General features: G+C 46.7%; 4 protein-coding genes across 6 annotated transcripts; 1 reads left to right on the top strand and 3 right to left on the bottom strand.

Moving 5' to 3' along the window:
• Positions 1–8,473: 8,473 nt before the first annotated feature.
• Positions 8,474–27,603, bottom strand: HMG20B (high mobility group 20B). 3 transcript variants are annotated; one of them, XM_035119275.2, is made up of 10 exons: positions 27,540–27,603; positions 25,679–25,767; positions 23,104–23,209; positions 20,479–20,682; positions 18,802–18,922; positions 18,105–18,151; positions 16,944–17,022; positions 14,757–14,972; positions 13,327–13,459; positions 8,475–12,546 (listed from the first exon to the last, which is right to left on the bottom strand). In XM_035119275.2, the coding sequence occupies exons 2-10, from the start codon at positions 25,714–25,716 to the stop codon at positions 12,534–12,536; spliced, it is 957 nt and encodes a 318-aa protein (XP_034975166.1). In that variant the 5' UTR covers positions 25,717–25,767; positions 27,540–27,603; the 3' UTR covers positions 8,475–12,533. The 3 variants fall into 3 exon arrangements, with proteins under 3 accessions (XP_034975169.1, XP_034975166.1, XP_034975167.1); XM_035119278.2 differs by lacking the exon at positions 27,540–27,603 and having other exon boundaries at positions 8,474–12,546; positions 25,679–25,752; XM_035119276.2 differs by lacking the exon at positions 8,475–12,546 and having other exon boundaries at positions 13,323–13,459.
• A 3,597-nt stretch (positions 27,604–31,200) lies between these two features.
• Positions 31,201–41,158, top strand: GIPC3 (GIPC PDZ domain containing family member 3). Its single transcript, XM_035117206.2, has 6 exons — positions 31,201–31,452; positions 34,818–35,003; positions 36,659–36,839; positions 37,934–38,046; positions 38,757–38,838; positions 40,925–41,158. The coding sequence occupies exons 1-6, from the start codon at positions 31,201–31,203 to the stop codon at positions 41,074–41,076; spliced, it is 966 nt and encodes a 321-aa protein (XP_034973097.2). The 3' UTR covers positions 41,077–41,158.
• A 4,825-nt stretch (positions 41,159–45,983) lies between these two features.
• On the bottom strand, positions 45,984–74,309 carry TBXA2R (thromboxane A2 receptor). The gene is made up of 3 exons (XM_060275312.1): positions 74,226–74,309; positions 50,678–51,610; positions 45,984–46,400 (listed from the first exon to the last, which is right to left on the bottom strand). Exons 2-3 carry the CDS (start codon positions 51,470–51,472, stop codon positions 46,131–46,133), a joined length of 1,065 nt encoding a protein of 354 aa, XP_060131295.1. The 5' UTR covers positions 51,473–51,610; positions 74,226–74,309; the 3' UTR covers positions 45,984–46,130.
• Positions 74,310–95,191: 20,882 nt separating this feature from the next.
• On the bottom strand, positions 95,192–108,544 carry CACTIN (cactin, spliceosome C complex subunit). The gene is made up of 10 exons (XM_035120646.2): positions 108,395–108,544; positions 106,923–107,406; positions 106,038–106,133; positions 104,400–104,545; positions 102,652–102,814; positions 101,409–101,523; positions 99,425–99,617; positions 97,649–97,786; positions 96,714–96,982; positions 95,192–95,815 (listed from the first exon to the last, which is right to left on the bottom strand). The coding sequence occupies exons 1-10, from the start codon at positions 108,502–108,504 to the stop codon at positions 95,325–95,327; spliced, it is 2,205 nt and encodes a 734-aa protein (XP_034976537.2). The 5' UTR covers positions 108,505–108,544; the 3' UTR covers positions 95,192–95,324.
• Positions 108,545–110,266: the final 1,722 nt, after the last annotated feature.

Consider the following 110,266-nt stretch of genomic DNA (forward strand, 5'->3'; position numbering starts at 1 on the left):
GGGGTGGAGATGACGGAAGGTAGCGCGTCGCCGTTGCCCCTGGCAACCTGCGGCCTAGCTGCGCCCCGCGAAGCCTGCCTCGCGTGGGGGAAAAACAAAACAAAACCAGTAAACTAATGCGTAAAAATTTAAAAATGTGCACCATGTAGTAAAATTTAAGCTGGTTCCTATGAACCCAGAGAAATGGATCCTGCCCAGGGAGAGCCCAAGGATCCAGGCAAACAGACGAATTTAAGCGTCTCCTGCCTACCAAATAACAAAGACCAAACCAGGACATACGAAGCAAGGCACTTTTATTTTCGCTGTTGCAACAGGGTCCTTCCTCTCACTCAGGAGAACAAGGAAGGAACCCCAAACAAAGATGTCTTGCCCTTAAAAGAGATTTGAAATTGGTTTCAGCCCACCCCCCAGAAGCATCATCCATATGTCACAGAAGGGGTGTAGCCCAAGACCCCCCCTCCCTAGATTCATCATAGGCACATCATGAACGGGGAGGTCTGGTGGCAGTAATCTGAGCAGTCTGGACCCTGCCCCCTGCCCCCAAAACCTAATCAACAAAATTGAGAGATATTTACATTTCCCTGTTTCCCAGCCAAGTTAATCACACCCTTTTGTCTGGCACTCAGGTATCAGGATGCCAGGGCTATCATTTTAATTCCTGAGACAATGAGAAGGTTCCCCCCCCTTCTTCCTTGCAGAGGAATGCCAGGTCTGAGAGAGTCAAAATGGTGTCAGTCGGGCCTATCTTCCTGTGCTGCTTTAGACATGTTTCTGTACATTCATGTACATGTTTTATGAACAATTATTATATATATATATGACCTTAAAATTCTTATAACAATATCCCCCATTTGGGGCTATAATTTTTCTTAAAAATTGTTGCCCCACAAAAGAATAACCAGATGTGTTGTTTTAGTACTTTGGGAGAAGCATTTCTCAAAAATGGTCTATGTATTACACTTAACAGGATGGTCCACCAATATTGACTGGAAAGTGCAGTTTGTTACTAAAATTACTTGTGACATTCTAGCACTTTGTGATAAGCATTTTCTCGGTAGTGGTTTATGCTTTAGAGTTATGAGGAAGGTTCAGCAAAGACTGAAAAATACATTCTGCTTTGTTTCTGTCTTTTTTGTGTGTGTCTCAGGTGTCAAAAGCTAGCTCTCCTCTGGTTGCACACCTCCATCGTGGCACAACAGCAACAATCCCTGGTGAATCCCCTTAGGGCTTTCATATTGACCATGTCGCCTGGCACCCCCCATAGCTGCCACAGGTTTGGACATGTCATGAGAGAGATGCCTTTGCCTTGGGCTTCCTATGGGCCTTTATTATTATAGGCTCTGGCCTTGCACTGTAGGGAGTTGCCCAGTTGCTCTTAAAGGAAGAAAGCTACTTGCACCTTGGATACACTTGCCCAATTAGAACTGAAGCCAAATTAAAATTTATACAGCCCCATAAAACATGTCCAAATTAGTCAAATTTAACTCTAAAAGGGATCATTCCTGTTAAATCAAGACATAAATACCTTCATTTATCTGGTGTTTCATGGATCTTGGGGCTTATTCTTGGTAAAATGAGTAAAAACAATTTTAAAAAATGTGTAGAGAAGGTTGGCACACTGCAGAGTGCCAGGTGGGACAAGAAAACATGGTCATAAGTTGATCTAATCTAAATACTGGACTATGCAATATCCTGATCCTTTAAAAGGCATACAATGCATGGCAATAATACAAAAAAAAAATCATTGGGACACTATACATTAAACATAAAAAACAATTAAACACAAAATTGGTTCACCTCCCCCTCCTTGTGGAAATAACATACTGTCAGACATAGTTCAATGTTTCTGTCGAATATCACGCAACATAAAACCTAATAATTATATATCAGTTGTATGTCTTGAGGCCATCATGATCTTGAGACAATTCCGGCTGCTTTTAAATCCTAGGGCACAGAGTCTTGAGGTCAAGGAGAGAGAATGTCCTTGCAATTCACTTTCCCCCTTTGTCCCAAAGTCATTTGACACATTTCAGTATTCCTATATAACACATAATGCACAAAACCTTCAATTTATTAATTATACGCCAGTTGTATATCTTGAGGCAATCAGGTGAACTTGAGATAATTCTGGCTGCTTTTGCATGTATCTCCAACAAGGGGGTTTTCTTGTCTGCCTTCGAGTCACTGGGAGGAAGTTAACAGTACTTCTATGCCAGCACTTCTAAACCTTGCTGAAACGTTATAGCTTTCTAGGTCCTCCTTCTTAGGTTGTGATCAAAGAGATAAAATGTCAATTTGTTTTCCTGTAAAACATCCTTTTGAAAATAGGCCTGCAGGGGGTTGGGGTCTGAAGATATAATTAGTTAAAAAATAATAATGATAAATAGTATAATAATGATAAAGTCAAGAAAGGGGAGAATATTCTAGAAATTTCTTCTTGGGAAGCTGCAAAGAATATAAGATCATAGTTAAGCATTTTATTCATTTTAAATATTACTATTATCATTCATATTTAATTACTGCTGTTATTGTCCACTCAGTCAGTTTAATTTACTTCACCTAGTTTGGCTGTGGAGGAAACAAAGGACAAAAATTTTGTTAATTAGGACACAATCGATAAGTTATTAACATTTTCCTTATGTGGTTCTGAATTCTCTTTGAGGTTCACGTATCTTGTTTGAAAGGGATTAATATTATTATTATTATTATTTACAGGAAAGAATGAGTTAGATGCTACATTTGTATGTACAGAAAGAAAAAGTAGAAATACCAAAAAAAGATACAAAAATAAAACAATAAAATTTAGATTACCACTCACACAACAATTTTTCAAATGAAATTGGACTTGACACAAAGATATCAGATTTTTTTAAAAAGGATTATCATTAAATAATACAAAGACATTATAAATTGGAGAGGAACCTTAAAGATCTGAAGGTGAAATATCCAATTAAGATGGAAAAATGGTAAAATAACGGAAAAAGCTTTGAAATTCATCATGTGCTATCTGATAAAAGAGAACTCTTTGGGGAAAAACACAGATGGTACCTGAACAAACATCAGTAATAAGTTTTTGGATATGCAATAAGTGAAAGACCTCATTCCACGTGATGGACTGGTGGACATGCCCCAAGATATAACAAAACAAAACACTTACCAATAAATAAATAAATAACTGCTAAAACACACAATTTCTAATAATGAGCATCACAAAACAATACCTGGTTATTGTTAGAATAATTTCATAGACATAATGGAAAAACTGATTTAATAAATGGAAGCAGATTATTTATAAGCTAAAGAGAAGAGGCAAAGCCAAAGAGAAATGAAATTACTGTTTGTATCTCCTCACTCCTCACTTTTTTTTTTTTTTTTGCTGTGGAAGAAAAAGGGGCAAAACACTGGTTATGTGGAATTAACATAGAGGTAATGCTTGGGGCTGAAATGCAAATGTGAGAGTAAGTACATCTGCCAGGAAAGAACAATAGAACAATGGAGCCTTAGTTTACATAGTCTGTCAACTGGGTGGATCAGACCAAAGGTACACATCAGGGCAGTATGAAGAGAAGACCGCAATTTCCTATGAATTTCCAAGTGTGGGGGGGCTTGTTTAGGTGGCGTCTGCCCCCCCCCCGAGATAATTTTGCATTAAGGTTCTGAAAGAATTTATCCGCACCCTGAATCTCAGTATCCTGCTGGAAAGGGAAAATTATTTCATGTGAAAATCAGTCAGGAAATGTTCCTAAAATGTACAGAGTTTTGCATGTTGAACTGGAATTGGCAGCTTCTAAACAGTTGATGGTTCTCAATGGTTCTTTATCTATTTATTTATTTTTACATAAGGAAATTAAAATTTAAGTTTCATGTGCAAAGCATAACCTTGAACCTCTTAATTAATTTATAAAGTACTCAAGAGACAGACATATAGTAGGAGTACTCTGTTATTTATACCTGTGGAAAGAATCTAGCATGTTAGATTTTTGGAACTTGGCAACCACTTAACCTTGATGGACCAGTAACACACATGAGGTTGTTTTCCCTCAGTGGTTCAGAGCTTTACATTAAGAAATTAGAATATTTCATGAGCAGATTATAACTTTTTCGCCCCTTAGTTAAAACCTCCTTTTTCTCCTCTATTTTCCTCTTCAAGCTGACATAGCCTCTGTGCATGTACAGAGTTCATGATTCGGCAGTCTATTATACCATTTTTTAAAGTGCTGCACCTCTTGACCAAATTACCATCTGAATAAAGGAAGGGAAGGGGAAAGAGTAGATTTTAAAGTAGGGTTAGGTTTCAAACAAAAGATAGAAACATAGCAGTGTTTTTTGTTTTTGTTTTTTTTCCAGAGCCAGTTTAAATTCGTTTTCCTAGTTTGGAGTCTTAATACAATTTGATACATTGTTTCTTGTTTCTTGCTGCTTAAGAAGCAGGCTTAAAAATATTAAACTAACTTGGAAGCTGCAATAAAAGTTGGGTCAGATTAAAGTCCTAATGAAGTCACCAAATAAACACCTCATACCCCAGGCAAAATAAATCTTGATTTGCCCCCTTTATCTACAGGGTTCGGGGTGAATTCGTAATTGCAAATGTTTTCGTTTGTTTGTTTTTAATTAATTTATTACAGCCATGGCAGACTAAATTCTCTGCCCCCTTATCTATAGGTAATATGGCCATAGAGCCAGAATTCATAAAATCCTTTGCATTCTCATTGATTTTCAGCCTTACCAATTCCAGACAAAATTTTCTGGCCCTTTATTTACAGGGATGGTCAAGGCTCATTCTGCTTGATTATGAATTTGTATGTGCTTGAACTGTTGGCTGGAGTTTTGCAGTTAAAAAAAATAGCTGACAATATGGTGGTAAAAATAACACCAGACATTCATTTTCAATGCATGATATACCATCTCTACCTCTTTCTGAATGGCACCTCAAACTCTTCATGCCAAACTTTAAAAATCTATCTTTCCATCCTTCTCCACCAAAGAGTAATGCTTGACTGAATTCAGGCCATTTCACTATACCACCAGGGTTTAAACTCACTTTTCAGTGCTTACAAACACATTTTCTCTCCCTCCTTTTTGCAAGTTTGGAAAGGGTTGGAAGGGATCTTGAGTAATCTAGTCCACCCCTTCTGAAATATGGGGATCTCAACACTATCACCGCCCTTAGGATACACATACATTTGAGTAGATGCCTGACTGGGAAGGAAACACGGGCTATGCCCTATCACGGAAGCACACGTGTGTACTAAGGGAAAAATAAGGAAGGGGAAGATTAAGAGTACCAACGTTATATAGAAGTCTTTAGCAAACCTTAAGATTGGATAAACAGTTTAAGAGGGAATTTACTTCCTTACTAAAACCATTCTGTCCATTTGAATCAAGGTTAAAGTGACTCAGATAGACATTTGCTGGCTATGGAGCATTTCCCTAGAAGGAACACCATATTTCATAGTCACATGGTGAAATACCTTAAATATTGTGAGTTCACAAACAGATTGGGAAATGTTGAAGACTTTCATATGTGCTTAGACTTTAAACCTTAATAGACAAAGTGATAAAAACTTATATAATCACTCCATATAAAAACAACAATGACACTCTTGTTCCAACTCTGAAAACCAATAATCTTTCCTTGCCAGAAAGCAGAGCTGGGCTGAATTTCAACCCATCACCACATCAGACACATTGCCTTTCACATAGCTCTAAAATGGGAGTTAGAAGGGACCCTGAGGTCATTTAGTCTAACCCTCTAAGATACAGGATTCACAAGATTTGAATGAAAATACCAACTTTATACAGAACCCTTGAGCAGATGAGTTGTTTTTTTCTTAAGAGACTGATATGGGGAGCCCAACAATAACCCTTCTGTCCAACACAATTGAAGTTAAAACTAGACTCAGATAGACAATTCCTGGCTATGGAAGCTCTACTTTTGACAAACAAATCACCTTTATTGGAATAGCTGTTCAATTTTCCTTTAGTCAATATTCATCTAGTCACTTGGAGAAAGACTCCCCTTTGGAGCCTCTCTCAATAACAAACATTTGCACACCTCATTCTCATATTTATAATGTTTAAGATTGATCGGTTCAACATTGTTTCTATACTAGAAATTTAAACAAGTTGGCAGTTTTAACTATGCACACTTAAGAAGGCAGTCTATGGATGTTGTAGCCAATTTAAACACACCCCATAACATTCTAAACCTTGAGCACATCTCTTATCCACTTATAGCTGGAGTTTATGAAGTGAACATTTTCAAGTTTAAAATATTTTCAAGGCATTGAGCAAGCATTTATTTTCCTTCATCCTGCCCCCTCTTTTTACTTTTGGAAAGGAAACAATGGCCTTCTACAGCCTCTTTAAAACAAACCTTTACACACTACCTCCACTCTTTTAAATATTTGCCATGTTTTTGGGTTGATCAAGCCCTTACATAAGATTATTTAAGCAAGCTTGCCTTATTATTATTTAAACTATTCGTGCTTAAAAAAGGCAGTCTGTGGTTGTCATGGCCAAATTTTAAACACAAACCCCTAATTTCCTAAACCTGGATTACATCTCTCATTTACTTTAAGGGGAACAATGAACTATAGCAGACACAAGGATCAGACGCACATACACTTAACAGACATCACACATACCCAGTAACAGACAACATGTAACGTGTAAACATTCTGAAGGGGGTACTGGTCTTCCAGGGTCAATTTTAAAGTGGAGATTCTCTGTATGTTAAAGGAACCTCCTGGTAGCCATTTCCCCTCATCTGGGTGGTCCATAGTAAATCGGACCCAATGTTTTTTTTCTTACAAAGTTTTTGCAATTGGTTCCCTTCAAGCTTGTCCGCCCCGGGGATTTTGTGCCAATTTAAGAGAACGAATTGGAGTGGACTTTCATCCTCAAAGTCCTTACCGGAGCAAAGCCTCAGTTGTGCTTTGCCTCGGTTGGGAGTCTGGGAAAGGAATTCCTTAGAGTGGGTTGCACCCATTTTACTTCTGTCTTTTTATACTGCAGTTCTGGGTCCCCGACCCTGTTCCTGGACACTCTTAACTTCCCGAGTCTATGACTCACCCCCACGTCCTAGTGGTGTTCCTGCCTGCCGTTCGCGTGCACTAACTACTAGGCGGCCTGGTGCAGCTAAAACCCTATTGGAACCCTCCCACTGGTCATCAATTGCCTGAGGGTTCCACAGCAACTTCCCTGCCTCTTACACACTAAACTCAGATCCTACTGAACGCTTGCCTACGCAATGTCAGGTCGGAACTGAGGAATACAGAGTAGTAGGAGAGGAACGGGCGCACTTGCAATCTCTGGTCATGGGTCATTCCCGACACGGGTCGCCATGGCAGGGGGGCGTCTTCACCCGAAGATTAAGAGCAGAGGAATAGGAAACAGAGCTGGGATAGCCAGATTCCCAGATTGGTAGAAAAGCGACAGTTTGCTCAGACTTCTGCTCAGTTTGGCAGAAGGGAGCTGGGACAGTCTTTCTAAGCTCTGCGTTTAACGTAAAGACTGTTGCCCGGGACCTCAGTTCTACTCTGTAACTGTGCCTGGCAGCCTTGCTGCAACTAAGGTCCAAAGAGGAGAGTAGAAAAGGATAGTCCAAGTGGAGAAATAGATTTTTAGTTGCTGTGGTTCTTAGCTCACCCAAGGTGTCCCCTTTTAATACTCACGACTGATCCTTTCAGTCGAATCCCATTGTCTCCAGCTTCCAACTGGTTCCTGAAAAAAAACAGCCTTGTCCCTTTAAACGTTGCTTCGTCCTGGGGGTCCCGCTTGGACTCTCAATTACTACCAAGCGCCTCGGGTCCTGAGGTTGGTTTACCCCCCTGCAAAAGAGGCAAGGGCGCGCTGGGCTCCCCTTCCTCAGTGAACCCGGAGCTCAAGGCAAAACTGGGTCCCCGAAGTGGCCGCCAAATTGTAGTAAAATTTAAGCTGGTTCCTATGAACCCAGAGAAATGGATCCTGCCCAGGGAGAGCCCAAGGATCCAGGCAAACAGACGAATTTAAGCGTCTCCTGCCTACCAAATAACAAAGACCAAACCAGGACATACGAAGCAAGGCACTTTTATTTTCGCTGTTGTAACAGGGTCCTTCCTCTCACTCAGGAGAACAAGGAAGGAACCCCAAACAAAGATGTCTTGCCCTTAAAAGAGATTTGAAATTGGTTTCAGCCCACCCCCCAGAAGCATCATCCATATGTCACAGAAGGGGTGTAGCCCAAGACCCCCCCTCCCTAGATTCATCATAGGCACATCATGAACGGGGAGGTCTGGTGGCAGTAATCTGAGCAGTCTGGACCCTGCCCCCTGCCCCCAAAACCTAATCAACAAAATTGAGAGATATTTACATTTCCCTGTTTCCCAGCCAAGTTAATCACACCCTTTTGTCTGGCACTCAGGTATCAGGATGCCAGGGCTATCATTTTAATTCCTGAGACAATGAGAAGGTTCTGGATGCAGGGAATGTAGGATAGGGCTTCCCAAGGAGACCAGGCTCCATTTGATTTTAGAGCATTTTGGACACACACAGGGCTGTTTTATAGATTTGTTTTTTCAGGGGGGTCTCAAAAGCAGCTTTTTACATACAGTAAATCCCACTGAATTCAAAAGAACTAGCTATTCTGAGTAGGCTCGGTTAGGAATGCACAGGCAAGCTTGGTCTTGTTTCGAGGGAACGAAACGACGCCCTCCTTGCAAAATGGGCGATTTGCTCAACCTGCATATTTATTTCGCCTTTCGTAATCGGCAACCTACAGGCGAAACTCGGAAAATCGTCGAAAAGTGCATTTATTTCAGTAATGCAACTTATTGTTCTTTATTTTTCTTTCTTTTAATTTTTACAAACGCTTTCTTTTGGAAATTCCACAGTAATAAAACAAATAGTTACAATAATACAAAAATAAACATCGCTATTACATTTCATTAATTACATTCCATTTATAATTGACCCGCCTAACGACAAATAATTACAATTACAACAAATAAAGGCTTGACATATCTTGCTTTGCATGTCATGCATCTATCTCATATATTGGTTTCACCTTTTAAGTTCCGTTACTGAAATAAATGCACTTTTTGACAATATTCTAATTTTCCGAGTTTCACCTGTAAATAAGGAAGGCCGGGACATCAGGAATCGCCACCTGTCAGCAGCCATTTGACACGATTACAGCCATTACATCCGCCAGGGCACTCTGCACATGCTCAAAGGAACGTCTAGAGTGTTGTTTAAAATTCCGTTTATGAATCCATTCCTATAATAAAGCACCTCAAAGCAATTTCAGAAGAACATGCAACAACCGCGGCGATTTCATAAAACAACTACTGTTGTTATTATTTTTTGAAAGCTTGTTTGCTGAAGAGCAGGAGATAAATCGCTCCCCTATTTTTTAAAAAATAAATTATTCTGAGCCAGTGCAGTATGCATGATCTGTCCTTGCACCAACAGCTCCTTCCAGAGCAAAAGGAAGGCATAGGCCCCTGTACCTATTTTAAAAATAATAATAAGTAAACTCCCATCTAGAAGACCACAGCAAGAACATTGAAGAAAACTCCTTTAACCTGTTTGTAGATTCACCTTTTTTTTTCCAGAGGTAGCAAAACCAAGGATGTGAGTCACCATTTATCCTTCAAAACACTTTATATCATTATTCAGTTAGGGTCAGAGCTCAATTATTTGCAAGGAGGAAGCTTTGATAGGCAGACTTTTTTTGGTAAAGGATCACACTGTGAATTGCCAATGCGATCTTTAATTTTTCTTAATTATAATTTGACTTTCAGTTATACATTTAAAATGGCCTCTCTTTTTTGGGAGGGAGTGGATCTATAAACTACGTTAGGAAATATTATCCATGCAAAAGGAAAACCACCTCTTTTGATACGTAGTTTAAATGCATCAACGTGACTCGTTTTAAGGTAACTGTGCCCCGCAATAAAAATTAAGAGCAATCCTTGCGGTAAAAAGCAAGCACTATTGCAATGAAATTTATATGGTGTGTTGTTGGCGCAGATGCAAACTCCCTCCTGCAAGTTTCATCCCAGACTCGAAATCAGACAATAACTTAGGGAGGTGTGTTTTTAAAAGTATTTTATTTCATTTTTTTAAAAAAATCCCTGCACCCACAGAAGCAACATACCCACTTCCCTCGCTGCTAAAATAGCTTTTTTTCTGTTGCCGTCGTTCAACGCGCAACGCTAAGAAAATACAAGATTCAGAAAGTCTATATATGAGCATCAGAACTAATTCACCACGAGGCAAGAGACATAGACAAGACAGGATTTCTCCTCTCTCTCTTTCTCGCGAGAAAGAGGATCGAGAGCGTGCTAAAACTAAGGCGGATTAATCCAAATTTTGTGCCAAGGAAACTCGAGATCCTCCACTGACAAACTGGACCGTTCTGTATTCTGCAACGTAAACCATGGTTAGGGCACAAAGGAAAGAAACCATCTTCCCTGGGCTTAGCGTTACAGCCAAAGCAGGGGTTATAGTTTTGTTTTGATCCAAATAAATAATGATCAGTAATCCCTCGGGCTGATCAATGGAGTTTAGAGTTACATAAACCACAAACCAGGGTTTGCATACAATGTGAAACCAGGGTTATGGCTCATTTCTCCTGGACAAGGAACCATGGTGCACACTGTCTGCTTGATCACAGTAAACCATGGTTTAGGCTTCGCCATATGTGCAAAAACAGCCAAGTCCTTACAGATGATTTCATTCTGTAAATTAAGCAAAATTACGGATATACATCTACCCACAAATTATTATTCTCCTTCCTCCGCTTGGGAAGCGGGGAAAGGGCTTTGAAACCCCCTCACACATGATACCGGGGACCTCTTTGTAATTTCCTGCTCCATTGAAAATGAGATGAAGAAACTTTTATATACGGTTGCAATCAAAATTATTCAAACCCCCCCACCCCATTGCAAATCAAGTTTATTCTCGAAATTCACAAACTTTCAGCTGATTGCAAGGAGCAAATAATAGTTCGACACAACAGCTGCTTCAAGCAGGTTCCCCCAAATTCACCTGAAAAAGCGTCTTTGATTTGATCCTCGCAAACAGCAGGAAGTCTGTGAATTTTGATAACAAAGCTGATTTGCAATGGGGGGGGGGATCCGTATAATTTTTGATTGCAATCGTCTATAAAAAAGCACAACAGCCTGGATTCTTATGTCAATGAAATCAGGGTCTATTTTTTAAAAAACAAGCAAACAGTTGTTTTATTTATTTACCATACCAAATTCTATGTAGACGCATTTTTTTCGGATGTGAAAATTCCAGGAAATTAACCCTAAGAATAAATAGGTCGAGGCAGTGATACAGCTCAGTGGTGGTCGGGAGACCAGAATAGTGCAGATTAAAAATGTCTGGCTGGATCCTGCTATATCAGGCATCCCCAAACTCGGCCCTCCAGATGTTTTGGGACTACAATTCCCATCATCCCTAGTTAACAGGACCAGTGCTCAGGGATGATGGGAACTGTAGTCCCAAAACATCTGGAGGGCCAAGTTTGGGGATGCCTGTGCTATACAGACAAACCTGAGAGTGAAGTCCCATTAATCACAGTGGGTCTTATCCCAAGTAGCCTTACCTGCGCCTGCAGTGTAAAAGCATGATTTTCAGGCAGGTCTTTTCTACTCTAAAGTCCTTGAAAGCCACTAACTGACTCCAGCAATTCTGGGCTGGATCTCAACCCACAATACATGGCCTCTTTACCTAGAAACGAACGGGATCCGTGTAGCTCAGGGACTTTGCACGGAGAAGATCCCAGGTTTAATCTCTGGCCATCTCCAATTTAAAACGCAACACTTCTTTGGGGGCCCCTGGAAAAATTTAATCTGCATTTCTGACGCAGCGCGTGCCCTGTTTCCATCAAATCTTAGTCAGCAATTATCGTAAATTTATTCATTCGTCCCCGCGAGCAACTGTGCCGCAAATCGGAAGTCCTGACTCTGGGCTGGCTGGCCATGCCGTGAAAACGGCGGCGTTTAAAACAGTTCCGTTATATCCTAGAGAAATCTAGCCAATGCAAAAGTGGTGCTCTTCTCTTAAGAAACAGCAGGGAGGTGCATACCTGGGCGAGAAAATGAGGGGCAAACGGGAATCCATCAATTATAGTCAATTAGGCTGTTTGGAAGCAGGAACACCCTACGGATGTTTCGCCGCAATGTACACACCAAAGTTCTCATCACAATAAAACCCCAGTGGCAAAAACTGGGATTCCTGTCGTCGCCGTCCTTCCCCGAAAAGAACCGCAGAATCCCGGAGCTCGAGGAACCTTTGCTCCAACATGATTTCCTTTCTAATGTTCTAAAACATCTAACCACCCTGACGGACAGCTTTGAGGAGGAAAGGGGATAAGGAGAGCGGGAGAAGATTGCTCCCACCAACATCTCAGGAGGACAGAAGAGGCACAGTTAAGAGAGAAGGTCTGGAAGGCGGAGGCAGGTGCATGCAGGGAGAGGCGGCGCAGCACATCACAGTTGCGCGAAGTTTTCAAGTTGCGCTGGGAGGTCTGTGGCCGCTCACAAGTGTTCACTGGAAGAGGGGGGGATAAACAATATAATCATCATCATCACCATCATATTAAAAACTTCCCTAAACAGGGCTGCCTTCAGATGTCTTCCAAAAGTCAAGATTGTTGTTTATTTCCTTGACGTCTGACGGGAGGGCGTTCCACAGGGAGGGTGCCACCACCGAGAAGGCCCTCTGCCTGGTTCCCTGCAACCTCACCATCAGATATCAAGGAGATAAAGAACTACATAACTTTCAGAAGTTACCCCGAGATCTCAGGGTGGTTCACAACATAAAATAGAAATATAAAACCCAGAAAATACGCAACAAAATTTACAACTCCGGGACCCCCCTCCTCTGTAGGGCCCCTCTGCCTCTCAGCACCCCCCAGCAATCCCACCGCCCCACCTCCAGGGGGCACTACTGCTCCCTTCAAGAACTACGAACAAGTGCATCTCTTTGTTCTACCCTCTCTACCTAAACCCCCAACCGGCATTCGCAGCAGAAATAGGGGAACGCGAAGCCCTCCAGATATGGCTGGACTCAAACTCCCATCAGCCTCAGTCAACACGGCCTGCTGTCAGGAATGCTGGGAGATGGAGTCCAGGACCACAGGTTCTCACCACTCTAGCGCCACCTACTGCTGGGCTCCCTGCCTTCCGCCCATTGGACCGCTACCTGCCACTTCTCCCTATCTCTCACCACGATTGGCTTAGCTTACAAAAGGGCCCGCCTCCTCTTGGGACCAGACAGCCCCCTTCCCGACTCTCCGCTCGTGACGGCTGCGACCCATGCACAGCTCACCTGGCGATGCGAGACAGAATCTCCTTGACCCGCACCACGAGCCTCTCGTTCTGCACCGGGTTGCTCTCGATGGCGCTGTGGAGCTTCGCCATGTAGAAATCGAGGGTGTTCAACGTAGGGGTCTCCCCGGTGCCTGGGGGAGAAAAACTGATCAGCTAGTTGCTGACCCCCATCGCACTCTGCAAACTGACCGTCTGCCCATATTGCTATTATTTAGGTCCCAGGGTAGATATATATATCATAGAATCATAGAGTTGGAAGAGACCACAAGGGCCATCCAGTCCAACCCCTTGCCAAGCAGGAAACACCATCAAAGCATACTTGACATATGCCTGTCAAGCCTCTGCTTAAAGACCTCCAGAGAAGGAGACTCCACCACACTTCTTGGCAGCAAATTCCACAGCCGAACAGCTCTTACTGTCAGGAAGTTCTTCCTAATGTTTCTTCCTAATCTGTCCTGGAAGTATTCCTAGCTAGACCCCTAGCACAGTTATTATATGGGGCTCAGATTGGAAGCTGTCCAATCAAAGTTCTTAAGGCCAATTTTCTCTGCCCCACCCTGTGTCCAAAATGCATCATTGCGCCTAGAGGCTAATCTTCCCCCGGTAGAATGACGGATCTGGCATAGGACACTTAACTCTTGGCTTCGCCTAAACTCAAATACCCCCCCGGTCTAATATCCCTAGCGCTGCAAGATTGTCACAAGAGCGCCTGGACTGAAATCGTCTATCGGAAACTTCACTCATGTGGTTTATCCCCACAACAGCTACTCACTTTGGGTTTTAGTCAAGCAAAGAGCCTAATTTGCCAGCGCCTAAATGATATCAAGCGTCAGAACAACTTGGCCACAATCAGGAAATTTTGCCCGTGGCATGACTATTTTCCACCTTCCCCTTTCGACTCTCCGGCACCCTATCTGCATAACCTAGCAATTCCAAAATATAGACGCGCTTTGACTCTCGCGAGATTGAATGTATTGCCCTTGGCTGTATTGAGGGACAATTCCAACAGATGCCACACGAAAAACGCTTATGTCCCTGTGGAGATGGCAGTCCCGAATCGGTGGCGCATGCCCTTCTGGCTTGCGCTCTTTATAAAGACTTGAGGAATGAGATGATCGCCCCCGTTTTATTGTCCATTCCGGGTCGCCCAGCCACTGCCCCAGTGTCCTTTCTCTGGGCAGATCAAGATGAGCAGGTGACAGCAAAGGTGGCAAGGTTTTTAGCTGGGGCAATCAGAAGAAGGTCCACTACTTGACCATTGATTCAAAACCCTAAAATGTATTTTATATAATTGACTTTTAATTTCTATTCTTTGTATATCGTATTGTTGATTTATCGCTATGGCCGATGGCTGACGCAAATGAAGATTCATTCATTCAGGCATGGGGCGTACCCGTGTCCCACCCGGTGGGGGCCACCCAGCCGTACCTGGGATTGGCAGGCTGGCGAAGCTGGCGGTCAGAGCTTGGCGCACTGTCTGCAGCTGCTTCTGCAGAGCAATGGTCTGCCTCTCTTCCAGAGCCAGTTCTTGCTCCAGGCGCTCCTTGGCGCAGCTCATGTTCTCCGTGTGCTTCTGCAGGATGGAGTTCTGCTCCTCAAACTCCGTGTTCACCTTGCGCAGGCGCCGAAGCTCAGCTTCCCGAGCTGGCAAAACAAATGGACAACACAGGGAGGGCGTTGGAACAAGAAACTTGTGGGTGCCCTTCATGAGGAATTTAGGATCAGGGCCGGATTTAGGTTGGATGAGGCCCTAAGCTACTGAAGGGAATGGGGCAATTTATATGTCCGGCTGTCCTTTACCAGCAACAAATGGTCACTGTTTTTTTGTGTTGAATATATGCTATATGGTCATTGATGGACCTAATAGTTATCTAAAGCCATTTGCACATCACAAAATATGTCTTTTATCAAAGCAATTGTTGAACTGAAACACAAGTAAGAAGTATATTCATGTTGTTGTTTAGTCGTTTAGTCGTGTCCGACTCTTCGTGACCCCATGGACCAGAGCATGCCAGGCACATAGTGAAATACAATTAAGAAGAGGTATATTAATAGTGAAATAATTCTTAAGCTCTAACTTAAAATGATTTTTTTATTCATCACAAACTGAATAAATCGCAAACACATTTGGCAAGAGTAAAATTTCCTTTAGAAACACAATTTACAAAGACTCATAATCTAGTCTCTAGAAACTTGCTAGAACATGAAATAATAACAGGTGCAAATATATGATGCAAACTACTAAAAATTAGAAATAGCAGAATGTAGGTACCTGTCAGGGGATTGCTGCAGCTACTCTCGAGTAAAGACGCTCCAGCCTGCTGTCTTTAAGAGCTTTATTGTGCATACTATTTACAGTGCAGAGACATCAGAAAACATGGCTGCCTAGTCTGATTCAGAACCCGGCAATGGCGCTTCTCTGTTTTTGTGCCAGCATAATAGTCTGGGAACCCCAAAACGCCGCCCCCTTGCCCTACATCTGGGTGCCAACGTGGGCACCGGAAGGGGCTGCGTTCCTTCTCCCATCCTTTGGCTGGAGTGTTGCCGAGGCTTCGACACCATCCTGCACTGTCCTTCCTCCTCTGGCCAGCTGGGTTAGGCTCCCTCTCCACCCCGCTCCATTCCTCATTTCCTCCTCCTGACCTGCTGCTAGCGCTGTCATAGAATCATAGAGTTGGAAGAGACCAACAAGGGCCATCCAGTCCAACCCCCTGCCAAGCAGGAAACACCATCAAAGCATTCTTGACATATGCCTGTCAAGCCTCTGCTTAACACCATCAAAGCATTCTTGACATATGCCTGTTAAGCCTGTCACTAGGTGAAATGCTGGTCAGGATAACTGGGGGAGGGTCCCTGTAGGGAGTCCCCCTATATATAGAAATGAGCAAACCAGTGATATTTTAGAGAGCAGGCGGGCCCCATGACTTACATCCTAGGAGCCTACACAACACAAAACACTGTTGCTGTGAGTAGGTTTTATTTTATTTGTTTTTGTGAGGGGGAAACAGTACAGAAAGCCCCCTCCCATCTTGAAGAGCAGCTCTTCCACCAGCAGCGGGGAGGGGTAAGAGTCCAGTGGGGAAGGAGGAAGTAGGAGACGGGGCTCTGGCAGGATAGGAGAGCCTCTGCTGCACGTGAGGGAGGAAGAGAGAGCGGGGGAAAGGGGGAGAAGGAAAACATGGAAAGAAGACCCTTTTCCCCTCCGGTTCCGGAATTACGCAGGAGGAAATGCGGAAGGAGATTTGGGGTGCCCAGACTCTTATGTTGGAGGAAAACGCGGGAAGCGTCACTCCAGGGTTCTGGGTCAGACTGAGAACATGTACCCTGTACAGCTCTAGCACTGTAAATAGCCTGCACACAATAAAAGCATGAAAAGGCAGTGGTCTGGAGAGTCGTTACTCTAGAGTAGTTGCAACGCAGCCCCTGTGACAGTTTTCTATCTTATATTTTGGAAATGTACATCCAGTTTTTTCCCCTTTAATTTTTTTGGGGGCCCCCAAGAGAGAGGGGCCCTAGGCTAGAGCTTGCTTAGCTTATATGTAAATCCGGCACTGGTTGGAATCCTGGTACCCCAGACTTTTGTAAGCCCACAGCCCACTCGGTTCCTTAAATTACCTTTATTCTGGTCCAAGAACTCCTCGGTAAATATGGGGACGTCAAATGTCGAGAAGCCGTCACTGCCCCCCTCTCCAAGCTGATTGAGAAGGAAAGAGGTGAAGAGAAACAAGAGAAGAAACAGAAAACTTCGCATTATTTTCCCAGGGAAAATTTAGGGGTGAATTGGGAGTTGCGCGTGGTTTTGGGGCGGCAGAAGTCAGGTGGAGAAAGTATTAGGAAATCATTTTCTAAGTCCCCGCAGTGCAGAAATGTTTGTTTCAGGGCCTTCTCCCGTGAAAAGTACCTTTGGAAAACTAAACACCCATATTCCTGGACCCAAACCCTCAAGATGGACAAATAGGGAGTAAAACATTCAACTCTTACATAAATAAAAAAAAGCTGCCCATTATTCTATTTGTACTCCCCAAATCACTATCAACCAATCATTACCTTGAAGATATCATGCATTACTTGCTTTATATAAAATGCCCAGAGAAATTATTATTTTTAATCATCTATTCTTAGCTGTTTCTTGGGCCGTTCACCCCCAGGAAATGACAGTGGAATTCCTGGCTGATAAAGATTTTCACATCCGGCTGCCAAATTCGCTCTATCAGCTAAGAAGCTCCGTCCCAGCTATGTTACAGCTTCCTAATTTTAATTTCAAAGCCTTATTTCATGCTGTAAACTTTTATAGGTCATGTTTTTTTCCAGAGGAAAGCGTTGTTCTTATACCCTGGCTATGCACTGTAAAAGGGCATTTGGCTTTATACAATGAACTGATGGGATTTATTTTAAAAAACGTAAAAGCAAACTTGTAGCAGTGATGACGGCCCATAAAGAACAAGCCCAAAATCTGAATTAGCGAAGTGCTCATTTTGGCCAAACAAAATGTCGTGGGGGTGGGGTGGGGGTAAGCTTTGGAGTACTTCAGAGTACTTCTTTGGGCTGATGAAGAACTCTGCAAATCTCGAAAGCTTGCATACAATAAAAAATTGCTTTTGATAAGAACAGCAACAAAAATTAATTCTTAAAAATAAGGTTGGGGGAGGTTGATGAAGAACTCTGCTAATCTGCAAAGCTTGCATACAAGAAAATTGGTTTTTAACAGAAGCAACAAAATGTAATTCTTAAAAAGAAGGTCTGAGACATTTCCCAAACTCTGATAGCTTGCTTTACCTTGTACCCGTTCAGCAGCGTGTTCACAACTCCGGAACCGGCATCCTCTGGAGGACATTAAAAAGAAAAAGCAATAATAAAGTCACAGAGAGTGGGGAGATGGTGACTCAACTGAGCACACAGAATGATTTGGAGACCAGATCTTCCAAACCTGAGGCTCACCCTCTTTCCCACCTGCCTTTCCCAGAGCCTGGCTGCTAAATTTGCAATTTGTGCCGTGCTTACTAGCTAAAAGACACGACACAAAAGGAAAGCAGGGAGGAGGAGGGAAAAGAAAAACGAGCGAACACGTCAGGAAAACGGTCCCTCTTACATTGCCTCCTCCCTAAAAGTTTAATAAGGGCGAGAACCCGCCCCCCCTTGAAGGAGGCCACCCCTTCTGTTTACAGAGGAGCTGCTGTTCTTGGGCACACCTGCCTTTTGGAAAGAGGCGATCCCAGAACAGGAACTCACACAGAGACACAACAACCAGCCTCCTCCTCCTCCTAACCCTGTGTCTGCGTGTGGGTAGTGTCAATCTCATTCCTCCCACCCCAAACATAGCAGAAGTACCAAACCACAGAGAAGGCCAGCGGCGGGGCAGTGAGGAGGAGCCATAACAGAGACTCATGCAGAGCTGCAGCAGGCAGCCTCCTGCCTAGAGATGCAGCTCAGTCACGGGCAGAACCAAATCCGAAAGGTCAGAGGACGCTCTCACCTTTCTTGATCTTCTTCTCCTGCATCTTTTCGGCACACATCTTGTAGGCTTCGGACTGCTGGTATTCCCTCAGCTCCTTCATGTACTGCTGCTTCTCGCGCTCGGCCTCATCCAGGTAACGCTGGAACGACGGAAGGATTTTTTTATTTTTTTTATATTAAATTAGTAAAAAGAGCAAGATAAGGTGCTAATAAACCTAAAATTAAGACAAAGATCCTGCGCCGACACAAAAACTTGGGGGACATCAGGAACCGGCCAGCCAAAAGATATCAACAGAAAACACTTCAGATCTTCCTGGTATTCTTTCTAAAATTAAAATGACGGCAGGTATCACAGTAGAATGCACAAGACATGCCCCCAAGTTTCTATTATTATACAGTGGTACCTTGGTTCCCAAACGGCTTAGTTGTTGAGGAAATCAGCTTCCGAACGCCACAAACCCGGCGTGGAATCCCGGAATGGATTAAGTTCAAGAACCAAGGTACCTACACTGCATTATCCTTTTACGTGTGTTGGAAGCTGCGCAGAGTGGTTGGGGTAGAAATATTTTATTATTATTATTATTATTATTATTATTATTATTATTATTATTATTACTACTACTACTACTGTGGGATGTGATACAGAAGAGGCAGCCAAGTACAACATTCCTTGTTTTCCTAGACTGGACATGCAAGGGGATGTTTGGTCCAGCCAGTCGAAAACTTCCTGTTTCCTCCTGGGCTGGAACACCCTTTCCATGTGACTAGAGGTGGGTGTGACCTTACCTGTCCAGGTAACAAAAGGGCAAGTCACGCAGCACTCTCTTTCTCTCTTTGACTTCCTCCATCGTTGAAGCGGCTTTTTAGCTAGAGATGCTCTGTTGGCTCCCAGCCAATAGGATTATTCCCATATGGGAGAGTTCCACAGGTATATATGTAACTAAGTCTGCCTTCAGGGATCCAACAGTGAACTGATGATGCTGTGATTAAACTTCTTTTATTGACTTTAAATGATATTGCCGTGTGTTTATTCTTTTAAGAGGGATAAAAAGGGAATTTACCAAGAACATGCAATTCAATCTGAGACAAACCGAATTGTATAATAGTGAGAGGCTCACACGAGCCTGCAACCAGCTACCTGCTGTGCGTTTAAAAGAGGAATGTAAAACTCTTGCTAGCGCATGTTAAAGGTAAAGGGACCCCTGACCATTAGGTCCAGTCATGGAAGACTCTGGGGTTGCGGCGCTCATCTCGCTTTAATGGCCGAGGGAGCCAGCGTACAGCTTCCAGGTCATGTGGCCAGCATGACTAAGCCGCTTCTGGCGAACCAGAGCAGCGCATGGAAACGCTATTTACCTTCCCGCTGTAGCGGTACCTATTTATCTACTTGCACTTTTTTGGCATGCTTTCGAACTGCTAGGTTGGCAGGAGCTGGGACCGAGCAACAGGAGCTCACCCCGTCGCGGGAATTCGAACCGCCAACCTTCTGATCGGCAAGCCCTAGGCTCAGTGGTTTAACCCACAGCGCCACCTGCAAGTCAGGAAGGATATTAATAAACAATATATCCTCTCCTGCCTCCCTGAACATTCCCACAATTACAGGCATTGCCACCTCCCTACGAGAAGGCAGATCGGAACCACCGCAGCTAAAAGCCCATCGACGACTCTGCTCCATGAAAATCCAGCCCCCCCTCACCTGTTTATCCACCGGTTGCAGTTTGCTCCACTCGGCGCCCAACATCTTTGTGATCTCTGGGAAGGGGAGGTCCGGGTGCTGCATACGGATCAACTCCCGCCGCTCGTTCAGGAAGCGGACGTATCCCGTCACCGGGGCCTTTGGCCCGTTTGGGAGAATCTTCTTCCTCTTCTTGCCTTTCGGCCATCCCCTCTTCTTCACGGGCTGCTCGGGAGGAAAACAGGAGGGGGCTCAACACCCGTACTTCTCCCTTCGATACAAAGTTCAGCGTCTAACCTTTGGAACTCCCTGCCTAGTGATATCAAGCAATCGCCTTCACGGGACTCCTTTTGCCCCCTGCTGAAAGCATTCTTGTTTAGACAAACCTGCCCCGTCGCTTTGAAAGTACTTTTAATCCGTTTTAGTATCAATCAAATCTTTATTACGGTCACCCACCAGCACATCTTAACCCTCAGGGCCTGGCGCAGCTGATACTGAAAGAAAAATGCCGATCTTCTTGGAGCGGAGCCATTGAAAATAAGTTGTTAAATATAGGCCTCCAGCCAACTTAACTCATTTCCCGTGGCTATAATACAGCCAGGAATATAGTCAAACAGAAGATAATTGATATCGAGAGGCAAAACGACCTAAATAAGGTCCCCCTTTTCCGACTCCGGAAGAACCAAGATACTTGTCGCTTCCAGCTGAATATCTAAGTCAACTACCTGTGGAGATACCATCTCACAGAAGGGCGTTCACTCTGGCCAGGAATCACATTTTGCCTTCATCTGTTTTATACGGGGAGTTCAGACGGGTCCCCTTAGAAGACAGACTCTGCCCATTCAATTCTGGAGAAGTTGACACCATTGACCATGTATTCTTCCGTTTTCGTATTTTCCCCACCTCGCCAAATAATTTTTCTTAGTTTTCTGATTTTTTTAAAAAAATCCGCCCCAAACTGCATCAAATTTAATACGATTTCCCCCCATTACGTTGACACTCTTTGTCATCCATAAGGTCCTTTCTTTCCCCTACTTCCTGCTTCGTATTACATTACGTATTTCCAATTCACATTCCGTTTCTTAGGTTTAATCCAGGGTGTATTTGATTTAAAGCAAATTGATTTAAATCACTAGTCAGTAAGACTTGATTCAAATCCTTTTTATACAGAAACACTCATTCTTGCTGGTATCATCTTAATATTTACAACCAGAGGAACAATAAATGTTCAGAGTAGCTTTTACAGTTATATCAAAAATAACTGATTTGGTTATACTATTAGAAATACATAGACCAATAATTACGAAATGATTTTGAGGTTTAATAAGTTAACTGTCTATATCTATACAGTCACACCTCGGTTTAAGTATGCTTCGGTTTGAGTACTTTCAGTTTATGTACTCCACGGACCGTCTGGAACGGATTAATCCACTTTCCATTACTTTCAATGGGAAAGTTCGCTTCAGGTTAAGTACGCTTCAGTTTAAGTACAGACTTCCGGAACCAATTGTGTACTTAAACCGAGGCACCACTGTATTTGGATAGCTTTTCTGCTGTACTTTATTGGAGGGAGAAGAAATGACAATTTCCTTAATAACAATTTAAACAATTTATTTAATTTAAACAATAACATTATAGCGTATGTATCCATGTTTGTTAACTGATGTGGTTAAACTTAAAAAAAAACACTTAAGACTGAGTTTAAGCACACATTAAAAACGTAAAACAAATCCTTATTTCCTGATGAATAGCCTTTGGACTAGAATGTAACTTAAATAGAGAATCTTTAGAAAGATTTTTCCTCCCAAAGCATTTTATTTTAAAACTCCATTAAAAAAACTGATATAAATTTTGTAAAAATCTGATTTCATCTATTTATTTATTTTTAAAAAATCATTTACTTTTAACCCCCCTAATGGAGGAGAAGTTCACCTGTATTAGAAAGAACAGTGGAAATTAAATACAGTGGTACGGTACCTTAGTTTACATACGTCTTGGTATGCATACATTTTAGATTACAAAGACGTCAAACCCAGAAGTGTGTGTAACCTTTTTTTGGCTTACAACCCATTTTTTGGGATTCCGAACAAATTTTTGTTGGAAGCCCCATTGGCAAAAGCGCACCATGGGTTACAACAGATTATGGGAACGGATTAATAATAATAATAATAATAATAATAATAATAATAATATATTCTTTATACCCCGCCCATCTGGCTGGGTTTCCCCAGCCACTCTGGGCGGCTTCCAACAGAAAAATAAAACACAATAATCTATTAAACATTAAAAGCCTCCCTGAACAGGGCTGCCTTCAGATGTCTTCTAAAAGTCTGGCAGTTGTTTTCCTCTTTGACATCTGTCAAACCAAGGTACCACTGTATGTACTAAGTGCTTGAGAAATTTAAATGATTTTTTATTTTATTTTAAAGAAGATAAGATTCCACCACAACCACCACCCCGTTCCTCCACATCAGTATTGCGACCTGGTTGTGCAGAGCTGCAGCAAAAGTTGGCAGCAACAGCAGCAAGGGGAGGCAGAGGCAGGGTCCCCCCCCCCCTACACACACACACCTGGGGATTAAAAAAAATCTGTATTCCCAGGGTGCCAAGATCCCAAGCGGGTCTGGGATGGGGGGGGGGTCTCACCTCCTCTTCGCCATGGGGCTTCTCCGCGATCAGACGAGGGGCTTCGCCTTTCTCCTGTTTGATTGACACCAGGAAGCTCCCCGGTTGGGTTTTCCCCGCGGCGTTCCTGAAACCAAAACAAACAAAAGAAACACCACGCGAATAAGGTTACTCGAAACTGCAAATTTACCATAGAATAGAATCATAGAGTTGGAAGAGACCACAAGGGCCATCCAGTCCAACCCCCTGCCAAGCAGGAAACACCATCAAAGCATTCTTAACATATGCCTGTCGAGCCTCTGCTTAAAGACCTCCAAAGAAGGAGACTCCACCATACTCCTTGGCAGCAAATTCCACTGTCGAACAGCTCTTACTGTCAGGAAGTTCTTCCTAATGTTTAGGTGGAATCTTCTTTCTTGTAGCTTGAATCCATTGCTCCGTGTCCGCTTCTCTGGAGCAGCAGAAAACCACTTTTCTCCCTCCTCTATATGACATCCTTTGATATACCGTGAATTTCCATCCATAAAAGGAAGCTTCCGTTTATTTTATTTTTCTAAAAGACTCTGTGGATTTGTCAACCCAAAAGAATTAATAAAAACTATCTATTGGATAACTGAACAAACGAATGTTCCGCCTTCCCACCTGGCACTTTCGGACCTGGATTCGGAAAGCGAAGGATTTCATTTCTCACTTCTGCCATGCCAAACCCTGGAAGACCTTTAATCTTGATAGTCCGGCCGGCGTTCAAGCGTTTGGCAACTTGAAAAAGCACCCCTCTAAAGCATTTGAAGGGCAGAACTTGAGCGACTTGTTATTTTGATATACGGAACGGTTTTGCTCTGTGTCCAAATATTGAGGTCACCCAGAGCCAGCAGTCCATGCAAATATGTCTGGCTCGTTTAAAGCTATATAGAACCTTTATTCTCAATAACAATGGGCCTCACAGGTGGCAAATACTTCTATTTATATATACCGTACTTCTCCATGTATAAGACTATGTTTTTTTACTCTAAAATGACGTTCAAAATCTGGGCTCATCTTATACACAGATAGTATCTCCCCCCCCAAAAAAAAATTTCTTAAATTGGAGTCTCCCAAAATAGGGGGCGTCTCATACACGGGGGCGTCTTATAGATGGAAAAATACGGTATATACATATCTTAATTATTTGTAAAAGGAACATTTCTATGAGTTAATACTTTATTATCCCTTTGGAACTGCTTTTGTCCTGACAGGCCAAGACACTTTCCAGTTTATATTTCTGATTCTCCGTTTTATTTCCCCCTTTTTAAAATGTTTGCACTTTTTAAATTTCGCTAACAAACCAATACAAACAATACAAAAATATTGCAAAAGCAGACATACACAGAAGACCAAACAACCGCAAATCTCCATTGATATAAGTATGGTTCCATATAGGGGTGGGGGTGGGGAACCGGGGCCCAGCTAAACATTTTTTTTTTTTTTAGGATTTGCGTTCCTATGGCGCAAGCAAACTCTGAATCCAGGGGAAATTCACAAGCCTGCTAAACAAATTTTCTGGGAGGCACTGGCAAAGGAGAAATCCATTCCTTTCCCACCAGCTACCTTTCTCACCTGTAGGCAGGGCCGAATGTAAGTTTGATGTGGCCCTCAGCTACTGAAGGTAATGGGGCCCTTTATATGTCTAGCTGTCCTTTCTCAACAACAAATTGCCGCTGCTTTTTTGTGTTGAATATATGCTATATGGTCATTGATGTATCTAAAGCCATTTGCCCATAACAAAATACGTCCCTTATCAACGTCATTGAAATACCATTAAGAAGAAGTATCTTAATGGTGAAATACAATTAAGAAGAAGTATCTTCACAGTGAAATAAAAATTATGAAGCTCTAACTTAAAATGATTTTTCCCCCTTCGTAACAAACTTAATAATGCAAACACATTTGGCAATAGCAAAACTTCCCTTTAGAAAAACAATTTGCAAAGACTCACCATCTAGTCCAGGCATCCCCAACCTTCGGCCCTCCAGATGTTTTGGACTACAATTCCCATCACCCCTGGCAACTGGTCCTCTTAGCTAGGGATCATGGGATTTGTAGGCCAAAACATCTGGAGGGCCGCAGTTTGGGGGTGCCTGATCTAGTCTCTAGAAACTTGCTAGAACATGAAATAATAAAAGGTGTAAATATATGATGCAAACTACTAAGAATGATAAAGAGCAGAATGTGGGCACCCTATATATAGAAAGGAGCAAACCAGGGATATTTTAGGGAGCAGGCTAGCAGGCGGGGCCCATGACTTACATCCTAGGAGCCTACACAAAACAAAACACAGTTGCTGGATGGAGGTTTTATTTTATTTGTTTTCTATCTTATATTTTGGAAATGTACATCCAGGTTTTTCCCCTTAAATTTTTTTGGGGCCCCCAAGAGAGCAGGGCCCTAATCTATAGCTTGTTTAGTGGATACGTAAATTCGGGACTGCCTATAGGGTGAGGGGAGTGGCCTAAAGAGAGGGGTGTGGCTTGAGGAACACCTTGAGGACCAGACAGAGAAGACTGGAAGGCAGCAATAATAATAATAAAAACCAACATGAAAGACAGTCAATACTCACAGAAGCCCAGCCACCTGCTGCTTGGCGCCGTGTGACATTTTCTGTTCGCTGGCGGTGAGAAACTCAGGTGACCGCTCTTAACAGGGAGCCTGAAAGAGACGATGCGAAATTCACAGGAGGAAAGTGAGAGTGGGCGTCTTTTGCAAAGGTCCCCTGAAACGTTTTGCATGGGGACCCCCTTTCTGTTTCAACGCTCAGACTCTTTGCCGGGAAACCGTATTGCTGAGCTGGTCCATCTCGTGATTCCAACAGGGTAAACCTCGCAAGTGAAAGCAGGGGCCGGGTTCGGCTACATGTCCCTCGAAGGTCCCTTCCCACTTTACAAGCCTATGATTCAATGCTGGAGGCAGGGCCAGACCCTCCAAATGTCCCTATTGTCCAGGGACAGTCCTCGAATTACAGAAAATGTCCGGGTTTCTGATTTGACCCTGGAATGTCCCGCTTTTCCTTAGGACGTCCCTATTTTCACGGGAGAAATGTTGGAGGGGATGGAATAGAACATCCCTATTTTCACAGGAGAAACGTTGGAGGGGATGGAATAGGATGTCCCTATTTTCATGGGATAAATGTTGGAGGGGATGGAATAGGACGTCCCTATTTTCACGGGAGAAATGTTGGAGGGGATGGAATAGGACGTCCCTATTTTCACGGGAGAAATGTTGGAGGGGATGGAACAGGACGTTCCTATTTTCACAGGAGAAAAGTTGGAGGGGATGGAATAGGATGTCCCTATTTTCACAGGAGAAATGTTGGAGGGGATGGAATAGGACATCCCTATTTTTATGGGAGAAATGTTGGAGAGGATGGAACAGGATGTCCCTATTTTCACGGGAGAAACGTTGAAGGGGATGGAATAGGATGTCCCTATTTTCACGGGAGAAATGTTGGAGGTTCTGGAGCAGGCATCCGCAAACTTCGGCCCTCCAGATGTTTTGGCCTACAACTCCCATGATCCCTAGCTAACAGGACCAGTGGTCAGGGAAGATGGGAATTGTAGTCCAAAACATCTGGAGGGCTGAAGTTTGGGGATGCCTGGTCTGGAGTCATGCAACCCCCGATCCAAGGAGGTAAGCAACTATGCAACCTTTAGAAGACACCTGATGGCAGACCTGAATAGGGAAGTTAAAAAAATAATAATTATATATGTTGAAAGCTGCCCCCAGTGGCTGGGGCAATTCAGACAGATGGGCAGGATTTAAATCATAACATAACAAGAAGAACAATGGAGTAAGACATCCCTTTTTTCATCGGAGAAAAGTTGGAAGGCATGTAGTTATGCGACCGCCCCCCCCCCTCAGCTAAGGAGATAAGTAACACTTCTCCAGTGAAAATAGGGACGTCTTATTCAATAATAATAATAATAATAATGGGAAAGTCCCTATTTTCGTCGGGTAAATGTTGGAGGGTAGAGCAGGGGCGACTGCAGAGATGGAGGGAGATCACCCTTCGCCCGATCCAGAAGATCTCTTTGGAAACGTCCTTAAAATTAAATGCAAACCAGGACCAGAGACCCCCCCACCGCCCCCCAAACCAGAGGGATTGGGGAATTGCAATAGGGCCGGGGGCCTAAGAGAGAGGGACGGGGTCGGGGTGGGGGGTAGAGAGATAGGCAGGCACCATTGCATTCGTATTAATCCTCTTGGAAAAAGTAAAGAGAGCCCCCCTTTTTTGCAATACAGTATGTTTCCTTCCCAGGCTCCTCCCTCCCTTAAAAAAACTAAACAAAAAAAGATTATTTTTTTATAAATTAAAAAAATTAATAATCCTAGATCTCCTCCTCTTGCAGATCCCCAGATCTCCCCCCTCCCCAACCTAGTATCCTGGATTAATAACATCAATAATAATAATATTAAATAGAAACCTTCGCAAAACTTTCCCGAGCCTTTTTCCCCCTCTTTCATCAGCAGAAGCGCCTCCCCCCTCCCAGCTGGGTCCTTATGCTAATGAACGCCCTCTCCCGAGCTGCGGATTGGATGGGAGTCGCCGCCGCCGCGCTCCTGATTGGCGCGCTCGCGTTCCACCGCGCCCCTCCCTCCCGCCGTCGCTTTTCCTTCCCCGGGCCCCGCCTCCGTTCAATCGGCGGCCGCGCGCCGTGGAACGCATCACGGCTCGGAGGCGCCGCGGATTGGCCGCGGCCGGAACCAATCGGTGGGCGTGTTTTGAGTCAAAGGGGGGAAAATTGTATCAATGGAGGAGGAACTTCAAAGAGATATGAGAACGTTCTGTGTGGGTCCATTTCCTTTTAATTGCTGGTCAATTTCACTTATTATTATTATTATTATTATTAATGATTTTCAGGCTTATACATTTCAATAACTTTACAATCATTTCAACCCCTTTTTCTCCAATTCCTTAAATTTATTTTTTTATATTTTCTGCGTATTCCAAATTAACTTATTTTCTCTTTTATTCTTCTTCTTTCAATATATGCTCTTATAAATATATACTCCTTGCAAAGTTGAATAACTGTACACATCATGTTCTCTTTTTTATATAAAAAAAATCCATTTTATTTATACTTTTCAAGTTTATGCATTTCTCTAGCTTTATACATTTTGCTCATTTTACATTCATTTCGACATTTCAAAACTCAATTTCCTTCCCCCTCTTTCGGCAGTTCCTTAAATTTGTTTTTAATATCTCCTGCATATCCAAATTAACTTAATTTGCTCATTTAATCATTCTTTTATTTATGACTAGCTGGCCTGGCCACGCGTTGCTGTGGGTTTTTGTATTAAGTGGACCCTTTCCTGTTAAATGGACCTTCAGTGTCTCCCTTCAGAGTCCCTTCACCTGCCCTGTAAGTTTCACCTACTGTAAGTTTCAAAAATAAGACTCACCCCCACGCGTGTTCCTGAAAATGTCCCCACACCCCACTGCTTTGGCTGATTCAGGGTCCTACCTCCCCCCCCATGGCTATGGGGTTTCCCCCCCCCTCCCTTTGTTGTGCCTGATCCCTGTGATTCCCCCACCCTGTGAAAGGCCCATATTCTGTTTGTTTTTGCCTGTGCCATACTGGGCAATGTTGCAGCCTACTCAGTTTTTCCTGTCCCAACCCACCCCCCACTGCTTTGGCTGACTCAGGGTTCTTCCCCCCCCCATGGCGATGTGTCCCCCCCCCTTTGTTGTGCCTCATCCCTGTGAACCATGCAATCTGCCTTTCTACTGGATGCTGCTGGAGTCTTCAGAGCTTCTGGTGGTGACGTCTAATTTGGGCGCCACTTTCTTTGTGTTTTATTATTATTTTAGGTATGAAAGGTGTGGGTTTTTTTGGATTTTTTAAAATGCCAGATCCCTCCCTGATGGGCATGGAACGTTGTGGCCAAATTTGTTAGATTACGGTTCAGCAGTTATGGAGAACGGCTGTGACCTCCGTGCGCGCAATGTCTACATTTTTATATACTGTACAGCAGGGACGTCCAACTCCCAATAGTCTGCGATCTACTCACAGTATAAAAAAACTGGCAGTGATCTACTCATTGTCGTAAAAAGTTGTGGAGCTTGAGATTTTTGTAATAAGCAAATGTTGTTGAGCTTTTATTTAGGAAGCCAAAGTTGGGTCCCCCCCTTTCTTTTTTGTAAGGAGATCACTGAGGGGCCAGAGATCAACCATGATCTACCAGGAACACCCTGTGATCTACCAGTAGATCGCGATCTACCTGTTGGACATGCCTGCTGTACAGTATATAGATATAGAGAAACCCAGGTGGCGCTGTGGGTTAAATCACAGAGCCTAGGGCTTGCTGATCAGAAGGTCGGCGGTTCGAATCCCTGCAACGGGGTGAGTTCCTGTTGCTTGGTCCCAGCTCCTGCCAACCTAGCAGTTCGAAAGCACGTCAAAGTGCAAGTAGATAAATAGGGACCGCTACAGCGGGAAGGTAAACGGCGTTTCCGTGCGCTGCTCTGGTTTCGCTAGAAGCAGCTTAGTCCTGCTGGCCACATGACCCAGAAAAACTGTCTGCGGACAAATGTCGGCTCCCTCGGCCAGCAAAGTGAGATGAGTGCCGCAACCCCAGAGTCGGACACGACTGGACCTGATGGTCAGAGGCCCCTTTACCTTTACCTATATAGATATAGATGGCAGAGGTAGGCAACCTAAGGCCCCAGGGGCTGGATGCAGCCCATTCGCCTTCTTAGTCCAACCCGCGGACGGTCCGGGAATCAGCATGTTTTTACATGAGTAGAATGTGTGCTTTTATTTAAAATGCATCTCTGGGTTATTTGTGGGGCATAGGAATTCGTTCACACACACACCCCCGCAAATATAGTCTGCCCCCCCCCAAGGTCTGAGGGATGGTGGACCGGGCCATGGCTGTCAACCCCTGGATTTGAAGATAAGGAATCCTATGGGGCTGTCAACTCCCGGATATGAAAGTAAGGGCGCTGAATTAAGGGAATTTCCCGCAAAAAAGGGGGAAAGTTGGCAGCGCTGGGACCAGCCCCCTCTGAAAAAGGTCGCTGACCTCTGCTATATGGTCACTGATGGACCTCATAGGTATCTCAAGCCATTTGCCCATGTTGCCCTGCAACCAGTCCATGCAGAATGTAGGCACCCTATATATAGAAAGGAGCAAACCAGGGATATTTTAGGGAGCAGGCTAGCAGGCGGGGTCAGCAAACTTTTTCAGCAGGGGGCCGGTCACACCTTGTGGGGGGCCGGACTATATTTTTATTGGGGGGGGGAATGTACGAATTCCTATGCCCCACAAATAACCCAGAGATGCATTTTAAATAAAAGGACACATTCTACTCATGTAAAAACACGCTGATTCCTGGACTGTCCGTGGGCCGGATTTGAGAAGGCAATTGGGCTGGATCTGGCCCCCAGGCCTTACTTTTGCCTACCCATGACTTACACCATAGGAGCCTACAGAAACACAAGACACTGTTGCTGTACGTAGGTTTTATTTGTTTTTTATCTTATATTTTGGAAATGTACATCCAGGGTTTCCCCCCCTTTATTTTTTTGGAGGGGGCCCTAAGAGTGTGGGGCCCTAAGCTAGAGCTCGTTTAGCTTGTACGTAAATCCGGCACTGCAGAGACAATATTTCCGAAATAAAATAATGAGCAACCTGGTCTCATGTGTTCCTCCAAAGGTATATCAGGAAAAAACATCTGCGGTCCCAAGAGAGGCTTGCAGCAGCAGCAGCAGCTGGGGCTGGGGGAAAAACAGAGCTGGGAATTATTTGCAAGGGCCGTACGCTGATGGGTGCAGGGTCTGGGTACCAAGCCTGTGCACCCTGCCACCCCACAGCCTCAGACACGGCACCCTTGGGGGCGCAGCTTGCCTAATTGAATTCTCTGCTGGAAGGTGGGTGTGATTGGGTTTCCGGGCCCCGTGCCAATGCCCGGCTCGCCTTACGTCTCTGCCATTCCACCTGGAGGCCAGGGGCATCAATAATTCAACCAGGGCGATCGTCTCCCGTTGTCCGGGTGAAGGGGGGAACGCAGGGGGGGCAATGCTGTGTAGGGCCAAGCGACCGAGCCGGAAAGGAGACGAAGAACGGCAGGGAAGGAGGCCGATGGAGAACGGTGTGTCCCGGGAGGCTGGGGGCTCGCAGGCGTCTTCCTCTTCCCCCGAAGGGGGCCGGAGCACCCCGGGGCAGAGCGGTGGCACCCCGGCGCCCCCGCCCCGCCAGCCCCGCGTGAGACCCCGCCTGATCTTCCACACCCAGCTGGCCCACGGAAGCCCCACCGGGAAGATCGAAGGGTTCACCAACGTCAAAGAGCTGTACGCCAAAATCGCAGAGGTCTTTGACATCTCCCCGACAGAGGTGAGGCCTTTCTGGGTGTGCGGGGTGGGAGGCGGAGGAGAAATTCGGTTCGTAAAAAGAGACTTGCTCACCCGACCGAACACCCTATTCCTTCCCCTCCAAAATTTCTTGCGTGAAAATAGAGCTCCAAGAAAGGAGACTCTGATAAAATGTCAAGAAAACATTTCTGACAATAAGAGCTGTTCGACAGTGGGATGGAAGTTGGCGGAATCTCTTTCCTTGGTGGTTTTTAAGCAGAGCTTGGATGGCCATCTGTCCTGGATGCTTTAGCTGAGATTCCTGCATTGTGGGGGGTTGGACTAGATGACCCATGGGGTCCCTTTCATCTCTACTGTTCTACGATTCTATGTTTTATACCCCATCCATCCAACTGGGTCGTCCTAGCCACTCTGGGTTGCTTCCAACATATATCAAAACAATAAAAACTTAAAACATTTTTTTATTAAAAAAACTTCCCTATATATAGAATCATAGAGTTGGAAGAGACCACAAGGGCCATCCAGTCCAACCTCCTGCCAAGCAGGAAACACCATCAAAGCATTCTTGACATATGCCTGTCAAGCCTCTGCTTAAAGACCTCCAAAGAAGGAGACTCCACCACACTTCTTGGCAGCAAATTCCACTGTCGAACAGCTCTTACTGTCAGGAAGCTCTTCCTAATGCTTAGGTGGAATCTTCTTTCTTGTAGTTTGAAGTCTTGTAGGACTGCTTTCAGGTGGCTCAGGGGTTTCATAACTCCATCCCCTCCAATATTTATCTGATGAAAATAGGGACGCCCTGTTCCATCCCCTCCAACATTTCTCCCGTGAAAATCGAGACATCCAAGGAAAAGCAGGACATTCCAGGATCAAATCAGCTGCTGCAAATCCAGGGCTGTCCCTGGAAAACCTTTGCTGCTGTTCTCACATGGATAACCCACAAGCAGGATCCGAACACAAGTGCCCTCTCCCCTCCTGGCTCCGGTCAAGAACGCAGCCTTTATTTTCTCAGCAAGAAGCCATCAAAAGCCTTGCCCTCCATGCATTTATCCCATCCTCTTTTAAAGCCATCCAGGAGTCCTTTCTTTTACCAGCCTGGAATCTTCTGACATTCGCCGGACAGCCCCAAGTTCTAGGGTCAGGAGAGAGGGAGAAAATGTGCACTGCCTGAAACAGATCTACATGAACCGAAAAACGCCAGCTCTGGAGCTTTTTCGAATTTTGCACCCGGCTTCCCCAGTTGAGCAGTGTGCAAAAGCAGGCAGGGGGTGCATTAAAATTCATATATTCGTGAGAATCACTTGCAATGGCGTCTCCCGGCAAGCAGAAGCACCTGGCCAAACTATACACACTGATTGCAGAAGACATGTGCACTGGGAGGGATTCGCACTAAAGCAGTGGTGCATTTTCACGAGGACTTTTCAAATCAGTGAATTGCAAACCGCTGGGGGGGGGGACAGAATTGAGAAAGGAGGCCTTCTAGTCAGATTTGTGCCATCAGTTGGCGGGGAACCAAGGGAAGGAGTGAGCCTGTGATTAGAGCATCGGGCAGGGAGCGGGGTAAGACCTGAGTTTGAATCCCCGCACAGGGCTGAGAAAGTTTCCAAAGTGGCTAAAGGTCCTAGCCAGTTTTAAAGCATGGGCCTGGAAGAGCTGGGTTCGAATCCCTACTCAGCCACGAAGCTCGCTGCGTGATCTTGAAGTCAGTCACCATTTCTTAGCCTGACCTACCTCGCAGGGTTGTTTTGGGGATTAAACAATCCCCCCTTTTCACATTTTATTTTATTTTGACCAAGTAATAATCATAAATAATAAGAATATAAGAGACCATTCCTTTGTAACTATCCAACCTCCTGAAATTTCAACACCTCTTGCGATAGTTTGACCCCTTTCCATTTTAACAGTATGAATTCTAATTCTACCAACGCCTTCCATGTCTCCTCAAAAATCATTTCTCCTGCGTATTCCCTGACTTACCTTAATGGCACGTGTTAATTTTTCGTTAAGAGCTATATATCCCACGCCTCTTTGTACCATTCTTCCATTTCATATTCTGCTTGCCCCTTCCACTTCCTAGCTACCATGATTCGTGCGGCTGTCAATAAATTTGTGAGCGAGTCCTTCCTAGCCTGTGAACCTTCCACCCCATCGTAAATTGATAACAATGCTACCTCTGGGCTTTCAGTCAGCTTTTAACCCAGTGATTTCTGTCCTCTCCTTAAACACCCTCTGCCAACCAAAATTGTACATATTTACACCCCCAGCACATGTGAAGGTAAGTTCCCATTTCCTGGCATCCATGTTCCTCTTTTCTTCACCTCCCTTTATCCCAAACCCTTTTTGCTTCTCTCCCCCCCCCCCCCGCAACCCCCTTTTGTCTCCCTCGTCTCTTTTTCAGCCACCCCCATCCCAACCCAGGGCCGGATTCAGGTTTCATGAGGCCCTAAGCTACTGAAGGTAAAGGGGTCCTTTCTATGTCCAGCTGTCCTTTGTCGACAACAAATTGCCGCCGTTTTCTGTGTTGAATATATGCTATAAGGTAATTTATGGACCTAATAGGTATCTCAAGCCATTTGCCCATGTTGCCATGCAATCAGTCCATGCAGAATGTAGGCACCTTATATATAGAAAGGAGCAAACCAGGGATATTTTAGGGAGCAGGCTAGCAGGCGGGGCCCATGACTTACATCCTAGGAGCCTACACAACACAAAAGACACTTGCTGGATGTCGGTTTTATCTTATTTGTTTTTTATCTTATATTTTGGAAATGTACATCCAGGGGTTTTTTCCTTTAATTTTTTGGGGGGCCCCCAAGAGAGTGGGGCCCTAAGCTATAGCTTGTTTTTTAAAAAGGTAAAGGACCCCCTGACAGTTAAGTCCAGTCGCAGAGGACTCTGGGGTCGCGGCGCTCAGCTCGCTTTCAGGCCGAGGGAGCCAGCGTTTGTCACTAAACCGCTTCTGGCGGAACGGGACACCATGTCGGAAACCAGAGCGCATGGAAACGCCATTTACCTTCCTGCCGGAGCGGTACCTATTTATCTACTTTCGAACTGCAAGGCTGGCAAAAGCTGGGTCAGAGCAACGGGAGCTCACTCTGTCACGGGGATTCAAACCGCTGACTTTCCAATTGGCAAGCCCAAGAGACCACAGCGCCACCCACGTCCCTATATAGCTTGTTTAGCTTATATGTAAATCTGGCACTGCACGTACCTCTTTTCTCCCCCTCCCTTTATCCCAAACCTTTTTTTGCTTCTCTCTCTCTCTCTCTCTCTCTCCCTTTCTCCCCGTCCGCAACCCCCTTTTGTCTCCCTCACCTCTTTTTCGCCATCCCCACCCCAACCCCGCTGGGGAGAAAACCTTAAGCGTGGACCCGTTCTCTCCTCCAGATTCTTTTCTGCACCCTGAACACTCACAAGGTGGACATGCAGAAGCTTCTCGGAGGCCAGATCGGTCTGGAGGACTTTATCTTCGCTCACATCCGCGGCGAGACGAAAGAGGTGGAGGTGACGAAGACGGAGGATGCTCTGGGTCTCACCATCACGGATAACGGGGCCGGATGTGCCTTCATCAAGGTCAGGATGCGGGCAGCACAGGGATGGGGTGGGAATAGGTGCCGCACGATGCACAGAAGATTTATGTAGCTGAAGGTGCAACTTTCAACTTGCAAAGTCGAATAACTGTACACATCATTTTCAATTTTTCCCCCATAAAAAAATCCATTTTATTCATTTACTTGTTGGCCCTGCCACGTGTTGCTGTGGCTCAGTTTGTTAAATGGAGGGTCAGAGTCCCCTGACCTTCAGAGTCTCCCTGTTTTGTGTGTGTTATGTTTACATAGGCGGATCCCTGTCTCTCTCCCCCCCCCCCCCCCGTACTGATCCATTACCTATCCCTGTCTCCTATTCTGCCCCCCCCAGGCAAGGCTTGAGGTGTCCCTGTCCCGTATTTTGACCCCCCCACCCCACCCAGGCAAGGTTTTACCTATCCCTGCCCCCTTTTCTCCCCCCCCCACACCTAGGCAAGGCCCTACCTCCGCTCGGCCTAGTCTGGTGGTGGCGCGATCTCTGGGGTAGGTACGGGTTGTGGAGCGGTCTGCTCCATGGCAAGGCTTTACCTATCCCTGCCCCCTATTTGCCCCTCCCCCACCTAGGGAAGGTCCTACCTCCACTTGGCCTAGTCTGACAGTGGCAGGATCTCTGGGGTAGGTAGGGGTTGTGGAGCGGCCTGCTCCGTGGACAGGGCGTGATCTCTGGGGGTCCCTGGGGAGCAGGCTACTGTTGGGGTGGCCTGGTCCCTGGCAGAGGCCTGGTCTCTGGGGCGGGCTGGCTCCCAGGGTGGTGGGGCTGGATGGGGAGTGGGCAGGATTGTGGCAGTATTTTTGTCCTTTGTATGTTGGATGTCCACTGGAGGGCACACTTTTTTGGACAGAAATCCAGGTTTCTACCTGTCCTAGGTGTGTCATCTGGTCAATGTAAATAGATCAAAACACTCCCACATGCACATCTGATGTTGTGGCCAAATTTGAGGCCGATCGAGCAAGCGGTTTTGGAGAAAAGTGTGGAAGTACAAACATGGACCTTCTACATTTTTAGATTTATACTTTCCAAGTTTATGCATTTCACTAGTTTTATACACGTCACTAATCTTATATTCATTTTGACATTTCAAAACTTGACTTCCTTCCCCCTCTTTCTGCGGTTCCTTAAATTTGTTTTTTAATATCTCCTGCATATCCAAATTAACTTAATTTGCTCAATTATTTCTTCTTTTATTCATGATTTTCAGTGTTGTACATTTCAATGATTTTACAATCATTTTAACCCCTCTTTTTGCGGTTCCTTAAATGCATTATTTTTATATTTTCTGCATATTCCAAATTAACTTAATTTGCTCGCTTATTCATCTTCTTTAATGAACGAAACTCTTACGAAACTGCAGGTTGTTACAATAATCCTGCCAATGTTTTTTTCCTGTTTATAATTTATCTGTAAATATTCAATAAACCATTTCCATTCTTTTATTTTAAAAAATTGTTATCTTGATAACAAAGATGCTACTGGAAGGAATTTTTTTTTATTTTGAGTACCAAGACATTTGAGAACCAAGGTACCACTTTACACATCATTTCCAGGTAATTTCAGGTAATTAAGAGACAGGCCGTGTCTCTTAAAGGGGGGCAGCGTGCCAGAAATTTAGCTGACGGTGTATGCACTCCCTTAACCCGCAGCGCATCAAGGAAGGCAGCATTATCAACCGCATCCCGGTCGTGTGCGTCGGAGACAGCATCGAGGCCATCAACGACCAAACCATCGTCGGGTGCCGCCACTACGAAGTTGCCAAGATGTTGCGTGAGATGCCGAAAGCCCAGCCCTTCACCCTGCGCCTCGTGGAGCCGAAACGGGCCTTTGGTGAGTTGTGGGGGAGAGGAAGACCCCCTCAAAGTGGGGCTGGGGAGAGGCAGCGGTCGGGGGAGGATTCTGTGGAATGTTCAGGGTGTTCTTGTTTAGTCGTGTCTGACTCTCCGTGACCCCATGGACCAGAGCACGCCAGGCCCTCCTGTCTTCCACTGCCTCCTGCAGTTTGGTCAGACCCATGTTGGTAGCTTCGAGAACACTGTCCAACCATCTCGTCCTCTGTCGTTCCCTTCTCTTTCTGCCCTCCATCTTTCCCAACATCAGGGTCTTTTCCAGGGACTCTTCTCTTCTCATGAGGTGGCCAAAGTCTTGGAGCCTCGGCTTCAGGATCTGTCCTTCCACTGAGCACTCAGGGCTGATTTCCTTCAGAATGGAGCGGTTTGATCTTCTTGCAGTCCATGGGACTCTCAAGAGTCTCCTCCAGCACCATAATTCAAAAGCATCCATTCTTTGGCGATCAGCCTTCTTTATGGTCCAGCTCTCACTTTCATACATCACCACTGGGAAAACCATAGCTTTAACTATACAGACCTTTGTCGGCAAGGTGATGTCTCTGCTTTTTAAGATGCTGTCTAGGTTTGTCATTGCTTTTCTCCCAAGAAGCAGGCGTCTTTTAATTTTGTGACTGCTGTCACCATCTGCAGTGATCATGGAACCGAGAGGATACATTGTATATTAATATCCTTCCTAAATTGCGCTAGCAAGTTCCTTTACTTGGCAGAGTTTACCTTCCCCTTTTACATGCACAGCAGATAGCCGGTTGCAGGCTCGTGTAAGCCTCTCACTATCATAGAATTCAGTATTGAATTCAGTATGTTCCTGGTAAGTTCCTTTGAATGCCTCTTAAAAGAATAAACAGGCCACAATCTTATTCATAAGTCAATAGAAGTTTACAACATCCTCCTTAAATTGTGGCACCCAAAACCGGACACGGGACTCCAGGTGTGGTCTGACCCAGACAAATAAATCGGGACTATGACTTGCCTTGATCTGGGCGCTGATGCAGCCTAGGATCGCGTTCACTTTTGTTGCTGCTGCATCACAGGATGGGCTCATGTCTCCTCCTTTGTCTGCTTCCGCTCCCCTAGACATGATCAGCCAGAGGACACGAAGCAACAAGGTGCCCAGCGAGGGGAAAGTGGCCAGCGGGAAGGAGACACTGCGGCTACGAGCCAAGGGCAGTGCCACTTTGGAGGAAGCGGTGAGTCCATCCTGGCTTTCAAGGTGTCAAAAGAGCTCCTTGCCAAGGATGCAAGAGAGCTTAGGCATGCCTCTCCTTCTCCCCCAGCCCTTTCCCTATGATTTTTCTCCCTCTGCCATACCATAGAATCACAGAATTGTAAATTGGGACCTCAAGAGTCATCTAATCCAACCCCCTGCATTGCGGGATTTCTTCTCCCTCTCTCTTTCAGTCACCCCTTCTGACCCCCTTGTCTCAGATTTACTCCTCCTTCCAACAACAACAACAACAACAACAACAAGCTATGCATCTGACTGGGTTGCCCCAGCCACTCTGGGCAGCTTCCAACAGATACCGGTATCAAAACATAACAAAACACCCAACATCAAAACCTTCCCTATACAGGGCTGCCTTCAGATGCCTTCTAAAAGTTGTCTAATGTACTTACTTATCTCCTTGGCTCAGGGGTCAGATAACTTCGTATCCTCCAACATTTCTCCTGTGGAAAATAGGGACGTCCTATTCCATCCCCTCAAACACTTCTCCCATGAAAATAGGAAAAGCAGGATATTCTGGGATCAAAACAGAAACCAAGACGGCTTCTTTAAATCCGGAATTTCCCGACACTTGTTTGATACTTGACATCCGATGGGACTTTGCCCACCCACCCCAAGCCAAGGCATCGGGGGGGGGAGCACCAGGCTGACCTCCCCCTGTTCTCCCGCTTGCAGCCCAGCGAACACGAGGAAGAAGCGGCTGGGAAAGTCGACGACCTCCTGGAGAGTTACATGGGCATCCGAGACGTGGAACTGGGTGAGTGGAGAGGGGCAGGTCTCATGCCCTCTGAGACCCCCGGACCCCGGGAGTGGGGGGGGGGGCAATCCTGAGCTGGCTGGGAAAACGGAGAGAGCTGAGTTCAGATTCTCCCATGCAGCTTCAAAGCTCGCTGGCTGTGGCCTTGGCAGGGCCCGATTCCGGTTTGATGAGGCCCTCAGCTACTGAAGGTCATGGGACCCTTTCTATGTCCAGCTGTCCTTTGTCGGCAACAAAGTGCCGCTGGTTTCTTGTGTTGAATATATGCTAGATGGTCGTTTATGGACCTAATACTATCTCAAGCCATTTGCACATGCAGAATGTAGGCACCCTATATATAGAAAGGAGCAAACCAGTGATATTTGAGGGAGCAGGCTAGCAGGCGGGGCCCATGACTTACATCCTAGGAGCCTACACAACACAAAACACAGTTGCTGTATGTAGGCTTTATTTTATTGGTTTTTTATCTTATATTTTGGAAAATGTACATCCAGGTTCCCCCCCCCCTTAAATATTTAGCTTATATGTAAATCCAGCACTGGCTGAATTAAAAGGTCCCTCTCTAGCAGGATAACATTGAACCCAGAAAACTCGCTTGCAATTTTCTTTCAAGATCAAATCAATATTATTTTGATCCTTTGTTGTGGGGGGCCCTGAAAGGCACGGGGCCCCACTGGTAATCTGGCCCTAGCATTTAATGAATGAATGAATCTTTATTTGCGTCAGCCATCGGCCATAGCAATAAAACAACAAAACAAATAGAAATAAAAAGTTCATTTCAGAAAGTGAAATATGGCTTGCCATGTTTCCAAAAGTTGAGATTTTTTGGGGGGGGGGGACAAAGTTGTTGATATTTTTTATTTTTTGTCACAGTGACCGGATAGGGCTACTTCAGAGTAACGACTCTGCACCGCTCTGCATTTTATCTTTTGATTTGTGTTACGTATTTACAGTGCTAAAGGTGGAGCTATTTACAGAGACACATCTTCTCAGCTTGAATCAGTACCTCCGAATGGCGTTTGGCGCGTCTTGCGCCAGCATAACAACTTGGGGAGCCCCATCCTCTTCCCCCGACGCTTTCTGCGAAGTTCCGGAGTTGGGGGGGATGGGTCTGCCCCCCTTTCTTCCTCCTTCCTGTCCCACCTGAGACGATGGCTCTTCTACCCTGCCAGAGCCTTGGACCCCACTTCCTGTTTCCCCACTTGAGCTGGAGCTTTCCCTGCTCTCAGTCGTGCTCTGGGCTGGGCTGGAACTCAGGAGGGGAGGGGCTTCGCGATACCCCTTGCCCCTCACATTTTTATTTTTGCAAAATCTCAAAGAAGGAGAAGAAGTTTTTAGCTTTTTTTGGGGGGGGGGACCATAGAATCAAAGAATCGTAGAGTCAAATCGTAGAATCAAAGAATCGTAGAGTCAGAAGGGAGTACCCCCAGGGTCATTTAGCCTGACCCGCTTTAATGCAGAAATTTTAATACGCCAGAATGGTGTTAAAAGGGGGAAAAGCTGCTCCTTTCCCCTTATGGGGTACCCAAGAGCCCGTATAGAGTCCTTACGCAGGTGCTCTATTAGTAGGAGAAAATAACAGAGGCCAACCAGAGAATATTGAGAAGCAAAGCAGCTAGTAAGCCTGATCTTTATTAAACCGTTGCAGAGAATATTGAGAAGCATTTATTAAACTGTTGCAACAGGGTTCCCCGCTCACCCCACGCATGGAGGGAGGAGAACCCTGAAAATTGGTGTGCAAGCTCTTATATAGACTTTGGAAATTGCCTCCCCTGTAGCTCAAGACCACCCCCCAAAACATCATACCTGCATCACAGAAAGAGGTGGTCCCCAGCAGAAATTGGAGTGTGTTGCTTCTCTCCTGTCTGCCAGGATACCTGATAATAATGCCTTATCTGATTGCTTTTACCTGGGCATCCTGGCCATTCTTTTGTGATGGTAAATATTCAGTTCCTGAATCTCCACCTCCAGGGTTATCTAGCCTGACCCGCTGCAATGCGAGACTCTAAATGCCCCGGAATGGAAAATCTGCCAATGGCAAACTTCTGTGGTGTTCCCTCCCCCCCTTTCCCTTCATGTCCTGCAGCCTCGAGCATGGTGGAAATGGCCAAGGGACGGCAGGGCTCCGAAGACTTCGCCCACGGCCTGGATCTGCTTCTGGGCGAGTTCGCCTTCCCCGAGGAGTTTGTCGCCGAGGTCTGGAGAACCATCTGCGAGGCCAAGGGGAACCCAAAATAGAGGCGGAGATCTGGCCCGGGCGACGTCCCTCTTCTGTCTCCATCCTTATCTCTCTTCCGCTTGGCTTCCTGTGCCTCTTATCCCAGCCGGTTTTTCAAGGTCTTTGGTTTCCATCCAGACACACAAACATTTACACCCGAACTCGCTTCTTCTTTTTTAAAGAAAGGAAAGCAGAATTAATCTGTTGCTCTTGTTTGTTCGTTTTCTAAAGACGTGCCCATCTCATACCCTCAAATACTTCTCCGATGCAAATAGGGACGTCCCATTCCATAATAATAATAATAATAATTTTATTATCTATACCCGGATTGAGTTGCCCCAGCCAATCTGGGTAGTTTCCAGCATATATAAAAACATAATAAAAAAGTGAAACTTTAAAAACTTCCCTGTACAGGGCTACCTTCAGATGTCCTCTAAAGATTGTCGAGTTACTTATCACCTTGACTTTGAGATTCCATAATTCCATCCCCTCCAACATCTTTGCAGTGAAAACAGGGAAGTCCTATTACATCATCATCACCATATTTTTTATTATTTCTGCCCCAGCCACTCTGGCCAGCTTCCAACATATATAAAAACATAATGAAGCTTGAAACTATTTTTTTAAAAAACAACCTCCCCATACCAGGCTGCCTTCTAAAGGTTGTTGAGTTACTTATCTCTTTGGCTCAAGGTTGCATAACTCCATACCTTCCAACATTTCTCCGATGAAGATTGGGACCTCCTAAGGAAAAGCGAGACATTCCGGGACCAAATCGGAAACTGGGGTGGCTTTTTTAAATCCGGGACTGTCCCTTGAAAATAGGAGGGTCTGAGATCTTCTACAGAGGGCTGTGCTTGGCGTTGCTGATCAATGCATTCTCTCCAACCTACCTGCCCGCAGACTGTCTGGCCAGAGTGGTGCATGCTCTGGTTATCTCCCGCCTGGACTACTGCCATGCGCTCTCCGTGGGGCTACCTTTGAAGGTGACCCGGAAACTGCAACTAATCCAGAATGCGGCAGCTAGACTGGGGACTGGGAGCGGCCGCCGAGACCATATAACACCGGTCCTGAAAGACCTACATTGGCTCTCAGGATGTTTCCAAGCACAATTCAAAGTGTTGGTGCTGACCTTGAAAGCCCTAAACAGCCCTGTAGACCTGGGGGAGCATCTCCACCCCCATCCTTCTGCCCGGACACTGAGGTCCAGCTCTGAGGGCCTTCTGGTGCTTCCCTCCCTGCGAGAAGTAAAGCTACAGGGAACCAGGCAGAGGGCCTTCTCGGTAGTGGCACCCACCCTGTGGAACGCCCTCCCATCAGATGCCAAAGAGATAAATAGCTACCTGACATTTAGAAAACATCTGAAGTTTTTAATGTGTGACATTTTAATGTATTTTAAATTTTTGTTGGAAGCCACCCAGAGTGGCTGGGGAAACCCAGCCAGATGGGTGGGGTACAAATAATAAGTTATTATTATTATTATTATTATTATTATTATTATTATTATTATTATCATCATCATCATCATCATCATCTCCACACCAATGCTAGCAACACAAACATTTCCGCAAGTGAGATGCGTCTCGCACCCCCCAAAAAATGAACCTCCACGGATCACCCTCTTTTGTGAGGTTTCCCCCCCCTCCTGTGCTCAGGTCTACACCCACCCAAACCTTGGCACAATCACTCACATGCCCCCCCTTTTTTGCAGCAAAGCTTCACATTAATGAAAAACCAGCATTGTAATAAAAAATAAAAGAGGGGGTGTGGATAATGTCGATGCTAATTCTCTTGGAAGGAAGCACCTCGCCCTTCTGGAAGTCAACTCTCCTGCCTTTGACTGCGATGTACATAAAGTTTTGTTTATGTTCCGTTGGTTTGTTTTTGAAATAATTAAAAAGTTATTTAAAAACCATTCCTTTTTTTAAATAAAAGAAAGGGGGGGAACATCATTTCTGCAATGGCTGTGTGGCTCAGTAGGCAGAACACCCGCATCTCCTAGATATAGCATCTCCTAGGAGGGTTCAGAGAGATGCGTTGGCTAGCCTGTAACCCTGGAGAGCTGCTGCCGGTCCGTGCAGACAGCCCTGGGCTACATGGACTGGCGGTTTTCCTTGGCAAATGAAAATCTGTTACCAAGAGCTCCCTGCAGCTTCCCAAGTTTCCCTCCTCTCCAGGGTTTTTCCCATGCAATCGGAGACTGCGCCCATGTGAAGTCAACCTCTCCTCCGCCCTTTTCATGACGCTCCTTGTTCTGGGAGAGCGGGAGGGAGGGGAGCCGGTCACAGCAGGAGAGGGAGACCCCCATGCCTCTTCACCAGCCAGACTCCTCTCTGCCTCTTGGCCCCGTTCCCTCTATTCACAATCATGAGGACTAGTAACTTGCATCACATTCCCCATCCATTCTTTCCATTGAGGCTGGGAGCCCGAGGGTTCTAAGCTGCATTCCACCTTGCTCTTTAGTGCCTTCATTATGCCAACAAGGGAACAAACCCTAACCGTTACGAGGAGGGAACCAGCAACAAATCGCCCTGTTCAAGTTGGAGTTGACTCTTTGTTAGCAAAAGCGCAATCCACACAGACTTGGTGGGCTGTCAGGCCTAATGAGCACAGCAACTAATCCCCGGTAGGTCTGCTGCCAAGAAAATCCTTGCCTCCCCACAGCCGTCTTAAGTCCCCTCCTCTCCAGGGTTTTCCCCCATGCAATCGGAGACTACGCCTGCCGGGAGCCAACCTCCCCTCCACCCATTTCATGCCTCTTCTGGTTCTGGGAGACCAGGAGAGAGGGGAGCTGGTTGTAGCAGGAGGGGGAGACCTCCATGCCTCTTCCCCAGCTGGACTCCTCTCTGTTTTTTGGCCTCTGTCCTCTCCTCCTTCCACTTCTGCCTCTGAGTCTGGACTGCTCTCTGCCACAAACTCTCCCCGTTCACTAAGCCCTGTTCCCTCTTCCGCTTCTGACACCTCCTCTTCCCAGCCTTCTCCCTCTGACCACTCGTCCCCCCCCCCACCCATCCCTGGGCTCTAAGCCTTCTTCCCTTGGGGGTCCCCTAGGCTGCTCCCCCACACCATTTCTCTGCGCCCAACCGGCACCCCGTCTCAGAAAAAGGAACAACCACCACCAATGGCCACAGGCAGGAGATGCCACAGGCTTTATTACGGCAACAATTACGCATGCACAAATCCACGCAGTCGTGTCGCTTCCTCTTCCCACGACGATCCAGGGACCCCCCAATTCCAGCTGCAGGATACAGAGAGTCGAAGCGCCACCCACAATGTCTGTCGGACAGTGTCCACTCATCCTGTCCCTAAGTGAGCGTTCAAGCTCGACGTGCCCATTTTTAAACATGCTATATTCTTGGTGCCACCAACACAACATGGGGAGGAGAGCCCTGGGGCTCGGGATCAGATGCCTGGGGGGGTGTGCAGGATGAGGCAGAGCGGGCATGCATGTATCTATGGCCACCCTAGGACCTGGAGGGTGTGACGTGGGAGGCCAACAGCAGGGGGCGCCAGAGCCAATGGGAGGAAGAGCTGGTGAATTCTACTTACCATTGCAATCGAAATGATTCAGCCTCTCTATTCCAAATCAGGCTCGTTATCAAAATGTACAGAGTTTTAGCTGTTTGCAAGGAGCAAACTAAACTAGCATTCTCTTCTGAATTTGGGGGAACCACTGTGTCAAGCTATTTCAATGGCTTCTGTAAGGGGGAGGGATTATAGAGAACCCCCCCCTTCTCATCAGGAGCAGTCCGTCTCCAAGCAGTCATGAAAGTGCAGGGTCTGAAGGGGTGAGTCAGGAGACAGAGAAGGAGTGCCAGGGCTCTGGCAGCATTGGAGAGCCCCGGCTCCACAGGCAGGAAAAGAGAGAGAGGCGGGAAGGGTGGACAGGGAGAAGGCAGACCGTAGACCCTTCCCCCCCCCGACACCGGTATTGAGGAGGAGGAGAAAGGGGAGGAGATTCACTGTCCCGAGGCTTTTATGTTGGTCAAAGTTATTGAGGAGGAGGAGAAAGGGGAGGAGATTCACTGTCCCGAGGCTTTTATGTTGGTCAAAGTTGCGAAAAGGGGCAGTGCCGGATTCTGACACAGAATGAGAAGACATGAAGCCGACAGCTCACTACACTGTAAATAATGTGCACCAATAAAGACTTTTGAAAGACAAGCATGTGGAAGGTCGTTACTCAGGAGTAGTCTTAACAAACCTGACAGCTTCTGTTTGATTCGCTCCTTGCAAACAAAGCCGGCACATTTTGATAATAAACCTGCTTTGCAACGGGGGTGGAAAGAATTCCGATTGCAATCCCTATCTCCTCCTCCTCCTCCTTGCTGTGTCCCGCAAGGGGCAACGCCAAGGCTGAGGAGCAAACTGGCAAGCAAGTCCGTGCCCTGGACTGGTTGCAAACACAGAGGCAGGGAAGTGGGTGGCTGGCAGGGGGCAGCCTGAGGCTGGTGGGGCACTGCCGCCGCCGTTTGCCCCAACAGACCAGCCTCCACTGCCTCTTCTGCTGCCGTCCCCCAGCAACCGGCGTTCAAAGGTAGACTCCGCCTGCACATGGGGGCTCGCTTACAGTAAGAACGCCAGAATTTCGAAGCCGGATCAGGCCAAATGCCCGCCTGTGCCTGGCAGAAAGTGGGGCAGCGCCCCTATTCGCCCTCACCGACCCGCCTACGTCCAGGATGGGAGCTTCCAGCCGGGATTAGCATCACGCGAAAACATACCCGGCTCAATCGACCGGTCCATTTGGAACCAACTCACAAACTTGGGAACCCCGAGAATCTTTTAGCCCAACCCCAGGAAATAAAGGAATCGCAGGTCATGCTAGGTTAGGGGGTCACTGGTTTGGGGTCGGGGACCAGGCCCTGCAAAAGGGCACAGAACTGGGTGCGGTTGGCATGAGCGGTGGGAATTGGAGAGAGACTTCGTCGCCCTGTTTATAGCACACTGAGCGGCGCACATCGGAGCTGAGATGCTTCCGAGATGCGGGCACCGACGGGCTTTGCCGTGACCAAGGAGGGGCTGTACCACTTTGCCCGCCATCGCACCCCTCCCCTCCCGCTGTAGCAGACCCCCTGTCCTACTGGAGCACAGATTCCTGGGTGAATTTTCTCCGCAGGGACGGGTTGAGCACTGGGTACAGGGAGACGATAGAGGGCCGGGCTTTGAAGCTGGGGTAGATCCTTCGCAGCACCGCCCGTCGGAAGAGGATGTAGACCCAGGGATCCAGGATCTGGTTCCATGTTGCCACCCGCAGGTAGATAAGCAGCTGCATCTCGGTGTCCCGGGGGATCTGCCTGGGGGGCAAGTCGCCTCGGGGAGCCTGGAGAGCCGTCTGCACGATGAGGATCTGTGGGAAAGAGGAGCCAAAGTGAGTCAAAGAGGAGGCACGAGATTCTCTCTTTCCGTTTCCTTTCCCCTTTTCAAAAATGCTTTCTCTTTCCAATTTTTTGCAGTTACAGGTAGGTAGCCGTGTTGGTCTGAGTCGAAACAAAATAAAAAAATTCCTTCAGTAGCACCTTAAAGACCAACTAAAATTTTATTTTGGTATGAGCTTTCGTGTGCATGCACACTTCGTCAGATACACTGAAACGGAAGAAGCCAGACCCTTATGTATACAGTGGTACCTCGGTTTATGAACACAATTGGTTCCAGAAGTCTGTTCATAAACCGAAGTGTTCATAAACCGAAGCAAACATTCCCATTAAAAATAATGGAAAGTGGATTAATCCGTTCCAGATGATGAAAAACACCCCCTAAAGCTTCAATTTAACATGAATTTCACTGTCTGCCAAGAGGTTTCCGAGGCCTATGGAGGCCTCCACGGAGGCATCGGAGCGTCCGCGACTGGGACGCAGCCACAGAAGCGCTCCGATGCCTTCACAGAGGCTAACTGCGTCTCTTTCAAAGCGGGTGGGGGGGTCCCTTTGGAAGCGCTTACCTTGCGCATAGAAAACAGTGGTGAGAGGCTTGGCTGCGCGGCGGTGCAGCTCTCCTTCCCTCTCTACGTGGTGCCAGCCGGGCGACCTTTCTCCTCCTCAGAGCAGCCACCACCACTACCAGGCGCCAGGACTGGCTGCGGTGGCTCGCGGTGCGCCTGGCTCTGGTTGGAGTGGCGGCGGCGGCAGCAGCGGCGGCTTCTCTCAAGCCCGAGCCTCTCCACTCTGCAGGGGCGCAACGGTGAAGGCCCGGCCTCGCTTCTCTTGACCCCTCCGCGAGGCCGGGCCTTCACCGTCGCGCTCCTGTGACGTCTCTCCACCTTCGCCGTCGCGCTAATGTGGAGAGGCGTCGCAGGAGCGCGACGGCGAAGGTCCGCTTCTCTTGAGCCGGCCTTGCGGAGGGCTCAAGAGAAGCGGGCCTTCAGCGTCGCGCTCCTGCGACGTCTCTCCACCTTCGCCGTTGCGCTAATGTGGAGAGGCGTCGCAGGAGCACGACGGCGAAGGTCCGCTTCTCTTGAGCCGGCCTCGCGGAGGGCTCAAGAGAAGCGGGCCTTCAGCGTCGCGCTCCTGCGACGTCTCTCCACCTTCGCCGTCGCGCTAATGTGGAGAGGCGTCGCAGGAGCGCGACGGCGAAGGTCCGCTTCTCTTGAGCCGGCCTCGCGGAGGGCTCAAGAGAAGCGGGCCTTCAGCGTCGCGCTCCTGCGACGTCTCTCCACCTTCGCCGTCGCGCTAATGTGGAGAGGCGTCGCAGGAGCGCGACGGCGAAGGTCCGCTTCTCTTGAGCCGGCCTTGCGAAGGTGGAGAGACGTCGCAGGAGCGCGACGCTGAAGGCCCGCTTCTCTTGAGCCCTCCGCAAGGCCGGCTCAAGAGAAGCAGGCCTTCGCCGTCGCGCTCCTGCGACGCCTCTTCACATTAGCGCGACGGCGAAGGTGGAGAGACGTCGCAGGAGCGCGACGGTGAAGGCCCGGCCTCGCGGAGGGGTCAAGAGAAGCGAGGCCGGGCCTTCACCGTTGCGCCCCTGCAGAGTGGAGAGGCTCGGGCTTGAGAGAAGCCGCCGCTGCTACCGCCGCCGCCGCTCCAAGCACAGCCAGGCGCACCTCGAGCCACCCCAGCCAGTCCTGGCGCCTGGTGGTGGTAGCGGCTGCTCTGAGGAGGAGAAAGGTCGCCTGGCTGGCACCACGTAGAGAGGGAAGGAGAGCTGCGAGCGCCACCGCCGCGCAGCCAAGCCTCTCACCGCTGTTTTCTATGCGCAAGGTAAGCGCTTCCAAAGGGACCCCCCACCCGCTTTGAAAGAGACGCGGCCGCAGCCGCAGGGCTCCTTTCCACACAGTTAGCCTCCGTGAAGGCATCGGAGCGCTTCTGTGGCTGCGTCCCAGTCGCGGACGCTCCGATGCCTCCGTGGAGGCCTCCATAGGCCTCGGAAACCTCGGGTTACTTACTTCCGGGTTTCGATGGTTCGTAAACCGAAAGTTCGTAACCCGAGGTGTTCGTAAACCGAGGTACCACTGTATTCAGAGGGTGGGGGGTGGGGGTGATGGGCTGATAGGAGTGGTAAACCTGTTGATGACTGTTAACGACTGTTAATGACTGCAATTGGTCTTGCGGGGGGGGGAAGCAAGGGCTGAGGTGCTAAGGAAAGCTTGATCATGTATAATGAGATAAGAATCCTATGTCTTTGTTCATTCCAGGTGGCTCCATGGTTTTAAGTTTGCTAATGAGTTGCAATTCAGCAACTTCTCTTTCCAGTCTATTTCTGAAATTCTTTTGTGATAAGACAGCTGCTTTGAGATCTTGTATAGAATGTCCTGGGAGATTGAAGTGTTCTCCTACTGGTTTCTCTGTCTTGTTTGACAGTTTCTCTGTCAATTTTTTGCATTTTTCTTTTTGTAAAATGGTTTTGATTTGACTTTACAAATTCGTTCACACTCAGAATCACAAATAATGGAAATGGCACAAGATTCTTCCGAATCCCAAGACTTCCCTCCGTGGGTGCTTTTGGCAACGTTTTCAACCACATACTATTTTCATTGTATCCAAAATCTGCGTAACATTACAAGAGTTACAGTGGTACCTTGGTTCTCAAATGCCTTGGTTCGCAAACGCCAAAAACCCAGAAGTAAGTGTTCCGGTTTTCGAACGTTTTTTGGAAGCCGGATGTCCAATGCGGCTGTCGGCTATTGTTTCCGGGGCGCCTGCACCAATCAAAAGCTGCGCCTTGGTTTTAGAAAATTTAGGAAGTCAAATGGGCTTCTGGAACAGATTAAGTTTGGTGCTTTTGTTTTTGCTATTTATTTTGCACTTTTGTTTTTGAAGCTTTTTCGGTTCATTTGTTTTTGTGACTGTGAGGAACCCCGTTCAGCTACTGATTGACTGATTGTGTGACTGCGGAAATGGATAAAATCCAAACAATGACCACCATCAGTGCAAGTAAGGGGAAAAAATAAATTTCAATTTTTATCACCTACTACAATCCTGTCTTATTTATTTTATAGTACAGTACATTGGTTTTTGCTTTCATTTTATGGATCAATGGTCTCATTAGATAATAAAATTCATGTTCAATGGCTGTTTTAGGGGTTGTTTTTAAAAGTCTGGAACGGATTAATCTGTTTTGCATGACTTTCTATGGGAAAGAAGTGCGCCTTGGTTTTGGAACGCTTTGGTTTTGGAACAGACTTCCGGAACGGATTAAGTTTGAGAACCAAGGCACCACTGTACAGCATTCTTTTGTAATCAGTTAACGGAGCAACTTTTCTCGATAATGCATGAAAACCAAAGGAGGGAACATTTCATGTAGGTAACCAACCAGCGCTTTCCAAAACATTGCAGAGATTTTCTCCGTTGCTAAAATGCTGTTGTCTTGCACCATAACACAGACACTTAACATAACACAGACACTTAACGCACACGTGCAATTTGAAGATCAGATCTCATTTTCAAGCAACTGGGAGATTTTTGTCAGGTTATTTTTTTAAAAAAAAACCCCAACTTGTAAGAACTAGGCAGAGAGTCAGCAATGCTCTCAAAATGATGGATTTTATTTCAGTTGGGGCTGGAGCCTCTTCAAGCAGAGAAATTCATAAGGACTATCTGGGGAATGTCATGTCAATCCACCCACGGCCTCTGTTGATTCTTTCCGTTGATGGGATATTCTATCAAAGAACCGTGGAATTGCAGAGCTGCAAGGGACCCCGGGGGTCCTCTAGTCCAACCCCCTGCAATGCAGGAATCTTTTGCCCAAAGTGGGACTCGAACCCGCAACCCGGGGATTAAGAGTCTTGCGATCTACCGACTGAGCTATCCACAGCAATTGTGTTTGTGGGGAGGATAATACCGTAGTTTTTCATGTATAAGACGACCCCTATTTTTTTTAACCCAAAATTAAGAAATCGGGACAGAGCTCGAACCCAAGCCCGGGGCACCCACACCAGAACCAGAACTCGAATCCAGGCCACCCATGCCAGAGCCTGATCCCAAACCCCTGCGTGTTCACCATCCATGTTTAGGATGATCCCCCAATTTTTGACTAATTATTTTTATCAAAAAGCATCGTCTTATACATGGAGGCTTTTTCGGTTCATTTCGTTTTGGAACGGACTTCCGGAACGCATTAAGTTTGAGAACCAAGGTACCGCCGCATACCAAAAAAAAAGGAGGTTCGCTTTCTGTGGCCGAACCGCTCACTCACCAGCAGGGGGAGCCAGCAGACGCTTGCGATGACCATGATGCCTAGCAGTTGCACCATCATCTCGACTTCGCTGTCTCGCCGCCGCTGGACGGACTCGGAGTCGTGGTAGACGCGGCAGAGGGTGACCACGCTGACCGTGTTGAGCAGGAAGGAGAGGCCCACGCAGAAGAGGCCGAGGAGGGCAAAGATGAGGCAGAAGGCCACGTTCCTGGGGTCGTGGAGCAGCGTCAGGAAGCACCAGGAGTTGGGGTACTGCAGGGTGTAGTCGCCCAGGCCGAAGACGGGCAGCAGGCCGAGGAGGAAGCCCCCGGCCCATACCAGCCCCACCAGGGTCCACGCCCGGCGTTTGGTCATCTTCGTGGAGCGGGAGAAGGGCCGGTTGATGCCCAGGAAGCGTTCTCCGGCCATGGTGGCTCCCAGGAGCAGGGGGCACACCCCGAAAAAGACCATCACCATCCCCATGAAGCGGCAGAGGTGGCAGCCGGGGTCCACCAGCCTCCAGTCAAAGCGGGTGAAGTGGTAGGGCACCACGATGGAGAAGGTCAGCAGCAGGCCCATGAAGTCCGTGGCCACCAGCCCACACAGGAAGACCAGGAAAGACGAGCGCGAGCGGCTGTGCATCTTCCTGGAGGAGTTGACCAGCACGCAGAAGGCGAACAGGTTGGAGGAGAGGCCGATGAGGCCGAAAACGGTGGAGAACCACGGCGAGGCGGCCGCGTCGCCGCGGTACGCCTCCGTGCCGTTGGCGCCCCGGAAGCAAGAGCCGAGGCTGCGGTTCTCGGTGGAGTTCGCCATCGCCCCTGTGCTCAGTGCGGTCCTGCGGAAGGAGACTCGCCGAGGGGTCCTCCTGGGCGCGAGGTGCCGTCGCCCGGTGGTCTGGTGGCGCCCATCGCGCGGCGCAGTGGGGTCAGTCTCGGTCTTTGGGTGTCGGCTCTTAGCAGAGGGAGAAGAGAGAGAGGAAGAGAGTGTCAGGTCTCATCCGGACAACCTGTTTACTGAGCGGTCTCCCCCAGGAGGTTGTGGACCTCCAATGGAAGTCTGGCTTCCAGGTCAAGGGAAGTCAGAGTGCCGCTCTATTCTGCCTCGGTCAGTCCTGTGTCCCATTCTGGGTGCCACAGTTTAAGAAGGAAATTTACAAGCTGGAAGGTGTGCAGAGGAGGGCAACCAAGATGCTCAAGGAGGGTTGGGGTAACTGTGCTCCTGAAGGACCAGGTGTGCAGCCTGGGGGTCATTTTGGACTGACAGCTGTCCATGGAGGCACAGGTCAATTCTGTGTGCAGGGAACTGTCTCCCAGCTCCATCTGGAACGCAGGATGAGACCCTCCCTGTCCACAGACTGTCTCGCCAGAGTGGTGCATGCTCTGGTTGTCTCCCGCTTGGACTACTGCCATGCGCTCTCTGTGGGGCTACCTTTGAAGGTGACCCGGAAACTACAACTAATCCAGAATGCGGCAGCCAGACTGGGTACTGGGAACAGCTGCTGAGACCACATAACACCAGTCCTGAAAGACCTACATTAGCTCCCAGGATGTTTCCAAGCACAATTCAAAGTGTTGGTGCTGACCTTGAAAGCCCTAAACAGCCCTGTATCCCGGAAGGAGCGTCTCCACCCTAGCAGGACATGTGAAAAGGATCTAGGGGTCTTGGTGGACCACAAGCTCAACAATGAGTCCACTGCGTGATGCAGCAGCAAAAAAAGGCGAATGCTATTCTAGGCTGCATCCACAGAAGTCCAGATCAAGGGAAGCCATAGTCCCAGTTTCTTCTGCCTGGGTCAGACCACACCTGGAGTCCTGTGCCCAGTTCTGGGTGCCTCAATTTAAGAAGGAGGTTGACAAGCTGGAAGGTGTGCAGAGGAAGGTGACTGAGATGATCAAGGGTCTGGAAACCGAGCCTGATGAGGAACGGTTGAAGGAGCTGGGGATGTTTAGCCTGGAAAAGAGGAGACTGAGAGAAGATAGGAGAGCCACCTTCCAATATCTGAAGGGCTGTCCCATGAAAGATGGAACCAGCTTGCTTTCTCCTACTGCAGAGGGTCGAACTCAAACCCATGGCTTCAAGAAAGGAGATTCCGACTAAACATAAGGAAGAACTTTCTGGCAGTAGGAGCTGTTTGACGGTGGGACGGACTCCCATCGGGTGGACGATCCTTCCTTGGAGGTTTTTTAAGCAGAGCTCGGATGGCTATCTGTTGTGGATGCTTTAGCTGAGATTCCTGCATTGCAGCGGGTTGGGCTAGATGAGCCCTGGGTGTCCCTTTCAACTACGATTCTATGATTCATGACAGGTGGCCATTCAACCTCTGCTTTAAAACCTCCAAGGAAAGAGAACCCTCCACCTTCCGAAGGACTCAGTCCAGCTGTCAAAGAGATCTTGCCACCCCAAAACATTAGGAAGAACTTCCTGACAGTAAGAGCTGTTCGGCAGTGGAATTTGCTACCAAGGAGTGTGGTGGAGTCTCCTTCTTTGGAGGTCTTTAAGAAGAGGCTTGACAGGCATATGTCAAGAATGCTTTGATGGTGTTTCCTGCTCGGCAGGGGGTTGGACTGGATGGCCCTTCTGGTCTCTTCCAACTCTATGATTCTTTGATTCTATGATTCCTCTTGATGTCTAGTCAGCAAGAATTGGGATCCCAGCCAGAGTGCCATTGGCTTCCACTCAGCAAATTGAGCAAAACCATTTGTGGAAAGTTAGGGTAATCCCCTGTTCTCTGCATTGTTTAAAAGAACTTGTATCCAGCTTTTCAGCAGTCCGATGGCCCCTAAGTTATCCGAAGACATCGGTGACGGATGAGTTTATTCCCAGATCTTCTCTCCATCCCTCCCCAGACACCCTGAAAGGAGATGGCCGGACGTTGCCCTCATTTTCCTGAAGAAGAAAATGAATAATCACAAGTAAGGTTGGGATGGTGGGGGTGGAAAGGGCCACCCAGCCTTCCTTCTTCCCAGGAAAAGAAAAGCATGAATGTTATCATGAATTATTTGGGCGCATTCCTCAAATATTAGAAAACAATTCCCAATCCTTAAGCACAAATTGGGACATATTTTGGGGGAAAAGGCTTATTTGCTTTTTATTTCAGTCCTCGAAGTTTTGCTGAACATGATAAGGAAAGATGAAGAAGTTAAAGGGATAGTAAAGGTAAAGGGGCCCCTGACCATCAGGTCCAGTCGTGTCCGACTCTGGGGTTGTGGCGCTCATCTCGCTCTATAGGCCGAGGGAGCCGGCGTTTGTCCGCAGACAGCTTCCGGGTCATGTGGCCAGCATGACTAAGTTGCTTCTGGTGAACCAGAGCAGCGCACGGAAACACCATTTACCTTCCCGCCGGAGCAGTCCCTATTTATCTACTTGCAGTTTGAGGTGCTTTCGAACTGCTAGGTTGGCAGGAGCTGGGACCGAACAATGGGAACTCACCCCGTTGCAGGGATTCGAACCGCCGACCTTCTGATCAGCAAGCCCTAGGCTCTGTAGTTTAACCCACAGCGCCACCTGGGTCCCTACAAAGGGATAGTAGCGGGTTCTAAACAATATAAGTTAAAAGCCTTTGCTGATGGCTTGGTGTTGATCCAGAAACCAGAATACAAGGGTTCGGACAAGTTGCAGGTTTTAAATTGAACAAAAGTAAAACCAAAGGTTTTTTTGGGGGGGGGGTTATAGTTAGAGGGAAAAGTAGGTTACAGGAAATTATTGGTTTGAGTTTTGTTAAAAAGGTGAAGTATCTGGGTGTGAATATGACGGCAAAAAAATTGAATTTGTATAAAGATAATTATGACAAGTTATGGAATGAAATTAAGAGAGATTTGGATATTTGGACGAATCTAAAGTTATCTATGTTGGGCCGAATTTCAGCTGTGAAGATGAATGTATTGCCAAAAATGTTCTTTTTATTTCAAGCGCTTCCTATTATTGACAAGATGAATCGTGGGCTTTGAAGACACTCAAACTCAGGACGAAATGTGCTAAGAGGAAGGCACACTTGGCAAACCCTCACCAGGATCAACTCCCACTGTGGAAGGACGTGTGGATCCAGAATTGGCCTCCACAGTCACTTACAGACTCACTGTTAAAACTGTGCTTATGGAAGACAATCTTACTCAGCTACGAGGGTTCGTCAAAGAAGAAAAAGATATTCATTGAATCGTAGAGTTGGAAGGGATCCCAGGGTCATCTAGTCCAACCCCCTGCAATGCAGGAAGCCCAGCTAAAGCATCCATGACAGATGGTCAGCCAACCTCTGCTTAAAAACTTCCAAGGAAGGAGAGTCCATCACCTTCCATCCCACTATCGGACAGCTCTGACTGCCAGAAAATTCCTCCTGGTGTTGAGTCAGAATCTCCTTTCCTGCAACTTGAAGCCATGGGTTCGAGTCCTACCTTCCCGAGCAGGAGAAAACAAGCTTGCTTCCAGGTGACAGCCCATCAGATATTGGAAGATGGCTCTTATATCCTCTCAGTCTCCTCTTTTCCAGGCTCCTCTTTTTCCAGCTCCTTCAACCGTTCCTCATCAGGCTCGGTTTCCAGACCCTTGATCGTCTGGGTCGCCCTCCTCTGCACACCTTCCAGCTTGTCAACCTCCTTCTTAAATTGAGGTGCCCAGAACTGGACACAGTATTCCAGGCGTTGTCTGACCAAGGCAGAATAGAGCGCAACTATGACTTAAATCTGGACACTAGACTTCTGTTGATGCAGCCTAGAATTGCATTCGCTTTTCCCCCGCTGCTGCATCGCACACATTCTGCATTTCTGACCATGGCTTAGGATCGGAGCGCTTGCAAGATGGGAGCATTTGCCTCCTCCGATTCTGGGAAGCTCTCTGAGGGGGCCAGGATCGGCCCTCGGCATGTGTGAAATTGCCCCGCAGACATTTGACCCCACAGATCAGACAAACATCGCAACTGCTTTCCCTCGGACCGTAAATCAACCCTGTAATAAAACAGGAATTCCTATCGCTTCCAGGAACTGACGCAAGATTAGGAGAAGCCAGCCAAGGATATGGGGCCGGGGGCAACCAGCTGGGACGGGCCGCCCTTAGAAGCACAAATTTATTTAAGCAGGGAGCATCCCACTGGGAGCAGGGGGTCAAGAAACAGAAGCTGCGTGGCTGATCTTATAGCTCGCCACTGACGACATCCAAGCCACCCACTTGAAGCACATTCATTTCCCCAGAGAATCTAGGAACTGTCGTTTCCTGGAGCTACAACTCCCAGCACAAACTACAGTTCCCAGAATTTTTATTTGGGGGGGGGCAGGTTCTTTTTCAGTAGGTGAAGAAAGATGGAAAGGAAAGACCAGTGGAAAGGAACGTATCGACGTCAGAAGCTGCCTTATACAGTCAGAGCATCTACCTCAGTTTTGTCTACTGTTACAGGAATTCTAAGGCCTTATATATATACGGTATATAAGATATATGTTCATAAATGTACAAGGCAAACACGTAAATAAGTATATAAATAACCATGTGTCTGCAATAGTACAGGAGAGTAATCCCGAAGCTGTTTTGACTCTCCCAAATTAACCTCAAATATCTCTCTGAAAGGAAGAAGGAAATGGAAAAAGTTGTTCCAATTGTCTTTGGCCTGTAGGGGCTTAAACCTCCCTTTTCAAATACAGTTTGGCAAGTATCTGTGAAGCTGAGCAAAGCTATCAATATGCATAAGTGGTATCTGAAGAAGTGTGCATGCACACGAAAGCTCATACCAAAATAAAAACTTAGTTGGTCTTTAAGGTGCTACTGAAGGAATTTTTTAATATGCATAAGAGATTCAGGAACTAAGTATTTACCATCTCCAAGGAATGGCCAGGCTACCCAGAAAAGGCAATTGATAAGGTATGATCAGGTATCCCGGCAGACAGGAGAGAAGCAACACACTCAAATTTCTGCTGGGGACCACCTCGTTCTGTCATGTATATATGATGTTTTGGGGGGTGGTCTTGAGCTACAGGGGAGGCAATTTCTAAAGTCTATATATTGCACATCAATGTTCAGGGTTCCCCTCCTCCCTCCCTGTGTGGGGTGAGCGGGGGACCCTGTTGCAACAGTTTAATAAAGATCAGGCTTACTAGCCGCTTTGCTTCTCAATATTCTCTGCTTGGCCTCTGTTATTTTCTCCTTCCGATAGGGAACCTACTTAAGGACTCTGTACGGGCTCTCGGATACCCCAACCAATCAGTAGCTGAGCTGGGTTCCACACAGTCACAAAAACAAATGAACCGAAAAAGCCTCAAAAACAAAAACGCAAAATAAATAGCAAAAACAAAAGTGCCAATCTTAATCTGTTCCAGAAGACCATTTGACTTCCGAAATGTTCGGAAACCGAGGCGCGGCTTCTGATTGGCACAGGCGCCCCGGAAACAAAAGCCGACAGCCGCATTGGACGTTCGGCTTCTGGAAAACATTCGCAAACCGGAACACTCGCTTCGGGGGTTTTGGCATTTGGAAACCAAGGCGTTTGAGTACCAAGGTACCACTGTACCAGTCACAGGAAACCACAGGAGGGGAGAGAGCTCTTGTGGTCGGATCCTGCTTCAGCAGGCTCCTCTAGGAAGGGACCCTATGGGGTCATTTAGTCCAACCCCCTGCAATGTTCTTATCTTCTTATTTGGATAATAATAATAATAATAATAATAATAATAATAATAATAATAATAATAATGGATTATGGAGAAAGCTAGAGAGTTCCAGAAAAACGTCTACTTCTGCTTCATTGACTATGCAAAAGCCTTTGACTGTGTCGACCACAGCAAACTATGGCAAGTTCTTAAAGAAATGGGAGTGCCTGATCACCTCATCTGTCTCCTGAGAAATCTCTATGTGGGACAAGAAGCTACAGTTAGAACTGGATATGGAACAACTGATTGGTTCAAAATTGGGAAAGGAGTACGACAAGGTTGTATATTGTCTCCCTGCTTATTTAACTTATATGCAGAATTCATCATGCGAAAGGCTGGACTAGATGAATCCCAAGCAGGAATTAAGATTGCCGGAAGAAATATCAACAACCTCAGATATGCAGATGACACAACCTTGATGGCAGAAAGCGAGGAGGAATTAAAGAACCTTTTAATGAGGGTGAAAGAGGAGAGCGCAAAATATGGTCTGAAGCTCAACATCAAAAAAACCAAGATCATGGCCACTGGTCCCATCACCTCCTGGCAAATAGAAGGGGAAGAAATGGAGGCAGTGAGAGATTTCACCTTCTTGGGCTCCTTGATCACTGCAGATGGTGACAGCAGTCACGAAATTAAAAGACGCCTGCTTCTTGGGAGAAAAGCAATGACAAACCTAGACAGCATCTTAAAAAGCAGAGACATCACCTTGCCGACAAAGGTCCGTATAGTTAAAGCTATGGTTTTCCCAGTAGTGATGTATGGAAGTGAGAGCTGGACCATAAAGAAGGCTGATCGCCGAAGAATTGATGCTTTTGAATTATGGTGCTGGAGGAGACTCTTGAGAGTCCCATGGACTGCTAGAAGATCAAACCTATCCATTCTTAAGGAAATCAGCCCTGAGTGCTCCCTGGAAGGACAGATCGTGAAGCTGAGGCTCCAATACTTTGGCCACTGCATGAGAAGAGAAGAATCCTTGGAAAAGACCCTGATGTTGGGAAAGATTGAGGGCACTAGGAGAAGGGGACGTCAGAGGACAAGATGGTTGGACAGTGTTCTCGAAGCTACGAACATGAATTTGACCAAACTGCGGGAGGCAGTGCAAGACAGGAGTGCCTGGCGTGCTATGGTCCATGGGGTCACGAAGAGTCGGACACGACTAAAAGACTAAACAACAACAACAACAACAACAATAATAATAATAGGAAAATTAAATTATTTTCTAAACACATCAGTTCCACTTCCAGTCACCTGTCTCCAACTAATGAATTAATGCCTGGGCTGAGGAAAAGGGGAGGGGCTTGTTTTTTTAAAAAAAATTCTTTCCCCCAGGCCTTAAAAGGTAAAGGTGAAGGGACCCCTGACCATTAGGTCCAGTCGTGACTGACTCTGGGGTTGCGGCGCTCATTTTGCATTATTGGCCAAGGAAGCCGGCGTACAACTTCCAGGTCATGTGGCCAGCATGACTAAGCCGCTTTTGGCGAAACCAGAGCAGCGCACGGAAACGCCGTTTACCTTCCCGCTGTAGCGGTCCCTATTTATCTATTTGCACTTTGACGTGCTTTCGAACTGCTAGGTTGGCAGGAACTGGGACCGAGCAACGGGAGCTCACCCCGTCGCGGGGATTCGAACAGCTGACCTTCTGATCGGCAAGCCCTAGGCTCTGTGGTTTAGACCACAGCACCACCCGCGTCCCACTCCAGGCCTTAAAAGCCATTACAAATTGTGGCCGCAGATCCCTGGGGCCTCTAAGTGGCGTCTAATGGTATTTGAGGAATCCACTTTGGTTTGTTGAACATCTCATCAAGGGTTTTCAATGAAGCCGGAGAGAAAAGTCTGTTAATTCTTTTCTAAGCCTTTGGTTTTTAACTTCCTTACGGTTTCAACGGCATGTTTTTTTACGTACCGTCAGTGCTTTTTTTTTCCCTTAAAAAATGTTTAGGGGGTACTCTCATTTTGACTCAAGAAAACCGCCATTTTATAGTTCAAATTGGGGAAAATAAATACAGTAAATGGACAAAAGTACAAAGATTCACAAAACGTTTAGGAGTATGCGTCCCCCTGCAGAGAAAAAAGCACTGCATACCGTGATTGTGAAACTTCTTTGATACTTTTTTTAAAAAAAAAACAGCAATATTTTCACAAATAAAATAGAGATCTGCTGTGAGCCTGAGAGGCGCCAGGAAGGCGAACATCGACCAAACAACAATACAGTGGAACCTCGGTTTATGAACACCTCGGTTTACGAATTTTCGGTTTACGAATGCCGCGGACCCATCTGGAACGGATTAATTCACTTTCCATTACTTTCAATGGGAAAGTTCGCTTCAGTTTATGAACGCTTCAGTTTATGAACAGACTTCCGGAACCAATTACACCCATGCTTCGGGTTAAGTACGCTTCAGGTTGAGCACTCCGCGGACCCGTCTGGAACGGATTAATCCACTTTCCATTACTTTCAATGGGAACGTTCGCTTCAGTTTATGAACGCTTCAGTTTATGAACAGACTTCCGGAACCAATTGTGTTCATAAACCAAGGTACCACTGTATTGCTCTATCGTATGTGGTGGAATTGTAAGGTGGTAAAAGGATTTTGGGAAATGATATATAATGAGTTGAAAAAAATGCTTAAAATAACCATTGCTTTTTTTAAAAAAACACCCTGAATTTTTCTTTTTAGGAATTTTAGGTGCCAAAATCCCAAGGGAGCATTAAATACTATTTATGTATGTGACCACGGTTGCGAGGATGTTATTGGTCCAGAGATGGAAAGAAGATAAAGTCCCAAGCCGAGAAGAATGGCAGATCAAGTGGATGAATTATGGCAAAATGGCAAAAATGGAAGAATCAGAAATCAGGAAGACCACATTTTTTATGAGGAATGGGGAAAATTTGTAACTTATCTTAAAGACCATTGTAAACAGTTAAAATCATTAGTAGTATTGGAATATCACTTGTAGTTTAAGGGTGAATTATACCTGTATTGATAAACACTGTGAGTTAGTTGGTCCGTCTTACTAGAAGGCAATTCCCAGTCTGAGAAGTTGGTAAAAAGAAAGAAAGAAAGAAAGAAAGAAAGAAAGAAAGAAAGAAAGAAAGAAAGAAAGAAAGGGGAGAGATGGGCATTGAAGAGGAAAGGGAGTGGGGAGGGAGGGAGGGAGGGAGGGAGGGAGGGAGGGAAGGAAGGAAGGAAGGAAGGAAGGAAGGAAGGAAGGAAGGAAGGAAGGAAGGAAGGAAGGAGAGAGAGAGAGAGAGAGAGAGAGAGAGAGAGAGAGAGAGAGAGAGAGAGAGAGAGAGAGAGAGAGAGAGAGAGAGAGATGGGCATTGAAGAGGAGGAAGGGATGGGGGAGGGAAGGAAGGAAGAAAAGACAGACAGACAGACAGACAGACAGACAGACAGACAGACAGACAGACAGACAGACAGACAGACAGATGGACAATGAAGAGGAAAGGGGAAGGAAGGAAGGAAGGAAGGAAGGAAGGAAGGAAGGAAGGAAGGAAGGAAGGAAGGAAGGAGAGTGAGAGGTGGGCACTGGAGAGAAAACGGGATGGGGGAGGAAAGGAAGGAAGGAAAGAAGGAAGGAAAGAATGAAGGAGAGAGAGATGGGCATTGAAGAGGAAAGGGAAGGAGGGAAGGGAAGGGAAGGGAAGGGAAGCAAGCACATTTGCAAATTGAAATTCTGAAATCATTTTGAAATGACTCAAAGCCCTTCCTAGCGTCTTCCTTGCAAGGGAGGACTTGGTCTGGAGAGCTGGAATGAGGCCACGGGCCAAGAGACAGGGAGATGATCGCACAAGTCTCCCAGAGGCTAAGACAGCAGCTAATAAGTCACGGAGGGGGCTGGAATTTGGCCTGGTGAGATGCTCGAGGGGGAGGACCAACGCACACCCCATCAATCCCCATCGCTGGCGGCCCTCCTGGGACGCCGCAACCGAAAACGGTCTGGAAAAGAGGACCTTGCCTTTTTCCTCAGAAAAAAAATGTCACATCTGGGAAAGGCTAGGAATGCCAGAAACCCCACAGAGGTTTCTTAACACCCATGGGGGGGGGGCTGGAATGACCCAGGGCGGTTGAAGAACACCATCCCTCTTTGAGGAGAACTCCGAGAGGCAGCGCGGTACAGTGGTTAGAGTCTCGGGCCAGGACCTGGGAAGAGACCCGAGTTCGAATCCCCCCCCAACTCGAGCTCACTGGGTGCCCTCTAGCCGGTAGCTCTGCCTAACCTGCCTCACAAGGTTGTTGTGGGGATTAAAATGGGGAGGAGGAGAATTATGCTTGCCACTTCGAGTTGCTTGGAGGGAAGGCAGGAGATGTTGAAAATAAATAAAATGGCAGCTCGGACGGGGAAATTAACAAACTACAAGTCTCAGGGAACCCATGGATGTTTCATACTGTTCCATTTTTTTTTATTACTTTTATCAATGATCATCACACATAAATCATAATCATTCTACACACAGGATTCTCTCAATCCCAGAACTTCCCTGCATGGTTTCCCTAGATAGTCTTTTCCAGCTGCATCGTATAATATTCTCCAAATTTTCTTAAAACTCAGTTCTTTCCATAGTTCTCACTACATTGCAAGCACTTTTTAAAAACCCTGCCAATGCTTTTTATTGTTTACAGTGTTTTTTTTAAGGCAACGTCTAAAACTTCCTCATTCTTTGTTAAATTTATTGTCTTCTTGAGCTCTGATTTTCCCGGTCGGGCTGTTTTATACTGCATCCTGGGATGCGGGTGGCGCTGTGGTCTAAACCACTGAGCCTAGGGCTTGACGATCAGAAGGTCGGCGGTTCGAATCCCCGCAACAGGGTGAGCTCCCATTGCTCGGTCCCTGCTCCTGGCAACCTAGCAGTTCAAAAGCACCTCAAAGTGCAAGTAGAGAAATAGGTACCACTCCAGCGGGAAGGTAAACGGCGTTTCCATGCGCTGCTCTGTTTCGCCAGAAGCGGCTTAGTCATGCTGGCCACATGACCCGGAAGCTGTACGCCAGCTCCCTCGGCCGGTAAAGCGAGATGAGCACCGCAACCCCAGAGTCATCCGTGACTGGACCTAATGGTCAGGGGCCCCTTTACCTTTACCTAAATACCTCCTGCATTCTGCACATGGGCTAGAAACCACTGGATTCAAGTCATTCAGTTTTCAGACCCTGCGTCATTCCACTTTAAGGATGAAGATGGGGGGTCAGAATTCAGCAACCTTTTTGGGGAGGGACAGGTTAAAGAAGGCCCATTTTGACAGCCCTACACATCCCCTTCCATTGCAAAGCGCGTAGTCAACATTTCCACGGCCAATCCAAAACAATGTAGGATGGCGTAAGTTTCTAGTCCTCATGCCCCCGCCCAAAAGGTAAGTTTTAAAATAGGAACCAAGCTTTGCACTATGCCAGACAGCTGGTACATCAATCTCAGTGTTGGCAGCACTGACTGGCAACAGCTGTACGAGGGTTCAGACCCAAGCCTTACCTGGAGGTGACAGGAATCGAACCCAGCACCTCCGCCACTGTACTGCTGCCCTTCCCCCTGTGCACCGCGTCCTACTTAGAGTAGACCCATTCAGATGAATGGGCCTGATCTCCTTCCACCACCACCACCACCCTGGGGAGAAAAGAGAGAAGAAATAAATTTGCCCTGCCTCCTTCCAGATATCTGAAGGCAGCCATTGCATCCCACCTTAAAAACATACCCAATTGCTGTACGCAAGAATCGATTTATGCAGAAGATTCTGTCCTGGGCAATTTATGACCGCGCCAAGGCATCCCTCACCCAGCCAAAAAGTAGCATTTGGAGTCGGTGGATATTGAAGCCCGGAAGAGACAGAGGAGGCGAGGGCTGAGGACACTACTTAAATTCCTGTTTTGGGGGCTTGTAGGAACATGCCTTGGGGAAGGTCTACAGAGCTCAACTGAAAAGGCAGACAGACATCCTCCGGCAGCCAGGAGAACTCAGAAGCTGGCCAGGTTGCCAACTTCCCAGGAAACCCCACCCAAGCCTGCTCCTGGACAGGCTCTCTTTCTACGGTTCTCAAAACCCCAACTCGAGATGCAAAACATTCTCCACCCTGTGGTGTCGTCTTGTAAAAGGGAACCCTACTTTCCAGGGACAGTCCACGATTTACAGGAGCCATTCCAGTTTCTTATTTGATCCCGGGACCCGGAATGCCCCACTTTTCCTTGGGACATCCCTATTTTCACAGGAGAAATGTTGGAGGGGATGGAATAGGACGTCCCTATTTTCATGGGAGAAATGTTGGAGGGGATGGAATAGGACGTCTCTATTTTCATGGGAGAAATGTTGGAGGGGATGGAAAAGGACGTCCCTATTTTCATCAGATAAATATTGGAGGGGATGGAGTTATGAAACCCCTGAGCCATCTGAAAGCAGTCCTTTATAGGGAAGTTTTTTTATTAAAAATGTTTTAAGTTTTTATTGTTTTGAAGTATGTTGGAAGCAACCCAGAGTGGCTGGGACGACCCAGTTGGATGGATGGGGTATAAATCATAGAATCGGAGAACAGTAGAGATGAAAGGGACCCCCAGGGCTCATCTAGTCCAACCCCCCCACAATGCAGGAATCTCAGCTAAAGCATCCAGGACAGACGGCTATCAAAGTCCTGCTTAAAAACCACCAAGGAAGGAGATTCCGTCACCTTCCATCCCACTGTCGAACAGCTCTTATTGTCAGAAATGTTTTCTTGACATTTTATTGGAGTCTCCTTTCTTGGAGCTTGGAGCCACGGGTTCGAGTCCTACCTTCCAGAGCAGGAGAAAACAAGCTTGCTCCATCCTCCATGGGACAGCCCTTGAGATATTTGATTTGGAGATGACTATCCTATCTCCCTCTCTGTCTCCTAATAGTCAAATTATTGTCATTACGGAATAGGACATCCCTGTTTCTATCGGAGAAATGTTGGAGGGGATGGGGTCACTGGGCTAACAGCTGCCGATATTTCCGCAAAAGGCGCTGAATGGGTATTGCTGCCTTTAATGGGAATTGATGGCTGGTGCCTGCTAGCTGAAACCCCGTTAATTCCCGGGTTTTGCTTTGACTTCTTCGTTCATCGCTCCATTTTTGTCTCGAGCTTTCTGTCTCCCCCTTGATTGTCTTGCTAGGAAGGCAGGGTGGAGTTATCGATTTATCTGCATCCCAACACCCCCAGGTACTCATGCCAAAGGAATGTCCCCTTGGCTCTCTGTGAGTCCTCTGAAGGTTCCCCCCCCCAAGCAAAAACTGCTTCCAACTTTCCTCCTTTTCCATCCACAACTCCCTGCCATTAGCAGAAATTAAAAATAAACCCCTCAGCTCAGAGATCCTCGGATGGGATTCGCTGGAGGGAAGGAATTTGCTGTTTTGTTTTGCCTTGCAATGCCAACACAGGCAAGCCAGCCTGGGAACGGACCTTGTGAAGCAAAGAGGCAAAAAACGGGCTGCGAATTTCGCCCTTCCACCCTCCTCAGTGTCAATAGCTGCTGCCTTCCTTTCTGCACATCGTCTTCACGGCCTTAATATTAGTTTGGCAGCTCCACTCCTTTATTTATGGACACTTGGTTGGTTGGGCATCCTATTGAGAGAGGATAATCGCAAATTGTGGACTCTCCTTCCTTGGAGGATTTTAAGCAGAGGTCGGACGGACATCTGTCATTGATGCTTTAGCATTGCAGATTCCTGCATTGCAGGGGGTTGGACTGGATGACCTGCAGGGTCCAAATTAAGGTAAAGGGGCCCCTGACCATCAGGTCCATTCGTGTCCGACTCAGGGGTTGCGGCGCTCATCTCGTGTTATTGGCCGAGGGATCCGGCGTTTGTCCGCAGACAGCTTCCGGGTCATGTGGCCAGCATGACAAAGCTGCTTCTGGTGAACCAGAGCAGCGCACGGAAACACCGTTTACCTTCCCGCCGGAGCGGTCCCTATTTATCTACTTGCACTTTGAGGTGCTTTCGAGCTGCTAGGTGGGCAGGAGCTGGGACTGAGCAACGGGAGCTCACCCCATTGCAGGGATTCGAACCGCCAACCTTCTGATCAGCAAGCCCTAGACTCTGTGGTTTAACCCACAGCGCCACTCAGGGTCCAAATTAGATTCTCTTAATTTTGCTGCTAATTTTGCCAGTTCTGCACAGCCCTGTAGCTGACTTATCCATTCTTCTTTTGCTGGAATTTCCATTTCTGCACATATAGAACCCTAGCTGCTGTTGTTACAGCACAGGTGTGGCGCTGTGGTCTAAACCACTGAGCCTTTTGGGCTTGCCGATCGGAAGGTAGGTCGGCCGTTCAAATCCCCGCAGCGACGGGATGAGCTCCCGTTGCTCTGTCCCAGCTCCTGCCAACCTAGCAGTCTGAAAACGTCAAAGTGCAAGTAGATAAATAGGTACCGCTCCCGCAGGACGGTAAACAGTGTTTTCGTGCGCTCTGCTTTCCAACATGGTGTCCCGTTGCGCCAGAAGCGGTTTAGTCCTGCTGGCCACGTGACCAGCTCCCTTGCCTGAAAGCGAGATGAGCGCTGCAACCCCATAGCCGCCTTTGGCTGGACTTAACCTTCCAGGGGTCCCTTACTTTACTTCACTTCACTTCACTTTACTTTACTTTACTTTACTTTACTTTACTTTACTTTACTTTACTGGTGAAACTCGGAAAATTAGAATATCGTTGAAAAGTGCATTTATTTCAGTAATGCAACTTACTATTTTTCTTTTTCTTTTCTTTTTTACAAATGCTTTCTTTTGGAAATTCCACAGTAATAAAGAAAATTTATTACTTTACTCTGGGGCTGCGCGCTCATCTCGCATTATTGGCCGAGGGAGCCGGCGTATAGCTTCCAGGTCATGCGGCCAGCATGACAAAGACGCTTCTGGCAAACCAGAGCAGCACATGGAAACGCCGTTTACCTTCCGCTATAGCGGTTCCTATTTATCTACTTGCACTTTGACGTGCTTTCGAACTGCTAGGTTGGCAGGAGCTGGGACCAAGCAACAGGAGCTCACCCCGTCGCGGGGATTCGAACAGCCGACCTTCTGATCAGCAAACCCTAGGCTCAGTGGTTTAACCACAGCGCCACCTGGGTCCCCCAATAAAGCAAATAGTTACAATAATACAAAAATAAACACCGCTATTACATTTCATTCATTGCATTCCATTTATAATTGACCTGCCTAACGACAAATGATTACAATTACAACAAATAAAGGCTTGGCATATATTGCTTTGCATGCCACGCATCTATCTCATATATTGGTTTCACCTTTTAAATTGCATTACTGAAATAAATGCACTTTTTGACGATATTCTAATTTTCTGAGTTTCACCTGTACTTTACTTACTAAAGCCATTAGCACATGTTGCCATGCAACCAATCCATGCAGAATGTAGGTACCTTATATATCATGAAGACAGACTTACCCTGTCATTCATACACATACACACACACACACACACACACACACACACACACACACTTACTTCACGGAATCAGACCCAAAGCCCATCTAGTGGCCAGTCTAATGGTTCCAAAACGTTTAAATTCAAACGCACCCCCCCTCCCTGGGCATGAATGCACACTGCTGCTAATTTGCAGCAAGACTGCTCCTGTATATGGAGGCTCCATGGCGCAGTCCTAACTGACGGCCTTTGGCAGAGAAAAAACCCCACCCGTGGCATTTCATCTAAATCCCCTACCGACGTCCCGTAAAACACTGGCCCGTCTTGGCGCATCGCAGATTCCAGAAACGGTTTGTGCACCGGGTGGAAGAGGATGACGGCTCCTCGTCGCCCCTTTCCCAGATCCTGGGAACAACTCGGGTCACGACCCCTGGGTCATTAGAAAAGAATGTCAGCGAGCAGCAAGAGGATGATAGCGTGTGGGTCTCCGTTTACCAAGCCATACAAGGGAAAAGCTCTGGGAAGGAGAGATAACTCTGGCACACTGCAAAGCATGGTGCCCACAGACGCTGCAGGGATTTGGGGACTTCTTCCTGACCCACACTGAGAGCAGCCTCAGTACCCTTTGTGATATGCACCCTTTGTGATATGCACCCTGTGATCTGCCTCCTTCCCTTCACCTTTCTTCCTCAGTAAGGTAAAGGTAAAAGGTAAAAAGGTAAAGGACCCCTGGACGGTTAAGCCCAGTCAAAGGCAACTATGGGTTTGCGGCGCTCATCTTGCTTTTAGGCCGAGGGAGACGGCGTTTGTCCGCAAACCGCTTTCCGGGTCATTTGGCCAGCAGGACTAAACCGATTCTGGCGCAATGGGACACCGTGACAGAAACCAGAGCTCATGGAAACGCCATTTACCTTCCCGCTGCAGGGGTACCTATTTATGATGAGATTATTGCAATGTGTTAAACATAGGGACCATAAAGAAGGCTGATCGCCGAAGAATGGATGCTTTTGAATTATGGTGCTGGAGGAGACTCTTGAGAGTCCCATGGACTGCAATAAGATCAAACCTATCCATTCTGAAGGAAATCAGCCCTGAGTGCTCACTGGAAGGACAGATCGTGAAGCTGAGGCTCCAAGACTTTGGCCACCTCATGAGAAGAGAAGACTCCCTGGAAAAGACCCTGATGTTGGGAAAGATTGAGGGCACCAGGAGAAGGGGATGACAGAGGATGAGATGGTTGGACAGTGTTCTCGAAGCTACGAACATGAGTTTGACCAAACTGCGGGAGACAGTGCAAGACAGGAGTGCCTGGCATGCTATGGTCCATGGGGTCACAAAGAGTCGGACACGACTAAACAACAACAACAAACATAGGGCTGCCTCTGAAGACGGTTCGGAAACTTCAGCCGCTGCAGAATTCGGCAGACAGGTTGCTCACCAGCGCAAGGCGGCTTGAGCCTATTGCACCGATCCTGGCTTGGCTGCCCTGGCTGCCGATTAGTTTCCGGGACCCAATTCAAATAGCTGGTTTAGACCTATAAAGCCTTAAACGGCTCAGGACCGCAATACCTCAAAGACCGCCTCTTCCCATATGAACTTCTGAGTCCTTCCTTCATGTCCCTCCTCTGTGTGAGGCGGCAACAAGAGAACGGGGCCTTTTTTGAAGTGGCTCCCTGTTTGCACGATGTTCTCCCTAGAGAGGTTCTCCTGGCACCTTCCTCACATATCTTTAGGCGCCAGGCAAAAATGTTCCTCTAACAACCAGGCCTTGGGTTGCTTAGCATTCAATGGCCTTATAAATGTGTTTGTGGGTTCTTGGTTTGCTTTTGCCTTCTGCTTGTAATTTTATGTTGCGAACCACCCTGTGACTTTTGGCTGAAGAGTGGTATGCAAATTTAAACAAAAACAACAACAGGATGCTCGACAAGATGGGAAATTGGAAGACCCTCCCAGTGTTTCCCGGGACAGTCCCAGATTTACAGAAGCCGCCCCGGTTTCTGTTTTGATCCCAAAATGTCCCGCTTTTCCTTTGTTGTTGTTTAGTCGTTTAGTCGTGTCCGACTCTTCGTGACCCCATGGACCATAGCACGCCAGGCACTCCTGTCCTGCACCGCCTCCCGCAGTTTGGTCAGACCCATGTTGGTAGCTTCGAGAACACTGTCCAACTATCTCGTCCTCTGTCGTCCCCTTCTCCTAGTGCCCTCAATCTTTCCCAACATCAGGGTCTTTTCCAAGGATTCTTCTCTTCTCATGAGGTGGCCAAAGTATTGGAGCCTCAGCTTCATGATCTGTCCTTCCAGGGAGCTTTTCCTTAAGATGTCCCTATTTTCATTAGAGAAATGTTGGAGGGTACGGAATTATGTGACCCCCCCCCCCTGAGCCAAGGAGATAAGTAACCTTTAGAAGACATCCGAAGGCAGCCCTGTATAGGAAAGGTTTTTTTTTTAATGTTTAATGTTTCATTATGTTTTTATATAGGTTGGAAGCCTCCCAGAGTGGCTGGGGCAACCCAGTCAGATGCACAGGGTATAAATGATAACAGTATTATAATTATACAGTGGATTCCTCGGTATTTGAACATAATCCATTCTGGAAGACCCTTCGACTTCCGAAACCGAGGCGCAAAGGACAGCCTGCAGAAAACTGAGGGGGAAATAACAGGTACACGCAGCAGAAAGCCGTTCAACTTCTGTTTGAAAACGGAAGCATTTACTTCCAGGTTTTCGGCGAAATGTTCGACTTCCGAGACGTTCAAAAACCGAGGTACCACTGTATGATGATGATGATGGAATGTTGTTGTTGTTTAGTCGTTTAGTCGTGTCCGACTCTTCGTGACCCCATGGACCAGAGCACGCCAGGCCCTCCTGTCTTCCACTGCCTCCCGCAGTTTGGTCAAGCTCATGTTCGTAGCTTCAAGAACACTGTCCAACCATCTCGTCCTCTGTCGTCCCCTTCTCCTAGTGCCCTCCATCTTTCCCAACATCAGGGTCTTTTCCAGGGAGTCTTCTCTTCTCATGAGGTGGCCAAAGTCTTGGAGCCTCAGCTTCAGGATCTGTCCTTCCAGTGAGCGCTCAGGGCTGATTTCCTTCAGAATGGAGAGGTTTGATCTTCTTGCAGTCCATGGGACTCTCAAGAGTCTCCTCCAGCACCATAATTCAAAAGCATCAATTCTTTATGGTCCAGCTCTCACTTCAATAATAATAATAATAATAATAATAATAATAATAATAATAATAATAATAATTTATTATTTATACCCTGCCCATCTGGCTGGGTTTCCCCAGCCACTCTGGGCGGCTTACAACAGAAAAATGAAATAAAATAATCAAACATTAAACATACATCACTACTGGGAAAACCATAGCTTTAACTATACAGACCTTTGTAGGCAAGGTGATGTCTCTGCTTTTTAAGATACTGTCTATGTATCTTATGTATCTTACTCTCTATGTATCTTGATGGAATAGGACGTGCCTATTTTAATCGGATAAATGTTGGAAGTTACGCACTGGCCCAATCCAGCAGGAATCTTCTTATCTCATGTTTCGCCATGAATTCCATCAAGTCTCGCCCTCCACCCCTGTTTGGGGAGATAACTTTGCTGCATCATGAAATCTCGGTGACCAACCGAAATCCCTCCCCGTATGTGCTGGACCTCGCATGCTCCGCAGAGGCCGGCACGGAGAGGCTTCATGTCGGAGCAATAAATAATATTGGCTCAGAGGAGCGCTAGGATTTCATCATCGCAACCATCCTAGCTTTTTATTTTCAGTTTCATGCAATCTCCCAGGACTGATGCCGTTTGCTAGATTGTTGGTGTTTTCTCTCGTAGTTGGCCATGGCATGTTTTGAAAATAAGACAGTGATTGATTCAGTAATCTCGGTTCATGGCGTTCTTTGTGGACGCGCGAGAAACTAGGGACAGATTCTGCCGTCCTTCCTCTGCACCCAGACCCTGGGAATTGACTGGGCTTTTTTATTTATTCCCTGGCTGCTTCTGAACCCACATGTACCACGCATCTTTCAGAACTGTATGGCACCCTCTCAAGAACGCTCAGCCTAAGCACTTGAAGAGGGGAGGAAGATTTATTGCTGCCAAAAAGAATCGAAATGTTTAGTTCCAGGCTAAGTGACGGCTGAAAGGAGCGTCCAAATATTTGGAGACTGGAAAGCTGAACTGACACACAAGGAACATTTCTTTCGGCGCAACGGGGGAATAGGGGTTTTTTTGGGTTTTTTTACTGTCCATATTGCAGAGGTGAAAGGAAGGAAAGAGGAGGAGGAGGGAGGAGGAAAAGCGCGTTTCGAATCCTGAAAGAGAGCAGAGATCTGAGGATGCAGGGAATGGAAAGCTTAGATTCACTTGCTTGCTTCTCGCATTTATCCGTTTGTTTATTGATCTCTTGCATTTATTTATCGATTGTGTTCAGTGCCCGATTGACAAGCTATAGCTTAGGGCCCCACTCTCTTGGGGGCCCCAAAAATTTTTTAAGGGAAAAAATATTTCCAAAATATAAGATAAAAACCAAATAAACCAAAACCTACCTACAGCAACAGTGTTTTGTGTTGTGCAGGCTACTGTGATGTAAGTCATGGGCCCCGCCTGCTAGCCAGTTCCCTAAAATATCACTGGTTTGCTCCTTTCTATATATACATTCTGCATGTGCAAATGGCTTGAGATACTTATGAGGTCCATAAATTACCATATAGCATAGATTCAACACAAAAAACAGCGACAATTTATTGTTGACAAAGGACAGCTGGACACAGAAAGTGCCCCGTTACCTTCAGTAGCTTAGGGCCCCATCAAACCTAAATACGGCCCTGATTGTGTTTATTCAAACGCAAAGAGTTCAAGGTTCTCTCCTTCCTTGTTGAGTCCCCACAACGACCCTGCGGGGCAGGCTAGGCCGGAAGACGCAGCGCCTGGCCCCCCCCCAGGTCACACATTGCCATGAGCTTCACAGCAGAGTGCAGGGATTCGAACCCTGTCTAGCGGGCCGGTGTGTGGAGTCAGCCGGCGGGGGGGTGTCTGTTGGAGGCGGGCTCCGTTCACCCTCCCAATGGGCTCCATGTGTGCCCCCGGCCGTGCGCCCCCACCCCAGCCGCCCAGTCCACCAGAGTGGCTCAACACTTGCCCTTCCCCGGGGCACCAGCAACCCACGCTAAGCCACTGCAGGGAGTATAAAATAATGATATAGAAGAAGATTAAAATTAGGGGTGCAGCAGTGATAAGTGTTAACAATATAGCTTGCTGCAGAAAAGGGGGAAGAAGTCAATTCCCCTTTGATGAAATGTATCTCTCCCTCTTTTTTTGTGTGTGTAGAATCATAGAGTTGGAAGAAGGATACTGACAAGCTGGAACGTGTCCAGAAGAGGGCAACCAAAATGGTCAAAGGCCTGGAAACGATGCCTTATGAGGAACGGCTAAGGGAGCTGGGCATGTTTAGCCTGGAAAAGAGAAGGTTAAGGGGCGATATGATAGCCATGTTCAAATATATGAAAGGATGTCATATAGAGGGAGGAAGAAAGGTTGCTTTCTGCTGCTCCAGAGAAGTGGACACGGAGCAATGGAATCAAACTTCAAGAAAGAAGATTCCACCTAAACATTAGGAAGAACTTCCTGACAGTAAGAGCTGTTCGGCAGTGGAATTTGCTACCAAGGAGTGTGGTGGAGTCTCCTTTGGAGGTCTTTAAGCAGAAGCTTGACAGGCATATGTCAAAAATGCTTTCATTGTGTTTTCTGCTCGGCAGGGGGTTGGACTGGATGGCCCTTGTGGTCTCTTCCAACTCTAGGATTCTATGAAGAGACCACAAGGGCCATCCAGTCCAACCCCCTGCCAAGCAGGAAACACCACCAAAGCATTGTATTTGATCTATTTAAATAAATGAAATTGAAACTGGGGGAAAAACGAAAACAAAGAGAGTTCAGTATAATAATGGTTTTTTGTTTTTTTTACAAGCATGCTGTATCAGAGCCTGAAGGCAATATACAGCCATCGTGACTCGCAAGCATTGATAGCGTTCTCGTTCGAGATTAGAAAGCAGATCAGACAAATGAGTGGGAGTCAAGCAGCTGTCAATCATTACTACCCATAATGGCAATGTTCTGGACTGACAACTCTCAGTGTCATACCAGAACTCGGTGCCGGCATTCAAGGAAACCCAATCTTGGGAGATTCAGGATGGATAAAAGAAAAGATAGATAAACCAGATCAGGAATAAATAATTCTTAAAAGAAAAAGAACCGGGGGGAGGGGGGATTCGTAGCATGTTTGAAAAATTATTGCAAACAACTTTTAGACGTTAGCAGGATTAGAAGTAACCGAGCGGTTACTGTATAACTAGAATCAGGAAAGGGGGAATACAAAGGATTAATTAGAATATGCAAAAAGGAAAATGAAATGAACCATACAAGAAGGAGGAGGGGAGGGAAGTTGAATGTATTAAATTCAATGATTTATATGATTGTTTTAAAACTGAAAATGATAAATTATATACATATATATACAGTATATACACCCATTTTAAGGATAGGTAAAGTGAGGGCCTTGCTCCCGCAGGAGGCAGCAAGAGACACAAACTTGGATGTTTAATTTTGAGTAAACAGGGATCAAAGTGAGTGGGAACACACATCAAATGCCCCCCCCCCAATCGAAAGGATGTATCTTGAATGACAGGAGAGGGTGTTCAGTTCTCCATTCTTTCATCTTACACCTTTGTCCTGCCTCTCTACAAGAGCATTTGAAGCACTTTGTGCCTCTGATCGCGTGCAGAGTGCCTCTCTCCCTTGCCCATAGCAACTGTCAGACCCTAAGTAGGCAAAATGAGGGCTTCTCGGTGAGAACACGCCTTCCCTTTCCTTCCTTCCTTCCTTCCTTCCTTCCTTCCTTCCTTCCTTCCTTCCTTCCTTCCTTCCTTCCTTCCTTCCTTCCTTCCTTCCCTCCCCCTTTCCTCTTCAATGCCCATCTCCCTCCCTCCCTCCCTCCCTCTCCCTCTCCCTCTCCCTCCTTCCTTCCTTTTCTTTTCTTCCTTCCCTCACCCTCCCACTTTCTTCAATACCCTTCCCTCCCTCTTCTCTTCTCTTCTCCCCCCATCCCCTTTCCTCTTCAATGCCCATCTCTCCCGTCCTTCCTTTCTTCCTTCCTTCCTTCCTTCCTTCCTTTTCTTTTTTTCCTTCCCTCACCCTCCCACTTTCTTCAATACTCTTCCCTCCCTCTTCTCTTCTCTTCTCTTCTCTTCTCTTCTCTTCTCTTCTCTTCTCTTCTCTTCTCTTCTCCCCCCATCCCCTTTCCTCTCCAATGCCCATCTTTCTCTCCTCTCCAGTTCCTCCTTCTCCTCATCTCTCCCTCACCCTCTTTCTTTATCTCTCCTGGAGCCTCGCTTCCCCTTCTTGTGCCTTGAAATAAAACCGCTTCTTTTTCCGGCTGGAGGATGTGCTCCAACAAGCCTTTGCTTAAAAACAAAAAACAAACAACCCATCAGGTTTGCAAAAGAACCACCAGCAGCTGCAGAAACAAGGCTATAAAAAACATCACCATCACCCTTAGAACAATTACTTGGGCTACATACCCTTTTCAGGCCAAGTTCTCAGAAGTTGGGTGCTAACCCTGAGGAGGCAGCGAGGAGGCAGCTCCACTTCGTCTCTCTGCTGCTTCTGAGAAAAAGCAAGGCTAGCTGCTTTTTTTTTTTTTTTTGAGAAGTGGGTAGGAAAAAGGGAGGGACCTAGAGAGAAGGGGCTGGATGGCTCATCCCTTTTCAGGGAAAAGATTGCACAGAGAGAGAGAGAGAGAGAGAGAGAGAGAGAGAGAGAGAGAAAGAGAGAGAGAGAGAGAGAGAGAGAGAGAGAGAGAGAGAGAGAGAGAGAGAGAGAGAGAGATTTTCTCCTGGAGGGAAAAACGGGAGAACTTCTTTGGACCGGTGTCTTTTTGGGAAAAGGCCTTGGAGATGTGATCCATCCCAGAATGCTAGTGGACAGCGCCTGGACCCCAAGGGCCACAGTCATTTTGGACTCACAGCTGTCCATGGAGGCGCAGGTCACTTCTGTGTCCAGGGTGGCTGTCTCCCAGCTCCATCTGGTACGCAGGATGAGACCCTCCCTGCCCGCAGACTGTCTAGCCAGAGTGGTGCATGCTCTGGTTATCTCCCGCTTGGACTACTGCCATGCACTCTATGTGGGGCTACCTTTGAAGGTGACCCGGAAACCGCAACTAATCCAGAATGCGCCAGTCAGACTGGGGACTGTGAGCGGCCGCCGAGACCATATAACACCGGTCCTGAAAGACCTCCATTGGCTCCCAGGACCTTTCCAAGCACAATTCAAAGGGTTGGTCCTCACCTCGAAAACCCTAAACGGCCCAGTAACCCTGAAGAAGCATCTCCACCCCCATTGCTCAGCCCGGACACTGGGGTCCATCTCTGAGGGCCTTCTCCGTCCCCGCGAGAAGTGAGATTACAGGGAACCAGGCAGAGGGCCTTCTCGGTGGTGGCACCCGCCTTGTATAACGTCCTCCCATCAAATGTCAAGGCGATAAGCAACTACCTGGGGGCTGGGGGAGGAGGAGGAAAAAAGCAAGCTGCTTGCTCTGGGGCTTATACAACTGAAAAAGACACATCAGCAAAGGAAATTGGACAGGGGAGGAGCAGGAAGAGGAGGAGCGAATAAGGAAGCTCTCTGCCTTCAGACTTATACAATATTTTTTTTTTTAAAAAAAAGCACAATGCTAAAGGAAAATGGGTTTGGAGAGAGGAGGCAATAGGCAAGCTCTGGTACCAGTGCGAAGTTATTGTAACGGCCAGCTCAGTCATTAGTGAACTAGGGAGAGGGCCTTCTCGGTGGTGGCACCCTCCCGCCAGATGTCAAGGAAATAAACAACTACTGTACCTGACTTTTAGAAGACATCTGAAGGCAGCCCTGTTTAGGGGAGTTTTTAATGTTTGATGCTGCATTGTGTTTTTAATTGTTGGGAGCCGCCCAGAGTGGCTGGGGAAACCCAGCCAGATGGGCAGGGTATAAATAAATAAACAAACAAATAAATAATAATTTCATCATCACCATCATCATCACCACCACCGCCACCACCCCATAATCACATAACAAAGCACAGACAAGGGGAATGTGGGTGTGAGAGAGAGAGAGAGACAGGCAGGCAACTTTGCCCACTCCTCCAAAATTCATCTCCAACAAGGAGGAATGAGCTGCTTCTTCCCAATAATAATAATAATAATAATTTTTTATTTATACCCTGCCCTCCCCAGTCAAAACCGGGCTCAGGGCGGCTCACACCAATAAAATTACAATAAAACATAAAAAGCAATTAATTAAAAGACATGGTTAAAATACATGGTGAAGCACCTAATCTAGGGCAGGGTGTCTTCACCTTGTGCCTCTTTAATCTGTAGTCTTTCAAAAAAATCGAAGAGTTGGTTGGGACACCACAGGGTCATCCAGCCCCCCCCCTTGCAAGGTGGGAATCTCAGTTTGGTGATACAGGACACCCTCTGCTTAAAAACCTCCGAGGAAGGAGAGCCCGCCGCCTTCCATTGCACACAGTCGATGGAAAGAAAGTTGGAATGTCCTTTCTCGTCACTTGGAGCCACAGGTTCGAGTCCTGCCTTCCAGAGGAGGAGAAAACAAGCTCGCTCCCTCCTCCTTGAAATATTGGGAAGTGGCTCTCGTATCTCTTCTCAGTCTCCTCTTTTCCAGGCTAAATATACCCAACTGATTCAACTGTTCCTCATCAGGCTTGGTTTCCAGACCCTGGATCATCTTGGCCGCCCTCCTCTGTACACCTTACAGCTCATCAACATCTTTCTTAAATTGTGGTACCCAGAACTGGACACAGTATTCCAGGTGTTACTTTCTTGGGCTCCATGATCACTGCAGATGGTGACAGCAGTCACGAAATTAAAAGACGCCTGCTTATTGGGAGAAAAGCAATGACAAACCTAGACAGCATCTTAAAAAGCAGAGACATCACCTTGCCGACAAAGGTCCGTATAGTTAAAGCTATGGTTTTCCCAGTAGTGATGTATGGAAGTGAGAGCTGGACCATAAAGAAGGCTGATCGCCGAAGAATTGATGCTTTTGAATTATGGTGCTGGAGGAGACTCTTGAGAGTCCCATGGACTGCAAGAAGATCAAACCTCTCCATTCTGAAGGAAATCAGCCCTGAGTGCTCACTGGAAGGACAGATCCTGAAGCTGAGGCTCCAATACTTTGGCCACCTCATGAGAAGAGAAGAATCCTTGGAAAAGACCTTGATGTTGGGAAAGATGGAGGGCACAAGGAGAAGGGGACGGCAGAGGACGAGATGGCTGGACAGTGTTCTCGAAGCTACGAACATGAGTCTGACCAAACAGCAGGAGGCAGTGCAAGACAGGAGGGCCTGGCGTGCTCTGGTCCATGGGGTCACAAAGAGTCGGACACGACTAAACGACTATGCAATTCTGGGCTGCATTAATATAGTATAGCATCTAGATCAAGAGAAGTAATAGTACCACTGTATTCTGCTCTGGTCAGACCTCACCTGGAGTACTGTGTCCAGTTCTGGGCACCACAGTTCAAGAAGGATACTGACAAGCTTGAACGTGTCCAGAGGAGGGCAACCAAAATGGTCAAAGGCCTGGAAACGATGCCTTATGAGGAACGGCTTAGGGAGCTGGGCATGTTTAGCCTGGAGAAGAGAAGGTTAAGGGGTGGTGATATGATAGCCATGTTCAAATATATCAAAGGATGTCATATAGAGGAGGGAGAAAGATTGTTTTCTGCTGCTCCAGAGAAGCGGACACGGAGCAATGGATTCAAACTACAAGAAAGAAGATTCCACCTAAACATTAGGAAGAACTTCCTGGCAGTAAGAGCTGTTCAGCAGTGGAATTTGCTGCCAAGGAGTGTGGTGGAGTCTCCTTCTTTGGAGGTCTTTAAGCAGAGGCTTGACAGGCATATGTCAGGAATGCTTTGATGGTGTTTCCTGCTTGGCAGGGGGTTGGACTGGATGGCCCTTGTGGTCTCTTCCAACTCTACGATTCTATGACTAAACAACAACATCAACAACAACAAAATGTTGGAATGTGGTCTGACCAAGGCAGAATAAAACCAGGCTATGACTTCCCTTGTAGATTTCTGCAGATGCAGCCTACATAGAATAGCGTTAGTATTTTTTCACAGCTGCATCACGCTGTGTTGGAATCTCATTTCTTCTAACTTGGAGCCACGGGTTCGAGTCCAGCCCTCCAGAGCAGGAGAAAGCGGGCTTGTCCCCTCTTCCATGCGACAGCCCTTTGAGATATTGGAAGATGGCTATATTTTCAGTGATGAAACTGCCAGCAAGGTTTGCAAAGCTATGGTTTCAAATCGGGTGGGCGGGCTTGCATTGCAGGGAGGTGGGCTAGAAGAGGACCCTCGAGGAGTCCTCCGTACACTAAAAACTATTTGATTCTATTTGGCGATGTTTCTATTTCATTCCTTCGCTTTGCCCTGAGAACGACTCGCCCAGGCAACGATAATGAAAAGAAACCCCAAAATGCAAATCAAAATGACCGCATAATTGGCAAAACAATGTTTTCAGGAAGAATTAATTGTCAATTAAGCAAGGCCTGCAGGCAAGGGAATTTTATAGGGGGAGGAAAGCTTTGCCGATTGATGGGAATTGCAACGATAAGTTGTGTTGGTGATGGTTTGCCACTTCCAAACCTGTGGGCTTGGGATTCAGCCACATACTAGCACATTCCAGTCGCACAATTAAGAGTTTATTAGGTCTTCCCCCCCAAAAACACAACAACAACAACTTTTTAGCTGGAAGGAAAGTGACAAGGGTGGGTAGCAACATAAGAACTGCTGTTGGCAGATTTAGTCTGGCATCCTCTACTCACAGATGCCCCAACGGGAAACTTGCAAGCAGGATCCGAGTGCGAAAGCCCTTGACCCTCCTGTGGCTTCCAAAAACTGAGATTCCCAAGCACGGCTGCCTCCAGCTGTTGAGGCAGAGCAGATAGCTCTCTCCTCCTCCAAGAATTTGCCCTCTCCTCTTTGAAAGTCTCCAGTGGGAGGGAGTTGAGTAGTTTCGCTATGCCCTGCATGAAGGACTTCCTTTCATACGTCCTCAGATGAGTCACAGATGAACATGAGCCCACAGTGTGATGCGGCAGCAAAAAAAGCGAATTCTATTCTAGGCTGCATCCATAGAAGTCTAGTGTCCAGATCAAGGGAAGTCATAGTCCCAATTTATTCTGCCTGGGTCAGACCACGCCTGGAATACTGTGTCCAGTTCTGGGTGCCTCAGTTTAAGAAGGAGGTTGACAAGCTGGAAGGTGTGCAGAGGAGGGCGACCAAGATGATCCAGGGTCTGGAAACCGAGCCTGGGAAAGAGGAGACTGAGAGGAGATAGGAGAGCCATCTCCCAATATCTGAATGGCCGTCCCATGGAAGAGGGAGCGAGCTCATTTACTCCTGCTCTAGAGGGCAGAACTCGAACCCGTGGCTTCAAGTGACAAGAAAGGAGATTCCGACTCAGCATCAGGCAGAACTTTCCGACAGTGAGAGCCGTTCGGCCATGGGGTGGGAGGTGGCGGACTCTCCTTCCTTGGAGGTTTCTAAGCAGAGGTTGGGCGGCCCTCTGTCCGGAATGCTTTAGCTGAGATTCCTGCCTTGCAGGGGGTTGGACTAGATGAGCCCTGGGGGTCCCTTCCAACTTTACAGTTCTGCGATTCAGCCTTCCGACATCCAGCTTCACTGAGTGTTACGAGAGAGGGAGAGAGATTTTTCTCTGTCCTCTTTCTGAACGCGTCCTTTGACTCACCTCTACCATGTCGGAGTCTCCCTCGCCTTTTCACTAAGCTAAAAAAAAAGGTCCCAAAATGCCGCAGCCTTTCTGCTTGCGGGGAGTGTGGGTGGCGGCCACAGGAAATGCAGCGCGATGTGTTGGGTCGCACTTGCTGCGCCAAAACATCAGCTCAGTTCCCTGCAAAACAAAGAATGAGGGAAGGAATGCTCCTTGGCTGTCCTCTAATCCCCTTGCAAACAAATCATGATGAATTCTCAATAAACAGGTCATCCACGAGGGCTTGTTAATCCCTGCAGAAAACAGAAAAACAACTTGCGTTGCCCATGTTTGGACATCCCAAATAAACCACCGTTGGCAAGGCCAAATCTCTGCTCGTTCGGGAGAAAGCAAAGGTGTGAGTTCAAATTCGGGAATTGCAGGAAGCTGGTCAGTCTGCGAATCATTTTCCCTGCTCCGGAAAGGAGTGTCAAACTTTATAAGTCCTGCAGAAAAACTCAGATGTTTTAAGCACATTTAAACCAAAGAGTTTCCCCCAAAGAATCTCAGGGAACTGCAATCATCACAGATCAGGAGAAGGCTTCTTCTTTTTAAAACAACCATGAGGTCTAGAAACTTGATATACGCTGCGATTAACAGAACTGCCTTCTACAGAGCCAGACTGTTGGTCCCTCAAGCTCAGCAGGCAACTATGGGATCCAGATATATGAATGCTTTTAGGCATTTTCTCTTGCAACCATGAGGTCTAGAAACTTGATATACAAATGCTTTTAGGCATTTTCTCTTGCAACCATGAGGTCTGGACACATGATATATAAATGCTTTTAGGCATTTTCTCTTGCAACTGTTGTAAAAATTTTGCAGAGCTACACGGCCCTAGAATTAAGTGGATCCTTGACCCAGGAAGAGTCCAGGTATCCTGGCAAGCAGACAAAGTTTAAGCGTCTCCTGCCCACCAAATAACAGAGACCAAACCAGGACGTGCGAAGCAAGGCACTTTTATTTTTGCTGTTGCAACAGGGTCCTTCCTCTCACACAGGAGAACAAGGAAGGAACCCCAAACAAAGATGTCTTGCCCTTAAAAAGAGATTTGAAATTGGTTTCAGCCCACCCCCCAGAAGCATCATCCATATGTCACAGAAGGGGTGTAGCCCAAGACCCCCCCTCCCTAGATTCATCATAGGTACATCATGAAAGGGGAGGTCTGGTGGCAGTAATCTGAGCACCCTGGACCCTGCCCCCTGCCCCCAGAACCTAATCAACAAAATTGAGAGATATTTACATTTCCCTGTTTCCCAGCCAAGTTAATCACACCCTTTTGTCTGGCAGTCAGGTATCAGGATGCCAGGGATTATCACTTTAATTCCTGAGACAATGAGAAGGTTCCCCCCACCCCCCTTCTTCCTTGCAGAGGAACACCTGGTCAGAGAGAGTCAAAATGGTGTCAGTCAGGCCTGTTTTCCTGTGCTGCTTCAGACATGTTTCTGTACATTCATGTACATGTTTTATGAACAATTATTATATATATATATATGACCTCAAAATTCTTATAACAATATCCCCCATTTGGGGCTATAATTTTTCTTAAAAATTGTTGCCCCACAAAAGAATAACCAGATGTGTTGTTTTAGTACTTTGGGAGAAGCATTTCTCAAAAATGGTCTACGTATTTCATTTAACAGGATGGTCCACCAATATTGACTGGAAAGTGCAGTTTGTTTGTTTACCCTTTTGTGTGTTCTTCAGGTGTCAAAAGCTAGCTCTCCTCTGGTTGCACACCTCCATCGTGGCACAACAGCAACAATCCCTGGTGAATCCCCTTAGGGCTTTCATATTGACCATGTCGCCTGGCACCCCCCATAGCTGCCACAGGTTTGGACATGTCATGAGAGAGATGCCTTTGCCTTGGGCTTCCTATGGGCCTTTATTATAGGCTCTGGCCTTGCACTGTAGGGAGTTGCCCAGTTGCTCTTAAAGGAAGAAAGCTACTTGCACCTTGGATACACTTGCCCAATTAGAACTGACCCAATTAGAATTTATACAGCCCCATAAAACATGTCCAAATTAGTCAAATTTAACTCTAAAAGGGATCATTCCTGTTAAATCAAGACATAAATACCTTCATTTATCTGGTGTTTCATGGATCTTGGGGCTTATTCTTGGTAAAATGATTTAAAACAATCTAAAATTGTGTAAGAAGGCTGGCACACTGCAGAGTGCCAGGTGGGACAAGAAAACGTGGTCATAAGTTGATCTAATCTAAATACTGGACTATGCAATATCCTGATCCTTTAAAAGGCATACAATAATACAAAAAAAATCATTGGGACACTATACATTAAACATAAAAAAACAATTAAACACAAAATTGGTTCACCCCCCCTCCTTGTGGAAATAACATACTGTCAGACATAGTTCAATGTTTCTGTCGAATATCACACAACATAAAACATAATCATATATCAGTTGTATGTCTTGAGGCCATCATGATCTTGAGACAATTCCGGCTGCTTTTAAATCCTAGGGCACAGAGTCTTGAGGTCAAGGAGAGAGAATGTCCTTGCAATTCACTTTCCCCCTTTGTCCCAAAGTCATTTGACACATTTCAGTGTTCCTATATAACACATAATGCACAAAACCTTCAAATTATTAATTATACGCCACTTGTATATCTTGAGGCAATCAGGTGAACTTGAGATAATTCTTGCTGCTTTTGCATGTATCTCCAACAAGGGGGTTTTCTTGTCTGCCTTCGAGTCACTGGGAGGAAGTTAACAGTACTTCTATGCCAGCACTTCTAAACCTTGCTGAAACGTTATAGCTTTCTAGGTCCTCCTTCTTAGGTTGTGATCAAAGAGATAAAATGTCAATTTGGTTTCCTGTAAAACATCCTTTTGAAAATAGGCCTGCAGGGGGTTGGGGTCTGAAGATATAATTAGTTAAAAAATAATAATAATAAATAGTATAATAATGATAAAGTCAAGAAAGGGGAGAATATTCTAGAAATTTCTTCTTGGGAAGCTGCAAAGAATATAAGATCATAGTTAAGCATTTTATTCATCTAAATATTATTATTATCATTCATATTTAATTACTGCTGTTATTGTCTGCTCAGTCAGTTTAATTTACTTCACCTAGTTTGGCTGTGGAGGAAACAAAGGACAAAAATTTTGTTAATTAGGACACAATTGATAAGTTATTAACATTTTCCTTATGTGGTTCTGAATTCTCTTTGAGGTTCACGTATCTTGTTTGAAAGGGATTAATATTATTATTATTATTTACAGGAAAGAATGAGTTAGATGCTACATTTGTATGTACAGAAAGAAAAAGTAGAAATACCAAAAAAAAGATACAAAAATAAAACAATAAAATTTAGATTACCACTCACACAACAATTTTTCAAATGAAATTGGACTTGACACAAAGATATCAGATTTTTTTAAAAAAAGAATTATCATTAAATAATACAAAGACATTATAAATTGGAGAGGAACCTTAAAGATCTGAAGGTGAAATATCCAATTAAGATGGAAAAATGGTAAAATAACGGAAAAAGCTTTGAAATTCATCATAATAAGAAATACTCAGGCAAGACTACCTGACAAAATACAGTCACAAAACAATACCTGGTTATTGTTAGAATAATTTCATAGACATAATGGAAAAACTGATTTAATAAATGGAAGCAGATTATTTATAAGCTAAAGAGAAGCGCCAAAGAGAAATGAAATTACTGTTTGTATCTCCTCACTCCTCACTTTTTCTTTCTTTTTTTTTTTTGTGCTGTGGAAGAAAAAAATTGGCAAAACACTCAATCATTGCTACATTAGAAAAGGGAGGGTTATATTAACATAGGGTAATGCTTCGGGGTGAAATGCAAATGAGAGATAAGTATCCATCCTGAGTACCTGCTAGGAAAGAAATGGAGCCTTTTGTTTGCATAGTCTGTCAACTGGTAGACAGCAATTTTCTATGAATTTCCAAGTGTGGAGGGGGCTTGTTTAGGTGGCGTCCCCCCCCCCATTGGGAGATAATTTTGCATTAAGGTTCTGAAAGAATTTCTCTGCACACTGAATCTCAGTATCCTGCTGGAAAGGGAAAATTATTTCATGTGAAAATCAGTCAGGAAATGTTCCTAAAATGTACAGAGTTTTGCATGTTGAACTGGAATTGGCAGCTTCTAAACAGTTGATGGTTCTCAATGGTTCTTTATCTATTTATTTATTTTTACATAAAGAAATTTAAATTTAAGTTTCATGTGCAAAGCATAACCTTGAACCTCTTAATTAATTTATAAACTACTCAAGAGACAGACTTATAGTAGTACTCTGCTATTTATACCTGTGGAAAGAATCTGGCATGTTAAGATTTTGAAACTTGGCAACCATTTAACTTTGATGGACCAGTAACATACATGAGGTTGTTTTCCCTCAGTGGTTCAAAGCTTTACATTAAGAAATTTGAATAATATTTCATGAGCAGATTATAACCTTTTCGCCCCTTAGTTTAAACCTCCTTTTTCTCCTCTATTTTCCTCTTCAAGCTGACATAGCCTCTGTGCATGTACAGAGTTCATGATTCGGCAGTCTATTATACCCTTTTTTTTTTTTAAAGTGCTGTACCTCTTGACAACATTACCATCTGAATAAAGGAAGGGAAGGGGAAAGAGTAGATTTTAAAGTAGGGTTAGATTTTACACAGAAACCCAGCAATTTACACTTCCACCAAACCAGCAACAAAAGTGGTGAAATTAAATTCTTTGGTCAGTTTAAATCCATTTCTTTAGCTTTTGTGTCCTGAGATATTTCTGACACCTCTTATTTCCTGTTCCTTGCTGCTTAGGAAGCAGGCTTATAAATCTTAAACTTTTAATATATAAAACTTCAATATCCAGGCAACCCAATATTTTTACCAGAAAGCTGCAAGAAAAGTTTGGTCAAATTAAACTCCTTAATGAAGTCATGGCACTAATTAGCCATGTTTACTGTACTATATAAACATCTCATACCCCAGGCAAAATAAATCTTGATTTGCCCCCTTTATCTACAGGGTTCGGGGTGAATTCGTAATTGCAAATGTTTTCGTTTGTTTGTTTGTTTTTAATTAATTTATTACAGCCATGGCAGACTAAATTCTCTGCCCCTTTATCTATGGGTAATATGGCCATAGAGCCAGAATTCATAAAATCCTTTGCATTCTCATTGATTTTCAGCCTTACCAATTCCAGACAAAATTTTCTGGCCCTTTATTTACTTGAACTGTTGGCTGGAGTTTTGCAGTTAAAAAAAATAGCTGACAATATGGTGGAAAAAATAACACCAGACATTCATTTTCAATGCATGATATACCATCTCTACCTCTTTCTGAATGGCACCTCAAACTCTTCATGCCAAACTTTAAAAATCTATCTTTCCATCCTTCTCCACCAAAGAGTAATGCTTGACTGAATTCAGGCCATTTCACTATACCACCAGGGTTTAAACTCACTTTTCAGTGCTTACAAACACATTTTCTCTCCCTCCTTTTTCTAAGTTTGGAAAGGGTTGGAAGGGATCTTGAGTAATCTAGTCCCCCCCTTCTGAAATATGGGGATCTCAACACTATCACTGCCCTTAGGATACACATACATTTGAGTACAGACGCCTGACTGGGAAGGAAACACAGGCTATGCCCTATCACGGAAGCACATGTGTGTACTAAGGGAAAAATAAGGAAGGGGAAGATTAAAAGTACCAACGTTATATAGAAGCCTTTAGCAAACCTTAAGATTGGATAAAGATTGGGAAATGTTCAAGACTTTCATATGTGCTTAAACTTTAAACCTTAATAGACAACGTGATAAAAACTTATATAATCACTCCATAAAAAAAAACAATTACACTCTTGTTCCAACTCTGAAAACCAATAATCTTTCCTTGCCAGAAAGCAGAGCTGGGCTGAATTTCAACCCATCACCACATCAGACACATTGCCTTTCACATAGCTCTAAAATGGGGGTTAGAAGGGACCCTGAGGTCATTTAGTCTAACCCTCTAAGATACAGGATTCACAAGATTTGAATGAAAATACCAACTTTATACAGAACCCTTGAGCAGATGAGTTGTTTTTTTCTTAAGAGACTGATATTAGGAGCCCAACAATAACCCTTCTGTCCAACACAATTGAAGTTAAAACTAGACTCAGATAGACAATTCCTGGCTATGGAAGCTCTACCTTTGACAAACAAATCACCTTTATTGGAATAGCTGTTCAATTTTCCTTTAGTCAATATTCATCTAGTCACTTGGAGAAAGACTCCCCTTTGGAGCCTCTCTCAATAACAAACATTTGCACACCTCATTCTCATATTTATAATGTTTAAGATTGATCGGTTCAACATTGTTTCTATACTAGAAATTTAAACAAGTTGGCAGTTTTAACTATGCACACTTAAGAAGGCAGTCTATGGATGTTGTAGCCAATTTAAACACACCCCATAACATTCTAAACCTTGAGTACATCTCTTATCCACTTATAGCTGGAGTTTATGAACATTTTCAAGTTTAAAATATTTTCAAAGCATTGAGCAAGCATTTTTAAACTTACAGCTCGTTATTTTCCTTCATCCTGCCCCCTCTTTTTACTTTTGGAGAGGAAACAATGGCCTTCTACAGCCTCTTTAAAACAAACCTTTACACACTACCTCCACTCTTTTAAATATTTGCCATGTTTTTGGGTTGATCAAGCCCTTACATAAGATTATTTAAGCAAGCTTGCCTTATTATTATATTATTTTAAACTATGCATGCTTTAAAAAAGGCAGTCTGTGGGTGTCATGGCCAAATTTTACACAAACCCCTAATTTCCTAAACCTGGATTATATCTCTCATTTACTTTAAGGGGAACAATGAACTATAGCAGACACAAGGATCAGACGCACATACACTTCACAGACAACACAGACAACATGTAACATGCAAACATATATAATTTTATACCATAACATACTTTGTAGGATTCCTCACAAAACTTTTCTCATTCAGAGTTCACCAGGGTTAATTTTAAAGCGGAGATTCACTGTATGTTAAAGGAACCTCCTGGTAGCCATTTCCCCTCATCTGGGTGGTCCATAGTAAAGCGGACCCAGTGTTTTTTTCTTACAAAGTTTTTGCAATTGGTTCCCTTCAAGCTTGTCCGCCCCGGGGATTTCATGCCAATTTAAGAGAACGAATTGGAGTGGACTTTCATCCTCAAAGTCCTTACCGGAGCAAAGCCTCAGTTGTGCTTTGCCTCGGTTGGGAGTCTGGGAAAGGAATTCCTTAGAGTGGGTTGCACCCATTTTACTTCTGTCTTTTTATACTGCAGTTCTGGGTCCCCGACCCTGTTCCTGGACACTCTTAACTTCCCGAGTCTATGACTCACCCCCACGTCCTAGTGGTGTTCCTGCCTGCCGTTCGCGTGCACTAACTACTAGGCGGCCTGGTGCAGCTAAAACCCTATTGGAACCCTCCCACTGGTCATCAATTGCCTGAGGGTTCCACAGCAACTTCCCTGCCTCTTACACACTAGACTCAGGTCCTACTGAACGCTTGCCTACGCAATGTCAGGTCGGAACTGAGGAATACAGAGTAGAAAGGAACAGGCGCACTTGCATTCCCTGGTCACGGGTCCTACCCAACAAGGGTCGCCGTGGCAGGGGGGCGTCTTCACCCGAAGATTAAGAGCAGAGGAATAGGAAACAGAGCTGGGATAGCCAGATTCCCAGATTGGTAGAAAAGCGACAGTTTGCTCAGACTTCTGCTCAGTTTGGCAGAAGGGAGCTGGGACAGTCTTTCTAAGCTCTGCGTTTAACGTAAAGACTGTTGCCCGGGACCTCAGTTCTACTCTGTAACTGTGCCTGGCAGCCTTGCTGCAACTAAGGTCCAAAGAGGAGAGTAGAAAAGGATAGTCCAAGTGGAGAAATAGATTTTTAGTTGCTGTGGTTCTTAGCTCACCCAAGGTGTCCCCTTTTAATACTCACGACCGATCCTTTCAGTCGAATCCCGTTGTCTCCAGCTTCCAACTGGTTCCTAAAAAAAAACAGCCTTGTCCCTTTAAACGTTGCTTCGTCCTGGGGGTCCCGCTTGGACTCTCAATTACTACCAAGTGCCTCGGGTCCTGAGGTTGGTTTACCCCCCTGCAAAAGAGGCAAGGGCGCGCTGGGCTCCCCTTCCTCAGTGAACCCGGAGCTCAAGGCAAAACTGGGTCCCTTCGTGGTCGCCAAACTGTTGTAAAAATTTTGCAGAGCTACACGGCCCTAGAATTAAGTGGATCCTTGACCCAGGAAGAGTCCAGGTATCCTGGCAAGCAGACAAAGTTTAAGCGTCTCCTGCCCACCAAATAACAGAGACCAAACCAGGACGTGCGAAGCAAGGCACTTTTATTTTTGCTGTTGCAACAGGGTCCTTCCTCTCACACAGGAGAACAAGGAAGGAACCCCAAACAAAGATGTCTTGCCCTTAAAAAGAGATTTGAAATTGGTTTCAGCCCACCCCCCAGAAGCATCATCCATATGTCACAGAAGGGGTGTAGCCCAAGACCCCCCCTCCCTAGATTCATCATAGGTACATCATGAAAGGGGAGGTCTGGTGGCAGTAATCTGAGCACCCTGGACCCTGCCCCCTGCCCCCAGAACCTAATCAACAAAATTGAGAGATATTTACATTTCCCTGTTTCCCAGCCAAGTTAATCACACCCTTTTGTCTGGCAGTCAGGTATCAGGATGCCAGGGATTATCACTTTAATTCCTGAGACAATGAGAAGGTTCCCCCCACCCCCCTTCTTCCTTGCAGAGGAACACCTGGTCAGAGAGAGTCAAAATGGTGTCAGTCAGGCCTGTTTTCCTGTGCTGCTTCAGACATGTTTCTGTACATTCATGTACATGTTTTATGAACAATTATTATATATATATATATGACCTCAAAATTCTTATAACACAACCATGAGGTCTAGAAACTTGATATACAAATGCTTTTAGGCATTTTCTCTTGCAACCATGAGGTCTGGACACATGATATATAAATGCTTTTAGGCATTTTCTCTTGCAACCATGATGTCTAGAAACTTGATATACAAATGCTTCTGGGAATTTTCTCTTGCAACCATGAGGTCTGGACACTTGATATACAAATGCTTTAAAACATTTTCTCTTGCAACCATGAGGTCTGGACACTTGATATACAAATGCTTTTAAGCATTTTCTCTTGCTAAATGAGGTCTGGAAACTTGACATGCAGGGACTAATAGAAAATAGAAAGGTGTCTCGTGCAGAGCCAGACACGAGGATAATAACTCTTCAAGAGCCCTTTCATCTTTTGTGGGCGTCGGCTGTGTGTCTTTCATCAGCCTTGACAGTTCTGCCGAAGAAAAACAGAGATAGAGAACTATGTGGCTTGGTGAATCAGAGCAGGAAAGCAGAGCAAGAAAATGAGGCTAGTAAGTATATATATATATATATATATATATATATATATATATATATATATATATATGCTCTTTCTGACAAGCTGAGCTCCAGAATTCAGCATGGTGACATCTGTAATAAACTGACCCTGCTGGATCAATAACTCTCCATGATCCCAGGCAGGTGCCGATGGTTTTAAACAGAGTAAAAACGGAAAAGCGAAACCATCTTGTAAAACTGCAATCGGATTCCTCCTCCTCGGCTTTTCGGTCTGACCACGTAGCCGTATATGCTCTGCAAACAAATGCTGCCAATTCACAGGCAGATATGATGGTATAGCTCAGAACTCAAACCTGAGTTGACTGATTTCCTTCTCCCCCCGAATCCCCTTTCCTTTCCTGCCGTGTCTATTTTAGATTTAATAAGGTTGAAAGCAAGGACTTTCCTTTCCTTTTTATATTTTATGGTTTAGTGCATGTTTAACGTCCGGCCCACTGGCCAGTTTCATTCGGAAAAAGCTCAACAACTTGAATCGTAAAAAAAAGCTCAACAACTCTGGAGTAAAATTGTAAAAAAGCTCAACAACTTTGCTCACACAGCAGTTAAAAGGTAAAGGTAAAGGACCCCTGTTACTAGGTCTTGAAGGACTCAGAGCGCAATATGCAAATATGCACATCATTTGCATATGCTAATTTTCAGATCTATCTTAGGGATGAGTCCACCTTTCCATTTCAGTTCCTCATGCCAGGCCCAATCGTAAGTTCTGCACATCAGTTTGCAATGTGATATTATTATTATTATTACAATTATTATTAAAACAGTGGTACCTTGGTTCTGGCATGCTATAGTCCATGGCGTCACGAAGAGTCGGACACGACTAAACAACCACCACCTTGGTTCTCAAATGCCTTGGTTCCCAAACACCGAAAACCCAGTGTTCCGGTTTTCGAACGTTTCTCGGAAGCCGAAGGTCTGATGCAGCTGTTGGCTATTGTTTCCGGGGCGCCGGCGCCAATCAGAAGCCGCGCCTTGGTTTCCGAACATTTCAGAAGTCAAACGGACTTCCGGAACAGATTAAGTTTGGCGCTTTTGTTTTTGCTATTTATTTTGCGTTTTTTTGTTTTTGCTATTTATTTTGCGGGTTTTTTTGTTTTTGAGGCTTTTTCGGTTCATTTGTTTTTGTGGCCGTGTGGAACCCAGTTCAGTTACTGATTGATTGACTGATTGATTAATTGTGAGATTGCGGAAATGGATAAAAGCCCCCCATCCAAACAATGACTATCATCAGAAAAAATAATAATTTAAATTTTCATCATCTACAATACTGTCTGATTTATTTTATAGTTGTTGTTGTTTAGTCGTTTAGTCGTGTCCGACTCTTCGTGACCCCATGGTATTTTATAGTACAGTACATTGATTATTGCTTTCACTTTATGGACCAATGGTCTCGTTAGATAGGAAAAAATCATGTTAAACTGCTGTTTTAAGGGGTTGCTTTTAAAAGTCTGGAAAGGATTAATCCGTTTTGCATGACTTTCTATGGGAAAGCGCACCTCGGCTTTGGAATGCTTTGGTTTTGGAACGGACTTCCGGAACAGGTTAAGTTTGAGAACCAAGGCACCACTGTATCAAGACTGCTCACTCATGCACAAACCGTTGCCAAGACTCGGGAGCAGGTTGTTCCCCATCTGGTTTGTGTCTCCAGCTGCTTCTGGGGAGCGTGGGGCGGCGGTGGGGCATTTGACTCACCCCATCCCTCTCTCCCCCACACACCTCCACTGCCTTGCCCCCCACACTTCTGGGAATCCAGGCTTGGGGGAAAAGGCATTATGAAAGACAAAACAGCTTCTCTCGGCGCGAGAAGACTCCCCAGCGGAGGGTTGCTGGCGCCCTCGGTGCCATATCTCGTAGGGGCCCTGGCACCTCGCCCTGGAGCTAATCTGCTCCCTACGGGACGGGGGAATCAGGCAGCTGGAGAGGTGCCATCTCTAAATGGAACAAGGCTCTGGGTGTGTGTGTGTGTGTGTGTGTGTGTGGCATTGGTAGAGAGGCAAAAACGCAGAGGCGCCTTGCCCGAAATATCCAACAACCGAGTGCTAGAAGGAAGGAAGGAAGGTAGAGAGTAAAGGGGAATCTTTGGGCCTTCAAATCCATAGCTCGGTCTGTAAGCACCCAGCCCAGTAAGGTAAAGGACCCCTGAACGGTTAAGTCCAGGCGAAGGCGACTGTGGGGTCGCGGCGCTCATCTCGCTTTCAATCTGCGATGCGGCAAGATGGGCCAGTAGAATCATAGAGTTGGAAGAGACCACAAGGGCCATCCAGTCCAACCCCCAGCCAAGCAGGAAACACCATCAAAGCATTCTTGACATATGCCTGTCAAGCCTCTGCTTAAAGACCTCCAAAGAAGGAGACTCCACCACACTCCTTGGTAGCAAATTCCACTGCCGAACAGCTCTTACTGTCAGGAAGTTCTTCCCAATGTTTAGGTGGAATTTTCTTTCTTGTAGTTTGAATCCATTGCTCCGTGTCCTCTTCTCTGGAGCAGTAGAAAACAACCTTTCTCCCTCCTCCATATGACATTCTTTCATATCATGAAACATGGCTATCATATCACCCCTTAACCTTCTCTTCTCCAGGCTAAACATACCCAGCTCCCTAAGCCGTTCCTCATAAGGCATCGTTTCCAGGCCTTTGACCATTTTGGTTGCCCTCCTCTGGACACGTTCCAGCTTGTCAGTATCCTTCTTGAACTGTGGTGCCCAGAACTGGACACAGTACTCCAGGTGAGGTCTGACCAGAGCAGAATACAGTGGTACTATACAGTGGTACTATTCTGTACAGTGGTACAGAATACAGTGGTACAGAGTACAGTGGTACTATTCTGCAGCCCAGAATTGCATTGGCTTTTTTAGCTGCTGCATCACACTGCTGACTCATTTTTAAGTTTGTGGTCTACCAAGACTCCTAGATCCTTTTCACATGTACTGCTCTCAAGCCAGGTGTCTCCCATCCTGTATTTGTACCTTTCATTTTTTCTGCCCAAGTGTAGTACTTTACATTTCTCCTTGTTAAAATTCATCTTGTTTGCTTTGGCCTAGTTGTCTAATCTGTTTATGGGGCGTCGGTAGGGGACTAATCAGTGGCTTATGGGGCGTCGGTAGGGGATTTAGATAAAATGCCATGGGTGGGGTTTTTTTTGTCTGCCAAAGGCCGTCAGTTGGGACTGCGCCACGGAGCCTCCATATACAGGGAGCAGTCTTGCTGCAAATTAGCAGCAGTGTGTATTCATGCCCAGGGAGGGGTGGTGCGTTTGAACTTAAGCATTTTGGAACCATTAGACTAGCCACTAGATGGACTTTGGGTCTGATTCTGTGAAGTGATAGATGATAGATAGCTAGATAGCTAGATATAGATGGGGTTGCCGCGCTCATCTCGCTTTTAGGCCGAGGGAGCCGGTGTTTGTCCGCAGACAGCTTTCCGTGTTGTGGCCAGCAGGCCTGAACCGCTTCTGGCGCAGCGGGACACCATGATGGAAACCAGAGCGCACAGAAACACCGTTTACCTTTCCGCCACAGCGCTGCCTATTTATCTCCTCGCGCTGGCGTGCTTTCAAACTGCTAGGTTGGCAGGAGCTGGGACAGAGCAATGGGAGCTCACCCCGTCATGGGGATTCAAACTGCTGACCTTCTGATCAGCAAGCCCAAGAGGCTCAGTGGTTTAGACCACAGTGCCACCCGCGTCCCTTATCCAGTATCCTGTTCTCAGCAGGGGTCAGCCAGAAGCGGCTGGAAAAACCCACAAGCTCTCCTGCCGTCGGCATCCGTACAGCCTTAGCCAAAGGGTGGACAGCTCCCCCCCCCACATCCTAGATCCACAAATATTATTGGAAAGCATTGAAAGTACTCAATTGTCTCCTGCAATGTCCTCTTCACGAAGTAAACCCAAAACACAATGACTTTGATTTCCTATAAAAAGCTTGAAAGCTTTTGCTGCCCCCCCCCCAACAAGAATCCTGGCTATGCTGGTCTTGCCTCTCCAAGGGGTCTTCAGATTTGAGGGTGCCCTGTCTGGTTCTTGATCTGATCGAACATCTATTTCCCAAACTGGGGTCTCTGGCTGTTTTGGGCCATCCTCTCCCGGACCCAAGGTAAATATGCTAGGCAAGTTTCTGCCCTCTCGAACTTGAATCTGAAAGGCACGACACAAAAGGAAAAAGGGATGGGTCGGGAGGAGGAGTGGGGATGCCAACCCAGGGCACAAGTTCTACGTTTTTTTACAAGTTTCTGGAAGTAGAAGATGCCCAGTTCTCCCGCAGGGTTTCAGGCGGCCCTCGGGAGGCGGAAAGAAGCCCCACTAGGACTATCAAAACTTCCTCAGTCCTTCCCCCAGAGACTGTTCTGTTTTGAGGAGGGAGCAGCTACCCCATGGAGAAACAGCCAAGAGGCTTACGGGAACGAGCTGGGAACATGCCCCCATCTTCTCAAGCTTCATCAGAGTTTTAAAATGTTTCAAAGGCAAAACAACAGCATCCTCCCCCCCGCCAAACGTGAATTAACATTTGGAGAGCCGTTCCAGTAAGTCCATTAAGGAATTATGACTTATGCATTTGTTTATTGAGAGGATCCGATGTCTCGCTCATTACAGCGTTCGGTTCTCTTCCGCCCCCCGCCCCCCAATAATAATCATCATCACAGATTGCAAGAGAGCCGATGAACTCATCTCTTGTTCATTTAGGTTAGGACATCTGTAAAACCATGAGAGGCACAGAATTTAATTCTTGCGACACTCTCGACATCCGTTAGGTCAACCGCGAAACAAGTTTTTTGACCACAGGTGGGGAATTGACCTGGGGTCATTTTGGACTCACAGCTGTCCATGGAGGCACAGGTCAGTTCTGTGTCCTGGACGGCTGTCTGCCAGCTCCATCTGGTACATAGGATGAGACCCTCCCTGCCCGCAGACTGTCTCACCAGAGTGGTACATGCTTTGGTTATCTCCCGCTTGAACTAGTGCAATGCGCTCTACGTCGGGCTGCCTTTGAAGGTGACCCGGAAACTGCAACTAATCCAGAATGCAGCAGCTAGACTGGTGACTGGGAATGGCCGCCGAGACCACATAACACCGGTCCTGAAAGACCGACATTGGCTCCCAGGACGTTTCTGAACACAATTCAAAGTGTTGCTGCTGACCTTTAAAGCCCTAAATGGTCTTGGCCCAGAAGGAGCATCTCCACCCCCATCGTTCAGCCCAGACACCGGGGTCCATCTCCATGGGCCTTCTGGCGGTTCCCTCCCTGCGAGAAGCAAAGCTACAGGGAACCAGGCAGAGGGCCTTTTTGGTGTTGGCGCCTACCCTGTGGAACGCCCTCCCATCAGATGTCAAGGAGATAAACAGCTGTCTGTCTTGTAGAAGACACCTGAAGGGAGCCCTGTTTAGGGAAGTTTTTAATGTATTTTATCGTGTTTTTAATATTCTGTTGGGAGCTGCCCAGAGTGGCTGGGGAAACCAAACCAGAGGATTAAGAAGACAAGAAAGGGGAATAATCCCATCTTCCATTTGACAGCCCTTACCATCTGACAGGATCTGGGAGCCCAGCAACTCTCCTAACGGCAGATCCGCTGCTTTTGCCCCACTCAAAACCGGCTGCATCCCCAACCCTCCCAAAGACAGGCGTTTGCAAAAGACGGCAAAGGACAGCTCGAACCATCTAAAAAATTTATTGTGCCGGGGCAGCGCTCTTTGGAGAGAGCCGCTCGCGGAACGGTTATACAAAAGGGCGATTTGGCACAGCTAAGGAAATGTACACAAAGCCATCGCCCTCTGCTGCCTTGCTCCAGAAAATAACAAATATACGTAATCTATGCCTGGCAAAAGGAGCCGTTCGGTGTCGTAGGCAGGAATCTACGCAGAAAGAGTTGGGGGTTTGTTGTTTGTGTCTGCAAGGAGGAGGGGGAACATCTGCGGGGGGTGGCCGATTTTGGGGAAGGATGGGAGAGGCCAGGCACATCTCTGAGATGTTCTCAATCCATTGCCAGAAGGAGGATTCCCTACCACATGATGGGAGGATGACTCTGTTCGGAAGAGGAATTCCCCTCTGGGGTGCAGGGGTGTTTGTGCATCTTTTCAGGACTGGGAAATCCTATATCCCTTGCTACCACCAGAGAGACTCTTCCTGAGAGGGGAACGCCTCTTATGAGCAGAGACAGGGAGGGGGGGGAGGGGGCTCTGGAGACGTTGCTGGAATCCGGACGGTCAGGAATTGCCAGGGGCCGAAATCCAACAACATCTAGAGGGGGGTCGGCGGCCCCGCAAACCCTAAAAAAACCACGATGGGCAATCTCCCTGCTGTAGAGCAATCTGTAGAGCCCAGAAGTCGGAGGCCCTTTACGACATCTCAACGCAGCTGGTTCCGGTGTGGGGACGAGCCCCTTCGGCTGGCGGGGGTCACAGAGGAAGCCCCCCTCAATCACCGCCGGTACCGGTAGCGCTTGAAGTGGAACCACAGCTGGAAGATGCCGTTGGCGAACTGGCACCGGAAGCCGTGCCGGTGGGAATACTCCCACTCGCGGTTGACGATCTTGAAGGCGATGTCCTCGTAGGGCGGCCCGGCGTGGAAGCGGAGGGTGGCGAAGTCCTTGTTGTCCGGGCAGGCCTCCAGGAAGTACTCGGGCGTGGAGCGCTTGTTGATGAGGTCCGGGTAGAAGATGTTGAACTTGTAGCCCTGCACGATCTTGGGCGGCGGGTTGTCGAAGTCGTAGTGCGTCTGGTTGTACTTGTTCCACTCGAAGCCCGTGTGCACGCGGTTGAAGAAGCGCGGCTTGCGGGGCCGGTACTTGTCGGCCCACAGGTAGGCCTTGCCCGTCAGCGGCATCTCCACGCTGAACTGGGCCTCGTCCGCCCCCATCCCTTCCTTGGCGCGGCGGAAGAAAATGTCCTCGGCGCTCTCGCTGGCGTCGCCTGGGGAGGGGGAGAGGCAGAGAGGAGAGGGCAGCGGTGGGCGACCTTGGAGACTGGGTTCGCGAGGATTCGGGCGCCTGGCGTGGCAGCGGCTACACTTTGGAATTCCCTGCCTATGGATGTCGAGCGGGAAAGGGATGGGGGCCTGAGGAGAGGGTGTGGCTTAAGGGAAAGGGGTGTGGCCTTGAGAAAGGGGCATGTGGCCGGCAGAGAAGGGTGTGGTTTAAATAAAGGGGTGTGGCCTTGAGAAACAGGTGTGGGGCCTGCAGAGAGGGGGTGTGGTTTAAGGAACAGGGGTGTGGTTTAAATAAAGGTCCCAGGGATTGTTCTAGCAGTGAACGTTCCCTGACAATCGCAGAAGAGAGGCACCATGGCTCGGGCAGCACCCTAGAGCCCTTGCTGCAACCTGAGACAGGATACCAAGGGGAGGGATCAGGGCAAGTGTCCAGTGGGGAGATGCCTCGCCCTTTTAAGTCCATGCCTGACTTGAGACATTCCAAGGCGCAAAGAGAGGAGGGCCAGGAATCCCACGCTTATTATGCTGGGGGAGGAGCAGACGACAGGCATTGGGAGAATCTTCGCCAGACTGATCGGACGTGTCTTCTCGATACTGAATCACATTGTAAATATCGGGCAAAATAAAAGTCTTAAAGGCAGAATGGCTGTGGTGCTGGTTTCTCAGAAGTAGCCAAACAAGCACAAATGGGGTGTGGCCTCAAGCAAAGGGTGCTGGCTGCCGAGAGGGCGTGGCCTAAGGAAAGTGGGCGTGGCCTGAGACCTGAGGTTCTGCCTTCTGGACCGCAAGCTCCGCAGGGCAGTTGCCCCCCGCGGCGCCAAGCCAAGAGACGCCGCCCTTTGACACGACCCCAGAGCCCCCTCAGCCCCATTCCCCTCCTACCTGTGACCTGGAGCTGCTGTCGGCAGAGCAGCAGCCGTTGGCAGTCCTCGTCGGCCTCCACCACATGGGCGTCGAAGGGCAGCTCGTGGGACGTCAGCAAACGGGGGCTGTACTTGCCGGCGTCGTAGTCGTCCAGGCTCTGCTGGATGAGGTCCTCCTCCATAAGCACCGCCTCGCCGTCCCCCTCCGCCTTGACCTCCGATTCGGGCTCGGCCCCCCCGGGCTCAGCCGAAGAGGTGCTGGGCTGGGCGCTGTCCTCCGGCTCCAGCCTGCAGAAAGGCGGGGATAGGAAGGGAAGAGGGAAGTTGCCTCCCTTCTGCTCTGAGCTGTCTACCTGCTCCATCCAAGACCCTCCCTACCCGCAGACTGTCTGGCCAGAGTGGTGCATGCTCTGGTTATCTCCCGCTTGGATTACTGCCATGCGCTCTCCGTGGGGCTACCTTGGAAGGTGACCCAGAAACTGCAATTAATCCAAAATGCGGCAGCTAGACTGGGAGCAGCTGCCGAAACCATATAACACCAATCCTGAAAGACCTACATTGGCTCCCAGGACGTTTCCAAGCGCAATTCAAAGGGTTGGTGCTGACTGTGAAAGCCCTAAACTGCCTCAGCCCAGTAGACCCGAAGGAGCATCTCCACCTCCATCGTCCAGCCCGGACACCGGGGTCCGCCTCCCAAGGGCCTTCTGGCGGTTCCCTCCCTGCGAGATGTGAGGTTACCGGGAACTAGGCAGAGGGCCTTCTCGGTGGTGGTGCCCACCCCGTGGAACGCCCTCCCGTCAGATGTCAAGGAAATAAACAACTACCTGACTTTTAGAAGACATCTGAAGGCAGCCCTGTTTAGGGAAGTGTTTAATGGGAGCAGCCGCCAGGACCATGTAATATTGGTCCCAAAAGACCTACATTGGTCCTGAAAGCCCCCCAAATCCAGCTCACCTGCTGCAGCTGCTGGAGGCCCCCGGGGGCGAGGACTCCTTCTTAATGATGGGGAAGAGGGGCTCGCTCTCGACTCCTTGTTCTTGCTTCAGCTTGTAGAGTTTTTGGCGGAGGACGTCCTGGTGGCGCTCTCTCAGCCTGAGAGAGAGGGAGAGGCAGAGATCGGAGAAGGAAGGGGGCCATCCGTGAAGAACGCAAAACTACTCCAGCATCCTGTGGCTGGTCTGGTTGGAACAGTGGGAGGAATCAGATGGGGAGCCCCCAAGGGAAGGAAGCTCAGAGCCCAGGGTTTGGTGATGGGATGACAGCGAGGGGTCGGAGGGTGAAGACTGGGGAGAGGAGGTGTTGGAAGCAGAAGAGGCAACAGGGCTTAGTGAGTGGGGAGATTCTATGGCAGAGCAGTCCAGACTCAGAAGCAGAAGTGGAAGCAGGAGAGGAGGGAGGCCCAAAGGCAGAGAGGAGTCCGGCTGGGGAAGAGGCATAGGGGTCTCCCCCTCCTGCTGCAACCAGCTCCCCTTGTCTACCAGAACCAGAAGCGGCATGAAAAGGGCAGAGGGAAGGTTGGCTTCAAGCAGGCGCAGTCTCCGATTGCATGTGGAACACCCTGGAGAGGAGGGGACTTAAGATGGCTGTGAGGAGGCGGGGATTTTCAGTATTGGCAACTGATTTATGGGACAAGACCTATAGGGGACGAGCCGCTGTGTTCATTAGGCCTGACAGCCCACCAAGCCTGTGTGGATCATGCCCTTGCTAATAAGAGTTAACCCCAACTTAGACAGGGCGATTTGTTGCCAGTTCCCTCCTCGTAACGGTTTAGGGTTTGTCCCATCAGCGGCGTAACAAAGGCACTTAAGAGCAAGCTGGAATTTGGGGCACGCACAAGCCCACCCCAACATGCAGCTCAGGACCCTCAGGCTCCCGGCCTAAAAGGGAAGAATGGATGGGGAAGGCGATGTGAGTTACTAGTCCTCATGTTTGTGAATAAAGGGAGCAGGGCCAAGAGGCAGAGAGGAGTCTGGCTGGTGAAGAGGCATGGGGGTCTCCCTCTCCTGCTGTGACCTGCTCCCCTCCCTCCCGCTCTCCCAGAACCAGGAGTGGCATGAAAAGGGCGGAGGAGAGATTAGGTTCACGCCGGCGCAGTCTCCGATTGCATGGGGAAAACCCTGGAGAGGAGGGCGCTTATAGGCTGTGGGGAAACCCATACCTTGGTTCTAAAACGCCTTGGTTCTCAAATAACTTGGAACCCAAACACTGCAAACCTGGAAGTAAGTGTTCCGGCTTGCAAACTTTTTTCAGAAGCCAAACATGCTGAGTTTTGAGCGTTACACTTCTGTTTTGAGTGCCACACTTCCGTTTTGAGTGTTACGCTGAGGTCTGTCTGTTTTTGCTTTTTATTTTGCATTTTTGTTTTTGTGGCTTTTTTTACTTTTGTAACTGTGTGCAACCCAGCTCAGCTACCGATGGATTGATCGTGTGACTGCAGTACATCGTTTACTGCTTTCGTTTTATGGATCGGTGGTCTCGTTAGATGGTAAAATCCATGTTCAATTGCTGTTTTAGGGGTTGCTTTTAAAAGTCTGGGACAGATTAATCCGTTTTGCCTTACTTTCCACGGGAAAGCGCACCTTGGCTTTGGAACATTTTGGTTTTGGAACGGACTTCCGGAACGGATTGAGTTTGAGAACCAAAGTACCACTGTATTTTTTTAAAAGAAGTTAAGATCAGAAATTAGGCCGCCGTTGTGGGAAGGTGGTCCGATCAGGGTGACCCACTTACCTCGCCCGGGCCATGTAGGCTTTCAGCTGCTGCAGGAGGCTCTCCCAGTAGCCGATGTCCAGGTTGGGGCCCCCGGCCAGGATCTTGCCCTCAATTCCTTGGTAGATCACCTGCAACTGGTTGTAGGTCTTGCCCTTGAAGACAGACTGTACATCGGAGCTGACCGAAGCGTTAACCCCTTCCCGGCGCTCGCCTGCAGGATGTAGGAGGGGAAGGTTATGCCATCAGCAGGGGAGAGGGGGCCCAGGAACCTCGCCACCTCCCCGACCAAGGAGTTGGGTGCAGATTCTGAATTCCGCCTGATGTTGTTCCAACCCCCAAGTCTGCAGGTGCTATAAGAAAGCTGCAGATATTGTGCAGGACAGTGTGCAATGATCTCTTTCAGCTACTGCCCTCTGCAAGGAGGCATAAGGTCATATAGGGAAATAGCTTCTATCCAAGAGCGATTTCGGTTTTGAATGCAGTGAAAGGCAGTCTGTGAGGGAGAGTCTGTATTCAGTCATGGGGCATCAGAGTTCTAGGGGGTAAATCAGGAGGGGTATTGGAGTTTTTAGGGGGTAATTATGCTGATGGTTGTGTAAGTATGATGTAGATGTTCAATTTCGTTGTCTGCATGGGAAATGACGATCAAGATTATCGTATCGTATAATATCCTGAATTCCGCCTGATGTTCCAACCCCCAAGTCGACCTGAAGAACTGTGGGCTCCCTATCCATTCATATACAAGCTCATTCAGTAAGACAGTAAGAGCTGTTCAGCAGTGGAATTTGCTGCCAAGGAGTGTGGTGGAGTCTCCTTCTTTGGAGGTCTTTAAGCAGAGGCTTGACAGGCATATGTCAAGAATGCTTTGATGGTGTTTCCTGCTTGGCAGGGGGTTGGACTGGATGGCCCTTGTGGTCTCTTCCAACTCTAGGATTCTATGATTCTCTCTTTCTATAAATATATTCTGAACTACATAATTGGAGGAACCCCTCTACGCAGAAGAGGCCCCTTTCCATTGTTTTTTACATTCCATGGTATTTCATGCACTGCAATTTGCTGTTATCGTATTGATTACAGATGAGTAATTCTTTATCGTATTGTATCGTATTAGTTGGTCTCTAAGGTGCTACAGGAAGGATTTTTTGTTTGTTTGTTTGTTTGTTTTGACGACGTCAGAGCAACACGGCTACCTACCTGTAACGGATTCTAATGGATTACTGAATATTGTATTACAGCGGTACCTTGGCAGTTGAATGGCTTGGCTCCAGAACTAATTGGCTCCCGAACACCGCAAACCCGGAAGTGGGTGTTTTTTGGAAGCTCCTGCAGCCAATCGGAAGCTGCGCCTTGGTTTCCGAACCGCTTCGGGAGTCAAACCGACTCCCGGAACAGATTAAGTTCGAGAACCAAGGTACCACTGTATTTGACAGAAGTTGTTTATTTTAAAGCCACACACAGGAAGAACAATGATATAGTTTTGAGTGCCTCGCTTGTAGGTCTATAATTCGTTTAATGTGTCAACACAAACGGAAGTTATTGATATTGCAGTTGTTGTATAAGGGATTATTATTTTGATTGGAATGTAATTGAAATTAATTAGATTTTGGAACGCAGAAGTAAAAAACCATCAAATCTAGCACGCGGGGGTGGGGGGAAGCCACCTAAATTATATATTTCGGCAATTGTATTATAGTTTGGTATTGTTGTAACAAGGCTATTATCGGATTGTAATTGAAGAATTAATACGAATTGTTATTAAAACCTACATCTTTACAATACTTCGCAAGTCGCTTGTAAAACATATACTGCAAGGGAAAGGTTTAACACACATTTTAAAAGTTATTAAAATATATTAAGGTTAAGTAAGAGCACTCTGCTGTTAATTCCAATTGTTTTAAAATGTTTGTACCGTTCTTAATTGATAACGTTACTGTTTCTTTTGTTACACACGTTTTTGTTCCACAAGCAAGGCAGGCCCTCCAATGCTTCAATTCACACCTACCTGGTCCCTTCCCAGAAGCCTCTAGTTTGCGGAGCTTGGCGATTTCGTCCTCGGTGATGATGGTCATGTCTCTCCAGAAATCCACGTTTTTCCCTTGCTCCAGTTCCATGTAAACCTGGAAAACAGAGGGGGGAAACAGATGAGTCTCTGGGCCAGACATCCCCAAACTGCGGCCCTCCAGATGTTTTAGCCTACAACTCCCATGATCCCTAGCTAACAGGACCAGTGGTCGGGGAAGATGGGAATTGTAGGCCAAAACATCTGGAGGGCCGAAGTTTGGGGGTGCCTGCTCTGGACCCATTCCGGGCCTGGGGGGGATTGATTTTCTTGACAACTGTCCCCCACAAATACATCACTCTGTTTTATATCATTTAGGGCGAGGTTGGGGGGAAGATATGTGAAAATCGGCACACTGTGTGGGATCGCAGGGTTGCATGCAGCTTCGATTTCTACTGAAATCGAACGTGGCATGACTAACTTGAATCCATTAATTCCAGCGGGTCTGCTTGTGAGTAAAACTCAGCGGGAGATTGGGGGGGAGGGGAATTCCTTGAAGCCTGGAGAACTTTCATTGAGAATTTAAAGAGCTACTATAGTGAGATGAAAACGTGAGCGGGGCTATCCTCCACGAACTTGCCCCACCAACCCCCTCCTAAAGCCACAGAAGTCGGTAGCCTCCCTTGGCTCCTGTGGCAGGGAGTTCTGCAGATTTAAAGATGTAATGGAAGGAGGCAGGGTCCCGGAGGACAGGCTGACACCTGGGAATTTCCGTCCCCAACCAAAGTCCCCAACCAAAAGGACTTCTAAACCTATTTTTTGATTCATTATGGATCATTTCCCAATACAGTGGTATCTCTGGTCGCGAACGGGATCCCTTGCAGAGGCCCGTTCGCAACGCGAAAAGCCCGCAACCTGAAGCGCCGTATCTGTGCAAGTGCGCGGCGCAAATTGGCGATTTAGCACTACTGTGCATGTGTGAGCGGCGAAACCCGGAAGTAACCCGGGACGCAACCTGAAAAAATGTAACATGAAGCAAACGTAACATGACTATACTATATGACTATACTCTTTTACAGGTCCACCACATGTGAAGGAACGTTCCCTCATCCTTCTTGCATCTCCTTGCAAGGAGGGAGGAAGGACGGTGGCTTCCCCACAAGGCGGACGGTCCGTTCTGGCAATTTGTAGGAAGAGGCGCTGCTCTCGGGGGGCAAGGAGACAGTGCCAAGTTTCCCAGCCCTACCTGAATGTCTTCCAGGAGATCTTCCATGTCCGAGACGGTGAGGCCATTCAGGAACGTGTACGGTTCGTGCATCTCTACCGCAAGGTCGTCGTCCTCAGCGCTGATGTATTTGGCCAGGAGGTCGATGGGCTTGGCCCGCCCGTCCCGGATGCGAATCTTGGAGCTGCCGGGGGGACACGAAAGAGACAAGGTCAGGTTGAAGGAGGAGCCTTCACTGCCCTGCCACTGCCACCAAATGTACGAAAGCGAAACTCGAGCTGAAAGGGGGGGGGGAAGAGTCCCACATTGATTAAATATATGGGGCACCCTATTCCCGGAAATAATAATATAATTATTCATTATTTATACCCTGCCCATCTGGCTGGGTTTCCCCAGCCACTTTGGGCGGCTTCCAACAGAAAAATAAAATAGAATAATCGATTAAACATTAAGAGCCTCCCTAAACAGGGCTGCCTTCAGCTTCTATTCAGATTTGACAATCTAAAATTGAAAAGTCTGAAATTCAAATCTACAACCCTGAAATTCAAATCTGAAACCTAAAGCATTTCTTCCAAATTTTATTTTGATAAAAGTTTTCTATGTTCATACAGGGGTCAGTCTAAGCCTGCCAGAGAATCCACATTTTTACAATGCTCTTCAAGGTATTTTCTGTAAATGTCCCACTCTCTAATAAAAGTATTTTCTCTGATTTTTCCTGTCATCCTTGCTAATTCTGTATATTCCAGTAGTTTCACCTGGCAATCCAATTTAGTCAGTAGAGGCTTCTCCTTTCCATGTTTTTTGCTATTTAGATTCTTGTTGCCACTGCTGCATACATAAAGACCTTCCTCCAATTTTTTGGAATGTCCGTACCTATTATACCCCAGTAGAAAGGCTTCGGGGTTTTTTTTTACAACAGAGATTTTAAACACCTTTTAGAGTTCATTGTATATTATATCCCAAAATTCCCTTATTTCATACAATTCCACCATATACGAATCATCGCACCCTCCGGCCAAGGTGCATTTTTCAATTTTCCTCATTCGCTTTGCCGACAGCCCCTTTGACCCTTGGTTTCCGAACGTTTCGGAAGTCGAGCGGACTTCTGGGATGGATTACGTCCGAAAACCAAGGTTTCACTGTACAGTGGTCCCTTGGTTCTCAAACTTAATCCATTCCGGAAGTCCGTTCCAAAACCAAAGCGTTCCAAAAGCAAGGCACGCCTTCCTACAGAAAGTAATGCAAAATGGATTAATCTGTTCCAGACTTCCAGACTTTTAAAAACAGCAATTTAACATGAATTTTGCTATCTAACGAGACCATCGATCCATAAAATGAAAGCAATAAACGATGTACTGCAGTCACAAAATCAATCCATCTGTAGCTGAACTGGGTTCCACACAGTGACAAAAACAAAAACAAAAAGTGCCGCAAAAACAGAAACGCAAAACAAATAGCAAAAACAGACAGACCTCAGCGTAACACTCAAATCGGAAGCGTCACACTCAAAACAGGGCACGTTTGGCTTCCGAAAAGAGTTCGCAAACACTTCCTTCTGGGTTTGCAGCCTTTGGGTCCCAAGTTGTTTGAGTACCAGGGCGTTTGAGAACCAAGGCACCACTATCAATAAAAATAACTGGCATAATAAAACCACATGTGCTCTTTGCTCACGGGCTGGACCAACATTTCCCACGGGAACCCACAATCCTTGGAGTCTCCCAGCCCCCAGCATCCCTGACACCCTCCCCTTTCCGCCTCCCCTCGCTCACCGCAGCTTCGCCTGCTGCAGGTGGAAGTTGTCTTCTTGCTCCTCCCACGTCTTGAAATGCTCGGCCTCCTTTTCCCGCTGGAGCATTTCCAGCTCCTGCTCGCGCATGGCTTTCTCGCGCTCCCGCTCCAAGCGCAACTGTTTCACCTGGAAAGAGAGACACAGAACGAGGGGTGTTCGGATTATTCAAGTTACAGGGAACCAGGCGGAGGGCCTTGTCGGTGGTGGTGCCCACCCTTTGGGACACCCTCCCACCAGATGTCAAAGAGAAAAACAGCTACCAGACTTTTAGAAGGCATCTGAAGGCAGCCCTGTTTAGGGAAGCTTTTAATATTGAGGAATTATACCAGAAAGATATGGAGGTCTCGTACACCCCAGGTAGTGTGGTTGCTGACCTAGAGCCAGACATCTTGGAGAGTGAAGTCAAATGGGCCTTAGAAAGCACTGCTAATAACAAGGCCAGTGGAAGTGATGATATTCCAGCTGAACTATTTAAAATATTAAAAGATGGTGCTGTTAAGGTGCTACACCCAATATGCCAGCAAGTTTGGAAAACTCAGCAATGGCCAGAGGATTGGAGAAGATCAGTCTACATCCCAATTCCAAAGAAGGGCAGTGCCAAAGAATGCTCCAACTACTGCACAATTGCGCTCATTTCACACGCTAGCAAGGTTATGCTTAAAATTCTACAAGGCAGGCTTAGGCAGTATGTGGACCGAGAACTCCCAGAAGTGCAAGCTGGATTTCGAAGGGGCAGAGGAACCAGAGACCAAATTGCAAACATGCGCTGGATTATGGAGAAAGCTAGAGAGTTCCAGAAAAATCATCTACTTCTGCTTCACTGACTACGCAAAAGCATTTGACTGTGTCGACCACAGCAAACTATGGCAACCTCTTAAAGAAATGGGAGTGCCTGATCACCTCATCTGTCTCCTGAGAAATCTCTATGTGGGATAAGAAGCTACAGTTAGAACTGGATATGGAATAACTGATTGGTTCAAAATTGGGAAAGGAGTACGACAAGGCTGTATATTGTCTCCCTGCTTATTTAACTTATATACAGAATTCATCATGCGAAAGGCTGGACTGGATGAATCCCAAGACGGAATTAAGATTGCCGGAAGAAATATCAACAACCTCAGATATGCTGATGACACAACCTTGATGGCAGAAAGTGAGGAGGAATTAAAGAGCCTTTTAATGAGGGTGAAAGAGGAGAGAGCAAAATATGGTCTGAAGCTCAACATCAAAAAAACCAACGAGCTGTACCCAAAGCAGCCCTGCGGCAAACGCTCAAAATATTGAACTACAGAGCGCTGGATATACAAATATGCAAAATGCAGAACACGCCCGTAAATTCAAAACTGACCAAAACAGAATTGGCGATTTGGCACACAAAGAATAAATTCGGTATCAACAAAAAACTGATCTAGGTTTAAGTGCATACGTACAAAGCAAAAACGAGAGTTAACTGCCCACAAAGGACTTAAATCCAAGTTCAGAGGAGAGGGGCAGATTCAGCAGGCAATCAAAATCTGAATTACCGGTAAATTCCCCGGGGCTTCATCTCTAAGGCAAAAGCACTCTGCACATGCCCAGAGATATCCTCCCCCAGCTCACTGCTACTTTTGACTCTTACCTTCTGAAGCTCCAGTCGGTTTTCCTCCTGGATCCGTTTGTTCCGGTCTTTTAACTCCTTCTCCTCCAAGTGGCCGATCCCCTTCTTCTCCAGAGCCTGAGAAGACAAATAAAATCGAGACAGAGAGAAAAACGTTTAACATTCAAAGGAGGCGTTCTCTTCCCAAGAGGAATGCCTCTTCTTAGATCAGGAGCGAGAAACCTGAACCCCTCCAGAAACTTCTGGACTCAGAAGGGAAGCTTTTTAGCCCGAGGCGCCTTTTACCCCTTGGTTCTGATGGGAGCCAATGTGAGTGGAAGGAGCTGAGTCGGTCACCGAGGACGGCTATAATGTTAAATAAATCTAGTAGTTAAATAAATTGTTCAAATTGCTGTTAAGGAAATTGTCGTTTTTCTCCTTCCGATAAAGCACAGCAGAAAAATTGTCCGAATACAAACAGCCAACTTCATAAACTTCACCATCATTTCATAATTATCCGTCTTACGTATTTCTTAATAGCACAACCAAATCGGTCATTTTGGACAGAACCGCAGAAACGACTGTGAAACTATTAGTCAAAAAAATGAAACCTTCACCTGGTCGTGAATGTTAAGATGGTACCAGCAAGAATGAGCCTGTCTGTTAAAAAAAGAGATTTAAATCTAGCCTTACGGACGAGTGATTTCAATTGTGATTTAAATCGTGATTTAAATCGTGATTTAAATCGTGATTTCAATTGTGATTTCAATCGTGATTTAAATCGTGATTTCAATTGTGATTTAAATCGTGATTTCAATTGTGATTTAAATCGATTCAATTTACTGTAAATCAAATCCACCGCTTCCGAATTGGCCTCTTGGCTACCGTTCCAACATCCCGGGTTGCCGACCGTGGTCCGAAACTCACCTTGCTCCAGATGAAGGCTCCTAGCAGGTTGTTGTCCCCAAAGGGGTTGTCCGTGTTGGTGTACCCCATGTATTCTTCCCCCCAGCCCATCTTCTCCCGCTTCTTGCGCTCCTTCGCTTCCTTCTTGGCCAGCCGCCGCGCCCGCTTCTCCTCCGGGGTCTCCAGCGCCTTGACCATCTCCTTCTGCTTCTTCTTGTCGTCTTTCAGCTGCAGCCTCTCCTGGAGGCTCAGCTCCTCGCCCAGGCCCCCCCGAGAGCTCTGCGAGCGGGACGGCGAAGGCGATGTCACGGAGGACACGGAGGATCGGGACCCTGAGCGCTTCCGGGTCCTCTTCCCCCTCCTCTCGCTGCTGCGCCCTCGCCTCTCCGGGGAGGAATCAGAGCTCGGGGAGCGGCCGCGAGAGCGTCGCTTCTTGTGCCTCTTCCCGTGGCGGTCCTCACTTTTCTCTTTCTTCTTCTGCCACTTCTGGCTCTCTTCCTCCGAGCTAAGGAGAGAGAGAAATTTTGATTTGAGAGTGAAAGAGAGGTGCAGGACTCCGGCCAGAGGTAGCCCCTGAGGGTTGGAGGGAAAAGGGGGCAGAGGAATGAGTAGAAAACTGATTATCATCTTCCAAAGCAACTACTATATTCCAAACTTAAAAATGGAAAGTGTAATGCTGGTGGTCAACAAAAGAGGTTCAAAGACTCTCTCAAGGCAAATCTTTAAAAATGTAGTATAAACACTACTGACAACTGGGAAATACTGGCCTGTGAGAGCTCCAGTTGGAGAACAGCCTTTGCCAAAGGTGTCCTGGGTTTTGAAGACACTCGAACTCAGGACGCAAGAGAGAAACGTGCTAAGAGGAAGGCACGCTTGGCAAACCCTCACCGGGATCAACTCCTGCCCAGAAACCAATGTCCCCACTGTGGAAGGACTTGCGGATCCAGAATTGGCCTCCAGAGTCACAGACTCACTGTTAAAACCGTGTTTATGGAAGAGTCTTACTCAGCTACGAGGGATCTCCGAAGAAGCAGGACGAGGAGGGGGGGGTTGGACTAGATGACCCATGGGGTCCCTTCCGATTCAACGGTAATGCTGGGAACCGCACGTGGGGAGAGTTGCCGTTCCCCAAGCGGTTCTTGCTTGTGGGCTCCCCTCGGGGGCACCTGCTGGGATGCTGGACAATGATGGTTCCCACCCCCTGTTGGCCTGAACCAGCTGCAAGGCACTCTTGACATGCTCAGGAGCGCTCTTCCCACCTTACCATTTGCCCCCTGAGCCAAAGGCACACCGAACCCTAGCAGGAGAAGCAGCTTTTCGGGGTTTAAGCCCCTTCCCCCCTCCTCCCCGCTTAACATCCTCGCCATAGGGGGAAAGAATCGCCTATAGAAGCCTATAAGAGGGGGGGAAACAACCACTCTATCCTGGGCAAACTCTATGGTCCGGAGACTCTATGATCCCCAGGACCGCGCCCCACCAGACTCCCCCCTCACCTTCCATCCCGCTCTCTCCTCCTCCTCCTCTCCCTCCTCCTCTCCCGTTCCTCGGATCTGGACCGGCTTCTCCTCCGGCGCCGTTCCCTAGACCGGGACCTGGAGCCCATGGCCAGCCACTCTAGGCCTGCCTCCACTACTCTCGGCGCTTCCGGCCTGTTTGAGGGCGGGCGCAAGGAGCGGGGCCCTTCTTCAGCGGCGTCGCGCGTTATGGGCTGTCTTCTGCTGCGCCTGAGCGGGGAAGCGAAATCTGCTTTCCATCTAACAATTCACGCCCACCCCACCCTTTAAAAAAACAACACCTGACGTGCCCTTTGTGGAGGCTGCTTAGGGGTCGCGTGCGGCGAGGGTGGGGGTGGGGTTTAATTATTGGTCAGGCACTAGAGTAGACAGAGCACTCCCTAGGCTGAAACCCAGCGCTGTTCTATGCAAGTTGGCCTACCTTGCAGGGGTGTTTTAAGTGATATCTGCAACCTAAAATAAATAGTGTTTTCTGGGCATGGCTTGACCTTGATCACATCCCTGCCTCAAGCCAGCACTGTATAATAACTAATAATCAATAATCAATCAATCAATTAATTAATTAATTAATAATATATTTGCACTCCGCCCAACTTAATAATTAATAGTAATAATATATTTGTACCTCACCCATCTGATATATATATATATATATATATATATATATATATATATATATATGTATATGTATATGTATATGTATGTATGTATATATATATATATATATAAACATCTAAAAACATATAAAGGTGAAACTCGGAAAATTAGAATATCGTCGAAAAGTGCATTTATTTCAGTAATGCAACTTATTTTTTTTTAATTTTTACAAATGCTTTCTTTTGGAAATTCCACAGTAATAAAACAAATAGTTACAATAATACAAAAATAAACATCGCTATTACATTTCATCAATTACATTCAATTTATAATTGACCCGCCTAACGACAAATAATTACAATTACAAGAAATAAAGGCATGACATATCTTGCTTTGCATGTCATGCATCTATCTCATATATTGGTTTCACCTTTTAAGTTGCATTACTGAAATAAATGCACTTTTCGACGATATTCTAATTTTCCAAATTTCACCTGTACACACACACACACACACACACACACAATAACGAAACTTTTAAAAACAATTGGGAAAATTTATAATTTATTTAGCAGAGCACTGCAAGCAAATGAAAACATTAGCAGGCTTTTAATCTCCCTTGTAATGTAACAATTATCATGGACAAAATGGAGTTGATACAAAATATAAAACTATGAAATAATATGCAGTTTTAAATGCTGACAAATTAGGATCCATGAAGGGGGTGGGTGGGGGCAGTCTTGAGATTCAGAGTACAGTAACCTCTTTCTATGGATATACACTTCGATTGTTTGAAAGTTATATTCGTAAAATCAAATAAAAAACAAAAACAAAAAACGTATCAATAACTTCTGCGCAGTGTGGGGCGGTTTTATTAACCACACAGGTAGTGAGGCTCCCTGTTTAGGGAGGCTTTTAATCTTTAATCAATTATTTTATTTTTCTGTTGGAAGCCGCCCAGAGTGGCTGGGGAAACCCAGCCAGACGGGCAGGGTATAAATAATAAATTATTATTATTATTATTATTATTATTATTATTATTATTATTGGCGGTGGGGGAGGGGAGGGAGTAGCGTTTGGGATAGAATCATAGAATCATAGAGTTGGAAGAGACCACAAGGGTCATCCAGTCCAACCCCCTGCCAAGCAGAAAACACCATCAAAGCATTCTTGACAGATGCCTGTCAGCTCAGCAAGTTCCATAAAGTCCATCATCTTCATTTGCAACTCTGCGGTCGTTGGTAATTCTTGTTT

This window comes from Zootoca vivipara, chromosome 6, assembly GCF_963506605.1.
Source record: "Zootoca vivipara chromosome 6, rZooViv1.1, whole genome shotgun sequence".
In the NCBI taxonomy this organism is placed as follows: Eukaryota; Metazoa; Chordata; class Lepidosauria; order Squamata; family Lacertidae; genus Zootoca; species Zootoca vivipara.

Excerpts from the sequence above, each read along its gene's own strand:
- HMG20B (XM_035119278.2), bottom strand. The coding sequence starts at position 25,716 with ATGTCACACGGCGCCAAGCAGCAGGTGGCTGGGCTTCT. Across the intron at positions 17,023-18,104 it reads CGCTGCTGAACGGGTACAAG|CTTGGAGAGGGGGGCAGTGA; the intron begins GTAAAGCAAGCT and ends CTTCTCAATCAG. Across the intron at positions 13,460-14,756 it reads CGCCAGCCTGCCAATCCCAG|GCACCGGGGAGACCCCTACG; the intron begins GTACGGCTGGGT and ends TTTCTCCCCCAG.
- GIPC3 (XM_035117206.2), top strand. The coding sequence starts at position 31,201 with ATGGAGAACGGTGTGTCCCGGGAGGCTGGGGGCTCGCAGGCGTCTTCC. Across the intron at positions 36,840-37,933 it reads GGAGCCGAAACGGGCCTTTG|ACATGATCAGCCAGAGGACA; the intron begins GTGAGTTGTGGG and ends CCGCTCCCCTAG. Across the intron at positions 38,047-38,756 it reads GTGCCACTTTGGAGGAAGCG|CCCAGCGAACACGAGGAAGA; the intron begins GTGAGTCCATCC and ends TCCCGCTTGCAG.
- TBXA2R (XM_060275312.1), bottom strand. The coding sequence starts at position 51,472 with ATGGCGAACTCCACCGAGAACCGCAGCCTCGGCTCTTGCTTCCGGGGC. Across the intron at positions 46,401-50,677 it reads TCTGCTGGCTCCCCCTGCTG|ATCCTCATCGTGCAGACGGC; the intron begins GTGAGTGAGCGG and ends TCTTTCCCACAG.
- CACTIN (XM_035120646.2), bottom strand. The coding sequence starts at position 108,504 with ATGGGCTCCAGGTCCCGGTCTAGGGAACGGCGCCGGAGGAGAAGCCGG. Across the intron at positions 106,134-106,922 it reads GAGCCTTCATCTGGAGCAAG|GCTCTGGAGAAGAAGGGGAT; the intron begins GTGAGTTTCGGA and ends TTGTCTTCTCAG. Across the intron at positions 104,546-106,037 it reads ACCGACTGGAGCTTCAGAAG|GTGAAACAGTTGCGCTTGGA; the intron begins GTAAGAGTCAAA and ends CTCTCTTTCCAG.